Raw genomic sequence first — 140,536 nt, forward strand, 5'->3', positions numbered from 1 at the left:
CTACTCTATACGCCGCTCTGCCCCGACCCTTTTCCAACACTGGAGTGGGTCCAAGAAACTGGACGGGATGCAGGAGCAGGAAGACGGGGAGCGAAGAAGAGGCTCTGAGGGCAAGACGGGGAGAGAGCGGAGAAGCCAGCCACCTGCCCCGCCCGCACTGCGGAAGGGAAGGAGATCTGGTGCAGAGCTAGAACTGACTGTTACCTCGGAATAGCAGGACATCCTTGTGCCTGCCTGACTTTTCTTCCAGGAACAAGGGAAGATTACCTCTGCTCAATAACCTTTGTAGATACATGTAGGAACATATGAGGTTGTTTTCTAATTAAAAGAGAGGGTTTTTTGTTTTTTGTTTTTGCGTTACGCGGGCCTCTCACTACCGTGGCCTCTCCCGTTGCGGGGCACAGCCTCCGGACGCGCAGGCTCAGCGGCCATGGCTCACGGGCCCAGCTGCTCCGCGGCATGTGGGATCTTCCCGGACGGGGGAATGAACCTGTGTCCCCTGAATTGGCAGGCGGACTCTCAACCACTGCGCCACCAGGGAAGCCCGAGAGTTCTTTTTTATTGAAGCCTACTTGGAAAAGACCAATAATCACTAAAGTAAATATTAGAATTACAGGTAACTACACCTTCAGAGAGAATTGAGCCATGTTCAGCTGTTTAATCAACTGTTTGCATTTGCAGAATCAGGATGAAACCTAAGATGCTATTAATGTCATCTCCTTTCTTCATTTAACAATGTCATAAATATTGTCATTAAATATTGTTCTGCATGATTTTTAATGGCCTCAAACTTGTCCATTGTAGGGAGGTACCAAAATTTATTTTATGAATCTTGAACTGTGGACCATTCAGTTTGCTACAAATTCCTAACAATTTCTTTAGGTTAAGTTCCTAGAAGTGGAACATTAAAAATGAAGTGTATTTGTCGAGTTTTTTTTTAACATGTTGCCAAATAGTCCTCCCAAAAGATTGTACAATTAAGAATTCCACCAATAGGTGTATGAGTGTGCTGTTGCCTTACATTCTCCACAATATTGGGTATGGTAATTTTAAATACTTTGCTGAATTTTAAAAATTGAATTATAGTTGATTGACAATATTGTGCTAGTTTTCAGTGTATAACAAAGTGATTCAGTTATATATATATAAAATATTATATAAATGTTCTTTTTTTTTTCATTTTAACATCTTTATTGGAGTATAATTGCTTTACAATGGTATGTTAGTTTCAGCTTCACAACAAAATGAATCAGTTATATATATACATATGTTCCCATATCTCTTCCCGCTTGCGTCTCCCTCCCTCCCACCCTCCCTATCCCACCCCTCCAGGCGGTCACAAAGCACCGAGCTGATCTCCCTGTGCTATGTGGCTGCTTCCCACTAGCTATCTACCTTACGTTTGGTAGTGTATATATGTCCACGCCTCTTTCTCGCTTTGTCACCGTTTACCCTTCCCCCTCCCCATAGCCTCAAGTCCATCCTCTAGTAAGTCTGTGTCTTTATTCCTGTTTCACCCCTAGGTTTTTCATGACATTTTTTTTTTCTTAAATTCCATATATATGTGTTAGCATACGGTATTTGTCTCTCTCTTTCTGACTTACTTCACTCTGTATGACAGACTCTAGGTCTATCCACCTCATTACAAATAGCTCAGTTTCGTTTCTTTTTATGGCTGAGTAATATTCCATTGTATATATGTGCCACATCTTCTTTATCCATTCATCCGATGATGGACACTTAGGTTGTTTCCATCTCTGGGCTATTGTAAATAGAGCTGCAATGAACATTTTGGTACATGACTCTTTTTGAATTATGGTTTTCTCAGGGTATATGCCCAGTAGTGGGATTGCTGGGTCATATGGTAGTTCTATTTGTAGTTTTTTAAGGAACCTCCATACTGTTCTCCATAGTGGCTGTATCAATTTACATTCCCACCAACAGTGCAAGAGCGTTCCCTTTTCTCCACACCCTCTCCAGCATTTATTGTTTGTAGATTTTTTGATGATGGCCATTCTGACTGGTGTGAGATGATATCTCATTGTAGTTTTGATTTGCATTTCTCTAATGATTAGTGATGTTGAGCATTCTTTCATGTGTTTGTTGGCACTCTGTATATCTTCTTTGGAGAAATGTCTATTTAGGTCTTCTGCCCATTTTTGGATTGGGTTGTTTGTTTTTTTGTTATTAAGCTGCATGAGCTGCTTATAAATTTTGGAGATTAATCCTTTGTCAGTTGCTTCATTTGCAAATATTTTCTCCCATTCTGAGGGTTGTCTTTTGGTCTTGTTTATGGATTCCTTTGCTGCGCAAAAGCTTTTAAGTTTCATTACGTCCCATTTGTTTACTTTTGTTTTTATTTCCATTTCTCTAGGAGGTGGGTCAAAAAGGACCTTGCTGTGATTTATGTCATAGAGTGTCCTGCCTATGTTTTCCTCTAAGAGTTTGATAGTTTCTGGCCTTACATTTAGGTCTTTAATCCATTTTGAGCTTATTTTTGTGTATGGTGTTAGGGAGTGATCTAATCTCATACTTTTACATGTAGCTGTCCAGTTTTCCCAGCACCACTTATTGAAGAGGCTGTCCTTTCTCCACTGTACATTCCTGCCTCCTCCATATGTGTCTGGGTTTATCTCTGGGCTTTCTATTATGTTCCATTGATCTATCTTTCTGTTTGTGTGCCAGTACCATACTGTCTTGATTACTGTAGCTTTGTAGTATAGTCTGAAGTCAGGAAGCCTGATTCCTCCAGCTCCATTTTTCATTCTCAAGATTGCTTTGGCTATTCGGGGTCTTTTGTGTTTCCATACAGATTGTGAAATTTTTTGTTCTAGTTCTGTGAAAAATGCCAGTGGTAATTTGATAGGGATTGCATTGAATCTATAGATTGCTTTGGGTAGTAGAGTCATTTTCACAATGTTGATTCTTCCAATCCAAGAACATGGTGTATCTCTCCATCTATTTGTATCATCTTTAATTTCTTTCATCAGTGTCTTATAATTTTCTGCATACAGGTCTTTTGTCTCCTTAGGTAGGTTTATTCCTAGATATTTTATTCTTTTTGTTGCAATGGTAAATGGGAGTGTTTTCTTGATTTCACTTTCAGATTTTTCATCCTTAGTGTATAGGAATGCCAGAGATTTTTGTGCATTAATTTTGTATCCTGCTACTTTACCAAATTCATTGATTAGCTCTAGTAGTTTTCTGGTAGCATCTTTAGGATTCTCTATGTATGGTATCATGTCATCTGCAAACAGTGACAGCTTTACTTCTTCTTTCCGATTTGGATTCCTTTTATTTCCTTTTCTTCTCTGATTGCTGTGGCTAAAACTTCCAAAACTATGTTGAATAAGAGTGGTGAGAGTGGGCAACCTTGTCTTGTTCCTGATCTTAGTGGACATGGTTTCAGTTTTTCACCATTGAGGACGATGTTGGCTGTGGGTTTGTCATATATGGCCTTTATTATGTTGAGGAAAGTTCCCTCTATGCCTACTTTCTGCAGGGTTTTTATCATGAATGGGTGTTGAATTTTGTCAAAAGCTTTCTCTGCGTCTATTGAGATGATCATATGGTTTTTCTTCTTCAATTTGTGAATATGGTGTATCACGTTGATTGATTTGCGTATATTGAAGAATCCTTGCATTCCTGGAATAAACCCCACTTGATCATGGTGTATGATCTGTTTCATGTGCTGTTGGATTCTGTTTGCTAGTATTTTGTTGAGGATTTTTGCATCTATATTCATCAGTGATATTGGCCTGTAGTTTTCTTTCTTTGTGACATCCTTGTCTGGTTTTGGTATCAGGGTGATGGTGGCCTCGTAGAATGAGTTTGGGGGTGTTCCTCCCTCTGCTATATTTTGGAAGAGTTTGAGAAGGATAGGTGATAGCTCTTCTCTAAATGTTTGATAGAATTCGCCTGTGAAGCCATCTGGTCCTGGGCTTTTGCTTGTTGGAAGATTTGTAATCACAGTTTCAATTTCAGTGCTTGTGATGGGTCTGTTCATATTTTCTATTTCTTCCTGATTCAGTCTTGGCAGGTTGTACCTTTCTAAGAATTTGTCCATTTCTTCCAGGTTGTCCATTTTATTGGCATAGAGTTGCTTGTAGTAATCTCTCATGATCTTTTGTATTTCTGCAGTGTCAGTTGTTACTTCTCCTTTTTCATTTCTAATTCTATTGATTTGAGTCTTCTCCCTTTTTTTCTTGATGAGTCTGGCTAATGGTTTATCAATTTTGTTTATCCTTTCAAAGAACCAGCTTTTAGTTTTATTGATCTTTGCTATCATTTCCGTCATTTCTTTTTCATTTATTTCTGATCTGATTTTTATGATTTCTTTCCTTCTGCTAACTTTGGGGGTTTTTTGTTCTTCTTTCTCTAATTGCTTTAGGTGCAAGGTTAGGTTGTTTATTCTAGATGTTTCCTGTTTCTTAAGGTAGGATTGTATTGCTATAAACTTCCCTCTTAGAACTGCTTTTGCTGCATCCCATAGATTTTGAGTCGTCGTGTCTCCATTGTTATTTGTTTCTAGGTATTTTTTGATTTCTTCAGTGATCACTTCGTTATTAAGTAGTGTATTGTTTAGCCTCCATGTGTTTGTATTTTTTACAGACCTTTTCCTGTAATTGATATCGAGTCTCATAGCGTTGTGGTCGGAAAAGATACTTGATACAATTTCAATTTTCTTAAATTTACCAAGGCTTGATTTGTGACCCAAGATATGATCTATCCTGGAGAATGTTCCATGAGCACTTGAGAAGAATGTGTATTCTGTTGTTTTTCGATGGAATGTCCTATAAATATCAATTAACTCCATCTCGCTTAATGTATCATTTAAAGCTTGTGTTTCCTTATTTATTTTCATTTTGGATGATCTGTCCATTGGTGAAAGTGGTGTGTTAAAGTCCCCTACTATGAATGTGTTACTATCGATTCCCCTTTTATGGCTGTCAGTATTTGCCTTATGTATTGAGGTGCTCCTATGTTGGGTGCATAAATATTTACAGTTGTTATATCTTCTTTTTGGATCGATCCCTTGATCATTATGTAGTGTCCTTCTTTGTCTCTTCTAATAGTCTTTGTTTTAAAGTCTATTTTGTCTGATATGAGAATTGCTACTCCAGCTTTCTTTTGGTTTCCATTTGCATGAAATACCTTTTTCCATCCCCTTACTTTCAGTGTGTATGTGTCTCTAGGTCTGAAGTGGGTCCCTTGTAGACAGCAAATATATGCGTCTTGTTTTTGTATCCATTCAGCCAATCTGTGTCTTTTGGTGGGAGCATTTAGTCCATTTACATTTAAGGTAATTATCGATATGTGTGTTCCCATTCCCATTTTCTTAATTGTTTTGGGTTCGTTATTGTAGGTCTTTTCCTTCTTTTGTGTTTCTTGCCTAGAGAAGTTCCTTTAGCAGTTGTTGTAGAGCTGGTTTGGTGGTGCTGAACTCTCTCAGCTTTTGCTTGTCTGTAAAGGTTTTAATTTCTCCATCAAATCTGAATGAGATCCTTGCTGGGTAGAGTAATCTTGGTTGCAGGTTTTTCTCCTTCAACACTTTCAATATGTCCTGCCACTCCCTTCTGGCTTGCAGAGTTTCTGCTGAAAGATCAGCTGTTAACCTTATGGGGATTCCCTTGTGTGTTATTTGTTGTTTTTCCCTTGCTGCTTTTAATATGTTTTCTTTGTATTTAATTTTTGACAGTTTGATTACTATGTGTCTTGGCGTATTTCTCCTTGGATTTATCCTGTATGGGACTCTCTGTGCTTCCTGGACTTGATTAACTATTTCCTTTCCCATATTAGGGAAGTTTTCAACTATAATCTCTTCAAATATTTTCTCAGTCCCTTTCTTTTTCTCTTCTTCTTCTGGAACCCCTATAATTCGAATGTTGGTGCGTTTAATGTTGTCCCAGAGGTCTCTGAGACTGTCCTCAGTTCTTTTCATTCTTTTTTCTTTATTCTGCTCTGCAGTAGTTATTTCCACTATTTTATCTTCCAGGTCACTTATCCGTTCTTCTGCCTCAGTTATTCTGCTATTGATCCCATCTAGAGTATTTTTCATTTCATTTATTGTGTTGTTCATCATTGTTTGTTTCATCTTTAGTTCTTCTAGGTCCTTGTTAACTGATTCTTGCATTTTGTCTATTCTATTTCCAAGATTTTGGATCATCTTTACTATCATTATTCTGAATTCTTTTTCAGGTAGACTGCCTATTTCCTCTTCATTTGTTAGGTCTGGTGGGTTTTTATCTTGCTCCTTCATCTGCGGTGTGTTTTTCTGTCTTCTCATTTTGCTTATCTTACTGTGTTTGGGGTCTCCTTTTTGCAGGCTGAAGGTTCGTAGTTCCTGTTGTTTTTTGTGTCTGTCCCCAGTGGCTAAGGTTGGTTCAGTGGGTTGTGTAGGCTTCCTGGTGGAGGGGACTAGTGCCTGTGTTCTGGTGGATGAGGCTGGATCTTGTCTTTCTGGTGGGGGCAGGTCCACGTCTGGTGGTGTGTTTTGGGGTGTCTGTAGACTTATTATGAATTTGGGTAGCCTCTCTGCTAATGGGTGGGGTTGTGTTCCTGTCTTGCTAGTTGTTTGGCATAGGATGTCCAGCACTGTAGCTTGCTGGTCGTTGAGTGAAGCTGGGTGCTGGCGTTGAGATGGAGATCTCTGGGAGATTTTCGCCGTTTGATATTATGTGCAGCTGGGAGGCCTCTTGTGGACCAGTGTCCTGAAGTTGGCTCTCCCACCTCAGAGGCACAGCACTGACTCCTGGCTGCAGCACCAAGAGCCTTTCATCCACAGGGCTCCTTAATTTGGGATGATTTGTTGTCTATTCATGTATTCCACAGATGCAGGGTACATCAAGTTGATTGTGGAGCTTTAATCCACTGCTTCTGAGGCTGCTGGGAGAGATTTCCCTTTCTCTTCTTTGTTCTCACAGCTCCCAGGGGCTCAGCTTTGGATTTGGCCCCGCCTGTGCATGTAGGTCGCCGGAGGGCGTCTGTTCTTTGCTCAGACAGGACGGGGTTAAAGGAACCGCTGATTCGGAGGCTCTGGCTCACTCAGGCCGCGGGGGTAGGGAGGGTCACGGAGTGTGGGGCGGGCCTGCGGTGGCAGAGGCTGGCGTGACGTTGCTAGCCTGAGGCACGCCGTGCGTTCTCCCGGGGGAGTTGTCCCTGGATTCCGGGACCCTGGCAGTGGCGGGCTGCACAGGCTCCCTGGAAGGGGGTGTGGATAGTGACCTGTGTTCGCACACAGGCTTCTTGGTGGCGGCAGCGGCGGCCTTAGCGTCTCATGTCTGTCTCTGGGCTCCGCACTTTTAGCCGCGGCTCGCGCCTGTCTCTGGAGCTCTCTTAAGCAGCGTTCTTAATCCCCTCTCCTCGTGCACCAGGAAACAAAGAGGGAAGAAAAAGTCTCTTGCCTATTCGGCAGGCCCAGACTTTTCCCCGGACTCCCTCCCGGCTAGCCGCGGTGCACTAAGGCCCTGCAGGCTGTGTTCACGCCGCCAACCTCAGTCCTCTCCCGGCGCTCCGACAGAAGCCGGAGCCTCAGCTCCCAGCCCCGCCCGCCCCGGCGGGTGAGCAGACAAGCCTCTCGGCTGTTGAGTGCCGGTCGGCCCGATCCTCTGCGCTGGAATCTCTCCGCTTTGCCCTCCGCACCCCTGTTGCTGTGCTCTCCTCCGTGGCTCCCAAGCTCCCCCACTCCGCCACCCGCAGTCTCCGCCCGCGAAGGGGCTCCTAGTGTGTGGACACTTTTCCTCCTTCACAGCTCTCTCCCGCTGGTGCAGAACCCGTCCCTATCCTTTTGTCTCTGTTTAGTTTTTTCTTTTGCCCTAACCAGGTACGTGGGGGGTTCCTTGCCTTTTGGGAGGTCTGAGGTCTTCTGCCAGTGTTCAGTAGGTGCTCCGTAGGAGTTGTTCCACGCGTAGATGTATTTCTGGTGTATCTGTGGGGAGGAAGGTGATCTTCGCGTCTTACTCTTCCGCCATCTTCCCGGAAGTCCTCATAAATGTTCTTTTAAAATTATAAAATTTTAAAAATTCTAAAATTGTAATTTAAAAATTTTTGAATTATAATTTAAATTTTTTTAAATTATAATTAAAAATTCTTTCATTAAAAAAATATTAAATCTTAAAAATTTTAGGGGGAGGAGCTTCAAGATAGCGGAAGAGTAAGACCACCTTCCTCCCCACAAATACACCAGAAATACATCTACAAGTGGGACAACTCCTACAGAACACCCACTGAACGCTGGCAGAAGACCTCAGACCTCCCAAAAGGCAAGAAATCCCCCACGTACCTGGGTAGGGCAAAAGAAAAAAGAATAAACAGAGACAAAAGGATAGGGATGGGGCCTGCACCAGTGGGAGGGAGCTGTGAAGGAGGAAAGGTTTCCACACACTAGGAAGCCCCTTCGCGGGCGGAGACTGCGGGTAGCGGAGGGAGAAAATTCAGAGCCGCGGAGGAGAGCACAGCAACAGGGGTGAGGAGGGCAAAGCGGGGAGATTCCCGCATAGATGATCAGTGCCGACCAGCACTCACCAGCCCGAGAGGCTTGTCTGCTCACCCGCTGGGGCGGGCGGGGCTGGGAGTTGAGGCTCGGGCTTCGGTCGGAGCGCAGGGAGAGGACTGGGGTTGGCGGCGTGAACACATCCTGCAAAGGGTTAGTGCGCCACGGCTAGCCGGGAGGGAGTCCGGGGAAAAGTCTGGACCTAAGGAAGAGGCAAGAGACTTTTTCTTCCCTCTTTGTTTCCTGGTGCGCGAGGAGAGGGGATTAAGAGCGCTGCTTAAAGGAGCTCCAGAGACGGGTGCGAGCCGCAGCTGAAAGCGCGGACCCCAGAGAGGGCGTGAGACGCTAAGGCTGCTGCTGCCGCCACCAGAAGCCTGTGTGCGAGCACAGGTCACTATCCACACCTCCCCTCCCAGGGAGCCTGTGCAGCCTGCCACTGCCAGGGTCCCGGGATCCAGGCACAACTTCCCCGGGAGAACGCACGACACCGCATGCTGGTGCAACGTCACGCTGGCCCCTGCCGCCACAGGCTCGCCCCGCACTCCGTGCCCCTCCCTCCCCACGGCCCGAGTGAGCCAGAGCCCCCGAATCAGCGGCTCCTTTAACCCCGTCCTGTCTGAGCGAAGAACAGACGCCCTCCGGTGACCTACATGCAGAGGCGGGGCCAAATCCAAAGCTGAGCCCCAGGAGCTGTGCGAACAAAGAAGAGAAAGGGAAATTTCTCCCAGCAGCCTCAGGGGCAACGGATTAAATCTCCACAGTCAGCTTGATATACCCTGCATCTGTGGAATACCTGAATAGACAATGAATCATACCAAACTGAGGAGGTGGACTTTGGGAGCAAGATAGATTATTTTTTCCCCGTTTCCTCTTTTTGTGAGTGTGTATGTGTATGCTTCTATGAGAGATTTTGTCTGTATAGCTTTGCTTTCACCATTTGTCCTAGGGTCTGTCCGTCCTTTTTTTACTTTTTAAAATTTTTTTCTTAATAATTATTTTTTATTTTAATAACTTTATTTTATTTTATCTTTATTTTATTTAATCTTCTTTCTTTCCTTCTATATTTTCTCCCTTTTATTCTTATCCATGTGGAGGACAGGCTCTTGGTGCTGCAGCCAGGAGTCAGTGCTGTGCCACGGAGGTGGGAGAGCCAAGTTCAGGACATTGGTCCACAAGAGACCTCCCAGCTCCACGTGATATCAAATGGCAAAAATCTCCCAGAGATCTCCATCTCAACGCCAAGACCCAGCTTCACTCAACGACCATCAAGCTACAGTGCTGGACACCCTATGCCAAATAACTAGCAAGACAGGAACGCAACCCCACCCATTAGCACAGAGGCTACCTAAAATCATAATAAGGCCACAGACACCCCAAAATACACAACCAGACGTGGGCCTGCCCACCAGAAAGACAAGATGCAACCTCATCCACCAGAACACGGGCACTAGTCCCCTCCACCAGGAGGCCTACAGAACCCACTGAACCAACCTTAGCCACTGGGGACAGACACCAAAAACAACGGGAACTACGAACCTGCAGCCTGCGAAAAGGAGACCCCAAACACAGTAAGATAAGCAAAATGAGAAGACAGAAAAACACACAGCAGATGAAGGAGCAAGATAAAAACCCACCAGACCTAACAAATGAAGAGGAAATAGGCAGTCTACCTGAAAAAGAATTCAGAATAATGATAGTAAAGATGATCCAAAATCTTGGAAATAGAATGGAGAAAATACAAGAAATGTTGAACAAGGACCTAGAAGAACTAAAGAACAAAGAAACAGTGATGAACAATACAATAAATGAAAATAAAAATACTCTAGAAGGGATCAATAGCAGAATAACTGAGGCGGAAGAATGGATAAGTGACCTGGAAGATAAAATAGTGGAAATAACTACTGCAGAGAGAATAAAGAAAAAAGAATGAAGAGAACTGAGCACAGTCTTAGAGACCTCTGGGACAACATTAAACGCACCAACATTCGAATTATAGGGGTCGCAGAAGACGAAGAGAAAAAGAAAGGGACTGAGAAAATATTTGAAGAGATTATAGTTGAAAACTCCTGTAATATGGGAAGGGAAATAGTTAATCAAGTCCAGGAAGTGCAGAGAGTCCCATACAGGATAAATCCAAGGAGAAATACGCCAAGACACATATTAATCAAACTGTCAAAAATTAAATACAAAGAAAACGTATTAAAAGCAGCAAGGGAAAAACAACACATAAGGGAATCCCCATAAGGATAACAGCTGATGTTTCAGCCGAAACTCTGCAAGCCAGAAGGGACTGGCAGGACATATTTAAAGTGATGAAGGAGAAAAACCTACAACCAAGATTACTCTACCCAGCAAGGATCTCATTCAGATTTGACGGAGAAATTAAAACCTTTACAGACAAGCAAAAGCTAAGAGAATTCAACACCACCAAACCAGCTTTACAGAAAATGCTAAAGGAACTTCTCTAGGCAGGAAACACAAGAGAAGGGAAAGACCTACAATAATAAACCCAAAACAGTTAAGAAAATGGTAATAGGAACATACATATCAATAATTACCTTAAATGTAAATGGATTAAATGCTCCAACCAAAAGACATAGACTGGCTGAATGGATACAAAAACTAGACCCGTATATATGCTGTCTACAAGACACCCACTTCATACCTAGGGACACATACAGACTGAAAGTGAGGGAATGGAAAAAGATATTTCATGCAATTGGAAATCAAAAGAAAGCTGGAGTAGCAATTCTCATATCAGACAAAATAGACTTTAAAATAAAGACTATTAGAAGAGACAAAGAAGGACACTACATAATGATCAAGGGATCAATCCAAAAAGAAGATATAACAATTGTAAAAATTTATGTACCCAACACAGGAGCACCTCAATACATAAGGCAAACACTAACAGCCATAAAAGGGGAAATCAACAGTAACAAAATCATAGTATGGGACTTTAACACCCCACTTTCACCAATGGACAGATCATCCAAAATGAAAATAAATAAGGAAACACAAGCTTTAAAGGATACATTAAACAAGATGGACTTAATTGATATTTATAGGACATTCCATCCAAAAACAACAGAATACACATTCTTCTCAAGTGCTCATGGAACATTCTCCAGGATAGATCATATCTTGGGTCACAAATCAAGCCTTGGTAAATTTAAGAAAACTGAAATCATATCAAGTATCTTTTCCGACCACAACGCTATGAGACTCGATATCAATTACAGGAAAAAATCTGTAAGAAATACAAACACATGGAGGCTAAACAACACACTACTTAATAACCAAGAGATCACTGAGGAAATCAAAAAATACCTAGAAACAAATGACAATGAAAACACGACGACCCAAAACCTATGGGATGCAGAAAAAGCAGTTCTAAGAGGGAAGTTTATAGCAATACAATCCTACCTTAAGAAACAAGAAACATCTAAAAACCCAACCTAACCTTACACCTAAAGCAATTAGAGAAAGAACAAAAAAAAACCCCAAAGTTAGCAGAAGGAAAGAAATCATAATGATCAGAGCAGAAATAAATGAAAAAGAAATGAAGGAAACGATGGCAATGATCAATAAAACTAAAAGCTGGTTCTTTGAGAAGATAAACAAAATTGATAAACCATTAGCCAGACTTCTCAAGAAAAAAAAGGGAGAAGACTCAAATCAATAGAATTAGAAATGAAAAAGGAGAAGTAACAACTGACACTGCAGAAATACAAAGGATCATGAGAGATTACTACAAGCAGCTATATGGACAATCTGGAAGAAATGGGCAAATTATTAGAAATGCACAACCTTCCAAGGCTGAACGAGGAAGAAATAGAAAATATGAACAGACCAATCACAAGCACTGAAATTGAAACTGTGATTAAAAATCTTCCAACAAACAAAAGCACAGGACCTTTTGGCTTCACAGGTGAATTCTATCAAACATTTAGAGAAGAGCTAATACCTATCCTTCTCAAACTCTTCCAAAATATAGCAGAGGGAGGAACACACCCGAACTCATTCTACAAGGCCACCATCACCCTGATACTAAAACCAGACAAAGATGTCACAAAGAAAGAAAACTACAGGCCAATATCACTGATGAACATAGATGCAAAAATCCTCAACAAAATACTAGCAAACAGAATCCAACAGCACATTAAAAGGATCATACACCATGATCAAGTGGGGTTTATCCCAGGAATCCAGAGTTCTTCAATATATGCAAATCAATCAATGTGATACACCATATTAAAAAATTGAAGGAGAAAAACCATATGATCATCTCAATAGATGCAGAGAAAGCTTTTGACAAAATTCAACACCCATTTATGATAAAACCCCTCCAGAAAGTAGGCACAGAGGGAACTTTCCTCAACATAATAAAGGCCATATATGACAAACCCACAGCCAACATCATCCTCAATGGTGAAAAACTGAAAGCATTTCCACTAAGATCAGGAACAAGACAAGGGAACAAGACAAGGTTGCCCACTCTCACCACTATTATTCAACATAGTTTTGGAAGTTTTAGCCACAGCAATCAGAGAAGAAAAAGAAATAAAAGGAATCCAAATTGGAAAAGAAGAAGTAAAGCTGTCACTGTTTGCGGATCACATGATACTATACATAGAGAATCCTAAAGATGCTACCAGAAAACTACTAGAGCTAATCAATGAATTTCGTAAAGTAGCAGGATACAAAATTAATGCACAGAAATCTCTGGCATTCCTATACACTAATGATGAAAAATCTGAAAGTGAAATTAAGAAAACACTCCCATTTACCATTGCAGCAAAGAGAATAAAATATCTAGGAATAAACCTACCTAAGGAGACAAAAGACCTGTATGCAGAAAATTATAAGACACTGATGAAAGAAATTAAAGATGATACAAATAGATGGAGAGATACACCATGTTCTTGGACTGGAAGCATCAACATTGTGAAAATGACTCTACTACCCAAAGCAATCTACAGATTCAATGCAATCCCTATCAAACTACCACTGGCATTTTTCACAGAACTAGAACAAAAAATTTCACAATCTGTATGGAAACAGAAAAGACCCCGAATAGCCAAAGCAATCTTGAGAAAGAAAAATGTAGCTGGAGGAATCAGGCTCCCTGACTTCAGGCTATACTACAAAGCTACAGTAATCAAAACAGTATGGAATTGGCACACAAACAGAAATATAGATCAATGGAACAGGATAGAAAGCCCAGAGATAAACCCACGCACATATGGTCACCTTATGTTCGATACAAGCATATACAGTGGAGAAAAGACAACATCTTCAATAAGAGGTGCTGGGAAAACTGGACAGCTACATGTAAATGAATGAAATTAGAATACTCCCTGATACCATACACAAAAATAAGCTCAAAATGGATTAAAGACCTAAATGTAAGGCCAGACACCATCAAACTCTTAGACAAACATAGGCAGAACACTCTAAGACATAAATCACAGCAAGATCCTTTTTGAGCCACCTCCTAGAGAAATGGAAATAAAAACAAAAATAAACAAATGGGACCTAATGAAACTTAAAAGCTTTCGCACAGCAAAGGAAACCATAAACAAGACGAAAATACAACCCTCAGAATGGGAGAAAATATTTGCAAATGAAGCAACTGACAAAGGATTAATCTCCAAAATTTATAAGCAGCTCATGCAGCTTAATAACAAAAAAACAAACAACCCAATCCAAAAATGGGCAGAAGACCTAAATAGACATTTCTCCAAAGAAGATATACAGATTGCCAACAGATACATGAAAGAATGCTCAACATCATTAATCATTAGAGAAATGCAAATCAAAACTACAATGAGATATCATCTCACACTGGTCAGAATGGCCATCATCAAAAAATCTACAAACAATAAATGCTGGAGAGGGTCTGGAGAAAAGGGAACCCTCTTGCACTGTTGGTGGGAATGCAAATTGATACAGCCACTATAGAGAACAGTATGGAGGTTCCTTACAAAACTAAAAATAGAACTACCATTACAACCCAGCAATCCCACTACTGGGCATATACCCTGAGAAAACCATAATTCAAAAAGAGTCATGTACCAAAATGTTCATTGCAGCGCTATTTACAATAGCCAGGACATGGAAGCAACCGAAGTGTCCATCAACAGATGAATGGATAAAGAAGGTGTGGCACATATATATAATGGAATATTTCTCAGCCGTATAAAGGAACAAAACTGAGTTATTTGTAGTGAGGTGGATGGACCTAGAGACTGTCATACAGAGTGAAGTAAGTCAGAAAGAAAAACAAATACCGTATGCTAACACAAATATACGGAATCTTAAAAAGTGGTCATGAAGAACCTAGGGGCAAGACGGGTATAAAGATGCAGACCTCCTAGAGAACGGACTTGAGGATACGGGGAGGGGGAAGGGTAAGCTGGGAGAAAGTGAGAGAGTGGCATGGACTTATATACACTACCAAATGTAAAATAGCTAGTGGGAAGCAGCCGCATGGCACAGGGAGATCAGTTCGGTGCTTTGTGACCACCTAGGGGGTGGGATAGGGAGGGTGGGAGGGAGGGAGATGCAAGAGGGAAGAGATATGGGGACATATGTATAACTGATTCACTTTGTTGTAAAGCAGAAACTGACACACCATTGTAAAGCAATTATACTCCAATAAAGATGTTAAAAAAAAGAAAAAATTAATTTTTAATTAAAAATTTTTTTAAATTCTAAAATTTTAAAAGATTAAAAATTTAAAGCATTAGGGCTTCCCTTGTGGTGCAGTGGTTGAGAGTCCGCCTGCCCCGATCCAGGAAGATCCCACATGCCGCGGAGTGGCTAGGCCTGTAAGCCATGGCCACTGAGCTTGCACGTCTGGAGCCTGTGCTCCGCAACGGGAGAGGCCACAACAGTGAGAGGCCCGTGTACCGCAAAAAAAAAAAAAAAAAAAAAATTTAAAACATTATATATAAAAATGTTGTTTTTCAGATTCTTTTCCATTATAGGTTGTTATAAGATACTGAATATAGTTTCCTGTGCTATACAGTAAATACTTGTTGTTTTAAATATCTTGGTTCATTTAATATATTGGTTAATGCAACTGGTTTATTTAGTAGGGAGAGACTGGTATCTCATGGCTTTAATTCGCACTTAATTACTAGGTAAGGTCAGTACTTTTTCATATATTTTGGCCATGTTTTCCTAGTTGTATGTTTATTTTTCTACATGAACTTCAGTATCAAATTGATTGGGTCCTAGAAAAGATTTAGTGGTATTTTTATTGAGGTCATGTAAATTCATAAATTAACTTATAGAGAACTAATGTGTTTATGATACTGAGATGTTCCATCTAAGAACACTGGATGTTTTTCCATTTGTTTAAAATTCACTGTTGTATCTTTTAGAAGTGTTTCAAAGTATCCCCATATAAATTTTGCACATTTGTTTTTATGTTTACTCCTAAATACATTCTCTATATTATATTGTCTAAAGGGCAATTGTGTATCTGAAGCCTCTTTTTCTTTTAAGAAATTTATTTCTTTTATTTATTTATTTTTGGCTGCGTTGGGTCTTCGTTGCTGCGCACGGGCTTTCTCCAGTTGTGGCGAGCGGGGGCTACTCTTCGTTGCATGTGTATGCTTCTCATTGTGGTGGCTTCTCTTGTTGCAGAGCACGGGCTCTAGGCACGAAGGCTTCAGTAGTTGTGGCACAAGGGCTCAGTAGCTGTGGCTTGCAGGCTTTAGAGCACAGGCTTAGTAGTTGTGGCACACAGGCTTAGTTGTTCCGCGGCATATGGGATCTTCCCGGACCAGGGCTCGAACCTGTGTTTCCTGCATTGGCAGGAGGATTCTTAACCACGGTGCCACCAGGGAAGTCCCTCTTATTTTTTGTATGCTGATATTGTATAATATTTTGCTATCTTAATGAAACTTTTTGTTGAGTCAGCTTTAATTTTGATTCTCTGAGGCTATTTAGGGTTACTATCATATCATCTGCATTTTTTTTTTTTTTTACCAATTCTCCTGTCTCCTTTTATAATTAGCATTGGTTAATACCTCTAGTATCAATACAGTGTTAAGTAGTAATGTACATAATGGGCATCCTTTTCCTGTTCCTGATCTTAATAGAAATGCCTCTAGTATTTCCCCTCTAAGTAGATGGTGGTTTAGAGCTAAGATATATGATATATATACAAATAGGAATAGGAGTTGAATTTTGTCAATGATTTTTCAAAATCTAGGGAGATGATATTATTTTTCTCCTTAAATCTGTTAATATGGTATATACAGTTGACCCTTGAACAACATGGGTTTGAACTGTGTGGGTCCACTTATACTCAAATTGTTTTCAACAGTAAATACTATAGTACTGCACAATCCATGATTGGTTGAATCCTCAAATGTAGAGCTGGGGATACAGAGGATCTTCAGATAATGGAGAAACTGTGTATACCAAGGGCCAACTATAAATTATTCTTAGATTTTTTAACTGCACAGAGGGTCGGTGCCCCTAACCTGCATGTTATTCAAGGGTCAATTGTACTATATTAATGAATTTCCAAATATTGAACCAACCTTGTATTTTAGGATTAAATTGTATTTGGACATGATGCATTATTTCCTTAATGTGGTGGTACATTCTGTTTACTAATATTTTGTTTAGTATCTGTCTGCTGAATTGTGTCTATCTAAAATGTTGAAGTCCTAAGCTACAGTACCTCAGAATGTGACTGTGTTTGGAGATAGGGTCTTTAAAGAGGTAATTAAGTTAAAATGAGGTCTTTAGGGTGGGTCTCAATCCAATGTGACTGGTTTTCTTATAAGAAGAAGACATTTGGACCAAGACAGGCATGCATACAAATGAAAGGCCGTGTGCAGACTCAAGGAGAAGGGGGCCATCTGCAAGCCAAGGAGAGAGGCCTCAGAAGAAACAAAACCTGTTCTCACCTTATCTTGGACTTTCAGCCTCCAGGACTGTGAGAAAATAAATGTCTGCTGTTTAAGCCACCCAGTCTGTAATATTTTGTTCAGGCAGCCCTAACAAATAATAAAGTATCTTAGCCTTGATAATCATAAGTGACATCACTCTGTAATTGTTTCTGTATTATTTTAATCAGGAATCAGTATCAACATTATACTGGCTTTATAAAAGTTTTCCCCAACATCACTTAGTTGAAGTTCATCCTCTAATAGACTCTTCAAGTGGGGCTCATAAACTCTGTTTTTCCCAAGCTTTTGCATGTTCAAATCAATTTTTCTATAGTCTTGATACTTGAAGGAGAATATAGTGGGTTGAATAGTGTCCCACAAAGAGAGATGTTCAAGGGACTTCCCTGGTGGTCCAGTGACTAAGACTCTGCCCTCCCAATGCAGGGGGCCCAGGTTTGATCCCTGGCCAGGGAACTAGATCCCATATGCAGCAACTAAGAGTTCACATGCCACAAATAAAGATCCCGCGTGCTGCAACTAAGACCCGGTACAGCCGAATAAATAAATTAACATTAAAAAAAAAGAGAGAGGGCTTCCCTAGTGGCACAGTGGTTGAGAGTCCGCCTGCCAATGCAGGGGACGCGGGTTCATGTCCCGGTCTGGGAAGATCCCACATGCCACGGAGCGGCTGGGCCTGTGAGCCATGGCCGCTGAGCCTGCGCGTCCAGAGCCTGTGCTCTGCAACGGGAGAGGCCACAACAGTGAGAGGCCCACGTACCACAAAAAAAAAAAAAGAGAGAGAGATATTCAAGTCTCAACCCCTGGTACCTGTGCATCAACTTATTTGGAAATTGGGTTTTTGCAGATATAATTATCTGCAAATCTTGGGATGAGAGTATCCTTGATTTAGGATGGACCTGAAATGCAATGACTGGTGTTCTTCTAGAGAAAAGAGGGTGAGATTTTAAACAGAGACACAGACATGTGAAGACAGAGACAGAGATTGCAGTTATGCAGCTACAAGCCAAGAATGTCGAGAGTTGCTGGCACCCACTGGCAGCTCGGAGTGAGGCATGGAACAACAGACTGTCCCTCAGAGCCACCAGAAGAAACCAATTCTGCCAACACCTTGATTTCAGACATCTGGCCTCCAGAACTCTGAGAGAATAAATGTCCATTGTTTTCAGCCACCAAGTTTGGTAATTTGTTACGATAGCCCTAGGCAACTAATACAGACTAAAATCTTTAGTTCATACTTTTCTTTTCTGTGCTGCTCCATGGTTGCCTTACTTCGTATGTTACTTTGGAGAAGTCTGAAGTCTGAAGGCTGTCTAGTTCTCTTGCCCTTGCAAGTTATTTAACCCTTTTGCCTGGAGGCTTTGAGAATTTTTCTGTATCTTTAAGGTCTAATCTACCACAATGTCTCAGAATTGACCATTCTCCGTTAATTTTCTCAAGTGGCTGCGGGTTCTTTATCTATTTTTATAGACAATGATGGAGATTGGTATTTTATATTTATTTATTTATTTATTTATTTATGACCACACCGCATGGCTTGTGGGATCTCAGTTCCTCAACCAGGGACTGAACCCTGGCCATGGCAGTGAAAGCACCAAATCCTAACCACTACACCACCAGGGAACTCCCTCATATTTTGCTTTTAGGTAATCTTTTGCTATCTTAAAAAATTTCTTCTTCCTTTTTTTTCTTATCTTTGTTTTATTAGTTAGTCAATAGTTTTAACTGATTTTTGAATAATGGTGAAAAATCCAAAAGTTACAGGACACCTACCCTTATACCCCATTCACTTCTCCCCAGAGGCAACCACTGTTCATTGTGTATCCTTCCAAATATATTCTATGAATATATGAATATTAGTGTATTTATATTTTTTGTCAGTGTATTTATATATATATATATATTTACACAAATACACTATATTATACATGCAGCCCTGCACCTTGCTATTTTCATTGTACATCTAGGGTATAGTTCCAAATTGGTGCATGTAGAGCTGCCTCATTTTTTTGAAGACCGCATGGTCTTCCATTGCATGAATGTACCTCAATTTATTTAACTAATGCCCTAATGCTGGACTGTAATTTACAGTCTTGCTATTATAAACAATACTGTAATAAATATTTGGTACATATTTATCATTCCACACATGTGGGAGTATACATATAGCCTAAATTCCTAGAAGTGACACACCTATTAGAATGGCTAAAATCCAAAACATTGACAACACCAAATGCTGACGAGTATGTGGAGCAACAGGAACTCCCATTCATTGCTGGTGGGAACGCAAAATATACACTTTGGAAGGAAGTCTGGCAGTTTCTTACAAAACTAAACATACTCTAATGTTATGATCCAACAGTGGTGCTCCTCTGTGTTTACCCAAAGGAGTTGAAAACTTACATCCACACAAAAAACTGCCCACAGATGTTTACAGCAGCTTTATTCATAACTGTCAAAATTAGGAAGCAACCAAGATGTCCTTCACTAGGTGAATAGATTAATAAACTGTGGTACATCCAGGCAATGGAATATTAGTCAATAATAAAAAGAAATGAACTATCAAGCCATGAAAAGTCATGGAGGAAACTTAAATGTATATTATAAGTGAAAGAAGATAATCTGAAATGCTACGTGCTGTATGATTCCAACTATATTATGTGGAATTCTGGAAAAGGCAAAACTATGGAGACAGTAAAAAGATCAGTGGCTGTAGGGGGTTGGAGGGAGGGAGGGATGAATAGGCAAAGCACAGGGGATTTTCAGAGCACTGAAAATACTCTCTATGGTACTATTATGGTGGATACATGTCATTATACACTTGTTAAAATCCACAGCATGTACAGCAGCAAGAGCGAACCCTCATGTATGCTATGGACTCTGGGTGACGATGATGCATCAATGGAGGTTCATCCATTGTAACAAATGTCCCATCTGGTGGGGGTGTGGTGGTTAGGGGGCTGCGCTGTGTGTAGGAAAAAGGGGTCCATGGGAACTCTCTGTACTTTCCACTCAATTTTGCTGTGAACATAAAACTGCTCTAGGAAAATAAAAGTCTATTTCTTAAAATCCTGGGGGCGTCTGCAGGATCAAAGGATATATGCATTTACATTTTTAATAGATATAAGAGCTTTCCAGAACTACTGTGGCAATTTACATCAGCCTTGTCTATTTTTATACCTCACTCTCATCAATACAATATAGTTGAACTTTTTGATCATCACTAAATTGTTAAAGGAATAGGGTATCTGCTTGTCATTTTAATTTTCATGTCTCATTAAAAATTAGACAGAACACCTTTTTTTTCTTTTTTTTAATATGTCTGAGCCATCTGAATTTCCTTTTGGGTGAAGTGCCTGTTCATTTTCTTTGCGCATTTTTCTATTAGGTCTGCACCTAATTTTATAGTTAAAAATCTACAAATTGGAATGGGAATGATGGTGTTAAGATCTTATATTTTGGATTGAAAAATACAGTTATCATATACCCTGCAGTCAACCTTGCATCTTTAAGCATGAGGTGAAACTAGAACTGAATGAGAAAAGTAATAGGGTATGGGTACGTTTTCTGTATATCTGGGTACAACCTCAGCCTCTTAACATGAGAAATAATACCATACCTAAATGTTATAAAGAGCATAGAAGCAGGTGCACCGTCTAGTTTCATTTATGCTGTCTTTTGTGGAACAGTCCCGAGCTACATTTCATTAGATCATGCAAGGTTCTTTGTGTAGCCTGAAATCTGGACAGCTGCTGAACATACTTTTTGGTATAATAAAGTTAAGCACTGTACCAGATGTGATCTGCAAACTGACTACTTAAAGTAGCCTGAATAGGGACTTCCCTGGTGGTACAGTGGTTAGGACTCTGTTCTCCCAGTGCAGGGGGGCCGGGTTCCATCCATTGTCAGGGAACTAGATCCCACATGCATGCCGCAACTAAGAGTTTGCATGCCACAACTAAGGAGCCCACGTGCCACAACTAAGACTCAGTGCAACCAAATAAATAAATACATAAATATTTTTAAAAAATAAATAAATAAAGTAGCCTGAATAACTCAGTTGCTTTTTTGGCCAAACATGAGTAAGTGGACAAACAGTGAGCATGTGTTGCAGTATCAGACGAGATACTGACCTTTGTACTACTTTCCTAGAGCTACCTTAATAAAACAAAAACAAACTGGGTGTTAAAACAAATTTATTGTCTCATGGCTCTAGAGGGTAGAATTCTGAAATCAAGGTTTTGGAGGGCCACGCTCCCTTTGAAATCTGTAGGGAATCCCTCCTTGCCTGTTGGCAGTTTCTGGTGATTTGTTGGCCATCTTTGGTGTTCCTTGGCTTGCAGCTGTATAACTGCCGTCTCTGCCTTTGTCATCACGTGGCATTTTCCCCGTGTGTCTCTGTCTTCACATGGCCACCTTCTTATAAGGACACCCTACTCCATCTCCAAAATGACCTCATCTGAACTATATCTGCAATAACTCTATTTCCAAGTAAGATTCCATTCTGAAGTACTGGGGCTTAGGATTTCAACATACCTTTTTTGGAGGGACACAATTTAACCTGTAACAACCTTTCTCTAGAATCTTTTGGGAGAAGGTGAGAGAGACAAGGTAAAAGCCAAAGAGGCTGACACCTTCTACATACATTGCATTCAGCCTGCCTGAGCCATACCGGCATTTGCTGTAAGCACAGGGTGGATGACTTACCAAAAGCTTAATTTCAGAGGAACTTACAAAGCACTTCTGCCCCACGTGGATCCTAGTCCTTTCGTTTGTGATTCACTGAACTGTATGCTCCACCTTCAGCCATCACCCTGCCACCCTGTCCCTGACAGGACGAGCTGCAAGCTGCAGAGAAAAAGAAATGAACTAAGAAGGGTCAAATGATCCCCCATTAGATCACAGATCAGACTGCAGGCCGGGGAGACTTCTGTCTGCTTCCCGTGCTATTGTGCTCTGAGGGGGGCCCCCTCCTGTTGTCCACCTTGTCACCCTTTGAGAGCGACAAGGACCCACACATGGAGCTGTTCCTGAAGTAGTCTCAACTGATCTCAAGTTTCAGCCAAAAGACATCCTTTTTGAATTCGACACCTACTGGCCGCCTAACCTATTAAGCATCTATTCACCAAGGGCCAGATTTTACTACTTGGTTCAGTCGCCCCTCTGCCGAGAGCCCTTTCTGTCTCGCTGTGGGTAGCATCTGAACTTCTGCTTGTTGTCTCAGAATTAATGTGCAGCCTTTCCTTGCTTTCCTGAGGAATTTTGTACTACTAATCCACTCATATCTAAGTGGCTTTTTCCCTTCTTTCCCAAAGTCACCTTAGAGCATTTCTTGCCCTTTTCAGTGGCCAAGGAATTTTTATACTAACTTCTAAAAAGGCAGTGAGAAGTTATCCTTATTTTAAAATGGGAATACACACACACACACACACACACACACATATATATAAAATTGCCAATATATATTGAATATATATATTTAGAGCAGGCCACACTTTCACTTTTTTTTTTTTTTTGGTGTGATGACTATATAAGTCCAGATGAGCCTTCAGCCAATTATTATTCCCTGCTCCATTCCCCCATTGTATTTTTTTTTTAAAGAGCCACGGACGTTTTCTTTAGATTCTTTGCTAGTAAATAAAAAAATTCTTGCCTTGAATATCATATGATAGTTGGGTGGGGTTTTTTTGGTTTTTTTTTTAAGCATGACAGTTTTGTCAGGGATAATTTTCAGATTATCAACTGACTGTTAGAAATGCAAGCAACACAGAGAGTTTTGGTTTTTTCATCAGCTACACTTCAGGTATTTTTCTTTTGACTCCAGGCCCCAGAGATTGCTGGCTGAAAAGGCCTGGCGGACTTCATTCCAGGGAAGGCAGAAAGCAAAGGCCAGTCCTGCCTTCCCCAGCGATCACCAGTCCTGCCTTCCCCAGCGATCAGCAGCAGCAGTTTTCTGGAAAGTAGGAAACAGAAAAGAAGAGGAAGATTAGATTTGAGTTAAAATTGTCACTTTCTCTCCAACTGGGAGAAGGTCATTCTCTGACATGATGTGGGGTATGAGGCACTGTATCTCTCTTGTTTGCAGAAGTCACCTAACAAAATCTTTCCCAGTAGGACATACCTACTCATAAATCAGCAGCGTCAGCTTCAATCACAGCTTGCATTCTAGAATGCAGACACCAGGGAGAGGCTGACCTAAGGTAACCTGGGGGGACTCCATGCCCCCCTGGCTCTCAGGTTGGAATTTAGAGGATGGCATGCTTCCTGCTGTCTTCACAAGGGCATTTAGAGAGCGATTTAATCCCGCATTATCTTTCCATTATGGGTACTTCTCCTCAAAAGTCCTACAGTCTTTATCTACCAGGGCCCCAAGTAGGGGGCGGTAAGTGAGGCACTCTCCTAGGGGCAAAATTTAGGGGAACCCTAAATAGCCCCAGTAATCAAGATAAACGGTATTTTAACGCAAAAAAATTAAACAAACAAATTGGCAAATAAAGCTGCTAACTGCTTGATTTTGGAAATAAGGCTTCCAGGGCTGGGATCAAGGTGAGGAGAGAGAGGTGGGCTCGTACAAGTGCGGGGGCAGATCCTGCATTTGATATTTTGATATATTGTTCATTATGGGTTTTTTGCATTAATTTTGGCCTTTAAAAATTTTTTAACTAAAATACTTATCTTGATTATTGACTTTTGTTTTCGAATCCATAAATACTGCAACTGAGGCAATTGCCTCTCACTGGTCTCACCCGAGTCCCGGCCTTTAAAATACTGACGAGTCAACAAAAAGCTATCCACCTTCCCGAACCACGACTCTTAGATAAGGACCAGGCTCCGGGGTACAGACACCCTGCCGTGAAGTCTCCGCGTCCCAGTGGGTTTAGACCCTCCCCTCCTCCTTTCCGCGCTCGGGTATTAAAACACTGCGCGTTCTGCCCGGCCTTAATCGGAGCGGCCGGCGCGCCCGGGCCACGTCCGCTCCCGCACGTCTGTCCACGTTAAGAGATGACCCCTTCCCTCTCAGAGACCCAAGTTTCACTCACCGCCAAGCCCGTCCCGCACAGCGGTCCCCAGACCCGCGCACTGCCGCAGCGCGCTGTCCGCTCTCCTCTTTCGGGCGCCGGGCCCGTGTGATCGCGCCTGCGCGCTCCGCCGTGCGCGGGCGTGAGAAAGGGCCCGCGCCGCTCCCAGGTTCTTCCGGAGGGGCAGAGGAGGGCGAAACTGCTCCCCGCGCGGCAGTGCGCAGGCGTAGCGGCGCGCGGCGCTTTCTTCCGCCTCAGCCACTGCGGCTCCGGCGGCGCGCCAGTCGCTGGGCTGCCCGGTGGGGGGCGCTGCGGGCCGGGGCGCCCGGGGGTGGTCGGGGCCGGGCTAGCCGCCCCGGGGCGGGGCCGCGCGGGCCGGGATGGGGCGGGCGTCGGGGCGGGGGTCCAAGCCGGCGAGCTGCGGCGGCGAGCACAGGAGAGGCTGCGGACCGAGGCGCAAGGTTCGGACGCGGCGCCATGCGCGGCCCCCCGGCCTGGCCGCTGCGGCTGCTCCTGAGGCGGGGCCCGGCCGCCCGCGACCCCGGGACCCGGCCGCCGCCGACGCTCCTGGCGCCGGCGCGGCTTGGGGACTCGGGGCCGTCGCTCCTCAAGGGTGGCGAAGCCGCGCGAGCCCCGCGGTGCCGGGCGGGCCGCTGCCCGGGCGGGGGTCCCGGCAGCCCCGCGGGCGGCGCGGGCCTGGCGCGGCTCCTGGCGCTGTGGACGCGGCCCTCCGGGCCCTCCAGGTGCGGGGCGCTCGCCGGGCCCGGCGTCCCCCGGCTCCCGCGCGCAGCGCTCCCCGGTGGCCCAGCGGCGGTCGCGCGGGCCGGGGGCGAGGCTTGGCTGCGCGAGCCGGCCTTGCCTGCGGCCGCGGCGACCCCCGGACACGACCCGCTGCAGCGGCCCATGGCTGCCGGGCGCTCGGAGGCCCAGAAGCTCCTAAGGCTGGCGCAGCCCGAGCGCCGGAGGCTGGCAGGTAGGGCCGCCGTCCCCTCCTCTCGGTCACCGCGACCTTACACACGCGAGGTCCGGGGCCGCCGAGAGGGGCACTGCGGTGGCATCAGGGGGACCCGGGGCCACTGGAAACGGTGCGGAGGACGGGGTGCCTCTACCTAGGCGTCCCCACCTGGAGCGCGGACAGAGCGCGCCTGCTGTAGCGGTGTGGAGCCGGTAGGCCCGCCGGGAATCTGCTCCCAGAGCTAATGTTTGTTTTCTTATCTTGATACATGTTATACAAATGGGGTAGCATCTCAGTGTTGCAGTTTTCGGGTCTGTTCCGTTTTTACTTTGCTGGCGTTCTCAGAATGACCTGGGTTTTTTCCCCGTATCTTTGTAAAATTAATCCTAGCCCCAAATAAACCAATGTTGTCATATGTGCGTGCTTCAGGCAAGTTTATTAAGCAGCCAACAATATTTTTACTCTGTGAAGCAAAGCAGTGTAAACTTTTCAGGTTTGTCCCCTGCTTTTGTCTCCTGGGTGGAAGGCAGGAAGTTACTAAGTTCTTATCAGAAGAGTCAACACTGGTCGTGATCACTGATCTGTAAACTCCAGAAGTGTTGAGAAACTGTGACTCATAACCCAACTAAATCATAATTAAGTAATTTTTAAAAAGAAATCAAAATGAATATTTTTAGGGCTTCACTGGTGGCGCAGTGGTTGAGAGTCCGCCTGCCGATGTAGGGGACACGGGTTCGTGCCCCGGTCCGGGAAGATCCCTGCATGCCGCGGAGCAGCTGGGCCCGTGAGTCCGCCTGCCGATGTAGGGGACACGGGTTCGTGCCCCGGTCCGGGAAGATCCCTACATGCCGTGGAGCAGCTGGGCCCGTGAGCCATGGCCGCTGAGCCTGCACGTCCGGAGCCTGTGCTCCGCAACGCGAGAGGCCACAACAGTGAGAGGCCCACGTACCGCAAAAAAAAAAAAAAAAAAAAGAATATCTTTAGAAACAAAATCCAGATAAACAGATTTTTGTATAGCTTGTCATTTTAGCCATAAATGGAGAAATGGTTAAATGCAAGGGCCTTGTAAGATCTCAAAGGTTTTGAGACTTCTCCAAGTCTTCGTTTCTTTAATAAATATTGAGTCTCATTGTGTGCTAGGCCCTTGGGTTCCACTGATGAGCAGGAAGAAGCATGGTTCCCGCTCCTGCTGGGGCTTGCAGCTTAGTGGGGGAGAAACATTGATGAAAAGATATGTGACTGGAGATGAAACTGCACATGTGATGAGGGCTTGCAAAGAGGGCTTGTGAGGTTCTTAGGCTTGAAAGAGGAGAGAATCCCCCTTTTTTTGTTACAAGTCCATTGCTTTAGGAAGGATAGTCCTAGAGAGCTATTTGTGATGTAGGGCAGGTCGGTGCCGTGGAGGAGGGCAGTAGAGTGGGAACATTTATACCTCTCACTGACTGTTACAGTTTAGGGGGCTTCTTGGTATTACTGAGGTATAAAGAGAACTATCTCATCGCTCAGTTGGTTGTGCGTGTATTTTTATGGAAATAAAGTTTTTTTTCCTTTTTCCTCTTTTAAAAGAAAATTTTGAGGCTAGGAGCTCTCACTGGCCTGTGAGCTGCTTGGGAAAGGGGCTGTGTCTGCCTCATCTTTCTGTGTCTAGTCCTTAGCCTGTGTGTGTGTGTGTGTGTGTGTGTGTGTGTGTACTTTTAAATCAAGAGGCCAAAAATAGCTGAGTTGAAGAGAAGGAATTCCAATGTTAATTTGTTAATTTTTAGGAAAAGGAATACAAAAATCCTTTTTCAAAAATTCCGCTGTACATTTGAATAACTGTTTTCATCTGTGTTCAGTAGTTTGGTGAGCATGCTGCCTGAACTGTGTGACCAGAAAACTTTGGTCTTAAGTGATTTGTGTCAGAAACTTTAAAAACAGGGTCCGCCATTTGAAATGTTTATAGGTATCTGCTGAGAACAGTCATTTCCATTTCTCTTCTAAAGGAACCACAGTCCTCGATGCTCTCCGCGGCCCCTCCTCCCTGTGTCTCACTTTATGTAGGAATTTGCAGATATCTTCCAACAGCTGTGGCCTACAAGGTTGCTCTGCAGTCTTTTTTCACTGATAATTCTTCGTCTTATCACCTTGGTCACAGGAGTCTTAAAAGATGGAGGAGCTCACTGTGGAGCCCCTGTGGGCTGATGGGATAAGAGGTAACTGGTCAGAGCCGTCCTGCTGGGCCTGGCAGATAGAAGTGGCTGCTGGGGCTCCCAGGGAGTTAGAGGCAGGCTGCGCCGTGCGTGGGGTTGGGAGTTAGGAGGGGGCCGTGAGTTAGGAGGGGGCCGTGAGATGCCGATGGAGGGTCTCTGTGCGGCGGGCCCGGTGCAGGGGAGCTTGTCTTGCTCACGCTTTGCAGGCGGGCCCCTGGTCAGATGTGGCAGGTGCACGTCCAGCCCTCCACCCCCAGGGTGTTCACTTAAACACTGATAAGGGCCTGTGTGGTTTGAGAAGAGGACAGGTCTCAGAACCTGATGCCCGCCAGGAGCTTTTGCTGCATTTGTAGTTACATTTTATGGAGATAGACCGTGACGTGACCAAAATGAACAGAGTGGTGAAACCAGTGGGTGCGGTAAGCAAGGAGAGGGCGAAGCATGTTTCCTGCAGCCCAAGTCGGGACAGAGGGTCTGACAAGGACAGCACTGGTGGGACAGTGAGGCTGAGCCTCCGCAATGGAGACTGCTCCAGAAAGCCCTGCGGAAGTACCACGTTGCAGAGAAAACATGAACATTCTGTATCTGTGCTGCGAAATGTGCTAGTCAGAGTTGACTCAAGTCGGAAATACACGCCAGATTTTGAAAGGACTTAGTATGGAAAAAAAATCGTGAACTTTCTTTACTGTTTAATGTTCATCGCATGTTGATTAATATTTTGGATATATTGGATCCAAATATACAAATAAAATACAGTATTAAAATTAATTTTACCAGTTTCTTTTAAATGTGGCAGCTGGAAGATTTTAAGTTCTGTGGGCGGCGCCCGTCGCGTGTCTGCTGGACAGGAGCACCCGATGTTCTGGCCTTGCCCAGACCTTTGTTCTCCAGGTCACTCCACGAGCCTGCGAGGCTTCCTCACCCTCCGCTTCCTGCTGGCTGTCAGCCCCCTTCACCTCCTGCCCTGGCCAGCTTAGCTAGATGCCAGGCTAGCTCAGCCTCCAACCTGCACTGGGCCTCTACTCCTTTGTTCCCTGTAGACACAGAAAGCTCCTTTCCTCCTCTGTCCCACCCGTCAGAGAGTGGAGCTGCTGGCAGGGACACGGGTCATTCCTGACGCCTTGGGGTGACAGCTGTAATGTAGATAATAGCGGATACTTACTGTTTACTAGATACTGGGCACTGGGCCAGAGGCTTTACGTGTGTGTGTGTGTGTGTGTGTGTGTGTGTGTGTGTGTAATTTCTCCTCACAACATTTCTGTGAGGGAGGGGTTCTTTTTATTGCTATTTGACAGATGAAGAAACTGAGGCACAGAGAGTTTGAGTGACCCACTCAAGGTCAAACAGCTAGATGGCAGAGGTAGGGCACTGACCCTGTCAGTCCCAACTTCAGAACTGACCTTCCCAACATGCTTCCCAAATCTGAAATTCTCAGGTCCTGTAGAATCTAGTTCTTAAAAATATCTGCAGTCCTTGTCACTGTCCGTATCCCCTCTGCCCCTCCCCGTTTCACCCCAGTTCCCCTCTCGCCTGGATCAGGGGAGCCTCAGGTCCTTTCTTTTCACTCTGCTGCCAGAGTGGATCATGTAAAATGCAAATCTGACTGTCTCACTCCCCAGCCCGAGGCTCTTTCAGGCCTGCCTTGCTGCAGAGTCCCAGTTCTGCTTTAGAACCCGGAGCCTAGTATGCCTCCACCTTATTTCTCAGTACTTCTCTGCACCAGAGCCCCTGCTCCAGCTTTATCCTGCAGCCTTCCTGCTCCCTGGCTGCCCTCACCCCCAGGCGAGGCCCCTGCTGTGTTCTTGGCTTGGAATGTGAGAAGATGAAGAAGACAAGCTTTGTCTCAGAATGTGGTTCTTCAGTGTATGAACTGGGTGACCTTGGGCAAGCTCCCTCACCTCTCTGTGCTTGAGTTTCCTCTCTGGAAACAAAAATGAGGGTGATAAAAGCATTGTTGGAGAGAGTGCATATCAAATGCTTCAGAGAGTGGTGGGTGGTTGGTGCCTTAGTACTTGAGTGACACGGGGGTAGCTGCACCTGCCCAGCACAGTGAGCAGACGAGTCATTAAAAGATCTGTCCTGTATCCAGTGGTGATAGACATGCTTGAGAGCCTCCTCCGCCCCCCAGACCTGTCCATCCAGGAGCTGTCTACCGGCCACAGCCCTTCTCCCAACAGCCTCTGTTTCAGGTTTTCCATCCCCTTTCTTTTGGAGGAGATTTCTCTTATTCTTTGAACGCTGTGATGCAGTAGAATGAGCGTAATGGAAAGATACTTGAAGATACCTGTCAAGAGACAGATGACAGTTGCTTGGGACCCGTCAAGCAAGGATAGGAACAAGCAAGATGCTTAACCATGGAGAAAAGGTGGAGAAGAGTTTCTAGAAGGATTATGGTATACTTGGCTTGTCAGGTTTGGGGAGGAATCAGAGATGATAGTTGTGGCGCAAATCTACATGATTCATGAATGTCCGAGATGGTGCTATGTAGTAAAACCTTAATTAACAGGAATCCAGCTAACCCAACGCTGAAAAAAAAAATTTAACTTTGTATACATTCAACTTGTAGAAGAAAGAGGCAAATGGCAATAAGACAAGCTGTCAATCGTTCTTTGTTTTTTTAATTAAAAGGAAAGAGAGGGGAGATCCTGGAAAGAATTTTGATTCAACCCAATTCCTTTCTCTTTGTAATCATTATCATTACTGTGTAAGAACTAGTGTGTGTTCATGAGATACAGGTTCTTATTTCGGAGTTGTAACTCTGAGTTTGAAAACTAGAGGCGGGAGGGAGAGATGGACCTTGATGGCACTCTGCATACATTACACTTACTGAAGTATTTGCCAAAGGGAAGAAACAGACCAGAGAAGCTGGCTGCTGATGACAGATGAAACAGGCCTTTCGGGTTAACCCCCGGCTCGCCAGGCCACTGCTTTCTGGAGCAGCCCGTTTGCCACGACCGTGCCCTGCAGAACCCGAGCTACACTTGCCTCCTACACCCTTCGGGCTTCCAGTCCCTCTGAGCACTGTCATCAGGAACACGGCGATTTGAAACAAGACCCCGGGTCTTAAAGCAGAAGGAAATGGCCCTTGGCCAGGTTCACGTTATGCAGTTCGGTTGTGATAAAAGGGGTTTTCAGCCAGTCACATGGGCTTTCTGGCTCTGGTAAAGGAGTCATTGCCACGCACGGACTTCCTGAGCCACCAGATCTTACGATTCTCTTTAGGCTGTTGTCGAACTCTGATACGCTTTCATGCCTCCTTTGCCAAAGTTCAGTTTATTTGTTCATTCATCCAACAAATATTTATTGAGCTTTTCCTATATACCTGTCCCTGTAGGCAGTGGGGATACAACAGTGAACAAAACAGACAGAAATCTTTTATCCTACTGGAGAGAGACAGTAGACAAGTGAAGTGTTGGGAAGTGCTGGGAGGAGAACGGAGGGCGAGGCTGCTGTGTTTGGGTCTGTATTAACAGATAGGACTGCAGAGCAGGCCTCCTTGAGGGGAGGCCATTAGAAGACCCCCAGGAGGGGAGAGAGTGTGTGCAGTGTTCCCGACTTAAGTCAGGCTCACATTCCTCCTAGAGCTCTGTTTGCCAACTGAACAACCGGTTCACACTGAGTTCGTTCTCTACTCTTTTTATTAAGGTTTCGTGAAAGTAAAGCCTTTCACTGAAGTGTGAGCATTAGGCAAGACACAGATAGAGAAGCTGTTTGCAGGGTGTTGGCAGCGCTCATTCCCCAGGGCTCAACCCACATTGTGTCCACTTGGGGTTCTCGCCATTGATTCTCCAGTGATGGAGCTAGCTGGGCCCCAAGCGGGACCAAACTCAGAAGGTGCACAGTGGCACGTGCCCTGCCCCAGTCACTTGATGCCACTCTTCAGAAGGAACCTCTGTTACTTGTTTCTTGCTACTCTCCTGGAGATATTCTGTGCATTCATGAACTTGAAAATCAATAAGCAAAAAAGTGCCACAGATGTTAACATCTGTGTCCTGGGCTTTTTCACTAACAGTGTATCTTGGTGGATGGTTTCATGTCTCTTCCTATAGACTCACCTCGTTCTTTTTAACGACTGCATAATATTTATAAAATAAATGCTCCATAATTGATTTAACTTTTCTCCATTAATGAACGTTTGGGATATTTTGAATCTTTTGCTGGGATGAGCAATGTCATAATGAACACCCTTGAGTGTACATTTTTTGCAAACACATATGGGAGTGTATCTGTAAGTTAGAATCTTAGAGCTAGAATTGGTGGATGAAAGGGAATGTGCATTTATGTTTTGACTGATAAGATCACATCGCTCTGCCATTGCAACTGTACCAGTTTGCACACCCACTAGCAGTGTAAATGCTTCCTTTCCCACAGCTTTACCAACACCATGCTGTCAAATTCTTTGATCTTTGCCAGTCAGTAGATGAAAGTGTAGTGTAAATATGCATTCCTCTTATTAGGAATGTTGTTATCTGATACATGTTGTTCCTAATTGGATTTTCTCGATATTTTCTTTTCTGAAAAGATACTGTGTCCTGTGTCTTTTTTGTTTTTAAGCCGTGTGAACAGTTGTGTTCTTACATGTTTTATTATCATGCTCATACTCTGGTACTTTATCTCCCAGAGCAATAATATTAAGAAGGAACGTATCACATGTGTAATGGCTGCCCATAACTGCTTTCCAAAGGTTCAAGTGTTTTGAAATATTAGACATAATCAAGAGCTTTACCTGCATAGTTTGATCTTCAAGCTAAGATACAGTTAGATGCCAGGAAATAACAGTGTGTAGCACGAATGTAGGAAAAATGTCATCTCGGGAGGGAGGCCAGAACGGATTTTTGTGGTTAGCTGTCAGTTACTCCTGAGGAAGAAGAGAGCAGCAGACCAGGGTAAAGCAAAAGCCGTCTTGTCTGGGTACTTGGGGACGATCAGTGCCCTTACAGTCATCCTGCCTGATTTGGCCCCAGAAACTACTCGGTTCTTCCCTTTAGTCAAGGGTCCAGGAGCTAAAGGGAGGAGACTCCCGGCATCTGAGAGCATCACATGATCTGAAAAGTTTATTCGGGAAAGAGGCGTGATGAACTCAGCACCCTGCCCCTTGGCCGAGGCACCGATGAACCGGAGAGTTGCTTGTGTTTTCCAGCTGCAGTTGGGTTTCTGACGGTGTCCAGTGTCATCACCATGTCCGCCCCCTTCTTCCTGGGGAAGATAATCGACGTCATTTACACAAACCCCTCTGCGGACTACAGCTCCAGCCTGACCCGCCTCTGCCTGGCGCTCGGCGGCGTGTTCCTGTGCGGCGCCGCGGCCAACGCCGTCCGCGTCTACCTCATGCAGACGTCAGGTGCCACGACCCACCTCCTGGGCCACATGGGGTGGGGGTTGGGGGGGCGGATCTCGTGGGTTCCCTGTGCTCCGGCCCCCACCTGTGCTCTCCGGCCCCTGTGCTCTCTTCCTCCACCGCGTGGGGGACAGGGCCAACACTGGGCTGGGGATTGTTGTAGATCATGTGCTCTGTGCTCAACCTGCCTCTCCCGTGAATTGGAGCGCAGTCGCCTGTGTGCCTTCCGGGAGGTTTGAGTGAGGCGGCCGCAGAAGCCGGGCCGTGCCCCGCGCTGTGCCGCCCCTGCAGGCGGAGCCGGGCGATAGTGGTCGGTGTCACTGTGAGGCCTGCTTGTTAGTAGGCGGTGACACCACAGTGACGCTGGAGCCCGGCACACCCGACTCCAAGTCGGTTGCTGGCCATTTAGCTGATGCAATACTCTGTAGAGAAGTAACCAGTTCTTGCCGTTCGAAGTTAAATCCAGGAAAGAATTGCGAAGGAGAAGCAAAATTAGCTTTTGAGAAGTTAAGGTCGTAAAACTTCTCTGTAAGTTATACTTTACGAAAGTCTCTTGGTCACGTTCCGTTTACTACTGTATCCTGTCCTCGGCATCCTCGGGCTGTGGGCACCGAGAGGAGATCGGTGCTGGTCAACAGCGCGTGCCGATTAGTGCGCCCGGGCTCCCACCGCACCCAAGCTGGCGCAGACAGGCCTCCGGGGCTGCGGCTCAGAAGAGGCGCCGACCTCGGGCCGCGCGGCTGCGTGTTAGCGGCTGAGCCCAAGCCGATGCCACTGCTCTTTGCCTTGCAGGTCAGCGCATCGTGAATAGGTTGAGAGCTTCGCTCTTCTCCTCGGTTCTGAGGCAGGAGGTCGCTTTCTTTGACAAGACGCGCACCGGAGAGCTGATCAACCGCCTGTCCTCGGACGCGGCCCTGCTGGGGCGGTCGGTGACCGAGAACCTCTCGGACGGGCTCAGGGCCGGAGCCCAGGCTTCCATTGGCGTTGGCATGATGGTATGTCGGCCCGGCTGCCGGGGCGCCCTGCGGCCGGGGCTCGGCCCGCGCCCTCTTCTCAGGCGTGAGGTGCGCTCCGTTGAGCTGTTTTCATCGCTGTCGCAGAGGCCGCGGGGACCTGGAGCAGCTGCTTCCTTGGTGGCACCTGCGCCTTCACTTCTCCGCCATGAATTCCTGTCTGGAGAACGGACCGTTGGCATTTAGAAAAACTTACCTTGTTGCCTGGGTTTTCCGAGAACGTGTGAAAGTGGTGGGAGGGCCCTCGGGTCCTGAGTGTGGGTCAGAGGAGGGGTGTCAGTTCCGTCCCCAAAGGCAGGAAGCTGCCACTGCCGTCTGGATGGGACAGAGGCCTCATTTCCTCTCCTCCTCCTATCAGGAGCAGGTCCCCTCCTGCACGCAGGCAGCTCTGCCCTCCCTTAGGGGAGCCGGCTCCACCCAGGCCCGTGTCCCTTCCTTAGCTGGGGGCCTGAGCCCAGCTCCCTTCTTCACACCAGTGGTCTCTTCAGACCTGCGCAGCTGCCTGGTAGGAATGTAGTGCAGGCCACGTGTGCCAGTGTACATTTTCTAGTAGCCACGTTTTAAAAAGCAAAAAGAGGGAATTACCTGGCGGTCCAGTGGTTAAGACTCCGCGCTTTCACTGCTGTGGGCCCGGGTTCAGTCCCTGGTCGGGGAACTGGTACTAAAATCTCACAAGCTGCGTGGTGTGGCCAAAAAAAATTAAAAAAAAAAAAAAAAGCGAAAAGAAAGGTGAGGTGAGATTAATCTTAATAATTTTACTTAATATAAACAATATTATCAATTCAACATGTGTTTAATATAAAAATTGTTAGATATTTCAAATTATTTTTTCATATTAAGATTTCAAAATATAGTGTGTTTTCTTTTATAAATTTATTTATTTTGGGGTCTTAGTTGCTTAGTGCAGGTAGTTGCAGCGAGCGGGGGCTACTCTTCGTTGCGGTGCACGGGCTTCTCATGGCGGTGGCTTCTCTTGTTGCGGAGCATGGGCTCTAGGCGCACGGGCTTCAGTAGTTGTGGCTCGCGGGCTCAGCAGTTGTGGCTCGCAGGCTCTAGAGCACAGGCTCAGTAGTTGTGGCACACGGGCTTAGCTGCTCCACGGCATGTGGGATCTTCCCGGACCAGGGCTCGGACCCTTGTCCCCTGCATTGGCAGGCGGATTCTTAACCACTGCGCCAGGGAAGCCCCCAAAATATAGTGTGTATTTTATACTTACGGAACACTTAAATCTGGATGCTAAATTTTCATTGGGAATACCTGATCTGTATTTAGATTTCATAAAATTTGTGGTTGAAAAAGTATATTAACATACCCAAATTCCCAGACATTCTTAAAACTTTACCAATAACTAAATAGAAATGGAGTATCAGTTTTTAAATTTAAATTTTAATTAAAACTAAATAAAATGTAAGGTTTAGTTCCCCAGCACACTGGCCACATTTCAGGTGCTCAGTAGCTGTGAGAGGCTGTCATCTTAGCACAGTTCTAGACCCCTAGAATGAGGACGGTGACTGATCTTTTCTCACAGGTGGAAAAGCTTGGGTTTCTGTCCTGTGTCCCACAGGGCATTCAGTCCAGAGCAGAAGAATATGTTGAGCCTGTAAGATCTGACATACAGAGTGGAAGACAGCTTTGAAATCTTATGTATGCCCAGCCAAGAGAGAAGCAAAACTCTGGGAGAAGGGCCCTCCTGAACTAAAGCACCATTTCCAGATATTAATAGTCCAGGGCTCAGGAAGAGCTGGGAACCTCTTTTTGTAGCAGGTGAAGAGAGTCCCAGTGTAGGGCAGGTGGCTCATCAGGGGGAGGGAGCCTTAGTACCTTGAGCTGCATAGCAAAGTACCACACCTGGGGGCTCAAACAACAGAAGTTTATTTCCCGTGGTTCTGGAGTCTGGGAGTCCCAGATCAAGGTGCTGACGACGTAGGTTCGTTCTGAGGCCTCTTCTCTTGTCTTGTGGGCAGCCATGCTCTCGCTGTGTGCTCCGCTCACAAGGCCTGTCCTCTGTGCTTGTGGGGAGAGAGCTGAACCGCTGGTGTCTCCTCTCTTAAGGACCCGAATCCTATCAGATCAGGGCCCCCGCCCTTATAACCTCATTTTACCTTAACTCCTTCCTTAGAGGCTCCATCTCCAAGTCCAGCCCCGTTGGGGCTTAAGGCATATGAGTGTGGGGGGGACACAAACACTCAGCTCATAGCAGGGCCTCATAAGGGGGCATCCCCTGGGACCTGGCCTTTAGCTCTGGAGGAACAGAAGTGTGCTTTGTTTCTCATGGGCTCCCTGGACCTGACTATGGTAAGCCTGCTCCCAAGAACCTAATGATGTCTGTACCATACTGCCAGTTTGGTAATTTACGTTCGGGGGTCTCCCTCCCACCATTAAGATGTGTGTCCTGATACTCCAGCGCTCCTTGTATGACAGCACCCTGCAATATTCTTCAGAAGGATATTTCTAAGCGTGGAACCGGAGCACGGGGAGGGAGGGTTCTGAGCCCGTCCCCAGGGCCTGGGGGGCACCGAGGGATGCTCCTGCCCCCTGTGCAGAGGGCTTGCTTGGGCTGTGCTGAGACCTGCCTGGGTGCCTCGCTGCCCCTGCATGTGTCCTGTGGCCACTGCCATCCCAGCGTCTGCTTGTCTGCTCAGGGTGGGTCGTCCCATGGATCAAGGTGCTGAGCTCATTGCTGCCTCAGGGCCTCTGTGTACTTGCTCTTCCAAGACCACATGACCCTGTGGTTTCTCTCTCTCTCTCTCTTACCTGTTTGCTCTCCGACTCTCATCTTTGCTGTCCCCTTGGATGAAGCTCCATGTGGGTCAGTTATCTCCCAGGTGCCTAGAATAGTGTTCGCTGCATGACGGCATTAGGCAACCAATGAGTAAATAAGTGAATGATTGCGTGCTTCGTCCTTTACTTTACATTTCAGTCTGCAGCTTTTCCTCAGCATTTTAGGAGAGCCTTGTACTGATGATACTATTTTATAATTAATAATTTGTCGAAGAAATGCTAGTACCATTTAAAATACAATCACCTAATTGCAGGGTTGGCTACGGGAAAACCCCACTGTGTTACTTCCCCTTCGAGCAACTCCAGTTGTTAGGAGACTCCTCCTTTTGTTGAGTCTAGATCCATCCGACTGCGATTCCAGTCCTCTGAGCCGCGGAAACAGCTCTAACTTGGTTGTTACACCCCCTGCCAAGTCCTCTTTCAACTCTGTCATATGATGTGGGTATTTTTGGTCTTGCTGCCACCTGAGTCATTTCAGTGAGATATTGCTCAGGTTGTTCAGAGCCCTTGATCTGGACCTGAATGCAGAACTCCTGGTGAGGTCTGGCCAGCGTGGAGCAGAAGGCGGCCTCCTTCCTCTGCTCACATCCTGCCCCCCTTTTCTGTCGGTGAACAGCGTGGCCTGATTTACACAGCACTGGTCCTGCGTTGTGTCAGTAGTGGTGCAGCAGTGGAGGGTAAAAGAGCCCCACCCTTGCTTCAGCAGCTCTCTGTCGCGTCACTCCTGTGTGGCAGGCTGAATATTCATGGGGCTTTGTGAAGATTGAAAATGTTTGAAAAGTTCTACCAAAACTGGATGTACGATTTTGAGACAGCAACCTTTAAGCCTGCCTGTTAATTTCAACACACGCACACACTTAGAGCGGGCAGTGAGAATGTCTTGCTACTCTGTGTAACACAATACGTTTTGGCTTTTGTTTTTGACAGTTTTTTGTCTCCCCTAATCTGGCCACTTTTGTTTTGAGTGTGGTGCCTCCAATATCCATCCTTGCTGTGCTTTATGGCCGATACCTACGGAAACTGACCAAAGTCACTCAGGACTCCCTGGCACAAGCCACTCAGGTAAAGGCCCCTCCCTGGTGTGGTCTCCACTTGAATGAACTCAGAGCCAGGGTATCGGTGGGCAGACCCTAAGGGATGTGCTGAAGCTTTTCAAAAAAGTACTTCCTTTTCCTTACATTAGCCCCCCGGATCTTAGCAACACAAAGTACTCTGCCTTCTAGACTAGATTAGTACCCACACCTCAGCGTTGAGCCCACTTGACTGTACATTGTGTGAACTTCTTACTGTCACTATTTCTTATAGGACGAAAAAGCTAATTATATTCTGAAAATAGTTTCTGGATGATACTCTGTCCTTCATTAATGAATAAGGGTAGCTTTGTAATGCTATTCAGTATTGTCTTTTTTAAAAATTAAAAATAACTTATATTTTCATGTTACAAAACCATGCATATTTATGAAACTAAAATTTTGAGAATATAAAGAGAAAAATAACATGCATAATTCTAGCTCTCAGAATGAATGTTATTAACATTTTGGAGTCTATCCTTTTCATCTATCTTTTTCACTACGTAAAATATATGTCTTTATCTACCTACCTTCCCATTTATCTCTTTATCTACCTATATATATGATGTGTCTATGTATAAATATATATTTGTTTCCAAAAACAGGATTGTTTATCATATACTCTACTTTGTAATCTATTTTTGACGTAGTTGCGTATCATGAGCAGCTTTCTATTGATAGTATCTTAAAAATGAGAACCACATTTTAATTTTGCCTCCCTCGAAATATATGTATTATTTCTCCCAGCTAGCTGAGGAACGTATTGGAAATATAAGAACTGTTCGAGCTTTTGGGAAAGAAATGACTGAGATAGAGAAATACACCAGCAAAGTGGACCATGTGATGCAGTTAGCAAGGAAAGAGGCATTTGCTCGGGCTGGTTTCTTTGGAGCAGTAAGTAGATCATTTTGGAAAGAGTGGAAAGGGTAGACGTTATGACTGGGAGGGGTTTTTATTCTGTGAATCTTGCCATACGTAGAAAATACTTCTCCCTCAAGAGTAAGAATTACCATCCTTAAAATATTTTTGTGAAGGAGGAGGAAAACAAGTAAATGTAATTAAAAGAAAGGTGGTGAGACCAAGACAGTGTGGGATTGGGCACTGATTCTCAGAGTGTGGTCCAGACCAGGCATGTCAGCTTCACCTGGGAACTGGTTAGGCACACCAGCTCCACTCTGGATGTCCTGAATTGGAAACTCTTGGGATGGGGCTGGCAATCTGTGTTTTAGCCCCAGGTCATTCTGATGCAGGCAGTTTGAGACCCACTGAGGATTAACCAAAATAATCTCAGTGTATTTCAAGAAGGAAGTATAAGAAAATTGATCACGTTGATCACAATGAACTCGGGTAGGACACCGAACTAGAAAATCACCATGATGGCAGATTCATAATATGTTCAAACTGGAAAGAATGTTAGAGGTGATTCAGTAACGGCCGTGACTTAACGGATAGGAAGGCCCAAGGAGGCAGCACTTACAGAGACCACGCACCTAACGCAGGTCAGGGCAGGTGAGCGAGATGCAGGGCTCTAACTTCTCAGTGCAGCCTGCCCAGCCCAACACGGTACAGTGTACTGATTTCCTCCAGTTAGGGAAGGCCTCCTTACTATCATTTTTCTCCTTTGCAAATTGATTAGACTGAGTAAAATAGGAATCTGATGGGTGACTTAGTGTTTAGGTTTCTGTGTTAATGAGATTATTTCCTTCAATACTGTGATATTTCAAAAGTATTTTTAAATTCAGATTAAAACTTATTTAGTATTTTGGAAAAATCTTGCTTGATGGTGAAATGCATAAAGGGAATTATAGGCCATGCAAATGCTTTTTGCATTTGGCGACTTTGGTTCCCACCTGACTTCTGTGTTTTCTTCCCTTGACAGACCGGGCTCTCTGGGAACCTGATCGTGCTTTCCGTCCTGTACAAAGGAGGACTGCTGATGGGCAGTGCCCACATGACAGTGGGTGAACTCTCTTCCTTCCTAATGTATGCTTTCTGGGTTGGATTAAGCATTGGAGGTATATAATTTAAATAGGCTTGGGAATTTACAAATCAAAAATAGGGTTATAGTTTCTGAAATGAAAAGTTAACTTTCCCATTACTCCACCTCTCATCAATTAACTAACTGCAAAAACCTCTCCTAGAATGTTACTCCAACTTGACTTTGAAAGAAAGAGCAGAGATACAAGTGGGATCCTCCGTGGGGTCTGGAATTTCCAGGGTTTTGCAGGCCCCCCGTAGCTGGTGGAGCTCCGGGTCTCACTGGAGCTCTTTCCAGCTGCATGTAGGGCAGCCTGTTCCCTTTCACCATAGGATGGATGCTGGGGAGGAAGGGTGGTGTGAACAGACATGTACAGGAACCCCTGTCCTCTGGTGGTGATGCTTCCATGATGGGCAAGTCACTGGTGGGGAGTAAAGTTCCTTCTGTACAAAGTCAGCCATGTTCAAAACTAGTGAACAATCACAAATATAAGTGATAAAGTACATGAAGCACAGTTGCTTGCTTTTGTCAAGAGCCTCTCAGATGAGCTTTCATCGTCTACTTCTGAGTGAAGGGAAGCAAGACCCGTGGAGTCTGCGAGGTTTTCTTTTCCGTAGCTTTCCTGAGGCCCCAGCCAGCTGGGAGCAGATGATTTCCTGCTTTGGAAAGGATGGAAAGGTTAGATAAACACTGAAGTCTGGTTCAAGGAGCTCAGGTATCCCATGGGGGTCACCTCAACCCGACACTCTTGTTGTTTTCAGGGTTTCAGGGTTTTCTACTGGTTAAAGGTATAGACTTTTCCTTAGACATCTGCAGGCAAGTGAGGATGTTTTCTGGACTGAGATTTCCAGAGACTCCTTTAAAAATAGCATAATAGTTCCTCTGGCTGGTCTTGAAGACAAACCTGATCAAGACACTTCCGGGTGCTGAGTGACTTGGGATGCGAGAGGGCCAGTTCAGGAGGACAGAGCAATGACAGTGTTTCTCTTTTCTCTCCGTCTCTTGGGTTGGGCCTGTCGGGCTGTAGGCTCGCACACCCGTGTGGGTGGGTTCCTTTCAGCCTTTTGTCCCACCTCAGAGCGGACTTGTCTGCCGCCACCTTCCCTCTCTGTGGCCTTCCTGTGCACGGTCCACGCTTGACCGCTGTCAGCTTTCCTCCTGCCCCCCCCAATCTTGAGTTTTCTGCCACATTTGTCTTGATCTTTCTTAGTCCCTCTGCTGACACCTCCTTTTTTCCATAGTACTTGACCTGATAGACACTACCTCTGTTTTGGGGTGTTCTGCTGCCCTGTCTTTTGTCCCAGGTTCATAGCTGTGTCTTGCACAGAAATTGGTTGGAAACACAGTTCCCGTCCCCTGGGAGTCAGTTACCTCCCCTGGTCACAGATGTGCTGCTGAGGCTTTGTCTGTGCTTGAGATTTCGGGGGGCTCGGCCTCCTGAGCCACAGGCCACCCCACAGCTCTGGTTGATGGTTCCTGCCGTCTGGAGGTGGAGAGAGGAGTGAAGTGTGGGCGGGACTGTAGGGACCTGTTACAGGTTGAGTTGGGTTTTAAATGTTTTTGTGAAGCTCACTGTTTAGAGTGATTCTGTAATGAATCTGCAATCAAGAAATCCTGTTTTATTTATTAAATAAATCAGAATTTTTATATGTTGGTTCCTGCTTAGAATAGATTTTACTGAAAAAAAAAAACCCACAGTAAATTCTACATTTATTTTCTGTTGTGAGAGTGTCAGAGGTGCTATTTGAAGGAAAACATGCTTGTTTCTTTTATACCAGAGAAGGCTCTTACATCTTCCTATCAAACCCAATATCTTTTTTTCTTACATTTTTATTGAGGTGAAATTCACATAACACAAACTTAATCATTTTTAATTGTACAGCTCAGTGGCATTTAGTACATTCACAGTGTTGTGCAACCACTACCTCTGTTTAGTTCCAAAGTATTTTCCTCACCTCGAAGAAAGGCCCATACTCATCAAGCAGTCTGTACCCCGCTCCCCAGCCCCAGCAACCAGTTTGCTTCCTATCTGTATGTATTTACTTACTCCGGATATTTCACGTGAATGGAATTATATAGTTTGTGGCCTTGTGTGTTTGGCTTCCTTCCCTTCGCATGTTTTCAAAGTTCACCCACATTGTAGCATGTACTTCATTCCTTTTTGTGGTTGAATAATATTCGATTGTATGGATAGACCACATTTTGTTTATCCAGGGTCATTTTGTCTTTGTTTCTGTTTTCCAGAGTCTAAACTCTTTACTATGTTGTGAACTACTTCCAACTCTTTCCCTTGACTTTTCCTTCCTCCCTTCCTTCCTTCCTTCCTTCCTTCCTTCCTTCCCTCCTTCCAATTAATAGACTTCTTAAAAGAGCAGTTTTAGGGGCTTCCCTGGTGGCACAGTGGTTAAGAATCCGCATGCCAATGCAGGGGACACTGGTTCGAGCCCTGGTCCGGGAAGATCCCACATGTCACAGAGCAGCTAAGCCCGTGTGCCACAACTCCTGAGCCTGTGCTCTAGAGCCTGTGAGCCACAACTACTGAGCCCACGTGCCACAACTACTGAGCCTGAGCTCTAGAGCCCGTGCTCTGCAACAAGAGAAGCCACCGCAATGAGAAGCCCGCGCACCACAACCAAGAGTAGCCCCCGCTTGCCACAACTAGAGAAAGCCTGCGTGCAGCAACGAAGACACAATGCAGCCAAAAAAAAGGAGCAGTTTTAGGTTCACAACAAAGTTGAGCAGAAAGTACAGAGAGTCCCATAGACCCCCCGGCCCCCATGCACAGACTTCCCCATTTATCAGCATCCCCCACCAGATGGTGCATTTGTTATAATCGATGAACATACACCGAAACGTTATCACCGAAGTCCAGAGTCTACCTTAGGGGGTCACTCGTAGTGGTGTACGTTCTGTGGGTCTGGACAAACGTATAATGGCATGGATCCACCACTGTAGTATCATACAGAGTAGTGTCACTACCCTAAAAATCCTCTGTGCTCTGCCTATTCATCCTTCCTTCCCGCCAGCCCCTGGCAACCACTGATTTTTTTACTGTCTCCACAGTTTTGCCTTTTCCAGATGTCGTGTTGTTGAAATCATGCAGTGTGGAGCTTTGCACCTTAGCTTCCTTCACTTAGTAGTAGGCATTGAAGGTCCCTCCATGTCTTCTCATGGCTCAATAGCTCTTTTCTTTTTAATGTTGTCTGGATGGACCACAGTATCCATTAAAAGGACATCCTTGTTGCTTCCAAGTTTTGGCAATTATGAATAAAGCTGCTGTAGACATTTGTGTGCAGGTTTTTGTGTGGATATAAGTTTTCATCTCCTTTGGGTAAACACGGAGGAGCACGATTGCTAGATTGCATACAGTAACAGTATGTTTAGTGTTGTAAGAAATCGCCAGACATTCTTCCAAAGTGGCTGCACCACTGTGCGCTCCCACCAGCCCAGAATGGGAGTTCCTGTTGCTCCACGTCCTCACCAGCATTTGGTGGTGTTAGGATTTCGGATTTTTGCTGTTCTGATAGATTCGTTGTTGTCATAATTTGCTTTTTTCCCTGGTGACGTGATGCAGAGTATCCTTTTATATATTTATCTGCCATGGGTGTATCTTCTTTGGTAAGATGTCTGTTTGTCCATTTTTTAATTGGCTATTTGTTTTCTTATTGTTGAGTTTTAAGAATTCTTTGTATACAATAGTCTCCCCTTATCCTCGGTTTCACTTTCTGTAGTTTCAGTTACTGGTGGTCAACTGCAGTCTGAAAATATTAAATGGAAAATTCCAGAAATAAGTCATAAATTTTAAATTGCACACCATTCTGAGTAGCATGATGAAATCTCACGCTGTCCTGCCTCCTGCCTGGGACATGGGCCATCCCTTTGTCCAGCGCATCCCACCCGTTAGTCTTTTGGTAGCCGTCTCAGTGATCAGATGCACTGTGTAGTACTGCAGTGCTTGTATTGACGTGACCCTTGTTTCACTTAATAATGGCCCCAAATTGCAAGAGTGGTGATCTGGCAATTCAGATATGCCAAAGAGAAGCCATGAAGTGCTTCCTTTAAGTGAAAGGGTGAAAGTTCTTGATTTCTTAAAGAAAGAGAAAAAATCATATGCTGAGGTTACTGAGATCTATGGTAAGAATGAGTCTTCTGGTCATGAAATTGTGAAGAAGGAAAAAGAAATTCATGCTGGTGTTGCTGTCCCACCTGAAACTGCAAAAGTTACACCACACTGCTTAGTTAAGTTGGAAAAGGCATTTAATTTGTACAAGATACTTTGAGAGAGACCATGTTCACATGACTTGTTACAGTATATTGTTATAATTCTATTTTATTATTAATGTTACTCTCTTACTTTATAAATTAAACTTTATCTTAAGTATGTGTGTGTAGGAAAAAAATACAGTTGACCCTTGAACAACACGGGTTTGAACTGTGAGAGCCCACTTATACAGATTTTTTTTCAATAAATACGTACTGTAGTACTACACGATCCACGGATGCAGTTACAGAGGGCCTGCTACAAAGTTATATCTGGATTTTCACATGTGAGGGGGTTGGCGCCCCTAACCCCTGTGTTGCTCAAGGGTCAGCTGTAGTATATATGGAGCACCACGGTTTCAGGCATCCACGGGGTTTTGGAACGTATCCCCCGCGGATAAGGGGGAACTACTGTATTTTGGATACCAGTCCTTTGTCAGATGTGTCTTTTGCAAATAATTTCTCCCAGACTGTGGCCCATCTTCTCATTCTCTTGACAGTGTCCTTCACAGAGCAGAAGTTTTTAATTTTAATGAACTCTAACTTCCTTATTTTTTTCTTTCGTGGATTGTGCTTTTGATATGATACTTAAAAAGTCATTGCTGAACACAAGATCATATATGTTTTTCTCTTATGTTATCTTCTCAGAGTTTTATAGTTTGGCGTTTTACGTTTAGACCACTTTGAGTTAATTTTTGTGAAAGGTGTAAGGTCTGTGTCCTGAATCATTTTTTGCACATGGATGTCTGGTTGTTCCAGCACCATTTGTTGAAAAGTCTACCCTTTCTTCATTGAATTGCATTTGCTCATTTGTCAAAGATCAACTGACTATATGTATGTGGCTCTGTTTCTGACCAATGCATTCTTAATTTAACCTGAAGGTTTTAATCCACCGTATCTTGTATAAATAACCGTATACCTTAGACAGAATATTTGAATTGCATTTTTTCAGCATCCTTACTGAGGGAAAGTGTTACAAGTATATGTTCTGGCAGTTGACATGGAGTGTACTTGGAGTTTAAATCATTAATTAAATCATAGTTCAAAGGTGGCTTTAAGAAGAGGTTGGAGGCTTCCCTGGTGGCGCAATGGTTGAGAGTCCGCCTGCCGATGCAGGGGACATGGGTTCGTACCCCGATCCGGGAGGATCCCACATGCCGCGGAGCGGCTGGGCCCATGAGCCATGGCCGCTGAGCCTGTGCTCTGCAACGGGAGAGGACACAACAGTGAGAGGCCCGCGTACCAAAAAAAAAAAAAAAAAAAAAAAAAAAAAGAAGAGGTTGGAGTATTTAACATTGCCAAATTTCTTTTCAGTTTTTAGCCTGGTAAAAGTTGTATTTGTTGAGTGTCTGAAAGGAGGGTTTGATTATGTGGATATGTCTTTTAAATGAATATTGGGGTACCTTAAGTTCCTTATAAGTATGGGATAAGCATTATATTTTATTTATATTGCTATGTTTTTGAGTAGGTAGACTTTTATGTAACATTGTGATTTGTTTTTTGTTTTTTTTTTGCGGTACGCGGGCCTCTCACTGTCGTGGCCTCTCCCGTTGTGGAGCACAGGCTCTGGACACGCAGGCTCAGCGGCCACGGTTCATGGGCGCAGCCGCTCTGTGGCATGTGGAATCTTCCCGGACCGGGGCACGAACCCGTGTCCCCTGCATCAGCAGGTGGACTCTCAACCACTGCGCCACCAGGGAAGCCCTAACATTGTGATTTTAATTCAGTGGTTGATTAGTGTGACTATATGTATTTATAAATTCCTTGATCTGACCAAACATTAAATCCTTACTAGAAATAATGAAATTGGAGGAGGAGAAACTGAAGGAACACAAGGGTATGAGACTGAGGGAACTCTGATGGATTCCCAGGTAGCTGCTTCAAATCAGATTCTGTATTAACAGCAGGTTGTGGTCACTGTTTCCAGAGGTGCGGGAGTAGCAGAGGGCCATTTCCTGGTACCAGTGATAGACGTGTGCCTTTGCTTCTCACCCAGGTCTGAGCTCCTTCTACTCAGAGCTGATGAAGGGCCTGGGTGCCGGGGGCCGCCTCTGGGAGCTCCTCGAGAGAGAGCCGGAGCTTCCTTTCAATGGTAGGTCTGAAATGGGTTTGCTCCTCTTGGCTGGGGTTAAACAAATGTGGTTTCGGACCGTGACACCAGCTTCCTGCCCCACTTGGGATGGACGAGCTGGAGCGGGACTCTGTCCCTTGCATGTGGCAGGGACAGGGCCATCAGCGGGGTGGGCGGTGAGGAAGCACAGCTGCTGGGCGCTGTCATGGGGCCCCAGGGCGTCCCTGGAGGCGTGGGGACTGACCACAAAGTGTGCAGCCACTGTTTACCTCCCTGCAGGCGATTTGCTACCACAGACAGAAGGGTAGAAGTGAGTGCCTCTCAGGGGTGCAGATAGGAAGGGCCTGGCCAGTGCCCAGACTCGTCTCCCTTGGTGCTTTTGACGTTTGTGTGGGCAGGGGGAGGGAGGCAGGAAGAGGGATCACATGTATAAAAGCCTCTGAGTTGCCTGGCTTCCGGGGTGGGGTGGAGGGTGCTGGTGCTAATTGGCTGGAGCTGTCTCCTTCATCAGCTGCTTCCCGGAAAGCCGGTGCTCGGGGCAGCTGTGCGGCCTGGGCCAGCCAGCCAAGGGGTCGGGGGACGGGGCTGGGAGCGGCAGCCACTGCCAGCTACTCGCTGATCCCTAGGTACTGGCATTGGCCCCAGGTCAGTAGTGAATGCCCAGTATTCTCCACTATGACAGGCTGGGAGAGACTGAGCCCCTTCTCCCAAGTCAGGAGCAAGGTTACACAGGACAGAGCAGACCTCTGACCCCCCTCTAGCTCCGGGGCTGTTGTGCAGCGCCCGCCTGTTCATCATCATCCTCTGAAAACATTGATTTAGAGAAGGTGAGGTAAACCCTAGACAAGGGAACCGCGGAGGCAGCGTACAGGGAGAAGGCCACTGGGCTCGCCCGGATGGCTCCCGGGCTGGAAGCTCCATCCACGGCTCGGTTGGCACGGGCAGGCTGGCCCCTCTTCACCTCGGCGTCCCGTCAGTAAGACTGGGATGGGGACTTCTGCCTCTCAGGGCTGCGAGGCTCCAGCAAGGTGGCGGGCGTATGGTTGTACTGCCGATGCAGAGCGGGTTCAGGGAAGCGCTGGTCGGAGGCCTCCTGACTTGCCCGGGAAGAGCCCAGACTCCAGGACTCGCCATGCTGGGCCGTGTCTGCAGTCAGACAGGCGGGCACTGGGCTCCGCTGTGAGCCTGAGCTTTGCCCTGAGTGATTGGAGCTCCATCTTCCCTTGCAGAGGGGGCCATTTTAAACGAGAAGAGCTTCCAGGGTGCTTTGGAGTTCAAGAACGTGCATTTCGCCTATCCAGCTCGCCCAGAGGTGCCCATATTCCAGGATTTCAGCCTTTCTATCCCAGCAGGATCCATCACAGCGCTGGTTGGCCCAAGTGGTTCTGGCAAATCAACAGTGATTTCTCTCCTGCTGAGGTTGTACGACGCCAGCGCTGGTGAGTGGCTGAGCACATTGTAGGACGGGAGGCCTCTCCTGGGCCCCCAGAGAGGGTCAGGTTACGCAGGGGCCGTGCAGTGCGCGAGTTCTGAACACAGAGGGTTTGTTCCCAACAAGGAAGTCCCAAACAGAGGATTCACTTTTCGGGCTATGGCAGCTCACACAGAGGGCCCATCAGGCACGTTGTATCTTGTGTTCGCCACTCAGGTCCAGAGTGACTTCCTGAACCCCACCTCCTCGTCTCCTGTGTGGTGCTTCCTCCACCAGGAGAGGGGCTCCAAGAAGGTGCCTCGGGGCTGCTGAGCACCACCGGCCACGGCAGCACCAGGAGTACGTGCCACTCTGTGCCAGCCCTGAGCTTGTGCAGGAGCCTGGGCTCTCCCTGAAGCCCTCCGGTCCTCCTGCCTGGGGCTGGTGTGCAGACAGGGCATGTGGCCGTCACTGATTCACTTCTGGGCCGCTGCTCCATTGAAGCTTTCTTGCGGTAGTAGAGATTTTCTTACAGACTTTTCTCATTCAGATTTTTTTTTTTAAATTTTAACTGGATTATAGCAGCTTTCAGAGCAAAGAACATATTATTTTACTTCTTTATATCTTTTTAAAATATATAGTTGACCTACAACATATTAGTTTCAGGTGTAGAGCATAATGATTCCATATATGTATATACTGTGAAATGATCACCACAGCGTGTCGAGTTAACATCCATCACCACACACAGTTACAGAGTTGATATCCTTCTTTGTATCAGAGCTCGGAGAAGATAGTCTGTTTTTGGATTAGGAAAACAATGATGGGGACTTCCCTGGTGGTCCAGTGGCTAAGACTCTGCGCTCCCAATGCAGAGGGCCCAGGTTCGATCCCTGGTCAGGGAACTAGATCGCACATGCATGCCGCAACTGAGAGTCCGCATGCCGCAACTAAGACCCAACGCAGCCAAAGTAAAATTAAATAAATATTAAAAAAAAGAATGGTATTTCTCAGCAAGAAAACAATTGTCAGTATAAAATAAAACCATGAATTTGAAGAGTATGTCTTATGGTCTTTTTGGTTACAACAGTGTGAGAGCTGGTTATGTGCCAGGTAATTATCTGACTCACAGGTCCTGACCCACAGAACCACGAAGTGCATTAAAATGGGTATTACTACACTGTTGGCCTCTGGAATCACTGCCTTGGTTTACCCTCTACTTGCTGTAAAATTCTGAGTTTAAAAAAATCCTAGTGAGTGGGATGCAAATCAAGTCAAAATACTAAGCCTCTAGTTTCTTCACAACGGTGAGTAAATCAAGGAGAAAAGCAACTACACTTATATTCCTGCCTTGTGTAGCCTATAGAACACTACACTTTTTAAGTCAAGACCTCAGGTTTTGGTAGGTTTATGAAAGTTTACAGCTGGCTTGTATAATGCCACACACCTAACTGAGAAGGAATGGGATTTCTTGTGTTGGTCACTGTCATTGTCATCGGGAAGCATGATTGCGTTCCCTCAAGGTGTAGAGGTAATTCTGTCAGCTGAGGTCACAGAGTTACATCTGACTGTTGAAACACTCTGCCACCGTGTCCGAGTGTTAGTTGCAGACAGCAGACTCTCCAGCTGTGCTTACTCGGGAAGGCGAGCTGGATGGATGAGCTAGGTGGGCTTAGTCATCTAACCACTGCAGGGAGATAGTAGGCGTGGACAATCCAGAAAAGTCCCTTTTAGCTCTGAAATTCCCTAAAATACGTTGGTTTTAGATTCTGTTTGGAGATTTTGAGTATCTGATCTTTAAAAAACTGAGTCTAGAATTTTCACATCAGAGCCTTTCTGTGTTTACATGAGTCATTGGCCCCATGACACTTAGTGACTCTTTCCTTCTTCTCTGCAAGGAACGATCAGTCTTGATGGCCGTGACATCCGTCAGCTAAATCCAGTCTGGCTGAGATCCAAGATTGGGACAGTGAGTCAGGTAGGAGGAGAGGGCTCCATTTTTATTACATTTTCTTTTAAAATTGCTTTTGTCATTTGCTTTTTTCTTGGTCTTGAACCTTTCAAAAGAAAAGGAATGGAAGTTTTCTAGATTTATGAAACCAGTCTCCAGGGCAGGTTGTTTAGGTTTGTAAATAGTGCTGTTTCCTGAAGACCTTAAACATTTTAACCACTCGAAGCATTGACTTTATCAGAAGCTGGGGACTGGCATTACTTTGTAATGCAGATAGTCTAGAAGATTGGGGAGAAAAAGATACAACTGTTTAGCTGCTTCTGGCTCTTCCTCAATTCTCATTTTCATTGCTAGCCAGTCTACTGTTTTGCATAATGGGTTTCAGAGACAAGCAAGCAAAGGCTGTGGCCAGAGCCAGGGTCTCCTTGCAAAGAGGCTGCAGATTTCAAGAACCTTGATGGAATGCGGTGTCTTTGATGAGGCTGTTTTCACAGGACCACTCGGTGCAGGGGAGTTTTGACACAGCTATTGGTATTTTTATCACCAAGCTTCGTGCACAGCAGGCAAACCCAAGCACCCCGACTGCTGAGCCTCTTCCTCTAATGAGCCTTCCCTCAGCACCACTCCATTGGTGGGGGGCAGCGACGGGGGGCTTGGCTCGGTGGTGCAAGGGTCACGGCAGTGCCACAGCCTTATTAGGGAGGGAGAAAGAAGCTGGGAGTTCATTTGCTTTTTAGCACTATTCCACAGAATAGCTCTGTCCAAATGCCACGTTCCCTTCTGCTCTGTGTGTATATCAAAAAGTGATAGAAATGGATTCTCCCATTGCCCTTGGAAGGCAGGCAGCTGGAGAATGCCGACGGGCTCGGGGTCCTCCTCGGGGAGGGGGACTTGCATTTACAGAGCGCCTGCTGTGTGCCGGACGCTTGCAGGTGGCTACTGTGGGACCCCGTGTCCTGCAGTGGGGGACCTACAGGTGATAAAGGCAGTCCTGCTCGTGCTAATGCATGAATTTTTTAATCGCCCATGGGGTATATTTATGGAGAATGAACCAGAAAAACAGTATATATTCTCTGGGAACCGTTTAGTGTCTTAGCTGTAAGTATTGTACTAAGCTCCACTGTATTTACTAGACTGTTGCAATTTGCAATAAATACGTTTTATTGCCAATGTGTAGGAACCAATTTTGTTTTCTTGCTCGATTGCGGAGAACATTGCCTACGGTGCAGACGACCCTTCCTCGGTGACGGCTGAGCAGGTGGAGAAAGTGGCTGGTGTAGCCAATGCAGCTGCTTTCATCCGACACTTCCCTCAAGGGTTCAACACTGTGGTCGGAGAAAAGGGTGTTCTCCTCTCAGGTACCTTTTTGTTACCCCTTTGCAGCAAACACTTCCTGTCGCAGTGTTATTTTCTTAATTAGGCTCTTGTCCTTAGAGTTTATGAAATTAACCTTTTTCGTTTTCTCACATCTCTTTTGTATGTGGACAACTCCCCAGTTCCTTTCACTTTCTACCCCAGACATGTTTCCAGATTCCCACTGGTGTCCCACTGGGTAGTACTCAGCCACAGCAGCTTTCTCTCATCCCAGAAAAGATACGTTTTGTAACTCGAGATCCTTGAAAATTGTAGAAAATAAGACAGATACCGCAGATGGCAGGATGATTTGTCCAGGAGGCAGAGACTGCATCAGGGCAGACGTGCAGCTGAAGGGGCTCCTTATTCCTCACTTCGTAGGTTATGTGTAGACCCAGGACTTACAAACTTTTCTGTAAAGGACCAGAGAGTAGATGATTTAGGTTTGTGCGTCACACGTGGTCTCTGTCACAGTCTTCTTATTATTTTTTAACGACTCCTTTAAAACATAAAAAGCATTCTCAGCGTGAGGCTGTGCACAGACAGGCCCTGGTCCAGACCTGGCCCAGGTGGAGTCCGCTCTGCCCCGTCCTGGACGAATGGGGGCTCGCAGGGCTGTGGCACCATCTGGCCCATGGTATCGGCTCCCCCCGCAGGTCAGATCGCCTTTGGGGGTGGTGTTTCCAGGAGGGAAAGAGAAAACAGTTCTATTGCTTTCAAGTACAGAAGTGGGACCAATGAATAGAGGAGTAAATCTTTGGTGAAACACAGATTTTTTTTTTTAATTACAAATATTCAACTGTACTTCCTTTCACGACGAGCTCTGTCATGGGATGTGTGCGAGCAGGGGGTAGAGACCTCCACGTCAGAGTGAAGCTGCCGGGTTGGGTGGGGGCAGGCGTCCTTCCAGTGCTAAACCGTTTGCTTGAACTTAGACTGCAGACTTTAACACAAAAACGTTTTAATTTTGTTGTGTATGATTTGTTTCAATGATAGGCAGTAGATGAAAAAATATTTTTTGATAGATTGGGGAAGTTCCGGGAGTAGAACCACTACTGTGTCGCTGGAACAGACGTGTCCTTGGGCAGGACTCCAGTGTAAGCTGCTGGTGGTGAAATTACCGAGATGGAGGGGTGGGGTTGGGAGCTACCTGTGCTCTGTCCCATGAGCACAGCACCTGCTCGCTTGGAACAGGTGCTGCATGTCCTTCCCTTCGACCAGGATGCTCAAGCTCCATCTCCAGTGAAGTAACCGAAGGTCACGGTCTACCCTGGAGGAAGGCCCCTGTGTGCGCATTGGCACTGGGGTTTTCAGAGCTGACCAGAGCCCTTGCTGGCCGCTCTGCTGACCCACACCAAGCACTCAGACCCCCACCAACCAGAGAACTGGGAAAGGAAGGGTTTTTCCTCCTTCCCTCCTCATGAGGGCGGGGTTGCCTGGTTGAGGACAGCTTTTAGCAGCACCACCCATTTCAGTTTAAATGATTAACTTGTCTCAGATGAAATAATGAGTAGGTTCAGCCAGTAACATCAACCAAAAAGGAATGTTTTCGTCACCAAAAGTGGAATTGAGTTTCCTAACATGAACTAAGTTGGGAGGAGTGAGTTGAGTCCTGCGCTGAGACTTCACCAGTTATAACTTAGGAGAGCGTCCCTGGGGGGAAGGAGAGGGTGGGGTGCAACAGGGGTGAGGAGGGGAAGTATCATCTGTCCGTCCCTCCCCCTTCCCCCACACCACCCCCTGGCGTTTAGTCGAATTTGAGTTTTACAAAGGGGGCTGGCTAGCATGGCATAGTCTATCTGTTGCCCCCATTTTCATACACGCACAAAGTACCGCGTGTGTCGGTTGTTCCCTGGGGCAGGAAAAAGAAAACAGCGTGAGAGTGGAAGTATGGAGTAGTGTTCTGGGCGGACAGTGGATTTACCAGTCCCAGCTCCTTTCGCTCCTGTCCATCTCACGTACTGCTCTGAAACCTCTAACTTCCTCGAGTTTCCCGTTCGTTTCCTGCTACAAGAGGTGCCCTCTTGCGGGGCACGGCACGTGTGTGGTTAAAAGCGCACAACACTGTTCAGACCTCGGCTCTGCCACTGACCAGCTGTGAGGCCTCTCACAGGATATTGTGCCTCAGCTTTTCACCTGTAAAAAGAGAATCATAGGATCTACTTCAAAGGCTTGTTTTTGAGATGAAATGAAATAATACATGTAATGCATTTAGGAAATACCTGGGACGTAGGAATTCCTCAATGTTAGCCATGATAATAATTATTGTTATTATTAATCTTGAGATAGATGAGGAAACATTATAATATTTAAAACGTAGGTTTCTGTTCTCGCATCTATCTCAACTATGACTGGGAGAAACTACCTTCAAATTGCCACATGGCTCATCAGAAAAGCCTGTTACCAAGAATTTTTGTTAAGGCGTTCAATTTTAAAATGTATATATTGTCATTGTCAGGTGGGCAGAAACAGCGAATTGCAATTGCCCGTGCTCTGCTTAAGGTAAGCCGGAAGCCTCTCAGCGGGGGTTGGCATTGTTCTTAATCAGGGACCTTGTAATTTGTAATGTGCAACTTTTCTTCTTCCTTTTTCTTGGGAAGGGGCGGGTGGGTATATGGTTGACAGTTCTGGTGAAAGATGAGTTGGGAATTCCACTGAGTACCTGTGGTCCAAATTTAGCAAGTGTTTCCTGAGTATTAGGAGCCAGAGGGAGAACAGTTTAACACACGGATCTTCCATCAAGAAGCATACAGAATATTTTAAAACAAGAATGTCTCTATGTGTGTAACTGAGTCATTTTGCTGTGCAGCAGAGCACAGCATGGTACATCAACTACACTTCAGTACAAAAAAATAATAAAATTAAGCATACAGTCTAACTGGTAGAGTAGTGATTATATCAAAATACCAAAATAATACAAGTATTCTTACTCGTATAATCTGTAATCACCTGCTAAACTGAATAGTACAGACTTGAAATACTTATACAAGGCTCCTAAGAGGAGAGGGAAAAGCTGAAAGTCATAGACATTGTATTTTGTAGGAAATGATGGCCTTCTCCTTTGTTATATAACTATTCTCCTCAGATTTATAGGTGATTTTTTTTAAAAAAACAGCTTTATTGAAGCATGATTTACATATCATAAAATTGACCAGTTTTAAATGTACTTTTCAGTGACTTTTAGTAAATTTACAGAGTTGTGCGCCCATCACACAATCCAATTTTAGAACATTTCTATCACCCTGATACCCTTTTGCAACCTTTCTGCCTTCCCAGCCCCAGCCTGCCACTAATCTACTTTCTGTTTGTCTAGATTTGCCTTTCTGGACATTTCAGATAAATGGAATCAGACAAGATACAGTCTTCTGCTTCTAGCCTCTTTCAGTAGTATAGTTTTTGAGGCTCCTCCGTGTTGTAGCCTATATCAGTACTTTATTCCTTTCCATTCCTTTGTATGGACAGACCACAATTTGTTTATCACCCAAGTGTTAATGAACTTCTGGATTGTTTCCGGTTTAGGGCTGTTGTGAATAGCACTGCTCCGAATGAACAGTGTACAAGCTTTTGTGTGGGCGTGTTTTCATTTCTTACGGACGGATTCCTAGACAAAGCTAGAATTTATGTGTTTCTCAGTTCTGTGTGTACTACTCCTAGCTAAACTACAAGCAGGACCTTGAGAGTCTAGACTCCATGTGACTCACTTTAGAGCCCCACTTCATACTGTTGGTTGATTCACCAGCAGGTTAAAGCTGCACTATGAAGAATATCCGATTCATTGATCACTGTGATCGTGGTTTTTGTGTGAGATCATGCGATCTCAGACACTTACGAGTTTGTTTTTCTTCTTTTGTAGCAGCTTTATTGTGATAGAATTCACACACTCTACAGTTCACCCATGGAACGCGTGCAGTTCAGCGTTAGCGTAGTCAGAGTTGTGCCTCCATCACCATAATCAATTTTAGAACATTTTCATCACCCCCAAAATAGCATCCACACACCACCCTGCCTATTTCCCCATTGACCCCAGTCCCAGGTAACGACTCTGCCCCTGCAGAGCTGCCTGTTGTGGACATTTCCTCTAAGTGGAATCGCACACGAGGTGGACTTCTGTGTCTGGTTCCTCTCGCTCAGCAGAGTGTTTTCAAGGGTCATCCATGTTGTATCACGTATCAGCACTTTATTTCGTTTTATTACTGAGAGTTTGTGTTTTTCTAATAAAATTATGTTTTCTTTTCCTTTTAATGTTTTTCCTTCTTCAGAATCCCAGAATTCTTCTCCTAGATGAAGCAACCAGGTGAGGCTATCTTAATGTGTAATTGGATTAAACCAAATTCTTCCTCTATCACAAACTTTTATTCTGTACTTCAAGTGATACGGCTGAGAATGCCTTACACTTTAAAGTCACGGGGTCTGAATTAATCATGACAGTTGGGAGGCAGTGAGCAGGCCGAGTCATGAGTTGAGGGTTCTAGTTTCAATTCAGACATTTGTGGTGAATCCCTGATCACCAATGAGCAACTGTGCAAAATGCTTTTAACTTACATGGCAGTAGTTCTATGGAGATCAAGGGTCCAAAGCTTCTTTTTTTTATAGTAACTTTATAATATAAAATATAGATAGTTGACCCAAGAAGTTGCAATTTTGATCATAGTGAAAATTGGCTGCTAATGAGGGGCCAGTGTACGTGCACCAGGAAATACACGCGTGAACAGTGTGCGTGGCCCTGACGTCTTTGCTTTCCTGTGGGCTCTCCTATTCAGTGCACTGGATGCTGAAAACGAGTACCTCGTTCAGCAAGCTCTGGATCGACTGATGGAAGGAAGGACGGTGTTCATCATCGCCCATCGTCTGTCCACCATTAAGAATGCCAATATGGTAGCTGTCCTTGACCGGGGGAAGATCACCGAGTGTGGGAAACACGAAGAACTGCTTTCGAAACCAGACGGGATATACAGGAAATTAATGAATAAACAGAGTTTTATTTCAGTATAAAGAAGCAATTATTGGTAAACTTAATATGAGACACTTTAAATCAAAGCAGCACTGCAGGAAAAACATTTTTTAAAAACCCAGGCTGTATGAAATCTGTAAATCATACTTCAAGTTATTTGAAATCTGCCTATTTTTTCCAAAGATTGTAAAATACTGTTTTGAGATCGACCTGTTCTCAAGACCTTTTTATTCAGAGTTTTAATAATTGTAACTTTCTAAATGTCTAGTTCACTGAAGTTATTTTCAGGTTTTGTACTTTTATCTTGGAATATTTTGATTAATATAGCCTGGCACCTCACTTTCTTTTATCTGCTGTTATAAATTGAAGCTATTGTCAAATGACAACTTTTAAAAGGGAATTATAAATAAAGAGCCTAATTATTTTAGGCCACTTTACCAATCACTGTGTAATCTCTTGGTAGTACTCTACCTACTTTGGGTATCATTGTACCAGGTAGCATAACAGAAGGTGAAAATGTAACCCTTTATTTTATCCTGATAATCTCATAAAGCAAACCTGACATATATATATATATATATATATGTATCTATATATATGTGTGTATATATATATGTATATATATGTGTGTGTGTGTATATATATATATATATATATACACACACACACACACACAAATAGTTAACATCACATGGCAAGGGGGGATCATGTATGTTCCCCATCTCCTCTCTTCAGAGGTGTGAAAGTTCAGGGACATGGTGTTCCTCTGGGCTGAGGCTGTGTTTGGATGTGTGTGTTTTCAACATTTTTGGCACATAAGAACCTGATGAGTTGTGAAAAGGGAAGAGGCCCCATCCTTTGAATATGAGAACTTCTGATTTCATTATTTACATATTTGTTTCTGTGAATTTGGGAAGCCAGGTATTATCAAGAAGGATGTAAAAATGAATTTTACACTTATGTTGTCTGAGGCATGTATCTTGAAAATTATCTTTTAAGAGTTTATAATTCCTAGCCAAATTTTACAGCTTTTTATCAGTTACTTAGTTTTGAAATTTCATTCAATGAGGCTAAATTCCAAAATTATTAATATAACTGTAATGTTCAACCTTAAAACATTTGAAGGAAACTTATACATTCTTGCTATTCTGCAGAAGATCAAGAAAGCTTAAGAGCTTTTCACTCTTCTGAAAAGAGGACATAACTAACCATCTTTCTTTTATTTGTGGTTATAGTTTTATTCACCTAAATTTCTGAAAATTCCTCAAGCAATGCTGACGCCATTGGATTTGTCGTATTTCATATCGGCACCATTAATTTGCTGTTGCCTCAAGAAAAAGTGCTTTTCTACATTGATAATGCCAGAACCTAAGAAGTGACAATGTTGATGTGATTCAAATGGACGTTTCCTTGTGTCCTAAGTATTGATTAGTTTCCTGATTATACTGGAAGAAACCACTATTTCACGATAAGCATGGAGTATTACATTTATTCTACGTAAGGGAATTTATTAATGAATAAAATGAGTTCAGTGAATGAATGAACTCAGTGTTCTTTGAATTAGTAAACAGTACATCTGTGACAGTAATTTTAACAAGCTTTACTTGTTTTCTTCATGGTTTACTACTATGGTATAGTTCTCAGAAAGATACAATCACAAGGTTGGATCTGAGGGAAATCTCTGTGCCATAGAAATATTTACAAAATTGAATTTGATCATTACATTTTATTTTCTTATACAATGTGTTAATTGTGTCTTGGGTAACATTTTATGTCATGGATTAAAATTCAAGCACATTACATTTATTGTGCACTTTATTTCTATTATTATTACAGATGCAGCTTGTCACTTGCCACTCACTGATAGGGTTTTGATATGAGTCTGCAAGCAGTTGATTTACTATGCAGTCAAACCTCTCTGCTAAGGATAATCTGTATCTGCAGCCGCTCCCCAACGCTAGCATCACCACCTCAGCTCCACCTCAGATCACCAAGCATTAGATTCTCATAAGGAGTGCGTAACCTAGATCCCTCGCATGCGCAGTAGGGTTCACACTCCTGTGAGAATCTAATGCTGCCGCTGATCTGACAGGAGGCGGAGCTCAGGTGGTAACGCGAGCGATGGGGAGCGGCTGTAAATACAGATGAAGCTTCGCTCGCTCACCCACCCTTCGCCTCCTGCTGTGCGGCCTGGTTCCTAACAGGCCACGGACTGCTAGCGGTCCGTGGCCTGGGGTTGGGGACCGCTGATCTAGAAGATAAGCAAAAAGAAGTTTAAATCACATGAAAGTCTCCACGTGAAGATAAAATGTCACAGTGAGCTTAGTGTTCTGTTGTCTGCTCTCCCAGGCTCCTCTCTGTGTAAGGTCTCTGACCTTGGACCTGACTGGTTCCCAGGAAATAATCACAAATTAAACCATTACAGGCCGTACCCTGTATATGTACTTTTATAAAGTAGGGCTCCACTCAGGGAAGTCCATTTTATTCCATAAAAGTGCCAAAGCTGTTAGAAAATAAGTGAAAAGAAATGTTGTAAAACATTAAGTATATTAATGAAAGAAGTATATGGAAACTGCATTGTAAATGTTCGTTTGAGGGTGTTTGTTTTTCTACGTTTTTACGTCTGAGGCATCATGGAGCTTAGCTGGTAATCGCCATTCAACCCATTCAGTAAACATTTATGGAGCATCCTCTATTTTGTTAGGTCCTGTGCTAGGTGCTGGCTGCACCTCCCTCATGAGGCTGGCACAGGGGTCCACAAGCTGTGACCTGCTACCTGTTTTGTATGGCCTGCAAAGCTAAGGATGGTTTTTACAGTTTTAAATGGTTAAAAAAAATTCATAATACATGAAAGGTATATGAAATCCAAATTTCAGTGTCCATAAGTAGAATTTTATTGGAACACAGCCATACTCAGGGCAACAGACAGCAAGCTGGAGATTCTTCCTCTCTGGCCCTTGACAGAAAAAGTTTGCAGCCTCCAGCACTGGGGAAAACAACACACAGTCTTCACTGCTTGAAGGATGTTTAAACTATGCTGAAATTTAGAGTTATCTCAAGAAGTTCCATTGCCACTAGATGGGGGCCTTGGAAATGACTAGGCCTGGATAATTTCCATGATGAGTTCTTCATTGCACCCCTGCCTTTCCATTTGAAGAGGATCATAATTACTGTGTTGCTGAGAATGGAATTCTGATAGTTCTACCACATCTGCAGGAAATAATCCTGGCTGCTTCCCTGTTGTTGACCGCAGGGATGAGTCCCACATCAATCAGTGTGGTCGTAACAGAATGGGCTGAGTTTTAGGAAGGTTGGACAGAGGGAGGCACACCTAGGCTGAGAATCTTACACACACACATGCTGCACTTGTGGGGTATTTTTCTTTTTATCTTAATGAAACAAAAATGGGCTTATATTGGACATACTAATTTTTAACCAAACTTTTTTTTTTTTTTTTACCGGTATGCGGGCCTCTCACTGTTGTGGCCTCTCCCGTTGCGGAGCACAGGCTCCGGACACGCAGGCTCAGCAGTCATGGCTCACGGGCCCAGCCGCTCCACAGCATGTGGGATCTTCCCGGACCGGGGCACAAATCTGTGTCCCCTGCATCGGCAGGCGGACTCTCAACCACTGCGCCACCAGGGAAGCCCGCTATTTTCATTTTTTAAAACATTCCTGCTGGTTCAACAGGCAAACAGTGCTGATGGGTGGTTTAACTTGCATTTCTTTAATTAGTAGTGAAGTTTAAGACTTTTTCATGTGTTTTTTGTCATTTTTAGTCTTTGATTTAGTGCTACTTCATGCCCTTCATACATTTCCATTTTTTTCTATTGGGGTAGCTTACTTTCTCTTACTGATTTTCTTTAAAGTTTACTATTTTATTATAAATATTTTTCCTTCAGATTTTTTGTGTTTTTTGACATCCACAAATGTAATGGTGTCTCTGTTCTCTAATTCTCACAAGTGGGCACTATTAGCAGTTTATCAGAGGCTCAAAAAAGTGACACAGATAGTAGACAGCAGAGGCGGGATCTGAAACAAGTCCCATTTAATTCCAGAGTCTATACACTCTTGTCAGTTACTACACAGTAGTTAGCAAAATGTCCCAAGACAGCTGTCTCAATAACACTTGGAATAAAGACACAGACCTACTAGAGAACGGACTTGAGGATATGGGGAGGGGGAAGGGTGAGCTGTGACAAAGCGAGAGAGTGGCATGGACATATATACACTACCAAACGTAAGGTAGATAGCTAGTGGGAAGCAGCCGCATAGCACAGGGAGATCAGCTCGGTGCTTTGTGACCACCTAGAGGGGTGGGATAGGGAGGGTGGGAGGGAGGGAGACGCAAGAGGGAAGAGATATGGGGACATATGTATATATATAACTGATTCACTTTGTTATAAAGCAGAAACTAACACACCATTGTAAAGCAATTATACCCCAATAAAGATGTTAAAAAAAAATAACACTTGGGAATGCAAATTGTTAGAAATGCAGACTCTCAAGTCTCAGCCCAACGAGTCAGACACCGAGATGGGGCTCAGCCGTGTAGCTTAGCCAGCCCTCCAGGTGCTGCTGGTGCCCACTTAGGCTGGAGAGCCACTGCACTACACTACCCTTCACTCTGGATTTCTAGAGTAAGTGGCTGCACTAGCTTAAATGAGGTAGAAGGATAAACAGGGAAATGGCAGCACTGGGCAGGGATAGAGAAGCCCTCGGCTGCCCCAAGGTGTATGTGATGTCTTCTGTTCCACGTGCCTTCTCCACTCTATCCTCTGGGAGGCCGGCCTCCACAGACTGTCCTCGTGTCCTCCTCCCTCACACCCTGGCCTCCCTGCACTGAGGTCACAGTACGAACACTCCCAGTTCCCTTCCTTCCGGGTTGCCATGAGTTGCTGCATCTCCTGACCCAAGGCCACGGCTCTGGCAGGTGGCCCTATTTCTCAGGTTCTGGTGACCACTTCCTTTCTTGGCCCATCTGCTGTTAGGAGCCTCAGGGCTTTACACAATCCCTAATAGTCCTCTTTTAAAATTTTATATATTTATTTTATTTTGGGCTGCATTGGGTCTTTGTTGCTGTGCACGGGCTTTCTCTAGTTGCGGTGAGCAGGGGCTACTCTTCTTTGCAGTGCATGGGCTACTCACTGTGGTGGCTTCTCTTGTTGTGGAGCATGGGCTCTAGGCACTCAGGCTTCAGTAGTTGTGGCATGAGGGCTCAGTAGTTGTGGTGCACGGGCTCAGCTACTCCGTGGCATGTGGGATCTTCCCGGACCGAGGCTCAAACCCGCGTCCCCTGAATTGGCAGGTGGACTCTTAACAACTGCGCCACCGGGGAAGCTCCCCTAACAGTCCTTTATTAAACTCTCTACCCAGCTTGAGGGTGCTATCTATTTCCTCTGGGATCTTGTCTGATAAGAGTTTACAAGGCCCTTCCTGGACCCTCATTTCTCCAGTCTCCTCTACTTTTACTCACTTGTTGTTGGTTGGTTTGTCTGAAGTCCCTGGAATGCACCACGCTCTTTGCTGCTTCAGGACCTCTGCCTGAGGATCCACTGCTTCAAACACTCTTCCTCCTCTTCTTTGCCTGGCTGACGGCACGTCTCAGCATAGACGGCCTTTTCTCTCAGAGGCCTTGTAGATTCTTCCAAAATCAGGTACCCCAGTCATTCTCTGTCAGACACCCTGCTCTTTTCTTTCATAGTACACATCTCAACTTGTAGTTGCGTAAATAAGTTGTGTCCATTTGTTCAGTATCCGTCCTTCTCACTGGCCTGTGACTCCACGAGGGCAGGGCCCATGGCTGCTTTGTTTACAGTCATAAACCTCAGCACTTAGCGCATAGTCTGGCACGCAGTGGGTACTCAATAAATCCAGAATGAATGAGTGACTGTCTATTCGCCATCCTTCCTTAGTCATACATCTGGGCTCCAGGGAAGTTCCTTTGAGCACAAAGGTGCTGGCGAGTCGTTTCAGCCCCTGCAAATAGCAACTTTTATAACTGGCTGGTGGACAAACCACTAACCAGACCCACAAAGCCCAAGAACAGATTTATCCCACAAATACCCACTCAGCCACGACTACTCTCATCCCCCTGGTAAGAATGAAACAAGAGGGGAATGCACGGGGCTATAAAAGCTATAAGACTCAAAGATGAGGTGCAAAGTTGGGTTATAAATCTAAGGGGAAGAAAGAGCAAAGCAGCTTGCCTATATAACCTTTGAGTGACTGTCCTGATGCTATAACGTGCACAAAAGAATGGCTTCCCAGGGGAAGTGCCAACACCTGACATCCACATTGTGGTCTCCCACATCATATGCCAGTGTTTACTTAACCATTCCCTTATTTCAACAAATATTTAATGAAAGTCTATGTACCTGTTATGGTGTGCACAAAGGGAACAGCTGTTAAGGCATTCAAAAGGAGCTAAGTGAGAGAGGGTTATGTAAACAACTGTCATGCAGTGTAAAAATATTATAGCCTCTATGTAGGAGCACAGCGGGCAAAGGATAAAGGGATGCCTAGTCCTGTGGAAGGCTGCACCGAGAAGGCAGCACTGAAGTAAGATGATGTAAGAGGCAGACACTTGTGGGCAAAGGGGGAGGGAAGGCATTCCAGGCAAAAGACACATGTGCAAGGGCAATGCAGGGGGGTGTGGGTTAGGGACAGAAAAGCCAGCCAGAGTTATATCACAAAGGACCCTGCAAGGGAGCTTAGCAAATTACCTTTGGGCAACGATCAGCCAGAGCATTTAGAAGCCCAAGAGCAGCTTCTGGTTTTCCTTAGTTTGTTAAGCGGTGTCAATTAAAAATATATATTCACAACCTGAAAGTTGAGAGTTGTGTTTTATTTGGCAGGAATTTTTAGGACTTCAAGCCCAGGAGGCAGCATCTCAACTAACCCTGAGAGAACTGCTCCAAGGAGGTGGGGGGGGGGAGCCAGGATATATAGAGGTTTTGCAACAAAGGGCAGGTAGTCTGAATGTCAAAATATTACTGTTAAAGAAAACCAGGTATGTCAAGTTATGGAATTTAGTATTTTTCTATGTATGGGAAGATGCAAGAGTCTGGGCTCACCGAAATCATTCCTTTGATATGCACCTCAGCTATCTGGGGCCAGCATCCTGTGTTTTAATATCCTGAGTTTCCTCAAGGAGCATCAGCTCACCATCAGCTGTGGCTGCAATCGCTGATGACTGACATTCTCTGTTTACTGATACGACAGGCAATATTCCATTTATCAGCTGGCAGCATGGGAGGACAGTGTTGTAAGACTACACAGAGGCACGGAGACTCAAAAAAGAGGTGAAAGTCTACAAGAGAGGGAAAAGGTGAACACGTGAACCAAGGCAGAGGCAGTGCAGATGTGGTTTCTACTACAGATGCTCAGTACAATGTCCCAGGTGTCACAGTGGAGGAGAGTGTGAAGAATGACCCTAGGACAGAGCTCTTCCTTTTTTTTTTTTTTTTTTTTCCGGTACGCGAGCCTCTCACTGTTGTGGCCTCTCCCGTTGCGGAGCACAGGCTCCGGACGCGCAGGCTCAGCGGCCACGGCTCACGGGCCTAGCCAGTCCACGGCATGTGGGATCTTCCCGGACCGGGGCGCGAACCCGTGTCCCCTGCATCAGCAGGCGGACTCTCAACCACTGCGCCACCAGGGAAGCCCAGAGCTCTTCCTTTTGCCTTGGCCAACTGCCCAGTTTTACCAAATGTGGCAGAGGTGGTAGTAAGATAGGGGTCCTAATGAAATCGTGAAACCAGCTTTTAACGACTGAATTGTGAGGGGTCTGCAGGACTTCCAGGTGAAAGCGTCCACTAGGCGGCTGTCAGAAGCCTGTGGTTTTTGAGCAGGATCTGGTTAGCGATACGGACTTGTGGCGTCACCAACGTGAATGGGAAATGACAAACCTAAAGAATAACATCTAAAACACTGAGTGTGAAACCCAGTGTCAGATTTAACACTTTTCCTCCCTTCTCAGCTTGGACCGGGGAAGAACTCATTTCCCGAGAGGCTCAGGAAGGACCAGCGTGCAGAGGCTTTGCGTTCCAGTTGCTGGAGGGCCACCCCCACCCGCCGGACTGGAGAAGGGCACCTGCTTTTGCTGCTTCACTTCCCTGGAAACTCCGGATTCTCGCCGCTCCAGGACGGGTCCACGTGCACACAGACCCTCTCCCCCTCTAGGGGCCACCGCCTTGACCACGCCCCGTGGCTCGACGTCACCACCCCACCCCCTCCTTCCCGGTTTCTCCTGACTTCCCGACCACGCCCCGCGCCTCGGCGCGGCGCTTTGGCGTCATCACAGCGCGCCCCGTGGCCTGGCGCTGCGCTTTGACGTCTTCACCACGCTCTCCCCCTCCCCTCAGGTGTTCAAGCTTCGCGCGCTGCCCGAGCCTCAGCTCTACGGTTGAACGTGCGCTCTCTGTAGCCTCTCTCTTGCGTCATGTTCCCGGCCGTCTCCTCTCCGCGGACCCCGGGGCCCGGCGCTCGAAGGGGCCCGCTGGGCGGAGTCGGGCCGGGCTCCACGCCCCGGGCGACCAGCAGGAAGGGTTTGGCCCTGGGGTCTTCGCTCAGCTCTCCGGTGCTCTTCTCGCCGGCCGGCCGTCGTAGCTCGCTGAGCTCGCGGTGAGTGATCGTCCCGCGTTTGGTTTGGCGACTCACAGGCTCACGGGCCTCCAGAAGCCACCAGAACCGGGGACGGCGCGGGACGCCAGTGTATTGGGAGAAGAGACCTCTGTCACCCTTGCATCCTTGTGTGTTATTTTAGTCTCGCTTTAATTCATCAATTGAGTCTTCGCATCATGCACTTTGCATGGAATTACCTTTGTGTAGAGGTGAAGAACACATTGGATTAGAATCAGTGGTTACCCGCCTCACTCTTAGTACCCCTGTGATCTGGTGTAGGTCACTCACGATCTCTTCGTCTGCGAAATGGCGATAATGATACCTGACCAGAGCCTGCGAGGAGTCAGTATGAAATGCCACGATGCAGATGTAAAGTGGCGAGTGAGGACCTCAAACCCTGGAAAATCATTATATGTGCTTAACATACTAACTGCCCTTAATATCCGCTGGTGGATAATTAAAGGGATTTTAGCTACAGAAGTTAGCTTTGTAGCCAAATTAATAGGGAAAAGGCTTTCCATAAGCAATGCGATAAGACTAGTAGTTTTGTTACCAAATAAAAGCGTGGCACACCAGTTCACGTCACTCGTGAAACCGTGGTCTGCATCTCCCCTTTCATAATTAAACTAGAATTTTAGAAGAAGCTAACATGTGTCTTGAGTGGTTTCTTTTGAATTCATCTATCAAAAATGAATTTTCCCCTGCAAAAAGACGGTGATACTGGATCTTGAACTTATAGTTAAAATTTATCTATAGAAGTTTGCAATACTTTAAAGGAGAAATGATTTTTAAAGAATACCTTGTATCCTTTTGCGTTTTGTAAAGTGCTCTTCAAATGGTAATCTTGTGATTGTTTTCTACTCCTTTTGAGAAAAGTCAGTGAATAAAAGTCATACTTGGTTTTCTTTTTTTTTTTTTATTTCTTCTTATCTTTCGGTAATCATTGAAAGGAAAAACCTTTGTTATAATACTTTGTAAGAAACAATGCTCTCAGTCACTCTGCATCTCCTCAGTTAATCCTGTGATAAGAGGTAGAATAACTTTTATACTAATAAATTTACACTGGTTTTCTGAATGTTAAGAAGAAGGGGAGAAGGAAATATAATTTCTACTGCTGTATCTGTTATCGAAGACCAGGTAGCAGCAGATACTCACGACCCTATTTAATTTCTTGATTTTGATTGTATAAATCTGGTAGATTCTTATAATTCTGTATCTGATGAGAGCTTAAAGATAATCTAACCCAATGTTTGTAAAACATTTTTGACCACAGAGTATGATAAACTCTATATTCTATTTCGTTTTTTAAAAATGTTGATTGAGACCCATAATTTGAAAAACACTGATCTAGTCCAGCCTTCTTGTTTCACAGCTAAGGAGGCAGAGTTATAAAGAGTTTAAGTGAGTAGATCATGCATCTAATTACTAGAGCATGAAAGTCTGAAACCAAGTTTTCCTAAATCCTGTCAGTCTTTTTTTTTAATGAAAAATAAATTTAATAACACAGTATATATGAGCCAGAGTTTTTTCACTGTTATACTTCATCTTTCTTCTTGTTTATCAGAGATTTTCTCTTTATTGCGAAAATATATACATAAAAATTATAATGAATAATGGAAATTTTTAAGTTATGAGTGAAATAATATGGTCCCGTTTCTTTAGAGGAACACCTACACGAATATTCCCACACCACTCCATAACTGAGTCTGTGAACTATGATGTGAAAACATTTGGATCTTCTCTCCCTGTTAAAGTCATGGAAGCCTTGACATTGGCTGACGGTGGGTATCATTTTCCATTTGTCTCTGTTAGCAATGCAAAATGAAGCCTAGGTGTGGCATGGAGATTGAAATTTGTGCGTGCTCTGGTATACCTTCACTGCAGTGGAGAGAAATAGGTGGCTGATTTGGTTTTTCATTGTAACTGAGAAATGCAAATTTGGGAAGCAGAATGAGTTCATTTTAGCACAATCAAAATAAGTGTTTATGCTTGTACATACTGTATATGCAAAAGTTAGGCCAATTTCAAAAGTTGATTGAGTATATGCTTTTTAAATAAAATCCAAAAAACTACTGCCTCACATTACTGGGTTTAATAATTCAGTAGAATCAAGTTTTACCTCCATTTCTGGATCCTATGTAGTACCCTAGAGGCTGTATGCACAAATTTATGTTATCAGTTTGGTGCACCATTAGAAGATTCTCCTGGCAGACAATTAGAGTGGAAGTGTGGATGGTGCAGCCAACACAAGCTTTAGAAAGACACCGTTAAGGATGAGTTGGGGTGACTAGAAGAGCAAAGTTCAGAGCATCCTGTGATTTCCTGGAACAGTGTTTTTGAGACTGCAGGTAGTGACTGAAATCAGTTTAGTGGTTCATGACCAGCATTTTTTTAAAAAATGAAGTAAAATAGATTGCAAAATATCAGAGTGCTTCTCATTTCGTTTTATTAAAATTGTGTATGAATGCATCATGATGTAAAATGGATTTCATACTGTGAATGACAGTCACAAAAGTTTAAAGTACTCCGTTCAACAAGAAGGAATATTTCTCATCAACTTGAACCGGCACATCTTGCCAGTAAGTCCATGGGAGCTTCAGGTCCAATTATTTTCAGGCAGCTAAACTTCCATGAACCTCTGTCATGCATTGTTCCTATTTTAAATATATATTTTCTTTTCCTGTCTAAAAATTTCAGCTTAAATTGCATTTAAACCTTTTGACACACTCCTGGTTCCTCCACCAGATCATGTTAATAACAAATAGTACACAGCCTCAGAGGAGAGAGTCTCCAGAAAGCAGGGTGTGTAAATTGAAGCGTGTGTAAACTTGAGAGGAGCTCGTCCTCACGTGGAAACTTCCAAGTGCTAGTCAGTTGGTGTGCTGTGTTAGCGTCCTCGAGGGTTCACCAGTGGAGGATTTGGAGCTGCTGTAGTGCTTTCAGGAAAAGAAAATACGGAGCAGATACTCCAGTTCAGCAAAAAGCCCACCCTTAACCTAGGTATGATGTGGTATTTTAGCTTGTACATTATTGATGCCTTTTATTTTGCCCCTCTACCCTGACTTTAGTTTTATTTATTTATTTTTTTTGCGGTACGCGGGCCTCTCACCGTTGTGGCCTCTCCTGTTCCGGAGCACAGGCTCCGGACGCGCAGGCCCAGCGGCCATGGCTCACGGGCCCAGCCGCTCCGCGGCATGTGGGATCCTCCCGGATCGGGGCATGAACCCGTGTCCCCTGCATTGGCAGGCGGACTCTCAACCACTGCGCCACCAGGGAAGCCCTACCCTGACTCTAAACGAAGAGCAAAGCTCACATTAATTAAATTTCTAGGGCCGCTAATACATTTACTCAGGTTTACCACCAACATGTACAACAGCAATAGAGCAGTCTCCCTTATCCACAGGCGTATGTTCCAAGACCCCCAGGGGATGCACCAGACCCTGTGTGTACTGTATTTTTTCCTGGACGTACATACCTGTGATAAAGTGTAATTTATAAATTAGGCACAGTAAGAGAATGTCCAAGTTGCCAGCGTCACTTCTCTGTGCTTTCAGCCATGTTTAAGTAAAATAGGGTTACTTCAACACAGGGACCGCGATACCGCAACAGTGACTCTGATAACCTGCACTACGACTATAATTGGCTAATGGCCGGGTGGCAAAGGAATGATTCACCTCCCCATCAGGACATCAGGACAGTGTAAGATTTCATCACAAACTTAAGAAGTGTTATTTCTGGAATTTTCCATTTAATATTTTGGACTGCAGTTGACCACGGGTAACTGATACCATGGAAACTGAGGATGAGGAGTGACTACTGTATACTAATTTAGTTTTGTCACTTAATACGGAATGTAACCCTTTAGGTCACCATATAATTAAGTAATTTATCATACTTTCAGAGAGCTCTTATTTGAAAATCTTGTTCTTTTGAAGGAACGTGATTTTTCCTTGAAATATTTTATATATTTAATGAGGTTTATTACTTGTGTTGCTTTATCAAAATTATGAATGTTACTAAATATAATATTATAAAAAGTAAGATATCTGTCTCTAACAAAACTTAAGAAATATTAAACCTAGGCCCAAAATATACTTTTTGCCTTTAGATATATTTCTAAAAGTAGTTGTCAAAGTTAAATGGATCTCTTGTTTCGGATATTAATAACTCTTGAATTATTCAAGAGTATTTTTTGTTGTGAGTTAACCTCGTGTGTGTGTGCTGATTACTTTTTTAGGTGAAGATGGTGCCAATGAAGAAGATTTTGGTGTGAGGAAGTTTTAAGTTTTTCTTATTCATACTTTAAGATTAATTACGTACCTCATTTTTTTTCTTCAGTTGACGATCAGCTGACTGTTCACGTAGATGAAGGTGGATGGGCTTGTCTGGTCTGCAAAGAGAAACTCATTATTTGGAAGATTGCTCTGTCACCTATTACCAAGGTAATGGTTCTTTAGAGAGCTGGAAAGAGAGGAGAGGATTCCTGATTGGCTCTGAATTTTTACCCTAAATTTTTAGAGTTGTTGGAGGACCATAATTTGAATCTACTCAAGCATTATAGATTTGCATTTTCACAGCAATATGAAATACTGAGCATATCATTTCAAAAAAGTTTCTCCCCTTATCATGATTTTAAGCAAGATCCATCTTATTTACATTTAATAAAATTAGAGACATGGAAGTTTTTAATGAATGTCATGCTAGTCACTCTGTCTAATGAAGTCTAAGACTAAAAGCCATCCACATAAGCTGATGAACTGAGTTTATTTATTTTTTTAAGGTTTTCAAAATAACATTTATTTCTTAAAAGTTAACATGTGCATAATAGGACACCAAAGAACACAAGAAGCGAAATACAAAGTCATCCATCATCACAAGCAGTTTACCATTTGATGTGTCCTTCTAGGTCTCGTTTGTGTATTTAAACACAACTAAGCATCCATTTTTATGTAATTAAGATCATACAGTTATGTATCATGCTTTTTCACACATCGTGAATATTTACCATTTCAAAGTCCCAGAGCTATGAGTATTTTGATAACCAAAAATACACTACACCAACTCAATCTGGAAGGGAAAAAAATGTAATCCTTTCTTGGCGACAAAAACTTCAGAAAAGACAAAAATGGCAACAGGCCTCTAGATAAAGATATTGGCAGAGTTATGATTAAAATACTACATTCCCTTAACGTTCAATTAAAAATGAGACATAAAGCAACAGAGTACCCAAAGTATAATGCTTTTAAGAGAATTCATTATCTGATCTAAACTATTAAAGTATTAGCAAGGAGGTATATTTCTGCTAAATTACTTAACAATGTATTCCTATAGTACAGCTAAGAGATGCACACACATCAATGGTTATCATCAAAATATAAAAAGGAACACATCCACATACTTCCCTCCCTTTTATACTTCCTTCTGCCCCTCTGCCGCCAACCTAATGAACAAGTCCTGGTGTACATTTCTCAGATGGTTTAACAATTCCATGTCCAAGATGCTACTTTTTTACCAATTATAACAAAGATATTTACAAATTGGTTAATTCGCTAGCTCTACTTTTTATCATACATTGTCACCTCAGGACTCCTAAAAAGCCTAGATGTTGCAAAATAATGAATGAACCTTGTCCATAGTAACCATTGGTACTTTACAAAAATATACATTTAGACCTATGGTTATAACCTAAAACTGTCTTCTAGATATGGAGATACTAGCTAAGAGCCCTTCCCTTCACCCTTCCTCTTACCCCTCCTCCAGCATATCAGCGACTAAGTACAGGACTATATCTAGCTCCAAGAGGTGGATTAACGTAGACGCTCCCAGAAGACACAGCCCTTCCTAAAAACCAACAAAAGGGCATTTATTAAGGGGTTATTTTACTACCTCTACTTTTAATATACTTTGGGCATTAGGACTTGCTTATTCTTTAATACACAGCAATATTAACTAAAACACACAAATAGAACAATGGTTAGACAATCTGAACTTGTCTAAAGACTCATGGGCACAGATCCCTTCTCTGTACTTCCTTCCCTGTCCGCTCCCGCCTTCCCACTACCCAGTGAATAGTCAGCTCACTCTCCAAGACTCAAGTTTAACAATTTCCACTCCCCCAATACAACCATTCCTATGAATTAACAGAAAACAATAATTAAAAGGTGTTACTTTTAACTCTCTACTTTCAACATATGTTGTGCACTTTTACACATCTAGAAAGATTAGATGTTTCAAATCCAGATTTAAGTTTGTCCACTATGTATACACGTAGTAACACTGAAGAAACTGCACACAAAGGCTATAGTCACAAAGTGTCTCCTAAACAGGAACACTGGCCTAGAAGCTTCCCCTTCTCATCTCTATCAACCCAGTGGACAAGAATAATAAGCATCTGTAATGCTTAGAGGGGATTTTAACAATTTTACTTCCTCCAGTTGTTTTCAGAAGTCTTTCCTATGAATTTTAACACAAAGTGTACACAATGTATTTGTCAGCTATTTTTGTCATACACCGGCAACCTCTTTAACATCTAGGAAGACTAGATGTTGTAAATTTGGACCCTCTGTCCTTTATGTACGCTATGTACACAGCCAAGTAAAACAAAACGCAGAGACACACCAGACAATGGTTAGTCTTGGTATAAAGCCCTTTACACTTTCTTCTTTCTCCCTGAACCAGCACAAATAAAATAATGTGTACTGCTCAGAGAGGTGGTTTGATCATTTTGATCACTCCATTTCTAAAAGACAGTAGTTCATATGAATTTTAACAAAAGGGTATATCTACAGAATATGTTACTTCACTACCTCTACTTTTAACATACTTCGTGCACTTCTAAACATCTAGAAAGACTAGATGTTTCAAATAAGGACTAAAGTTTGTCCACTGTATACGCAGTAGTGTTGAATAAACTACACACGTGTAACAATGGTTAGATCTGAAAGTGTCTTCTACATAGGAACGTTCTAATGTAGAACACTTCATTTCTCCCAGCACCTCCTTTCTGCCATCCATCCAACACTGGGCAAGTACAGGCACAGGTGTCACTTAGATGTGATTTACAATTTCACTTCCAAAGGCCCTTTTCAGAAGACGGCCTTTCAATGAATTTTAACACAAAGTGTACAAAATGTGTTAGTTTACTAACTCTACTTTTGTCATACATTGACAACCTAATATCTAGAGACTAGGTATTATAAAATTGGGACCCATTGGTCCAGTATATACAAAATATATACAGTAAAGTTAAACAAAATGCATGTAACATATAGAGCAATGGATAAGTTGAAATGTCCTAGTACCTGCTAGCAAAACATCTTTTGCAATCTTCCCTCCCACCTCCCTAAACCCAATGAACAAGCACAGAGTATACTGTTCAGAGAGGAGGTTTAACAATTCCATTTCCAAAGACAGTATTTCCCATCAGTTTTTAAAAGCTATTTACAAGAAGCATTATTCTACTAAAATTACTTTTAAATACATCAAGCACTTCTAAACATCTAGAAAGAATAGATATTTCATATAAGAACTTACTTGTCCACTATGTACACAGCACTGTTAAATAAAATTGCACACATGTAACAATGGTTATAATCTGAGGTGTCTTCTAAATATGACCATTTTGGCCTGAACCATTTCCTCCCTCACTTCCTTCTCTCCACCGCCAATCCCGTGGACAAGTACATGCATGTGTAATGCTCAGAGGTGGCTGAACAAATTCATATCCAAAAGTCATTTACAGAGGACAAGCTTTCCTATGAATTTCAATAAAGTGTACAAAATGTGCTCATTTTACTACTTTGTCATACACTGGCAACCCCTTTAACATCTAGAGACTAGATGTTGCAAAACTAGGACTCAGTTTATCCATTATATACACGATATACACAGCAAAACAAAATGAACATACAAAAAATGGTTTTGTCTGAAAATGCCCAGGTATGAACACACTAGCATATTACCTTTTGCAATTCTTTCCCTCCCTCCTCCAAACCACTGAACAAGTATAGAAAATAGTATACTGCTCAGAGAGGTGGTTTAACATTTAACATTCCCAAAGACAGTGCTTCCTGTGAATTTTAGCAAAAAGTTATTTACAAAGTGATATTTTACTACCTCTACATCTAACATACGTTGGGCACTTCTAAACATCTAGATGGACTAGATGTTTCAAATAAGGACTTAATTTGTCCACTATATACAGAGCAGTACTGAATGAACTGCACACATGTAACAGTTATAATCTGAAACTGTCTTCAAAATACCAGCATTCTAGCCATTCTAAGACCAATCCCCTTCTCTCTCTCCCCCCTCCACCAACCCAGAGGGCTATAATGCTCAAGTTTTCAGAAGACAGTCTTTCCTATAAATTTTAACACAAAATGTATTATTTACTAACTCTATTTTTGTCATACACTGGCAACCTCTTTAACATCTAGAAAGACTAGATGTTGTAAATTAGGACTCATTTGTCCATTATATACACTATATACACAGCAAAGTGAAACAAAATGCAGGAACATAAAAAAGACAATAGTTAATCTTGCCTCACTGTAAACACACTGGCAGAGATCTCTTTGCACTTCCTTCTCCTCCCCGCGACCTTGAACCAGTGCACAAACAAACACAGTGCATACTGCGTACTGTTCAAAAAGGTGGTTTGGCCACCCCTCCCCCCAAAACAACATTTCATACGAATTTTAACAAAAAGATATTTACAAAATGTCTTTTTACTACCTCTACTTTGAACATATATCAGACACTTTAGAAGATCTAGAAAGACTAGATATTTCAAAAAAGTACTTATTGTCAACTACACATACAGTAGTAAGGAGTAAAATGCACACACAAACCAATGGTTCTAATATGCAAATGTCTTCTGTGACCAGTCTGGCACAGAACCTTCTTTTCTTCCTCCTCAACGTCTTCCATTCCATGTCCTCTAACCCAGTGAACAAACGTGGTCCTCTGTGGCTCCTGATGTCGCCTCTAGAGGCGGTCAAACAACTCCATTTCGAAAAGTCATTTCTAGAAGACATTTCTTTTCTACGGTTTTTTTAAAGAAACAAATAGGCATTTACAAGACATGTGACTTTAACTCTATCATACGTCGGCAACCTCTTCACATCTAGAAGGCCTATATGTAGCGAAAAGTTTTCTTTCGAAAGGTTAGGGGGAAAGTTGAGAGCAGCTTTTTCATATTATATACACAGGCCTTCTATAAACGGCCAGTAAATCTTCCCAAAGGGTGGCGGGCACTTCCTACTGGCGGCACGTGGTACGTTATTCTACCATTTCTATCTTCCGACATCGAGGTCTTGGTAGAACGACGACCAACCGCCCGATGACCCGATAACGTTCCACCCGTCGTCGACCGGGGCTCCGCTCACCTTCCGGGCCCGTTAAGGCCTTTGTCCGTCGTTGTCCGGACGAGGTGAGGTCTCGTCCAACTGGGGCAGAGAGGTCACCTCAGGTCCTGGATCCGCGCGGGCTCCAAGGCCTAAGGGTGGGTGAGCTGGCGTCCACGTAGAGCCCCCTTCCCGGGCCCTCGAGGCTCTAACGGCCCTCCGCAGCGTTCCAGTGGCCGCCATTCTTCTCGCCCTGCCACGCCCGACGCCCAAAGGCGCCACGTCCTCGGTGGGCTCCCGGAGGCTTCGCCTAACCCCTGCAGTGTGGGGTCAAGAGGCCCGGCGGTGGGCGGGATCTGGGCTCCAAGGGTCCGCCGCCATTAGGTCGCGGAGGTGGGGGTGTGGGAGCAGTTCGTTGCTGCTTCCAGGCTTGGGCCCTGCCAGTGGACGGCTGCGGCGAGGGCTCTGGGGCTCGGTAAGACACAGCCTGAGCTTGTCCCGGGGGCCCCCCAGTTCACCTGCCCACCAGAGGCCGGAGGGCCTGGAGGGCCCCGGGCTAGAAGGCCGCGATCCGCTTCTCACCGCGCTCTCTGCCGGAACTCTGAACTGAGTTTCTTAGAAGATAGGAATGTATTTCACTGAATGTACTGAATGATGCATAATAAAATAGGAAAAAATGATACCAGTTTTTATAACGCTAATTTAACTTTCAATTGTCATCTTCTCACACGGGGGTTTTCATTTGTACATCCACTACCGTGCCCTCAGCAGCCTCTTTTTCTTTCCGCTCCAGATCAGGCATACTCTCCTGTACCACTTGTGTTCACTGGGCCATTGTTCCACTGGGACTTGGGCTCCCACTTACCTAAACTCTTCACATCTACTGGCCTCTGTACTGCTGCTACCTAGAAAACCGTGTTTGTAGTTTTAGGAGCATAGGTGAGGGAGAGGGCCTGGGGTGGGCATCCTGAGTTAGCAGAGGAACAATGATACTTGGCTGAGTCTAAGAAATGTTTTCTAGGTGACTTGGAATACTAACTCTGTGGTCATGCAGATTTTAAATGTCAACTAAACAAATCAAGATTAGACTGGGAACATTCCATAGGAAGCCTACACACTTCTTTCAACCAATAGACTCTTTGGTCTGGGAAGAGATTGGAGTAGTTTATATTAAGGGTCTGGTCTAGCTGCTACGTTTTCCTGATTCTATATCTCTTAAAATATTTTGTTTTAAAATTACTGAAAATGATGATGAAAGCCTGATCAAAAAGATATGAGAAGAAAGAGTATTTGTAGAATGGTATTTCCAGCAATGAATTAGAATCTAAAATATGCAGAGAAGGGAAATAGTGAAGCCAGATACATATTCAAAAAATTGGATTTGACATGAAAGATTTTTTGTTTGGATTTGTTCTATAGTTATCTGTTTGCAAAGAACTTCAGCTACCACCTACTGATTTCCACTGGAGTGCCAACTTGGTGGCTCTCTCTTACTCTGCTACCTCAGGTGAAGCACATTCTACTCAGGTAGGTGACTTAAATGCTTACTGAAGTACATTTTTTAAAATAAGGGAGTTCTAAAGTTGGAGGAATCATCCAGCCCAGTTCTGAAGCGTAGCTGTAAAGCTACAGGAATCAAGACGGAGAGGCGACGGCAAAGAGATGGACACACAGGGCAGTGGAACAGAATAGAGAGTAGAGATATAGACTCGCTCAAGGATGGCCCTTTGATCTTTGACAAAGGCACAAAAAAATTCAGTGGATCAGGGATGGTCTTCTCAGTAACTGGTGTTGGAATCATTGGCTGTCTTTATGGAAAAAAGAAGCATTCCTCCTAAACCTCATTCTTTATGTAAGGATGAACCCAAAATGGATCATAGATCTAAATGTAAAGTGTAAAACTAAAAACTTTTGGAAGAAAACAGGAAAAAAAATCATCATGACCTGGGATTAGGTGAAGAGTTCTTAGAAATTACCAAAAGCATGATTCATAAAAAAAAAAAAAAAGATAAATTGGACTTAATCAAAATTTAAAACTTGGCTCTGCCAAAGGCACTGAAAGAAAATGAAGAGAGAACTACAGACTGGTAGGAAATAGTATATTGTATAAATATTATATACGATTTATATATCCAACAAAGGACTTGTGTGTAGAACATAAAATGAACCCTCAAAGCTTAGTAAGAAAACAGACAACCCAATTTAAAATAGGACTTGAATGCTTTACCAAAGAGGATATAAGGATGTCAAATAAGCACACGAAGAGGTGTTCACATCATTAGCCATTAGGAAAATGCAAATAAAACAAGTGAGATACCACTAGACCCCTATTACAGTGGCTGAAATTAAAAGCACTGACACTACCAAGTGCTGGCGAGGATGTGGAGCAACCGGAACCTCATACATTGCTGGTGGGCCTGCTGGTGGTACAGCCACTTGATTTTCACTTCTTATAAAGTTAAAGTACCCTTGCCCTATGACCCAACAGTTTCATTCCTGGCTATTTACTTTAGAGAAAGTAATGCTTATGTTCACACAAAAAACAGTATGCTAATGTCATAGCAGCTTTATTTGTGATAGCCAGCGGCAGAAACAATCTGAATGTCCTTTCAACTGATTTATCCATAGGATGGAATACTACTCAGCAGTAGAAAGGTATGAGCTACTGATACATGCAACAACAACCTGGATGAATCTCAAAGACGTCATTCTAAGTGAGATAAAGGTTATATTCAGTGTCAGATATAACCAGAGTCAAAAGGTTATATTCTATATGATTTCATTTGTTTGGCATTCTCAGAAAGACAGAACTATAATGATGGAAACGGTGATTGCCAGGGGTTAGGATAGGGAAGGGTATGACAGTAAAGGGAAAGCGTTAGGGTGTTTTGGGTGCAGATGGAACTGTACTGTATCTTTATCATGGTGGTAGTTATATGAGTCTACACGTGTTTTAAAATTCACAGAACTGTAAAAAGCAAAAGATTTTATGTGGTCTGAACAGAAACCAGAGTATAAAAATTCATAGAACTGTAAAACAAAAGGGGGCAAATGTCAGTTTTACTGTATGATAATTTTTTTAATATGAAAAAAAGGAATTTTTATTTCTGATTTCTGTTAATCAATAGTACATTGCCCTGGTTTCTTTATATCAGTGTCAACAAACTCCCGAGTTGGGCTCCTTCTTTTATTGTGGTTACTGAGTGTTATGGTCTTGTTTTGAGGCTGTTGCTGTCATGGTTGCCACCAGAGAAGGATCCATCCGCTATTGGCCAAGCCTTGCAAGTGAAGACACCTACACAGAGACGTCCGTAGATCTGGGAGGTGATAAGACTTGCAGTTTCCTAACAACAGTGCAGGTATATGATATTCTTTTATATTTATTGGAAAGCTGTGATTTGGCTTGGAAGTGGGATTTAAATGACTAAAAATATGGGGTTTTGAGCACATCATACAGGCAGGGGGTGGGGGGAATCAAAAAGAGGCAAAAAAAGAATGTCAGGATCTAGGATTTGAACACTTAGACAGAGGGAAGCCCTTCTCATAGGACTCTGCAATATCAGTAGTGCATAGTAGCTGATGTTATTCATTTCTGTCAGAAAGATCTTCATAAAATGATGTAGAAACTCTTAGACAGTAGGAGGAATGGTTTGCTAATATATACTCTGCAGGTTTACTGAAGAAATAAAATCTGATACTTGATTTGTTGAACCTGCATGATGGTGAACCTATCACTTAAAAATCAGAATTAAAAAATACATGCAGTTAAAAAAATTGCAACAAAGTTATTCTGTGTAGAATTAATATTAAGTGAATGGATTCATAAGTAAGTGATTTTAATAAAATAGCACTGTTCTTTTTTATTCTTTTAGATTTGTTTTAAGGTACAGATGATTTCCTTCTGTATCAAAGTGATTTGTGTTAATTTTCTTTTCTTAGTCTTAACTGCTTAACTAATTTTGCTGTGTTTGTTCACAGGGAGGAAGTTTTATTTTATCCTCATCGGGAGGCCAGCTGATTCGCCTGATACCCGAAAGTGTAGGAAAAATTCATCAGCATATCCTGCCTCAAGGGCAAGGTGTGCTTTCGGGAATTGGTCGGAAGGTTTCTTCTCTTTTGGGAATTTTATCTTCTAGCAGTGATCTCATAGTAAGTTGATAAAATAACTTTGTTTTACAAGCTTCTCTTAGTGAAATCAATAAGTTGGCAGTTCCCTATGAAGTTGGTATTGCCTCTGTATGAACTGTGGTGTACATGAGCTGAAAGCTTTGATCTTTTAGTGAAGCATTTTTATTATGATGGTCAAATGAGTTCATACCCTGTAACGTTAATATTCTTAAGTCACACAGATTATCTTATAAGTAAATTCTTTGAACTAAAACTATGATGTAAAATTATAAACGTGTTTAAGGATTAATTTTGCTTTCTAGACATAACCAAAAGTGTGTTCTCTACCCCCATGACTCCAGCTATCTGTGTGGATGACTCAAACCTCTGTCTGCTGGGCTTCTGCCTCAGTCTCTGGAATAGTGAAGGGAGGCTGATGGGAACTAACGTGTGGGGGGCATCTGCTCTCTGCTAGGTGCTCCATGTTTGTTACCTCCTGTAATTATTAGATGACCTGTAACGTAGAGAGCTTCATTTCCAATTTGTAGATGAGGAACTGGCCTCAGTGAGGCTAAATTGCCCAAGGTTACAGAACCACTCAGCGGCAGATTCATACCCAAGTCTGTTTGAATTGAGAGCACACCTTTTTTTTAAACTATGCTGTTCCCTCTAACTTCAGGTTGCTATTATTATCTGCTTCCTTAACTGGTCTTTGAACCTAAAACGTAACATGTCTGGAAGCAAATTGCTGATATTCTCTTCTCTCCTGTTGACTTACAAAACTCATTTCTCTTTTGACCTATTTCTAATGGCACTGTCACTTTTTTCAGAGACCCAGGTATAAAACCCTGGTGCGTGTGTGTGTGAGTGTGTGTGTGTGTGTGTCTGTGTGTCTCTCTCTCCTTACCAGGTTCTATAGGTTTGGCTTCTTTCATGTCTCACTGCCGTCCCCATCTTCCTGCTTCCATTGTAAGGCCCTAATATGCACTTTTGGTTAATTTCCCCTAATTCTTGGTGCCAGTCCGCTTTACTCACTGTTGGCCCCTCCGGTCCCATTAGTGACTAGAGTCATGGTGATAGGAGAAGTGGAGACAATTAGGGTTTTCACTCAACAGTCCTGTATACCCAACTTAAAAAACACATCTGTTCAGAAGCAAGAAAGACGAGGTTAACATACCCACGTGGAACTACACACAGCCCTACCAGATTCCTTCTCCTGTAACACAGCTCTTGTGCTCACAAGCCATTGAGACTATCTCCCTTGCTTATTAGGTTTACAGGCTCACATTTAAGACTGTGCTGTGTGTGAACCTTATTTTTGCTTCTTTCCTGGTTGTAATCCGCATCCCAATTAAGCAGGACTGTGTCTTGTTCTCTGAAGATCCTGTGACTTTCCCACCTCCCGACTCTGCTCTTCCTGGGCCTTCTGCCTTTATATTTGTGCCTGTGGAAACCCTCCTTACTCAAGGTCTGTTTCAGGATCACTCCTTCCTTCGAGTCCTAAATGAAGAATTCTGCTAGGATTACTATCAAATAGTTATAAAATGTACTAATTTTGAATTTCAGAAAAATAGTTCATTAACATTAGAACGTAATAATCTATAAACTTTTTTCTCCTCTCCATATAGCTTTCAAGTGTCCTTTGGGATAGAGAGCGATCAAGCTTTTATAGCTTGACAAGTTCAAACATCGGTAAATGGGAATTAGATGATTCTTCAGAAAAACAAGCACATAGTTGGGATGTAAATAGAGTCCTGAAGGAAAACATTATTGATGCTATCTGGGTAAGGAACAGTAACATTCATCTCTATAATTTTCATTTATGTGAGACTGCTAGTTCCTTTAGTTGTTGTATTTATTAGAACATATTTCAGTGTAATACACAAAGTTTTAGCCATCAGATAAGCTGAAATGGAGTAGTCAATCTTTAGAAGTATTGGAAAGCACTGATTTACTTAACTTTTTAAATGCATACATTCATTCAATAAATGTTTGACTTACTGTGGATGAGGCACTTTAGTAGGTGGTGGGGATATAAAGGTGAAAAGAAACGATTCCTAAACTCAAGGAGCTTACGTTATTGATATTTTCATGTAGGGATCTGAAAGTAACTATGAAGCTATTAAGGAAGGGGTCAACATTCGGTATTTGGATTTGAAGCAAAACTGGTAAGCAATTAATTTGTCATGAAGAACATAGGAGTTGTTTGGAAAAACAAACTGATGTTTGTTATAAAATGATGAGCAGTCTTGCTATCTGTTTTTCGAATGCCTCTAATGCTAATCTTATACTATTATGTCTTAACTAAATCGTTTTGTGTTGTCTAGCGATGCTAATTCATTTGAGAAATATAGGCAGTTGTCAGCCTTCCACTGTGTGTTCCATTAGCTGTCTGCCCTCAGTAGGGATCCGTCTGTTCTGCTGTCACAGCCGGAGCCTCTAAGAGCTGCCTACCCCGCTGCTGGGGGTGCTCCATGCTGTCATTTTTCCCGACTCAGTGGAGATGCCAGGCGCTCTTCTCCAGCCCTTTTTCTGTTGCTGAAGAAGCTTTAGCCTGTGTTTGTCGCTGTATTGAATAACGGAAGGATGGGTGAGGTTTTGTCATGGTGGTACAAGTTAGAATTCAGTCATGGTTTATACTCAGAGTGAATTTCCTCTTAGAAATGGTGCTCTAAATGGTGCTTAAGATCCCAGGTTAGTCTGATAAAGCTACTTAATCCCATGTTATTGTTTAGCTTTAATACCAGAGGCCATATGGAACTTAAAAATCATTTGTAATACGGCTTCTGTGGCAGAGCTCATAATGAGTGCAAATACATGACTTGTAATTTTTCAAAACGCAACTTACCAGAAGTTAAGGAGTATTTTTATGTGTTCTAGAGTAATTTAGTTTAGTAGAACAAATTCTACTTGTTTCTTGGCTTGAAGTTGTGCTGTTTAATTTTTCTCTCTTGGGCTATTGGGACTATCAGGACCCTTTATAGTTTCTGAAAACCACATATGTAAACTATCAAAGAAGTAAAAATAATAGTATATATTTAATTTCCCAAAACAGTTGCATTAGATACAGTGTATCTTGTTTTCATTTAGCTTTACCAGACCTTCATAAATTTAGAACTGCTGCCAGGACACAGCCCACTGTGGGTGTAGGATGCGGGGATGCAGACGTTTCCTCATGTGTAGTTTTCAGAACGGAGACACGGGTTGAGAACAGAGAAACCTGCTTAGGACTGGCTGTGCCGAGGCAGACCAGACCCTGGGCGCCTCCCCCGGTGCTGTCATGCTAACGCAGCTTGATTCTCGTGAGGCCTGTGAGATGCAGCTCTCACCCTCCTTCTGGGCCCCTCCCCACCATAGCTCCAAATGATGCGGTCGGTCATCGCTCTTTTGTATACTCTTGTTCTGGTGATCCATTCACCGCGTCTGGGTGGGCCTCTTCTGTTTAAGGAGCGTGTGTGTCTCCCTGATGCTTATTGCTCCTCCTCGGTCGATTGCTCCTTTTGGCCAGAGCTGCAACCTCGGCTCCTGTTTGCAGTGAACAGCCTCATGAGTTCTTTTACCAGACGATTACTGACGCAAAGCTCAGGTAGCTTCATTCTGGATTTTTTGAAATCATAAACGTATTGCCCTGTATATACTCGCATAAAAATTTGTCAATTAAAAAAAAAATTCTGTTTATTTATTTATTTATTTTGGCTGCACCGGGTCTTGGTTACAGCACATGGGACCTTCATTGAGGCATGTGGATCTTCTGTTGCGGCACATGTGCTTCTCTCTAGTTGTAGCACACGGGTTTTCTCTTCTCTAGTTGTGACGCACAGGCTCCAGAGTGTGTGGGCTCTGTAGTTTGTGGCATGCAGGCTCTCTAGCTGAGGTACGTGAGCTCAGTAGTTGTGGCGCGTGGGCTTAGCTGCCCCGCGGCATGTGGGATCTTAGTTCCCCAACCAGGGATCGAACCTGCGTCCCCTGCATTGGAAGGCGGATTCTTTACCACTGGACCACCAGCGAAGTCCCTGTCAAATTTTTACTGATTTGCAGAATTGGTTATCTTCCTATCATCTTTACTACCTAAAATACCTTCATGTTTTTTTAATCAGGAAGATTTTTTTTTATAAAGATGTCAAATGAAACTGGTCCAAGCACCACTCCCTGAGGAATCCTCTGTTAGCTGTGTCTCTGGGCCTCAGGGGGCACCCATTACCCCACAGCGGTCCAGTCTTTGGAGTGACTTCAGCGTCGAGCCTCATCTGGACGTGGCCGTCTCTCCCTCCCTGCCTGGTGCGGAGGGCAAGAGACTGCATTCTCTGCGGCCTCAGTCGCTTCCTTCTTACGTGTCATCAGTAGCTCTTTAGGTCACTGCCAGTATGTTTGGATGTGGGCCAGTGTCCTTGAATTCTTCTCGGGAATTCAGGTAGAAGTGATAAGGGCTGGGGAGCTGGAGGAAGAGAACAGTGGAGAAGGGAAATGAGAGCCGCGTTAGGACTGCTTGGTTTGAAGTGCATGTTGTCCAGCCACTAGCTCGGTTTATTATTTTTAGTTGTCAGTAGAGGGTGCTTGCCACCCTGTTAATATTTCTGAGACTTGAACCGAGAGTTGCTAAAAATGCTACTAAATGTTTTAGAAGGGTTGAGATTAGAGACCATTTAATTGGTTGGGAGCAACAACTTTGATAGACTTAAGAGGACCATATACACTTTAAGATGGAAAAAGGTTTGTTTTTCACATATACAGCAGCTTGAATATACAGCAGCAGTTCTATGATTGGTTATTAAAATTAAAAACAACATGTTTTTCCTCTGTACAAAAGTAAGCTTTAAAGAACAGATCAGATCAGGGGTTGGCAACCTTTCCTGTGAAGGTTCCAAAACTTTTATATTTTCAGGCTTTGGGGACCATGTGGTCTTCACTGCAGCTCTTTTACTCTATCAGTGGTAGCATTAAAGCATCCATAGACAACACATAACAAGTGGCGTGGCTGCATGGCAGGAAAGCTTCATTTACAAAGCCTCAACCTGGGCTCAGTTTAGTCTGAGAGCTGCACTTTGCCAATCCCTGTAATTGATGATTTGTTGGTCTTTTTAAGTCAGATTTGTTGAGTTATATTTTACATATAGAAAATACCTTGCACCCTTTTTAATGTATAATTTGGTGAGTTTTGACAAACGCGTAGTCATTTAACTAGAACCGCAATCAAGATACAGAACAGTTCTATCACTCCAAAATTTCCTTGGTACTCTTTTGGCAACCCCTCTCTCCACCTGCGGCTCCTGGCAACCATTGATGTATTTTCTGTCCTTATAGTATAAATGGAATCATAGGGTATAAAGCCTTTTGAGTGTGGCTTCTTTCACTTAGCATAATGCATTTGATATTCATTCAGTGGTTTCTTCCTTTTTACTGCTGAGTAGTAGTTCATTGTATAGATTTACCAGGATTTGTTTATCTATTCAGCAGTTGAAGGATGTTGGGTTGTTTCCAGTTTTAGGCAATCATGAGTAAAGCCACTATAAGGTCCCAGTCTCTAGGACTGGGCTTGCTAGGTCATACGGGAAATGCGTGTTTAACTCTTCAAGACATTGACGGACTGTTTTCCCAAGAGACAATAGATCTTTCTTTCTCACTAATTAGCGATGGTCTCCTGATTTTGTCAGCGGCATGGCACCTGGCAGACAAGCCCTGTCTCGTCTATTACTCGCTGGTAACAGTAGAAGATAACGGCTACCAAATGTCAGATGCAGTGACTGTGGAAGTCACTCAGTATAACCCACCTTTTCAGGTAAGGTTTCCATCTGTAAGTTAAAGTACAAAGTGACAGTAACATGCTGAGTTCTTTTCCTAACCATTGCAGGGTCAGATTCTTTGAGAAATTCATCTGCAGAGCTTGGAAGTACATTTTATTTTATTTTATTTAAATCTCTTTATTGCTTTATTGTTATTATTTTTGGCAGCTTGCGGGATTTTAGTTCCCTGACCAGAGATTGAACTTGGGCCCTTGGCAGAGAAAGTGCAGAGTCCTAACCACTGAACTGCCAAGGATTTCCTGGAAATACATTTTAAATAGCTAGTTTTTAGGCATTGCATTCTGTTTGCCATCTCATACTCAGTCCTTTGTTCAGCCTTAGCTAAAGAGAAGTGAGAGTGGGAGCCCCTCACAGCGAGGAGTGTGCCTCTCCTGCCGTAGCTCTGTGAAGGGGTCTTCATTTCAGTATCGCTGAGAAGGAAGACATTGATGATGAACTGCAGAGTGAAAAATAAGGAAGAAACCTGACATGAACTGGGCTTTGGTTTTGAGCCCTATATACTATAGAAAAATCCCATTTTTCCTCAAAGTAGGATTATATTTGTAGGTAACCACATTCTATACTTGTCAAATTTCATGTGAACGATTAAAAGGCAAGCTCTCTAATTTTAAGCTTCTTAATAGCAATTGAACATTGTTGAATAAGTATGATGTTTTTGAGGAAAGGCCTTAACTGCTGTAGATTCATTTCATTTAATCTTGTATAGTATCTAATTCTGTTGAACTCTCACTCTTAATATGATTTGTGTAGCTGAGTGCCCTAAGGAAATCTTTTAGTTTGGTCTTTTATTTCAAACAGAAATAAACCTTATGTGTTCTGATTATACAAGAAAAATATGCTCAGTGTTAAAATTTTTCAGACAGTGGGAAAGGGTATAAAGAAGACAATTTGAGAATAAAAAAAATTCCATGTTTATGTTATGTTTGTAAAATTCTTTTAATAAACGGAATATCCTTTTTAGCTTTCGCTAATTTTATGATTTAATTAGGTCTTATTTCTATTTTTAATTTCATATATGATCAAATTAACTCAGTTTTCTTGTGCTTGATATCTGGACAGTGAAGAAAAAGACAATATTTATCAGGGGTCGTTTATAAATAAATTTGTCGATTCTAAAATAAATAATGAACTAATCCTTTTATTTTCTTCCTCACATTTGTTACAGGCGGTTAGTTAAAATCTTATCACCATGGAAACGTTTTCAAACTTTGCTAATTATTTGCAACTCAGCAAATGGTCTCTCTAATTGATGTTTATAAACTTATTGTCATGTTTTGTAAATCATCTGATGGATAGTGTTTAGGTTTTCACAAGGATAATCAACAAATTATTTTATCATTTTTATGAGCGTACAAAAGTGTGAATTACAAAATCATACAAACAAGTATTTTTGTTTCAATTGTGATTAAATGTAATCTTAAATTTAATTTTCAGTCTGAAGACTTGATTATGTGTCAGTTGATGGTCCCAAACTTTTCAAACCAGACTGCCTATCTGTATACTGAAAGTGCTGTCTACGTGTGCTCCACAGGAACTGGGAAGTTTTCTCTTCCTCGGGAGAAAATCGTCTTCAACACACAAGGTAGGGTAGTGGTTTTAGAAAACAGGATTAGGGAACTCGTTAGTCATTCTGAGCAGTTTTTGTTCTCTTTCCATAAACTTTGCTTCAAGCATGATACCTGTGACATTCAATACCACGCCTACAGTAGCTGAAAAACTGGAAGGGTGGCAGAGTTCCCAAACTGATACATTTATGGGCAAAAAATAGTAACGTTTTTCCCAGAAGAGGCCAAGAAGAAAAGAACTGATGCTAACAGAAGTAATTGCTTGTTCCTGATCAGTAAGAGTGACTTATTCTGAGCTGATGTTCTTTAAATGTTTGTCCAGACCCCTGGGTAAGAAGAATCCCAGGTGCTGGACTCATGCAAGGGGGCTGGAATTGGGGGGGAGGTGTGGGTGATGGGGGGAGCCAGCCAGCAGTGAAAAACACCAAGCAGACAGTCTCATCAGGGTCTTAAGGGGCAAAGGGCAAAATCCTTGTGAGGCAGCAGGATGGAACCTCAATTCTCTAGTCCCAGCACCAGAGCCTTGACTCTGGTGAGTGGTGAGTGGGATGCTGTTAAGACTCCAAGAGAGCTTAAACCTTTTCCTTCCGCACTGGCTTACTCAGTAAGTCAGGGTAGGGTTGGCAAGCTGTACTCTGAGTCTTGCAGAAGGGATGATTTTCTCGTTTGGTGCTCTGTACCCACTACTCTTGCAAGGCACAGTGAAGGACACAGCCTACCACTCCAGATAGCGGGGAGCCTTGACTTTTGATGCGGGATTACAGAGTAGGAGTAACACGGCAAAGGATATCACCAGGATTTTCTGCTGGGAGGTGGATTTAGGAAAGTACTTTTTGGTTATGTCTATCTGATCGTGTACTTTTCTTTCTCTTAGGAGATAGTATTTTAGGAGCTGGTTCCTGTGGGGGCGTTCCTATCCTTTTTTCTAGAAACAGTGGATTGGTGTCTATTACTTCAAGGGAAAATGTGTCCGTATTGGCAGAAGACCTTGAAGATTCCCTGGCATCTTCAGTTGCTGGACCAGGCAATGAGGTAACGTGGTTCCATAAGATTTTTTTTTTTTTTAAGTATAGTTGATTTAAAGTGTAGCTGATTTGCGAAGGATTTAACGATTTTTATCAGGGTGTTTCCCACAAATGTTTAAAAGTCAGACCCTTTTAAAAGAGTTGTGATGAAGACATTAGTTCTTTTATCTCTCTCATCTCTTTTGTCCTCTTATTCAGAAGCGACTACTTGTAAGTCCTTCAGCTGTTTTTTTTTGGTGTTTGCCTCCACATTTCTAAGTAATATGCGTGTATTGCTGTCTCTCATTCACTAATTCTCGTCGTCTGTAGATCTCCCGTTGGAGGATGAGGACTTGGGTAACCTACATTCCTCTCTGCGTTTATCACCCCAGTGTACATTTTTTCCATTATAAGGGCTATGTGAATGTTGTTTATAGTCCAGAGTGAAGCAGTGTGCTGATTACATTTCCCTTAGTGTACAACTTTGTGCAATTCTTGGAGTGGACTAATTTCATATTTGCTTACTTTTCTTTGATATATGGCTTAATCTTCCCACACCCTCCAGCAGCTGCGTAGGCGCCTTTCCGTAAAGCTTTGCCCAGGGTCACGTCTCTAGAGAAGCCCCTTGCCTGCTATCTGCCTGGAACTTCCCTATTTCTTGGCCTCAGGGCCTGTCCCCGCACTGCACGGGTTTGCCTGGCCTCCTCCCTGCTCTGTCACTTGCTGCTCCTCCCTTCTGGTTTCCATCTTTGTGTGTTGCAGTTGGAACCGCAGATGTGTGGTGGTTGTGTTTCTTTTTCTTCTGGGATGATTTTTGAGGGGAGAGTGGGGGAAAAAAACATCATTTTTTTTTCCTGTCATCTTGAATTCTGAAATACCCTGATCCGTAAAAAAGATTTTTATCATTCTTTTACAGGAGGCTAAAAATTAACACTGTTTGGGGTAATTTCCATTTGAATAGTATGTAAAATATATAGACTGTGTAATTCAAAATGAAAATGATTTGATACAGGTTCAACAGAAAGTAACTTTTTTTTTTTTACGTTTTTTCTTTTGTAATCATGTGGTTTTCATAATACTGCTGTATGTTAAGATTGAAATCAACCATTATGCTTAGAAATACACTTTGTGATGAGTTGTATAAGGGTAAGCCTATAAGAAGGTTGTGTTGTGATGAAATCTGCAAATGATTTTACTCACAATATAATTCCTGAATTATATATACATTTTCTATAGGACTTTAGTTGATCATTTGGTGTGTTTTATCTTGTTTCAATAAATGTCTTAAGTATCAATATATAAACCGTTGGTATAGAGAGTACGGCAAACAGCTGTGTGTCTGTACTGTTGCTCTCATAGGTGGGTCCAGTGTTTAGTCCAATAACTAAGAATATTCTTATACCTTCACCTCTAAATTATAGTTTGTTATTTTACAGAGTGTGGTTTTTGACACCTCTACCAAGAATGAAACTATTGCCCGGGAAGATAAAACCAAATTGCTAAAAGCTGCTTTTCTGCAATACTGCAGGTATGACAAGTCTTTAAAATTACTGCCCTTTTGATGCTTGAGGACACGTGTTACTGACATATGCTGCTTATTTGTTGACGAGTGGGAACGAGTTGGAGGAGTGAAGCCATCCAGGAGAAGATGTTTTTCTGAGCTTTAGCACTTTAACAAACTCTTGTTCTGAACTTGGTAGCCGCGGGAGGGTTCCAGCTAGGCTGGGAGAGACCTGGTGTAACACAGCCTCTCCACTCGATGGAAACAATGTCCCACTAGAAATGGTGGTCATGAAGGCAGCTTGCAGGCATGCTTTATGTATAATGTGAAGGCAGTGAAGTTGCATACAAAGGGTTATCATCGCTGTTGTAAAGGAATTAGTCTTGGCCTGTTGGTTGAGTTCTGCTGTGTAGAAATCACCACAGAACTCAGTGGCTTATTTAATACAGCTTCTGGCCCTGCGTCTGGCTGTTTGGGGCTGTGCTGGGGTGGCAGTTTTCCTGGTCCTGCCTGGGCTCGCGCATGGTCTGTGGTCAGCAGCCAGCTGTCTGGTTACACTTGCTCCCATCTGGGGACCCTGGGTGGTCAGCTCTGTCTGCCTCATGTGGCATCTCTTCCTCTAGCAGGCTACCCTGGCCTGCTCACAAACCTCAGGGCTCTGGAAGTGGAAGAGAGGAAGCCTCGCTGGACAAGTGCTCCTCGGGTTTCTGCTTGGTCACATTTGCTAATACCCCGTTGGCCCCAGAGAGTCCCGGGGTGAGGCCCCGTGGAAGGCTGCTCGCAGGAGGCTGTGCGCGGGGTGGAGGAAACAACTGCACTCGCTCTGTCGCACTTGCTGACCCTATACAGTCATTTCAGTTTGTCCTGCACACACATTCTGCACGTTCTGTATCTGGTACCTTCCATTTATATTGGAGTGAATACTCGGGAAAATTGTGATCCAGCCCTTGCTCTGTCCCGATTAACTGTGTGAGACTTTGGACAGATTGCTTAATGTCTCTGGAATTGGGGTTTAGCAGATTTTTGTTTTGAAGGAATAGTCAGACTTTACCGCCTCCATTTTTGCCGCGCTCAGCTCACGGTCCCGTAATTCCACTCCTAGTGGCGTCTGGTGCGTGGAGGCTCCCTCTCACAGAAGGGACACACTTGAGACTTCGCAGTGCATTCACAGTTTGAAAATTCTGTGCCATCGTACTGATGGTCTACTGAGCTTAATTTCCTGTCCAGAAGAGGGCACCAGTGTTTTGTTTCTGTTTTTAAATAGTATTCTTTTAGTCTTGTTCTGTTGCATGGTGTTCAGTCTGACTGCCAAGATTTGGATTAATACTCTGATTTTATCTTGTATAAATTTATCCTTTAATTAACAGTTCTGTCAGACTTGTGGCATCTCAACATTTAAATGGTAATGGAGTCACTGTACTAGTTTCCTGTGCCTGCTGTAGTGAATTGCCACAAACTGGGTGGCTTAAAACAATAGAAATTTATTCTGTCACAGTTCTAGAGGCCAGACGTCCAAGAGAACGGTGGCAGCAGGGCCGTGTACCCTCTGAAGGCTCTGGGGAAGGGTCTTCGCTAGCCTCTCCCTTAGCTCCTGGTGATTGCGGGCAGTTGTTGGCTTTCCTTGGCCACATATGCATCCCTCCAGCTGTCTGTATTGGCATATGGCCTTCTTCCCTGTGCATCTGTCTTCACGTGTCCTGATGATGACACCAGTCATTGGGTTTAGGGCCCACCCTAATCCAGTATGACCTCAGCATGAACTTAGCTGATCGTATCTTCGAAAACCTTATGTCCAAATAAGATCACGTGCTGAGGTTCTGGGTGGACTTGGATTTGGGGGAACACTATTCAACCCAGTATAGTCATTTCTAAATGTTTTACTGGGGAAGATGATTAAGTACGAAAAGGGGTCCCTGACCTCAAGTGCTCAGAACGTAGTAACCTTAGGACTGGTGTTATTGGGCTTCTGACACAACTGTGTTATCCTGTTTAGCATAAAGTACCATGAGGTTAACAAGAAGTCATTTCTGGGGTGGTGTCAGCCAATGGTCTAAAAAAATTAGCCTCTTCACAAATGGGATCATGGAACCTTTAAAGCAGCATTTCTCAGCCTTCTCACTACTGACATTTGAGGCCAGATGGTCTTTGTTGTGGGGCCGTCCTGTGCACTGTAGGGCGTTCAGCAGCATCTCTGGCCTCTTCCCGTTTGATGCCAGTAGCATCCTTCCCCCCAAACCGTGACAACCAGAATTATTTTCAGGGGGTCAAAGCTGGTGGATAGAACTCTAAACTATTATCCATTCAGTTTTTTGCTAAGGTAATATTACTATTTTTATAGCATGGTTTCTTTGAAATTAATTTTTATATTATTTTGATTTTACTTAATATAAATATAAAATCTTTCGTTCGTGAGAGTTTTAAGAAACTTAGTCTTTTGATTAAAATAGTTCATTATTGAGTGATCATGCTATGGTCCACTTTGTATTCCCATGACCTCTAGCATAACTAGGTTTCCGGCTTCAACCTTGCCTTTAACACTTCGCGGCAGTTTTTCTGTGTTTCTCTGGTCAGCTCTGTCTCCTCTTCTGCAGAGACCATTTCAACCCTTTCCTCGCCTCGCTACCTTCCCATTTCTCTGCCCCTTTCCCCCCCAAGCAGCTGACTCAGGCTCCTGTTGCACAGAGATAGTAGAAGCCATCAGAGGACAACTCCCTGCACTTAGCGCCCACAAACTTACCTGCATCCCGGCTCCTCTTCCCTTTCCCTCCCTGGGGAGTAGGAAGAGGTGTTCTTCTTCCTAAGGCCAGTCTCTCTGTTCTGAGTGCCATTGTGTCCTGTTTCCCTTGAGACTGTACTCTCTCAGTTACTCCCCTTCTACATCTTTAACCTTGTGCTGGCCTCTTCTCATCAGCTGTTAATCATATTTAATCTGCTATTTTTAAAAAAGACCAGTCTTTGATTTGTTGTCCCCCTTTGAGCTAGCACCTCTTCTGTTTGTTCCTGTTTACAGCTAAACTGCCTGAGACGTCGCCTCCAGTTGTTATCGTCTTCCATATTTTTCTCTTTCTACTCCCTGTGCCATCTTTCCTCCTTCCTTGGCTTCATTTGCTGAAGAAGCACAGCCCTACCTTGCTCTGGGCCATTACATACAAATGAAGAATGTTCAGAAGCAGTTGTGTGTTCCACAGGAACCTAGTTGTAACACATGTGAAACTGTGCTTGTCTTCTCCAGAGCTTATTCTTTCTTTCCTAGCCCCTGTTCCAGTGGCAGGTCCTAGCAGCCACAGTCAGTTGTTCAGTCATCCTTACGCATCAGACCCAGCCGATGGCCAGAATTTCCCTCCTGTGTCTCTTTCTCAAAGCTGTCTGCCTGTCTCCTTCGCTGCTGCAGCTGCTGCTGATGGAAACTCCCGTCCTCTCTTGCCTGGATAGGTTTCTGCAGTAACTTCCTCACTGGATTTTTCTCCCTCCTGTCTGATCCCTCATCTCCATAGCGTAGTTAGAATGATCTTTTAAAAATAGAACAGATCGTGACATTTCCTTCTAAGCTCAAACTCTGTCACGTGCTTTACGAGACCTTCTGTGCTCTGTCCTTTGTCTCTAAGAGGTCTGCCTTGGACCCTTCTTCCCTCTCTCCTCACTGGGTGATCTTCTCTCCCCCAGGGCTTCCGTTCTCTGCTGGGATGCAGGCGTACTTCTTAGAGGTGTGCCTTGTGCTCTCTCTGCTGCTGTGTGCCCCTCCCACACTCACCCCCACCCCCCTGCACCTCTTCCTCCAGGAAGTGTTCCCTGCCCGTCGGGGGTTTTGGTTTTCCCTCTGTGTGCTATGTGGCCTCTGTTCTTTCCCTGTCTAGTGTGTGTGTGTAACTGCTTCTTTAATTATCTGACTCCTCATGCCACTGTATACTTTGTGAAGTCTTAGGACTGTGTTCTGATGTTTCGTTTATTGTTCTGTCTCCAGAGCCTGCATATTATCAGTGTTCAACACATATTTGTTGAATTAATGAATGCATAATTGTCTCCCTTTTAAATAAATGTTATTAGAAGTAATAAACTTTGGGCTAACATATGGGACTTTTAATTTCACAATTAACTTCATGATGAGTTTAATACTTCTACTTTTTAAAAAAATTTTTATTGGGGTATAATTGCTTTACAATGGTGTGTTAGTTTCTGCTTTGTAACAAAGTGAATCAGCTATACATATACATATATCCCCATATCTCCTAATACTTTTACTTTTGTTTTCTGATTTTATTTCAGAAAAGATTTAGGTCATGCTCAAATGATAGTTGATGAGCTGTTTTCCTCTCACTCTGATTCGGATTCCAATTGTGAACTAGACAGAGCTGTTACCCAAATCAGCGTGGACCTGGTGGACGACTACCCTGCTTCTGATCCACGGTGGGCTGAGTCTGTCCCCGAGGGTAAGAGCATCCTAATTTTAATGTTATGGAGAAGAACATTCTGGTTCTTTTGTTCAAGCGTTTCTTAGTGCATATTTTTTATTTTCTGAAACAATTTAATATTAATTCAGTATTTTATAAAAGTTGTAACTTTCCTTATAGTAGATTTTTTTTTTTTTTTTTGCGGTACGCGGGCCTCTCACTGTTATGGCCTCACCTGTTGTGGAGCACAGGCTCCGGACGCGCAGGCTCAGCGGCCATGGCTCACGGGCCCAGCTGCTCCGCGGCATATGGGATCTTCCCGGACAGGGGCACGAACCCATGTCCCCTGCATCAGCAGGTGGACTCTCAACCACTGCGCCACCAGGGAAGCCCATAGTAGATTCTTAAAAGCGCTCAGAACAGGGAGCTCCTGGATGGTCTTAGTGGTTAGGATTCGGAACTTTCACTGCCATGGCCCGGGTTTAGTCCCTGGTCGGGGAACAGAGATCCCGCAAGCTGTGCGTCATGGCCAAAATAAGAAAAAAAGAAAAAAACACCTCATCTATTTTACATACATACAGGCATACATACATAAAGGGCTCAGAACAGGTCTACATAGTAGAATAGAAACGGAGGAAACATTGGAGCAAATCCTACATGTTCTGTCTGAACAGATTAATCAGCCCTACTTAGCGTTCTCAGCATTTTATTTCTAAAAGGAAATTGGTGGCATAGGTAGGCATTTGACACTTGCCCCAAATTAAATGATAATTTTAGCATAACTACTGAATTTGGCTAATGGAAATTATGTGCTTCTCTAAGAGCAGCAGTGGTCAGATCTCAGCCTGTAGAAGTGGGCATGTGTCCTCCTGTTCGGCCTGGGTGACTGTCCGTCTTACCCTCCACGCAGCATCGGGGCACTCAGGGGTCCCCAAGGACCATGTAACTGTCACAAACATCCTTTCAATCCCTAATTTCCTGCCTAGCAAGTAATTCTCATTAGAGTCTTAGGAAGAAAACATCAGTGCTCACCTTCTTTCTTTGACTGTTTTGAGCTGTCAAGCTTAGAATGATACAAGTGATTAAACTAATAATAACATATTTGTGTTTTGAATAAATACGGTATGAATTGTATCAAACCCCCAAAAGTTTCATCTAAATTTTTAACCTCTTGGATAATGTAATTAATAATTGCATTGAAAGGTTAGTACTTTCCTTTTGTATAGATTTTTCTTAACTTTTAATAGCAGTACTTTCTGTCAAGCCAGTGTGTTATGTTTTTGTCTTGTTATTGTGTTTCACCAGAAGCACCTGGGTTCAGCAATACATCTTTGATTATTCTCCACCAACTCGAAGACAAGATGAAAGCCCATTCTTTCCTTATGGACTTCATTCACCAAGTAGGCATCCCAGTCGCTGTGAACAGGGATGGCCAGACACCTGGCTTTACTGTGCCCTTTGTGGCTCTCTCCAGGACAGTGGGAGACCCTTTCTCACTAATTCTGAGGTGTTTCATTGGGTGGGACATGACTAGTGTTGCCCATTTTCTTTGCTGACTTAAGTAAATAATTCCAGGGCTGTGTGGAGGCCTGTTACTACAAGAAGCAAAGCTGCATTGAAAATAGGATAAAAAGAAGAAAAATAGTGTATTTCAGCAGAAATGTTATTTCAGCTTTTCTTGTTACATCCTATGATACCCTGCTTTTCATTCGGATTTCCTGTGTGCTTTTATATAAAACTTAGGTTTTCCCGAGTTGATTTTGTATTACTAGAAAGACAGTGAAGAATCTGAAGGTGGTGACAGGTTTTTCTATGTGGATGTTTAACTTCGAGGTGCCATTAGCATCAAATACTCATATAAAGTATTCTTTTTTTTTAAGGGGTAAGGGAATTCCCATTTATATTGAGCCTAATAATAGAAAATGTTTTTGCTGCTAGCCAGAGTTGTTACACAAAATCACCCATCCTTACCTTGTTGATCAGTTGTGGCTCCCAGGCATAATCCAAAAGAATTAATTTAAATCCATTTTTGCACACTTTTCCCCAGAATCAGTATGCCTCCCTGTTAAAGAGACTGAAGTCAGTGCCACCTAATAGAACCTTCTGTGGTGATGGGACTGCCCTGTGGCTGTGCCGCCCAGCGTGGCAGCCTCAGTCCTGTGTGGCTGCTGAACACTTGAAATTGCTGCTGCAGCTGAGGAACTGAAGTTTTCTAAATTTAAATTTAATTAACTTAAAGTCACCACTTTGCTGGATAGTGGCTATCTTATTGGACAGTGTGGTTCTAGAGGATTCCAGAAATACCTTGGTTGTTTCTAATACCTCACTCTGCTTCAGTTTTTTTTTTTTTTTTTTTTTTTTTTTTTTGCGGTACACGGACCTCTCACTGTTGTGGCCTCTCCCGTTGCGGAGCACAGGCTCCGGAAGCGCAGGTTCAGCAGCCGTAGCTCACGGGCCCAGCCGCTCCGCGGCATGTGGGATCTTCCCGGACCAAGGCACGAACCCGCGTCCCCTGCATCGGCAGGCGGACTCTCAACCACTGCGCCACCAGGGAAGCCCTCTGCTTCAGTTTTAATGCACAGTCTGGCTCCAGTCTGCTCTTACTGTCTGGGCAAGAGAACTTTATTTGTTCATTGAGTCTTTTCTTAGTGTTTTAGGTGGGCTGCAGATCAATGGGGAAAAAACATGTTTTCTTCTGATGTAATTGTCAGGTGTTATCAGTTAACTCTTAATACATAACAAATACCCCCGGATGTGGTGGGTTAAAACAACTGTGGGTTAGCAGGGGCGGTTCTTTGCTGATTTCCCCTGGGCCCTCTCCTTGAACTGCATTTGGGGTGGGCTGAGCTGGCAGGTCCCCAGGCATCTCTTGTCAGACTGGCAGTCGGTGACACCGTCCGCTGGGGCCTCTTGGTTCTCCCCCCACTTAGTCTTATCCTCCTCTAGGCTGGACTGGCCTCCTGTGGTCTCCAGGCGGCACTTCAAGGGGATGAATTTAGAAGCTGTAGGCTTCAGACGTCACATATTATCACTTCCACCAAAGCGACGTTGGTCAAAGCAAGTCACAAGGCCAGGCCAGATAAAAGGGATTGGGAACTTGATTGTGCCTCTTGATGGGAGGAGTGGCAAGGTCACTTTGCAGAAGGGTGTGCAGAAGGCTGGGGTGGGAGGAGTCCGTGGCCCTCACATGCCACACTGCGGGGATGCTAAGTTATCGGCGGGGGGCGAAGGGGGGAGCCATGGGGCTGGAGCCGTTGTGGTATCTCCTGGTACAGCCTCCCTGGGCCTCAGACCCTCATGGAGTCACACAGCTGTTGGCAGTAGCATCCGTTGCAAGGGAATGTCTAGCCAGATCTAAAAATCCCAGTCTGCCTGTGCCTTTATATTTCCTTTACTATTTAGAGCTCATTTCATTGAAAGATTTACATTAATAATCAGGAAAAATGTACAACTGGATACTTGTATCTAAGAAAATAATTCTGAATATAAAACTCTCCTCCTCAAGCCAGAAATGGGCATCAAGCAAATCAGAGGCAGCTGATGCAAAGGGTCAGAGACACCCTCCCCCCCAACCCTCCCCATGGCTTTAGGGTTCTGGAAGGTGGAGGCTGCTGAGTTTCTAGTTCTGAAGGTCTGGAGTCTAGGGGAGTTGATCAATGTAGCTAGAAAAGAACAATTTTATGATTTTGATAACCATAAACAATCATTTGAGGAATAAGGTAGGTAGAGACAACAGTAGTTGACCCTAATCTTAGAACAGGAATGTCTGTACTTTCTTACAGGTGTAAATGGCCCTGGCTGAAGAGAGAGAGAGAGAGAGAGAGTGTTAGGAACAGCCCCAAAGACCAATAGACGGAGGTCTTTCTGGGGGAGGATGGGGCCAGCATCTCTGTACCCAGTGAGCTGCTGGTGGAAATGTGACTGCGTTCACCTGTATGTTACTGTGAATGCTTTCTAAGAATATGTGTTCGTCTTGCCTCAAGGTCGGCTTGTTTGGACGTCTCGGCACTTTTCCAGTGAGAGGGCTGCCGATGGCCACACGGCTGCTGCTCTGTGAACACGCTGAGAAGCTGGCCGCCGCCATCGTCCTCAAGAACCACCACTCGAGGCTTTCCGACCTTGTCAACACAGCGATACTGATGGCCTTAAACAAGAGGGACTGCGACATCCCGTGCAACCTGACTCCCGCAGACGTCTTCTTCAGAGAGGTGAGACGAGACCCGTCCTCCCCTTAGTGCGGCTCTGGAGCGCTGTGCCATTTACAGAACGGGCCCCCAGTGAGGAAAGGATTGAGAACAAAAGATGTCATTGAAGTTTTAAATTGGACTCCATGTTTTCTGGGTAAATTATCCCTCAGAAGTATCACTCATCTATCGCTTTCCCTGTAAGTTAGGGCTTGTAAAGATGACTACAAAGTCTTCCCTATCACGTCTGGATGTTTTCCTTGTGTTTCTCCACACCACGTCTTGACTCTGCCCCAGAGGGCATCTCCATGGTGGGCTCCCCTGTCCCCCGGCTTCTGTTGTTTTGATGAAGGTGCAGCACCATCAGGTCAGAGCTTGGAGCTGTCGTCCCCAGCTTCCTTCCTTGCTGCTTCCACCTGTTTGCTGTGCCTGCTGTCAGACCAGGCTCCTCTCAGGCCGCCCTCTCCGCCCCTCCAGCGACTGCTCTGTCCCAGTTCCCCTTCAGGCCTGGACCTAATTGTGGCTCCCCATCTTGCTAGCCCGGGGCTGCACCATCCCGCCTTGGTCCCCTGACTCCTGCTCACATCTTTGTAAACAGTCCCTTCACTAAACTCTCCTCAGCTGCCTGCTGGGATCCTGCTCTACACCTCACTTTTAAAGTCAGATTTATTTTCAGAGGAAAAGAAAAACCTGCTGTAAACTTGGGAGGGAGAAAAGATGAAGGTGCTGGCCAGCTGGTGGCAGCTGGGCACTGGTCAGAGCACACAGCTCTGGTACCTGAGTGACACCTCACAACCTCATGAAAGGCAGGGCTGACTTTCCCGTCTCCCTTTACAGGTGTTGACGCCAAGACCCAGGGGCCGGTTGACTCAGCTGAGACCACAGATCCTGGCTCTGAGCCACCATTCAGCAGGCTGTTTTGGGTGTGCTAGTCAGTTGCTTCAGGAGTAGTCCTTCACTAGGGCTGTTCCTTCTCCCTTTGTGGCGTTATCTGAGTTTAGAAACTGCTAGCTCTTCCCCCAGCTCTGTGGAATTTGGAATTGTTTTTTGCATTTGGGAAGTTTTTCTGTTTGGTGCCTCTAATTTTATCTCCTTCCTCGTGCAGTCTGGCTGTCATCTAGCATCTAACAGCCTGTGCCAAGGGTCTCTTCTACTCTGAATATTTGATGTACTGCAACCAAAAATAAGACACTGAACTATGTTCAGTTCTGTTGACTCCTTAAATGTGTTTAGTTTGAAGGCCTCATTTTTATACATTTGGGCTTTTTCTAGGGAATGTAAGGCAAAGCACTTTTCTGTTTTATTTTGTTTTTTAATCAAGTATACCTGAAATCTGAATGAAAAAAAAGAAAGACAGTTCACCTCAAATTTCATGATCTAACCAAACTGTTGTCATTTTTGTGTCCTTTTTTGTCTTTATTCATACATAATTTTACAAGGTAAAGTTTTTGTTTTTCTTATTTAATTATTAATGACAAATTGAGTTGAGCAAGAACCTGGTTGCTTTTTCTGCTTTTGGATCAAAGTGCAAAGCATACTAGTTAATTATGTATAAGTACATTTTTCCAATTAACTGGAAAAGAAATAGGGTCTGGAAATTATCAATTGGATGAATACATAATTCATGAGTAGCACCGTAGGAATGTGATAGGAAAAAAAAAACTAAAAATGTGATTGGTTCCTCAAAAGAATGCTCCATATGGAAGATAGTAATGTTTAAGACTGTTTACATCACCATTTATCTTAATTTCTCTTTACATTTACTGGTCTTAAGTTTCCTTTGGGTGAAGTTCTAAAGGTCGTCCCACATGGCATAACCATAATAAAAAGAGAGAGCTGAAGAGGTATGCATGTGTTTAGTGAAAAAATATGTATCAATTTTTTTTTTTCTTTTTACCTGTCCATCCACTTGGGAGTGGTAAATTACATTACAAACAAGTATGCATTTTAAGAGAAGAGCTGGATAACCCAAGTCAGGCTCTGATTGGTGGGCTGTGTAGGGGAGATGTGATCTCATAGCCCTGGATAGAAGGTAAAATAATACAGACTCTGCTTGAGGGTTGACCCTCCACCTGTAGCCAGTCTGGAAGGAGCCCCCGCACCGCCTGGGTCTCTATAAAGCGAGTTAACTGCTTCAGAACAGGCCCTCAACAGTGTTGGTACAGCTTATGAGCAATGTTTGAAACCACTGAACATGTAACTCACGTGGTAAGGCTGTCTAGCAAGTGTCTTGGGATTTTATTTGCTTTTATGTTATTTCGTGCCTTTTATATCACATGCTTTCATTATCTTTTTCACATTAACAGTGTAAAAAATTCTTACAAATTCAACGTGCCAGAGGTTTCTTGCTAGGGCTGTTAGGATGCCTTTGACTGACATCAGAAATACTAAAAGAAGAAGAGTGATTTTGTTTGGGCTCCATTGTGCATGTGTTTATGAATCGTTCCTTCAACTAGTTTGTAAGTTCCTTGAGGGCAGCAAATCTAATTTCCATTTCTTCTTATCTCTGAGCACCCAATGCTATGCAAACTCTAAATGCCAAGTAAATATCCACTTGATAAATAAAGGGGGAAAAGCTTAACTGGGGGCTGAAACTGGAAACAAGTGTTTCAGTGCTTAACATGTTTGCACAGTTACCTTCATGTGTTAATTAATGACAAAAAATAGAACAGTTACAAGTTATGTATTTAGTTAGTTTCTATGTAGCTACTGCTGTTCTACAAACATTTCTATTATGTCTAAAGAAAAGAAGTTCTTCAAAGAAAGAAATTAGCAAGTTCATTGGTTGGATAACTATTTTAATCCATTAGTTCATTCGTTTAATTCATTACTTTGGGGTCTCGCATTGTTATGTGACATCATTTGTAGCCTAGTACTATTTAAAGGTGGCATTGAGCCCTCATAGCTATAATAAACAAATATTTCAGTTACTTGATATTTAAATACAAAACCTACCGGCTACCAATCCAGAATTTGCTTATTTATCAGACTCAGTTATTTGGGCTCTCCGCCTTTTAAAAGTTAGGAGATTCTAACTTTTCTTGGCTTTTAAATTTGTTTTCATCACTGACTGTCCCTTTGACTACTGAGCAGAGCGTGTGACTTAGTGAGGAAAGCCTGCTGAGTCGATTCCAGGCAGCTGTAAGCGTGGCCCATCGGCATGGTCTCTGTTCCTAGTAGGTACCGTCTCTGTCCTTCCTCAGGTGTCCCAGGTAGATAGCGTCTGGGAGTGCTTACTGGAGCACGAGGAGCAAGTCTTGAAGGACACGGCCTTGGAGCCAGTTGAATGGGCGGAGGTGGCGATCAGTGTGAACAGTATTCTCAAGGTACGCACACATGCTGAAGATACCAGCAACTCAAAGCCCAGGCTGTGGATGGGGGAGGAAGTGGTCTCCATGTTCCTACTTTGCATCACCAGTGATCCATAATGGTTTAGCCATTCGTTCATTCCAAAAAGTTAGGAAAACCTCAGTCATTTTATCAGTCAGTTAATACACATCTGAGTGTTTGCCTTGTGCATGTTAAAAGTTTCTATTTGGTAGAATAAACCTTTTATTTGGAGAAGACATGTATATCATTGCAAAGGTATTAATGTTACTGTAACTGTATGCTTTTTAATTACACAAAAGCACACTACTTATATTATTGATTAAAATGTTTCATTTAATTTTAGCTCATGGACTTTATAGTAATGGTCTTCCTAGTTCGGTTACCATAGTTCTCTAAAACTGAAGTTAAACTCTAGAGTAAAACAAATTTCAAATGCAGAAAGAATCAAAAAGTAGTGCAACAGGTCTCTGCCGAGTAATTTTTTGTAATAATAGACTTGATGTTTCCGATTATCTTAGAGATCCTGGGATCCCTTGCTTCCTGCATGTGATAACACATTTCATATTCCAGGACATGCTGCAAGCTGCTAGTCATTATCGACAAAATAGAAACTCCTTGTATAGAAGAGAAGAGCCAGTAGAAAAAGAACCTGAGTATATTCCGTGGACAGGTGAGATTGCAAGCACTGAGCCCAAATACACTGATTCATTAGCAGTTGATCAAAACATATTTCTAATGGTCTGTTATTTCAGAAGCCATGTTGTTCTCCTAGTGCAAGTTTGTGAGTGAAATGAAAAACAACATAAGTGCCATCCCCCAGATGAGTAGTTCTTACGAAAATCACTTTGTTGCCTTGGAATAATTTGTAGATCTCTTTGTAACTCATTTTTTTAAACTGGTACTCAGGCATCTACTAGGTTTTAGTATGTGTAGTTATTCATAGCAGCAGGCCCTGGATGTACTGACTGTAATTTTTGTTGTTTTAATACAAGGAAATAAGTGGAGTAGCATTAAAGGAAGTTAGAAGGAAGAAGAATCACGTTTACCTGGCTCTGCTGAGGCCATCCTCATAGAGAAGATGGGTTTGAGCAGGACATAGAAAAATATCAGCTGACCTCCTATTGGATTTCTTTTTCCATCCATCAAGGCTGACGGGATATAATTTTTAGGCAGTTGGTCTTTCCCGTAGCCATTATAGAATCCTTACTTGTCATATTATTTTGTGTGATTTTACAGCAACGAGTGGTCCTGCCGGCATCCGAACAGCAATAGTGCGCCAGCATGGGATTGTCCTGAAAATGGTTTATCCTCAGGCGGATAGCAACCTCCGAAACATTCTGACAGAGCAGCTGGTAGCACTGATTGATTGCTTCCTGGATGGTTATGTTTCTCAGCTCAAGTCTGTGGACAGATCCAGTGATCAAGAAAGATACAACAATCTGGAAATGGAATACCTGCAGAAAAGATCAGACCTCTTATCTCCGCTTCGTAAGTGCCTGATATTTAGTGAGGGCTGTGGGTCTTGAGTCTGCAGAACAGATGTAGGAGCCAAATCATTCACGCAATGTGTTATGCAGTGTAATGTCGTTAACCCAGCTGTAGCTCAGAGCTTAAAGCAGAGCTTTCCTGTGTACAGCTTTCTGTGTTCGTTTATTCAGCCTCGTTGTCATTACTTACCAGGTAACAAGTGTCCTAGATGGTGTTAAAGATGATTTAAAAGTAAATAAATTAACAGCATGTGGAGACTGCTTACCATCTCAGACCTTCACAGGAACAGCTAGACTGCAGGGTAGAGCAGACGAGGGTCGTTCCACGGTGTGGAGAGGTGGTACGGCTCTTCAGAGGAGAACACGAGACGGTCACAGCCAGGATTCAGAGAAGAAGCTTGTCTTGCTACATGAAGGAAGGGGATAGCATCTTAGGTGGGCAGTGATGAAGCAAGGGACTGAATTTACATCTTTAATGAGTTTATATGGATTATGAAACTAAATGCCAGTAACTGGAAAGGTTTCTATTAATTAACTTTAGTATATAACATGAATAAAGGTAAAATTTCAAGGAATATTTTTTTTATTACATATTAAGTTTTCGCTAACAGGATTTTTTTCCATCTGTTCTCATTTCCATAGTCACACTAGGCCAGTACCCATGGGCTGCTTCATTAGCAGAAAAATACTGTGACTTTGATATCTTAGTACAAATGTGTGAGCAGACTGACAACCAGGCCAGACTGCAGCGCTACATGACACAGTTTGCTGACCAGGTAACGAACCCTGGGGGTGTAGGCTGTGGACCCTGTAAGAAGACTTTACCATTTCAAATCTTACTTGGGGTTTTTGGAAGATGATACAGTCTTTTTGCAGATTACCAGATACTAATTTGTGCATTATGTTTCGTTGTAAATAGGTAGACAATTCTTTATATATAAATATTACTGACGGATTCTTTGACCTCTGAAAAATATGTTAAGACTTTTATTTCTATTCTTATATTTTCAGTTATAATTAAAAGTACTTAGGGATACGGATATTGCTAGAGTTCTGAAGTTTGAGTAGAAGATCTTGGGAGCATGGGATGCTGCTTTTAGAGAGCTCAGATTTCTGTACACCTAAGATTCTTGTTTTCCTTCTTTGACATGCTTCCTGTTGTTGTTTTTTTACGCTTACTATTTTTTTTTAAAGTTCGCATTGTGACACTATTCAGGTACATTTAAGTTGTTCCTTAAAGCCAGTCTATTCAGTCAGTTGATCTTTATGTAAAAACTGATTTTTTTTCTTACTATAAAGGTAACATTGTATAAAGTTCAGGAAACCACTATAAACAAAAAAGATTAAAAAACCGTTCATAATTCTACCACCCAGAGAGAACCCTTTTTAACATTTGGTTTTATTCTTCTAGTCTTTTTACTCTACCAAACATGTTTCATTAACTGCTTATTTCACTTAATACATAACAGACATTTGTCCATATCATTAAATATTACACAACCACATTTTTAATGTTGTTATGGTATTTCATGGACTGGATGTAACTTATTTGATCAGTACCTGATTGCTGGACATGGCTTATCTCGTATTTCACAGTAGTGCTGAAGTAAGTACTTTGTGCCCATCATAATTTTTATTCCTTTTAAGGATTCTTATTCTCCGTTGATATTTTCCATCCTTTTGTGCTTTGTTCCTTTTATTTTCTTTAATATGTCTACTAGTTATTTTAAGTCCTTTTGTGCTGATTCCAAAATGATCATTCTTAGGTCTGCTTCTGCTGCCTGCATATTCATATTTTTCTGCTTCTTATGTCTTACAATTCAAAAAATATACATTTATTTATTTTTATTTTGGCTGTGCCAGGTCTTAGTTGAGGCACATGGGATCTTCGTTGCGGTATGCAGGATCTTTTTTTTTTTTTAGTTGCGGCATGCGGACTCTTAGTTGTGGCATGCATGTGGGGTCTGGTTCCCCGACCAGGGATTGAACCTGGGCCCCCTGCATTGGGAGCATGGAGTCTTACCCACTGGACCACCAGGGAAGTCCCTTGCAATTTTTTAAATTGTATTTTGGACATTGTGTATAAAAGAACCGTAAAGACGGAAATCAATGCTGTTCTTTCCCCTGGGAGACAGGTAAGATGAGAGGCAGATCACTCAATACATCAAGAATAGAGGTGGGTCAGGGCTTGACTGCAACTTCCGTTAAATTCATTCATTTCTGGTTTCAGATGTCTTATGGGGCTGGTGTGTTCCTTGCAGAATTCCCCCTTTAGTGGAAATATCTCTTAAGTACTGTGAGACTGCAGGACACTTTTGTCTTCCTTTCCAGCCCAGCCTCTCACACCACCCCAGAATCCAGCAAACGTCCTGTGGGGAAACTGGATGTGCCTCTCTAGATTCTGATTTATTGTGCCAGCCCACATGGACACGTGGCACCCAGTTCTGCCCCTGAGAATCTTTCATTCTGGAAGGATAGCGTCTCAGTACCGTCCAGTGGAACTTTCTGTGGTAATGGAGATCTTGCCCATATGTGCTGTCCCAAATAGAGTTTCTGACCACAGATGGCCTTCAAGTACTTGAAATGTGACTGGTGTCTCTGAGGGACTGAATTTTACATTTTAGATTAAGTTTAAGCAGCTACATGTGACCGGTGACTGCCATATTATTGGACAGTGCACATCTGTGTGACCCTGAGCAAGATCCCCTTTCTGGATCTGAATGGCCTCATTTGTTAAATGAGGTGATTTGAGGACCCTACAGTGCAGGAAATGAGTGTTTAAAACTGGATTTCTATTCTGGAGTCTAAGACCTTTGGGAGAAATTTAATACTTTATTATCAGAAATGTGTGTTGTTTTTTTTTTTTGGCACTACGCGGGCCTCTCCGGTTGCGGAGCACAGGCTCTGGACGCACAGGCTCAGCGGCCATGGCTCACGGGCCCAGCCGCTCTGCGGCATTTGGGATCTTCCCGGACCAGGGCACGAACACGCGTCCCCTGCATTGGCAGGCGGACTCTCAACCACTGCGCCACCAGGGAAGCCCCAGAAATGTAGTTTTAAAAACTGTATTACTATATATTCTTGAATTCTTGGCTTTGTTCTTTATAGAATTTTTCAGACTTTCTCTTCCGTTGGTATCTGGAGAAAGGAAAGCGAGGCAAATTATTATCTCAGCCTATTTCTCAACACGGACAGTTGGCCAATTTTTTGCAAGCTCATGAACATCTCAGCTGGTTACATGAAATTAACAGCCAAGAATTAGAAAAGGTAAGAAGGATTCAGTTATATGGAGCAGATTTAGGCAATTTTTTGTTTAGTTTTAACTAGTTTAGTTTTTTGTAGTTAAATACTACTTATGGATTTTTTAAAAATGTATATCTCCTATTCTCTCACATAATTTGATAAAAGTATTTTTCATTTATGATGGTACTGCCATTACTTGTTATATCTCAGTAAAAAAAAAAAATGAAGACTATTGTGATTTGACTGTTATTACAGTAAAATAAAGCACAAAAGCTTTAACACATAATTAGCAGTTATTGGCCTTTTTTTGTAATGAGTATTTTCTTGTAATAAAAATGTTCAAATTATCAGTAAAAAGAGTACATGAATTAAAGTTTGTCCTTGACAGGGTATTGACGTGAGAGCAAATGTTGGGATTTTGGGGGGTTTTTTTGGCTAGGCTCCTGTTACAGCCCTTTTTTTTCTTGAATTGGGGTATAGTTGTTTTACAACGTTGTGTTAGTTTCTACTTCACAGCAAAGTGGAGTTCCCTGTGCTATACAGCAGGTTGTTACTAGTTATCTATTTTATACATGTTAGTGTATATACGTCAATCCTAATCTCCCAGTTCATCCCACCCCCCACTCCCTACCCCCGACTTTCCCCCCTTGGTGTCCATACGTTTCTTCTCTACATCTGTGTCTCTGTCTCTGCCTTGCACACGGGTTCATCTGTACCATTTTTCTAGATTCCACATATATGCATTAATATATGATATTTGTTTTTCTCTTTCTGATTTCACTCTGTACGACCATATCTAGGTCCATCCACGTCTCTACAAAAGACCTAATTTCATTCCTTTTTATGGCTGAGTAATATTCCATTGTATATATGTACCATATCGTTTTTTTCCATTCGTCTGTTGATGGACATTTAGGTTGCTTCCATGACCTGGCTATTGTAAATAGTGCTGCAATGAACAATGGGGTGCATGTGTCTTTTTGAATTATGGTTTTCTCTGGGTATATGCCCAGTAGTGGGATTGCAGTAGTGGGATTGCTGGGTCATATAGTAGTTCTATTTTTAGTTTTTTAAGGAACCTCCATACTGTTCTCCATAGTGGCTGTATCAATTTACATTCCCACCAACAGTGCAAGAGGGTTGCCTTTTCTCCACACCCTCTCCAGCATTTATTGTTTAGATTTTCTGATGATGCCCATTCTAACCGGTGTAAGGTGATACCTCATTGTAGTTTTGATTTGCATTTCTCTAGTTAACGATGTTGAGCAGCTTTTCATGTGCTCTTGGCCATCTGTACCTCTCCTTCGGAGAAATGTCTATTTAGGTCTTCTGCCCATTTTTTTATTAGATTGTTTGTTTTTTTGATATTGAGCTGCATGAGCTGTTTATATATTTTGGAGTTAATCCTTTGTCCGTTGATTCATTTGCAAATATTTTCTCCCATTCTGACACTTGTCTTTTCGTCTTGTTTATAGTTTCCTTTGTTGTGCAAAAGCTTTTAAGTTTCACTAGGTCCCATTTGTTTATTTTTATTTCCATGACTGTAGGAGGTGGGTCAAAAAAGATCTTGCTGTGATATATGTCAAAAAGTGTTCTTCCTATGTTTTCCTCTAAGATTTTTATAGTGTCTGGTCTTACATTTAGGTCTTCAATCCATTTTTTTTTTTTTTTTTTTTGCGGTACACGGGCCTCTCACTGTTATGGACTCTCCCGTTGTGGAGCACAGGCTCCGGACGTGCAGGGTAAGCGGCCATGGCTCACAGGCCTAGCCGCTCTGCGGCATGTGGGATCCTCCCGGACTGGGGCACGAACCCGTGTCTCCTGCATCGGCAGGCGGACTCTCAACCACTGCGCCACTTCAATCCATTTTGAGTTTATTTTTGTGTATGGTGTTAGGGAGTGTTCTAATTTCATTCCTTTGCATGTAGCTATCCAGTTTTCCCAGCACCACTTACTGAAGAGACTGTCTTTTCTCCATTGTATATCCTTGCCTCCTTTGTCATAGATTAGTTGACCACAGGAGCATGGGTTTATCTCTGGGCTTTCTATCCTGTTCCATTAATCTATATTACTGTTTTTGTGCCAGTACCATATTGTCTTGATTACTGTAGCTTTGTAGTATAGTCTGAAGTCAGGGAGTCTGATTCCTCCAACTCTGTTTTTTTTCCCCTCAAGAATGCTTTAGCTATTCGGGCTCTTCTGTGTCTCCGTACAAATTTTAAGATTTTTAGTTCTAGTTCTGTCAAAAATGCCATTAGTAATTTGATAGGGATTGCACTGAATCTGTAGATTGCTTTGGGTAGTATAGTCATTTTCACAATATTGATTCTTCCAATCCAAGAACATGTATATCTCTCCGTCTGTTTGTGTCATCTTTGATTTCTTTCATCAGTGTCTTACAGTTTTCTGAGTATAGATCTTTTACCCACTAGGTAGGTGTATTCCTAGATGTTTTATTCTTTTTGCTGCAGTGGGATTGTTTCCTTAATTTCTCTTTCTGATCTTTCACACTTAGTGTATAGGAATGCAGGAGATTTCTGTACGTTAATTTTGTATCCTGCAACTCCACCAAATTCATTGATGAGCTCTAGTAGTTTTCTGGTGGCATCTTTAGGATTTTCTATTTATAGTATCATGACATCTGCAAACAGTGACAATTTTACTTCTTCTCTTCCAATTTGTATTCCTTTTATTTCTTTTTTTCTCTGACTGCCATGGCTAGGACTTTCAAAACTATGTTGAATAGTAGTGGCGAGAGTGGACATCCTTGTCTTGTTCCTGAATCTTAGAGGAAATGCTTTCAGTTTTTCACATTGAGAATGATGTTTGCTATGGGTTTGTCATATATGGCCTTTATTATGTTGAGGTAGGTTCCCTCTATGCCCACTTTCTGGAGAGTTTTTATCATAAATGGGTGTTGAATTTTGTCAAAAGCTTTTTCTGCATCTACTGAGATGATCTTTATTCTTCAATTTGTTAATATGGTGTATCACACTGATTGATTTGCATATATTGAAGAATCCTTGAATCCCTGGGATAAATGCCACTTGGTCATGGTGTATGATCCTTTTAATGTGTTGTTGGGTTCTGTTTGCTAGTATTTTGTTGAGGATTTTTGCATCTATGTTCATCAGTGATATTGGTCTGTAATTTTCTTGTTTTGCAGTATCTTTGTCTGGTTTTGGTATCAGGGTGATGGTGGCCTTACAGAATGAGTTTGGGAGTGTTCCTTCCTCTGCAATTTTTGGGAAGAGTTTGAGAAGGATGAGCGTTAGTTCATCTCTAAATGTTTGATAGAATTCACCTGTGAAGCCATCTGGTCCTGGACTTTTGTTTGTTGGAAGATTTTTAATCATACTTTCAATTTCATTACTTGTGATTGGTCTGTTCCTATTTTCTATTTCTTCCTGGAAGAAATAGAATGGAAGCTTATACCTTTCTAAACATTTGTCCATTTCTTCCAGGTTGTCGTTTTTATTGGCATAGCATTGCTTGTAGTAGTCTCTTAGGATGCTTTATATTTCTGCAGTGTCCATTGTAACTTCTCCTTTTTCATTTCTAATTTTATTGATTTGAGTCCTCTCCCTCTTTTTCTTGATGAGTCTAGCAAATGGTTTATCAATTTTGTTTATCTTCTCAAAGAACCAGCTTTTAGTTTTATTAATCTTTGGTATTGTTTTCTTTGTTTCTATTTCATTTGTTTCTGCTCTGATCTTTATGATTTCTTTCTTTCTACTAACTTTTCTTTTTCTTCTTCTTTCTCTAGTTCCTTTAGGTGTAAGGTTAGATTGTTCATTTGAGATTTTTCTTGTTTCTTGAGGTAGGCTTGTATAGCTATAAACTTCCCTCTTAGAACTGTTTTCACTGCGTCCCATAGGTTTTGGGTCGTCGTGTTTTCATTGTCATTTGTCTCTAGGTATTTCTTGATTTCCTCTTCGATTTCTGCAGTAATCTCTTGGTTATTTAGTAATGTATTGTTTAGCCTCCATGTGTTTGTGTGTTTTACGTTTTTTTCCCTGTAATCAATTTCTAATCTCATAGCATTGTGGTTGGGAAAGATGTTTGATATGATTTCAATTTCCTTAAATTTACCAAGGCTTGATTTGTGACCCAAGATGTGCTCTGTCTTGGAGAATGTTCCGTGTGCACTTGAAAAGAAAGTGTAATCTGCTGTGTTTGGATGGAATGTCCTGTAAATATCAATTAAATCTATCTGATCTATTGTGTCTTTTAAAGCTTCTGTTTCCTTATTTATTTTCATTTTGGGTGATCTGTCCATTGGTGTAAGTGAGGTGTTAACGTCCCTCAATATTATTGTGTTACTGTCGATTTCCTCTTTTATAGCTATTAGCAGTTGCCTTATGTATTGAGGTGCTCCTATGTTGGGTGCATATATAATTGTTACACCTTCTTCTTGGATTGATCCCTTGATCATTATGTAGTGTCCTTCCTTGTCTCTTGTAACATTCTTTATTTTAAAGTCTATTTTATCTGATATGAGTATAGCTACTCCAGCTTTCTTTTGATTTCCATTTGCATGGAATATCTTTTTCCATTCCCTCACTTTCAGTCTGTATGTGTCCCTAGGTCTGAAGTGGGTCTTTTGTAGACAGCATATATATGGGTCTTGTTTTTGTATCCATTCAGCGAGCCTGTGTCTTTTGGTTGGAGCATTTAGTCCATTCACGTTTAAGGTAATTATCGATATGTATGTTCCTATTACCATTTTCTGAATTGTTTTGGGTTTGTTTGTGTAGGTCCTTTTCTTCTCTTGTGTTTTCTGCTTAGAGAAGTTCCTTTAGCATTTGTTGTAGTGCTGGTCTGGTGGTGCTGAATTCTCTTACCTTTTGCTTGTCCATAAAGCTTGTGATTTCTCCATCGAATCTGAATGAGGTCCTTGCTGGGTAGAGTATTCTTGGTTGTAGGTTCTTCCCTTTCACCACTTTAAATATATCATACCACTCCCTTCTGGCTTGTAGAGTTTCTGCTGAGTAGTTAGCTGTTAGCCTTATGGGAGTTCCCTTATATGTTATTTGTCATTTTTCCATTGTTGCTTTTAATAATTTTTCTTTGTCTTTAGTTTTTGTCAGTTTGATTACTGTGTCTCGGTGTGTTTCTCCTTGGATTTATCCTGCCTGGGATTCTCTGCACTTCTTGGACTTGGGTGGCTATTTCTTTTCCCCTGTTAGGGAAGTTTTTGACTATAATCTCTGCAAATATTTTCTCTGATCCTTTCTCTCTCTCTTCTTCTGGGACCCCTATAATGCGAATGTTGATGTATTTAATGTTGTCCCAGAGGTCTGTTAGGCTGTCTTCATTTCTTTTCATTCTTTTTTCTTTATTCTGTTCCATGGCAATGATTCCCACCGTTCTGTCTTCCAGGTCACTTCTCCGTTCTTCTGCCTCAGTTACTCTGTATTGATTCCTTCTAGTGTATTTTTCATTTCAGTTATTGTAGTATTTATCTCTGTTTTTTGTTCTTTAACTCTTCTAGGTCTTTGTTAAACATTTCTCGCATGTTCTTGATCCTTGCCTCCATTCTTTTTCCAAGGTCCTGGATCATCTTCACTATCATTATTCTGAATTCTTTTTCTGGAAGGTTGCCTATCTCCACTTCATTTAGTTGTTTTTCTGGGGTTTTATCTTGTTGCTTCATCTGGGACATAGTCCTCTGTCTTTTCATTCTGTCTGTCTTTCTGTGACTGTGGTTTTCATTCTGCGAGCTGCAGAATTGTAGTTCTTCTTGCTTCTGAGAGCAAATGTTTTATACATGTCTCTTTTCCCAATAATTAGTGTGAGTGGCCGATACTTTATGTGTAATTACTCTCAGCGTATGGTACTCATCTGTTTTTAGGCTTGCTAGCAGTGACTTGATCTTTCATTGATACAGCTTGGGGGGAAACCAAGTTTGGGTTTTACTTAATCTTTATTGCAACTTGAATTAGTATCCAAGATTTTATCATAGTTTTCATATTTTGTTTATTGTAGGCTCATGCAACACTTCTGGGTTTGGCAAATATGGAAACTCGTTACTTTGCAAAGAAAAAAACCCTTCTTGGCTTGAGTAAATTGGCTGCATTAGCTTCAGACTTTCCAGAAGATACACTGCAAGGAAAAATTGAAGGTAAAATACAGTATTTGAACAAGAAGACATACAAATCAGTCATACTGTCAGTGTATTCTTAGAATGTGCTCTTGTTATCATTTAATGGGGTCCATTAGAAACAGGAGCCATCTCCTTTGAGAGGAGTGCTTTCTATTCAGTGTCCTTAGGCAATTACTCAGTTACATAATTAGGATTCTCTTTTTATGGAAAAAGTAATTTGTGCCTTAAATAAGAATTCCTAAAGAGTAAATTCAAATGATTTGAACAGAGTACTCTGATTACACCCCTAGTGACTCATATGCTAAGAAGAAACTGCAAAGAAACTTGACATTTACTCAGTGGGTTTGCTGTAGGTGGTGGTAATTCTGTAGTGGTGGTCTGCTGTAGGCGGTGGTTTGGGAAATTCTTCCTCATTCTTTTATTTTTAAACGCTAATAGTGCCTTTTGTTCTAGAGAAGTGTGTATATGTTCTGCAAGACTGGCTGGTAGTCTGAAAGGGGAGCTGTATTTTAACCTGGCCACAGAGTTAGATCATGTTAATCAAAATATCTTAACACAAGGCTTTATTGTTGCTGGTTCCCCCCCAACTTCTGGTCATCACTTTGCATTTTGATCACTTCTTCTTAGCTTTTGCTTTCTTAGCACAATGAGAATATTTTCAGGTCTCAGTAATTTCCTACAGACTATTATCACAGTGTATCTAATTGAAGGGAGTAGATTTTTAAGAGATAACTTTCTATTGGTTATACAAGTTTAATTATGGAAATTAGTAAAGTATAGAAAAAACAACAACAACAAAATAAATTGTCTATAATCCCACTGCCCTAGAGATAATTACTGTTACTTTTTTAATCCTCCCAGTCTGTTTTCTTAGGTATGGAAATTGCACAAAACAGTTTTAATTTTTACAAGCTTGAGATCATGTGGAATGATGCCAGTATTTGAATGAGCATATCTGTGATTTAGTCACTCCATTTTGCTGTAACTGCTGTTAGCAAACAGTTCTCCGTCCTTTTTTCCTGCAGCCCAGCTCATTCTCGTGGGTGAAGCCAGGTTATGATAGTTTATGTAAATCAAAAGCTCCTGTCACCCTATCGTATGGCGATAAATAACCATTGCTGGGTAATAGGTCTAGTGCACAGTCCTCTGGCTTGTGTTTTTCCTGGCATGTACTCATGGTGGCTTTTAAGTAGATCATTTCCCTTAGTGAATGAAATTATACTAGAAACTCTGGTAAAGTGAAAAGTAGTACTTTACAGAGTAACCTTAAAATGGCCTGAGAGACCTCAGATTTGGGGGACTTGTGCTTCTGAAATCCATCTGCTCTACAGTTGCTTCAATCAGTAGGTTTGTTTTCTTAGCTCTTCTCTCCCCTCCTAATATTTCCGGTTGCTGTGATAATCCACATGACTTGGATCAAACCCTGAATATTTGTAACATAACTAGGAATCAAGAATAAGCAGAATTAATAACATTCTAGGATCACTGAATTAGTGATGGGATTACCTTTAGAGCTGTTCCATTTCTTTTTAAATTCAGATTTGTTTATGACAGAGCAAAAGTGAATGTTTCCCCCTCCCCCTGTGTTGCCTCCTAGAAATGGCTGAGCAGGAGCGCTTCCTGCTGCACCAGGAGACGCTGCCTGAACAGCTGCTGGCCGAGAAGCAGCTGAGTCTCAGTGCGATGCCGGTACTGACTGCACCACAGCTCATTGGCGTACGTGCTTTTCAAATCCCTGCACCACTTCGTAGTCTCAAAACCACCTCAGTGTTTCCTGGACCACGTAGTACAGTTCCTCAGAGTAGTCATCTCTCCATTTCTTATTTTCCTGGTCACTTTCCCCTGGAGTCAGGTGTCAGAAGCTGCTTAGGAGCAGGGTGCCAGTTAGCAGAAAGCAGTGGATCAGCCCCCCCTAGCTCTCTGCCTGTTTCTCAAGACGCTTATCCAGGCGACCAGAAGAAATTACTTCCATTGTGCTTTTCTAGTACAGGACAGATATGTACCATGAGACATAGTTCAGGCTCTTCAAAAACAATGGTTTTAGGAACTGGATTTGCATAGCCTCTAAGTGCCATCGTCACCATTTCCCTCTGCAACATAGCACATTCCTGAGGACATAGCTAGATTAGGGGCTGCAACCCAGATAAGGTAATTTTGTTGCTGTGCACACTTAATAGCCTTAATTCTGCTTCTCTCTTTTCCTTTCAAGAAAGCATTTCCAATGCAAAAGCGGTGTCATAGAATCACCTTGAATTGCCCTAATTATGTTACTAAGAAAGCAGACAATTCAAAAACTTCAGTATTTTAGTCATTATTAGTAACACATTTCCTATCATTGAGCTCACAGCAGCCTCTCCTGATAGAGCACATTTAATTTAAAAATCTAAGGGGCTGTTGCCTCTAAGACTCACCATTATTTTATGTATTGGTAAGAAGGAAAAAGTTGTCCAAATTTACCTTGATACTGAATCAATTTTAATACTACCTTCCAATTTCAGGGATGTTAACATTGTGGGGAAAAAAGGTTCAGAAACAGTGAAATAAAATATTGTTTTCAAGTGTTGTAAGACAATGACAACAAGTAGATAGCTTTTCTTCTGAAATGGTTTGAGTATTGTCTTTGCTGTTAAAGGATTATGTGCAGTATTTTAAAATGAAATTTGTTATGTTATAAATAATTTTTGGAAAAAGAAGTTAGGAAAAATTCAAATTGATATTGTTAATAAGGCAAGCATTTTTCTGATTATAAAATTACGGGACATTTATGATCATATATAGTCAGCTGTGATCTACCCAACCAGGGGTAACCATTGGTAACATATTGGTGTGTTTTGTTATCTCTTAAGTAAACTGTAGACCAACTGCATGCTTTCTCATAGGTCTCAATTTTTAAAACTATTGAAAGGGCAACATTTCAAAAGCATTATAGCCAGCTTTAAAAATGCAAGGGCAGCTGTTTATTACAGAGTATGCTTGAAAGAGTACTGAAATGTATACTATCTTGAACTTATGAATATAAATTTACTGGCATTTTAGAAGTATATATACCAAGTTATACAAGTTAGTTACTGTGAATGAACATAGGTGTGTTTTAAAAGACAGTTTGCTGTGAGGTAGATGGAGTTTAATTTCCAAACGTGTTGCTGTTCTTTGCTATAAAGATACCTATAGACGTGATGACTTCTCTGTAAATCTCTCCAGTCTTGGTTATATGAAGAGTTAAAATAATTCTCTACCTTATTTTAACTTGCCATAGCTGTATATCTGTGAAGAAAACAGAAGAGCTAATGAGTATGATTTCAAGAAAGCTTTGGACTTGCTTGAATATATTGACGAGGTAAGTAAAATCACTTGATGATCTCAGGCAAGGATCACAATTTGTGTATGGTTTTCTGTAGAACTGAGTACATCTTGAAAATGTCTTAATTTTAAAAGACTCTCAAAAAAATAAAATAAAAGACTTTCTGGTTCAGCTACCCGTAACTCTTGGAATACGTATAGCTCTTTAGAAAAGCTGTCAAGAGATCTCACCTCTTGATAATTCTCACACATTTCCAGGTGTCTTTTTCCCTGCACAAATAAAAAATGTTGCTTTTCAAGGTCCTGACATATTTTTTCTCTTTCCTTTATTGAGTCGTTGTTAGTTTCTCAAACTGATATGCTGCTTGTCGATTTATTCTTCATAGTATTCACCCTAAGAGAAGCTGTTTCTCAGCCTTCTTTGAAAAAAAGATTATAATGATAATTCTGTAGGGTGAGTAGTCGGCCCTGCAATTGAAAGTAGTTTGGTAGATTGTAAAGACAATAATATGTTGGCTTTTATGTTACTCTGTTTAAAATCTTGACTCTCTCAAGCTTCTTGATAAAATCAGATTATCTCAGAATAATCGGAAACAAATTCACACAAAGTTCTTAATAGTTTTACTCTTCTGAGTAGTATTAACGTCTCAAAGAAAGGGAAATTTTTTAAAATTATAAATTAAAGCATAATAATATTTATGTGGAATTAGGAATTGACATAACTCAAATTTAAGCATGTATTTTTTTAAATCAGGACTTAATGAGGATTTTTTTGTTTTGCTGTGAAGGAGGAAGATATAAATATAAATAATCTAAAACTGGAAATCCTTTGCAAAGCTCTTCAGAGAGATAAGTAAGTTCCCATAGTGTGAATATAAGCCATGGTTTTGGAAAAGGACTCTTTAGGAAGATTATGATACCATACACATCAAATCGTTTTGTAACCTAATTGTATTGTAACGTATATTATAAAAATGTTAATGGTTTCATCAGCAATCCTAATGTTTTTATTCAATAATTAAGGAATAGCTTAAGGACTTGGGACCACTGGAATAATTCTCTGCTTTTGATTTTAAATTTTACACTGTCAGTTGGCACAGAAATGTGTATGTTCCTTATTTTCACAGAAGTTGGGCCAGTTCTGCCAAGGAAGACTTGAGGCTACAAATTTTTTTTTTTTTTTGAATAAGAAGTTAGTACAGTTTGAGAATCAGTACCCTCTTCTAAGTTATTGTGACGTCTTTTTCACTGTAATCTCCCTACATAGGAGGATTTCTGTCCACTGGAACGGTGGTATTAAGATTCAGTGGCAAAGAGAGACAGAATAATCAGCTGTAGAGATGGATTTTTCCCACGGAAAGAATTTTAAAGAGAGCATGACTTGAGTGCTAAAAGCCTTCTCTACTCGGTTTTCCTTTTTCCTGTGGCTTTGAGAAATTGCAATGGAACTATTTTTACTAAAGCATTTCTTCCTCTCATCACTCCCAGATAGTTAAAATTGTTGTCAAATTTGGTCTTGGAGGTCATCCTCCAAAGCATCTAGCTCTGCCTGTTGGATTCTCCTTCGCAATCATAAAAGATGTATTATGTCATTTGACTGGAATACCTTGTCTTGGCTTCCTGATTAAACACTCTACGGTATCATGAGGGGTATAGCCATTGATTACTACAAAGGAGTGGTTCTGTGGATTTGTATTTCAGTAGTAGATAATCTCCACTAGATAAAGGAAGCTTTTTAGGTTACACCAGACACTGGTTGCCATTTTACTTTTATGAGAAACAGAATATAACATTCTTTAACTATCACCTGTGCTCTGAAGGGTCATACTTTAGGGTCGTTACTAGGTTGTTACATATAGAATTTTCTTGGGAAAGATACCTCACTACTTGGTTTTGGCATCAAATACATGCTGGTTGTATTGGGCGAATAGCTACCTGAGTATAGCATCTCCTATCTAATAGAGAGACTCTGGGTATATCCAACATTTAATAAAGCTCCTTTATTTAAATAGTTTTCAACAGTATCACAAAACTCAAGATTCTTCACCCCCTACAAACATCAAAACAAATCCACAATAGCAAACAAGTCATTTGTTTCAGATTGTGGCCACAGTTCCATTTTCTCCTCACAGTGATTTTGTTTTCTAGCTGGTCCAGTTCAGATGGTAAAGATGATCCAATTGAAGTATCTAAAGACAGTATATTTGTGAAAATCTTACAGAAACTTTTAAAAGATGGTAAGTGGTTTGTCCATGTTGGAAATTAGTGTCACTCCTCAGTTTTAGAATCTTAGAATAATGGGGATTTGCCTAGGTGTCAAATGCCAGGGGGTTAAAATTAAACGGTATCATACTTAGAATTAGAGAAACTTGTTTAAAATAAAGGGAGGGCTCTTTCCTCCCCTACATGTTGGGGAGCTGTGTCATGGTGGAGTTGCCGTCTGCTTGGCCACTTAACTCTTGTGAAGATTGAAAACCTAAAATGTGACTTTTTTGGTATATCCCGTACTGAACTGGCCATACCATGCCTGAGAGCAAACTACAAAATGTTTTATCAATCCATTTTGGACATTAATACTATAAAATTAGTTTTAAGAACAAAATAAGGGGCTTCCCTGGCGGTCCAGTGGTTAAGACTTCACCTTCCAATGCAGGGGGTGTGGGTTCGATCCCTGGTTGGGGAGCTAAGATCCCACATGTTTCAGGGCCAAGAAACCAAAACATAAAACAGAAGCAGTATTGTAACAAACTCAATAAAGACTTTAAAAATGGTCCTCGTCAAAAAAAAAAAAAAAAAGAACAAAATAAAAGGAGACAGGAAGGGAGTATGTTTTGTACCTAAGACAAGTGAGCAAAATTCCATTTGCTGATCGAGGTGCAAGTAAGTAAAGAAGCGTTTATGGTTAAATGTTTATTATGAAGGGAGAAGATGAATTAGAGGGTACTTAACTTTTACTTTAATATAACTGGAGGTTAATGTATGGAGAAAGACTAGAGGTGAGAGATTTTCCACATTTTATACATGAAGACAAGTGTGGCTCATTTGTTGTAGAATTATTAAATCAAAATATACGATGATGGGCTTCCCTGGTGGCGCAGTGGTTGCGAGTCCGCCTGCCGATGCAGGGGACATGGGTTTGTGCCCCGGTCCGGGAAGATCCCACATGCCACGGAGCGGCTGGGCCCGTGAGCCATGGCCGCTGAGCCTGCGCGTCCGGAGCCTATGCTCCGCAACGGGAGAGGCCACAACAGTGAGAGCCCCGCGTACCGCAAAAAAAAAAAATAATAAATAAATATATATATATATATATATATATATATATATATATATATATACACACACACACACATATATGATGATAATCCAGGCAGTGTGCAAAATAGGCTAACCTAGTGTTTACCAATCTTTTCAGGTGTAAGGACACTCTCTTTAATACCAGCTGGAAAAAAGTACACAATGACAAAAAACCACAGTAAATTCAGCAGCCCTTCTAAACGGATGTGGATTTTATTCATGATGCTGACATTTACACACGTTCGGGAATTTCTGTACATATATCTGCAAGACACATTATTTAATCTACATAAGACATGCGCGGCCCAGTGCCTGGTACATAGTAGTCACCCAACAAACATTTGTTCTTTGAATGCCTAGAATTATTTTACAGATTCATAGCCCCAGTTCTTCTGTAATAGATTCCACTCTCCGGTCTTCTGCTTGAGAATCACTGGCTTAACCGAAATGACGGGGGCCTCAGAGAAGCACTGCGGAGCTCACCACACCAACCAGTGTGCCGAGGGGAAAGGGCGCTGAACTTGGTGTTTACACCGGACGTTCACTCCGGATAGAGCTGTCCACCTCAGCTTTGACCTGGGTGTTTACTTATGAAAAATGAATACTTGACTACCCCACATTGACAGTAGATTTACTGAATGCTTTTATTTTCAAAGATGAATAAATAACACAAAGGCAAGTAAGCCTTTTCATTGTCAAAAAAATAAAAAATTAAATAATGAAGGGGTATAGCAAAAGAAAATATCTTTTGCTTAAAAATACTTGAAATTCAGACAGAGTTAAAATATATCTATTAGGCTTTTTCTCTTTGCTAGATTTGGAATTGAAGAAATAACTGGATATGGTTGATTTCTCTGTGCTGTTGAAGAGATTCATTCGGACCCATATCTGATGCTTTCCATGAAGTTAGCTCTTGTAAAGGGGCCACTGAACCGAATTGTGGCTAATTAAGTATTTGGTGCTATTTAAAGTTCACTTTTCAGTTGTTGCTATTTTTAGATTATAAATCATAGATGGAAAACAGAAACCTATAATTTTACAAAAAGAATTATTAAATTTTGACCAAAGGACAAAAACAAGTGGAAACTATTATATATAAATTATAATATGTAATGATATAATATATAATACATATATATTAATAACATACATTTATAATATTATATATATATTATAAAACCAAGCCAAAGACATTTATTTTTGGAACCTTTTAATAATATAGCTTCCATGTACAAGAATAAATGTTTTTTTTGGTTTTTTGGGGTTTTTTTTAATTTATTTTTGTCTGTGTTGGGTCTTTGCTGTACGCAAGCTTTCTCTAGTTGCATCAAGTGGGGGCTGCTCTTAGTTGTGGTGTGTGGGCTTCTCACTGCAGTGGCTTCTCTTGTTGCAGAGCATGGATGGGCTCTAGGCACACAGCCTTCAGTAGTTGTGACACGTGCACTCAGTAGTTGTGGCTTGCGGGCTCTAGAGCGCAGGCTCAGTAGTTGTGGCGCAGGGGCTTAGTTGCTCCACGGCATGTAGGATCTTCCTGGACCAGGGCTCAAACCCATGTCCCCTGTATTGGCAGGTGGATTCTTAACCACTGTTCCACCAGGGAAGCCCAAGAGTAAATGTTTTTTAAAGGGCAGATTCTGAAGGTAGATATAGGTAACTTCACATTGTATTTCATAGACTTGGGCAGCCCAACAATTACTTCAGCCTGTGGAATGAATTCAGCCTGCAGATATATTTAAATTACCCACCTGGAGCTTTTCAGTTTTTACATGTTATTAAAGTACATTATACGTACAGAAAAAAATGCACGTCATTGCATGGAGTATAACATTTTTCCTAATTAGTCGCTGGCATTTAATAGTTGAGAAGAGTTCTTACGAAAGTCTTGTTTTCTGACTTGTCTTAAAAATCAAAAGATTTGCCTATACCAGACTGAAATGTTTACCTGGCAGCTGTCAGCTGGAGCTGATGAGCACTGCCCACTTTGAATGGGGCGCTGGTCCTAAGTTTACCAAAGCCCCTAGGCCATCTTCCTCATGGTACCTGCCAGGGCTTTGCAGGCATTTGAGTTTTTTTGACTCCTGCTCTAAAGAAAAATAAACCATCAAATATTATGTCTAACAGAAGGCATGCATTATAAAAATAGAAGTTAAATAAGATGGTTTTTTTAAGAGAATTAATCTTTAGGAAATTAATGTGATATTTTCACAAGTGTAATGCTGTTTTAGAGAGAAAAAGTCTCTCTTGAAAGTGTGTTAATTGTAATAAATGATATATAAATATTGCAGATTTAGTCTCATAACACTTATTATGAGATTTTTTATTGTATAATAATTGAGTATCAAAAATGGTGCTAGGCACTTAGATGGTATTAAAAATAAACAGTATTTGATTTTGAGAAACTTATGATAATGTAACAAACTATAAAATATTGCCTTATTAATTTAAAATGTTTCCTCCAGTTCTCTTTATTTATAAAATGAGAAAAATCGTACATACTGTTTTGTGACTACACAGATGCGCATTGACTTTCCAACTCAGTAGAGGACTGACTGATGAAGACATGGTTCTTCCCCCTCTCCAGTTGTAGAGAGAAACTGTGATACGTTTGGCGACACTGTAGATAGCTTTCACGGCAGTGTTTCTACTAAATTATTTTCCTGAATAGGAGAATATTGTTTGACCTACTTGTTTTCTTCTCTTTTTTAAAAATTTTTAAACAATTAAATAAACTTGAAATACAAAATAAAGTTGATCAACTTCAAGGAAAATACATATTACCAAAGTTGACTCTAGAAAATAATTTTTTAAAAATTAAGCAGACCAATCACCCCAGGAAAAAAACATTAAAAACCGGTTCTCAAATAAGCACCTCTGCAGTGAAGCATTTCTAGAGTGTGGGAAGACCACCCATCCAAGCAAACAGTGGATCTTTGATCTGGGAGACAGATAAATGTCTGAAAGTCTTTTAAGAAGATACGGTATAACTTGTCTTCCTTGATAATTCAGATTCCTGTCTTTCAACTTTTACATGTGGGTTATAAGCAATCTTTCACTGATACCTTCTACCTCTCACTCTACAGCTGCTTGGAAAGCTGTTTCCTCGGGCTTGAAATACTTATTTTCAAGTGATTATTAGTTTAAAACTTCCACACCGAAGGAATGGCTTAAGCTGTGGAGAGACATGAAAGTGTTTCAGATTGTATTAAATACTTTAAATAGAGTGGCTGTTTTGACCACTAGGGCGAAGAACAGTCACACAGCCCCTGCTAAGTAAGGAATGTCATATTCTCAGGCCTGCGAGTATGCTTGGCAGATGGGAAGGAATTTAGAACAGAGTATTTCCCAATAGCAGAGTGACGTTATATTTTAAATAGAAGCACAGGTGTTTTTGTCATCAGTCATCTCAGTTCGTTTGAGAGTTATGTGAAAAAAAAAAAAAAGTTCTGTGTTTGTGTTTATAGGCATTCAGCTCAGTGAGTACCTGCCAGAGGTGAAGGACCTGCTGCAATCAGACCAGTTGGGAAGCTTGAAGTCCAATCCTTACTTTGAGTTTGTTTTGAAAGCTAATTATGAGTACTATGTCCAGGGACAAATGTGATTTTGCTAAAATGGTCATTGTTCCTGAAAATTTGTATGAGTGTGTCCTTATAAAAATTTTAGACCTTAAATATCTAGAAGTTTGTACAGTTTTATAACATGTATTCCTGAATTTTTTATACTGTATTTGGAAGCTACTACAAAATATTTGTATGACTGTGGTTTTAGTTTTTGGTTACATGATAATTTTTTCTTCCTCTTTTCCTCTGAAGTTTATCTGTGGGTTTCATACTTGCTCCCCTTCCTTTTTATCTCACTCCATCCAGGGCCCTGGTTCTGGCTACGTGTATGCACGGGTCACTTCTAGGCTTCAGCCTCTGTAACTCTAAAAATGGCAAGACTGCACTAAGTTGTCTCTGAAATTGCTGTGGCTCTGGATGTTACGTACTGGACAGTGTCTGGAATAGTTGGTGTCCATTTTGGTTAGGTCTGGGGAAAATATCTAGTGGGATAAATGTCAAAATTTGCTAACTTACTATGAAACTAAAGGACAAAGTGGGCCTAATTCATTGTGAGCTTGATAACTGATTACTTCACTGGGAAAAATGTCAGACTTTTCTACATAAATAATAGAGTATTAATAAAAGTATTTTGGTGAATAAAACATATTTATGTGGCTTTCTAATCTATCTATAAGTTACCATATAATAGGTTATAACCTGTCAGTATGGGGATTCAGTCAGGTTTATGCATTTTCAGGATGATTTACACTGAATTCCATCTTTACCACAGTCTGTCTAGCTAATCTAAGGTGTGTGTAATGCTAGAAACCTTTATAGGTTTTCCTAATGTGGCAACTGATTTAACTGAAGAGTAGTTGTTCTCAAAGGTTTGTCCTGACCAATGTTGTCACTCAGTTTTTATCGGGCTTTAAATAAAGATGGAGTTGTTGGCATATTCAGGCTTTGGCCCAGTTGAATCCTCACTAAACAACTTGCTCCAACAGCTGAAAAGGTCAGGAGTTAAATATGGTGAAGAGAGTCCGGTTCCCGGCTTCACAAAGTGCAGCTCTCGCGCTGTCCCCTGCAGGCTTTAGACCCCGCCTCTGAGCATGTGTGGAAGGACGGCTTCATGGAGGAGCTGCTCTCGGCCGGCCGTCACCAAAGGAGGGAAACGGGCAGCCTCGCCTCTGTCTGCAGCGCGGGGTGCAGTTAGGGATATCCTGAAGGGCACTAGGGGAAGTTAGGGAGAGGAACTTGTCAGACGGCACAAGAATTCTTGTGTTAGAAGACTTTGGTTTTACCAAAAGGTGAGGGCCCTATGGTTCTCACCTGTGAGATCCTGTCAGGTGATGCTGTGACTGGGACACAGGACCCTGCCACCTTCATGCGCTGCCACAAACCCAGTTATCCCCGTGTGACGAAAGCCAGTCTGACGATGACCCCGGCCCATGGACCCGAGGATGTGAAGCTGCTGCTCTCACAGCAGGATGGATGGTTGTCTCATTTTGAGGGAGAAAAAGGCTCTCTCTTCTACCCCTGTTAGAGATGGTAGCCATAGCTCCAAAATGGTTGGGTTTCTTAAAAGTTCTTTTAACAGGAGTACTGAAATTAAGGCCTAAAATATTGAGTAATTTTTTCTTCTAAATTTTAAAAATTTGTTGCGCAACGTAGTCTTCATTAAAGAATTACTGATTTTTATATAAACTGAGTAGTTGACGATGACAAAGTGTAAAGGTGCTGTAAAGGGTGAACATGTTTACTAGGAAAGAGAAAGTGTACTGACTTGGAAAAGGTTTTCTTCACTCCTGTCTTTGAACGCTGCTTGAAAAGTCACAGCTTGTGGCCCCAGTTAAATCAAACAGGAAGGTTGGGGGTTTGATCGTGAGCAACAGGCTTTGTGTGTGGCTGTGTTTTAGGAACTTGTGAACGTGTCGAGGATTAAGACAGAATTTGAGAATCACAGCAAGAGACGGTGCTGGAATTCTTGGTGAGGTGGAAGGCGACTGATGCCCTCAGTTTTAGGGATTTCGTTTCTGAAGAAAACTTTTTAGAAATCGGGTTGTGCTGCTTTTTATACTTTGGGGTCTGAATCGTGTTTTTCACAGCTTCACCCTCCAGGTGTAGGGGGCTGTCGGGAATAGGTGTGAAGCATGCTCCTCGAGGTGACTGGGCCTGAAGGAGAGCCACGCCGAGGTGACTGCAGCCTCGCTCCCCACGCACGTGTGCGTTTTGAGGCTAATAACTACGAAAGTATTAGTGTAGCCTGCCTACCTGTTCCTAGAGACTTTATTCAAGGAACGCTTCTAAAGAAAACAGCTTTCTATATTCCTACGTAAAATTCACTCATTAAAGACCAAGGTATAAGTACTGTAGAAAATGTGAAACCTATTAAGAAAAAAGAAGTGCGTGGAGGAAAATAAACCCCTGTAATCCCACCAGCCAGAAATAACTTCGGTTACCATTTTGAAATATATCCTAGATTGTGCATGTATCAGTATTGGACTGTGCATGTGTTACCTTTTGTAACCTGCTTATTTTGATGTGAGATATTGTGAGCATTTCTGTGTATCTTTAATCTGGTATTTCTCAACCTTCCTTTTTTTTTTAGCATCTTTATTGGAGTATAATTGCTTTACAATGGTGTGTTAGTTTCTGCTTTATAACAAAGTGGATCAGCTGTATGTATACATATATCCCCATATTTCCTCCCTCTTGCGTCTCCCTCCCACTCTCCCTATCCCACCCCTCTAGATGGTCACAAAGTACCGAGCTGATCTCCCTGTGCTATGTGGCTGCTTCCCACTAGCTATCTATTTTACGTTTGGTAGTGTGTATATGTCCATGACACTCTCTCACTTCGTCCCAGCTTACCCTTCCGCCTCCCCGTATCCTCAAGTCCATTCTCTAGTAGGTCTGTGTCTTTATTCCCATCCTGCCCCTAGGTTCTTTATAACCTTTTTTTTTTTAGATTCCATATATATGTGTTAGCATACGGTATTTGTTTTTCTCTTTGACTTACTTCACTCTGTATGACAGACTCTAGGTCCATCCACCTCACTACAAATAACTCAATTTCGTTTCTTTTTATGGCTGAGTAATATTCCATTGTATATATGTGCCACATCTTCTTTATCCATTCATCTGTCAACCTTCCTTTTCATTATCACTCCTCCTAAGGAGACTTCTTAAGACAATTTTCTTTAATCACTCTGCTCCCTTCACCCCCTCTGAAAGTTTAATACCACAAATCTATTGTATATCTTTTTATGTACCACAGCCTTTGGAGCCACGCATCATTATAATATCTAAGATTTTTTTTTTTAACCCCCTAAGAACCAACTTTTCCCCCTTCAAGAATGTATGTCTTCAGGGGCTTCCCTGGTGGCATAGTGGTTGAGAGTCTGCCTGCTGATGCAGGGGACGTGGGTTCGTGCCCCGGTCCGGGAGGGTCCCATGTGCCGCGGAGCGGCTGGGCCCGTGAGCCATGGCCGCTGGGCCTGCGCATCCGGAGCCTGTGCTCCGCAACGGGAGAGGCCACAACAGTGAGAGGCCCGCGTACCGCAAAAAAAAAAAAAAAAAAAAAAAAAAAAAAGAATGTATGTCTTCAGTATTCTTCAAGGTACAATTTTTTTTAATGACTGCCTGACACTTTACCATATATGGCTGTATCATAATTTAACAGGTCTCTCTCTTCTTAACAGTCTTAAAAACACTTGGGTTAATGGTTTGGGGTTGGGTTGGGTTGGGGTTTTGTCTTTTTTCTTACCGTAATACTGGAATAAATCTGTACAAAAATCTTTGTTCATTCCAGATACATTTCAAATGACACCGACTCTTCCTGTTCAGTTAGTGATGACATTGATAAGCGGTCAGTGAACTGTTCTAATGATTTTTAGTGTCCTTTGCTCACCTCCCCCCTCTGTCCTCCTCCAAACACTTAGAAGAAAGGTACTGTACCATTTATCGTTTCTTGTGTTCCAGGCACTTACCTAGTTTCAACCTTCAAATCAGTCTTAAAGGAGTAGGTGGAGTGTCTCTGGAAGCCACCGGCCCCAGGCCACACAGCCCGTCAGAGGGGCGGGTACACCCAGATGTGCTTTACCAAAGTGCAGGCTTTCTTAACTAGTGGGCTGGGGTGGGGACGAGGGGAGCGGAGGGGGAGGAGAGGGGGAGGAGGCCAAAGGAAGCCTCGGATGGAATCATTAGTCCCTTAGAGATGCCAAAGCAGAGCGAGTCCCAGTCTGGGAAAACCAGTAGAAGATCAAAGTCCTCTCTTCCTGCCTGCCACGGTCAGCTGGACATTTGTGGGTGTGTGGCTTGGGAGGGCAATGAGTTGGTTTTTTCTTTCACCCCCCTGCTCACTGGAACGCTTCTGATCTGTGCCTTGCCAGGCAGCCCCCCTCCCTGTTCTTTTTGAGATGACAGAGGACGGCTGCACATGGAGCCATGGCTTCATTTAAGATGTCTTTGGCCCTTCACTGGAAGAGATCCCTCGAGGATCTGTTATGTTCCCGAACATACCAAGTGTTGGAGGAGGTTAAAGGGAGATAGGAAGCAGCCCCGAGCACTCCTAGGGAAGGGTGGGTCTCCCAAGCTGCTGTGTGTCCCAGGACGTGCTGCCTGGCTCACGGAGCCTTGGTTTGCTTCTTTTTAAAGCTAGCGCAGATAGTACCTGCCTCATGTACCTCCAGACAGTTACAGGATTAATGGAGCAACACAAAAACATGTGAAGCACTTTACAGCTTCGTGTCTAAATAGGTAGGAAACACAGTAGAAGGCTTAGACTGCTTGAGATTGGGGACCACAGATATGTGAGGAGCTGAGGGGATGCGGCTGGATTGCGTGTGAGCACAGTGGCTGGGCCCTAGTAGAAGGGCCTGTCAGAGGATCGAGCTAAGGCTGCCCCCGAAAGCTTAGAAGCAGGAGCTCTATGTCGAGCATACCCTGCATGGCTGACCTTTCCTCAGGGTGTCTCTCAAAAGGCTGTGCAGGCAGTGACCCACTTACTCAGGCGTGGGGTGCTGGGGTGATCCCCAGAGTGTACATGTATGGAGACGGCCTTCCACCTGCTCCTCAAGGCCATTTATGAGCCAATGAGAACTCAGCAGGACCAGGATGGGCCTGTGGCTGCCCTGTGATAGCCCTCGGGTACGATTTCAACCCGCGCAGGTGTCCCAGCTGGTGTTCCCAAGCCCACCTCCCCAAGGTTTGCTGTACCAGCAGATCTCCGCTAGCTTGTGACTGCTTGATTCATAGCTTTTCATGTGTGTCTGAATCTAACAGACCCTGAGATTAGAAAAGCTTGCTATAGGAGAGGAGTTGCCCTGAGCAACAGTTCTGGCAAATACCTCCTTCCCCTTTAAGATGTCAACCAAATTCTTAGGTATTCAGTAAATGACAGCATACTTTTTCCTACCTTCAAAACCAAAATTTATTTATTCCCCTTAACACTGCACATAGAGTGCATTTGCCAGGTTTTGTTTTGTTTTTTCTAGTGGCGCCACTTCACACTGCCACAGCAGGACACAAGGTATCGAAAATGAAACGCAGCTCTGCCCATTATTCATGCATTCTCAAGTTTCAGAAACTGAATACGAAGCCACAGTGGCATTATACTCGCTACCGAGGCCCCGTACTAACCAAACTCCTTATTTTGTCATTGACTTTGGCCATTTTGGGGAAGGGCTGCCATGATGTGGGCTGCGGAGACGGGTTTCCTATACTTTTATATCCCTCCTCAAGAGGACCCACACCTGGAGTCCCACCGCCAAATGTGAATGGTAGCTATTTTGGGAACACTCAGCACATCAGAAAAATGAGTGGTTCCATTCTGGCTCACACCGCATCACTGATGTACCCCTTAAAGCATGTCACTGAGTTCATCACAGAAAATTGTTTCTCCTTGTGCCTTCCACAGCAAGGTTAGAACTGTTCTCGTCCGGGAGCAGAGGTGGGGCGGGGGGAGTGAGAAGCGCCAACTGGATAACCTCCTCTGACCCCCACTCCACCTTACCATAAGTAGATAGATCCAAATCCTTCTAGAAAATTAGAAAGGCATATCCCGTATATCAGCGGTATAAATAGAACCGCTTCCGCAGGCGCTGGTGGACCGGTGACTCTACAAGGTGGACTGGGAAGCGGCCGGCCTCGGCTGGGCGTCACCCTCTAAATATAACGATGAGTTTGTTCAGCCTTTGCGGCAGGAAAACGTTTTGCCCATCCTAGAGCGCGACGTCCTTGTCCTCTTTACTGAGAGGAGAGACGGGCGCGGCTTCATCTAGTAAGAACACCTCACCGTTCCCACCTCCAGGTCGCGGCCTGTGACCTTTGCCTTTCGGCCCCAGAAGCAGGGCCCTCAGTGAGCTCCGCCAAGGATGCGGGAGGGTAGGGCGCTCCGCGCGGCCCGCCGCACCCCGGAGCGCGCCAGTCACGCCCTGAAATTCACTGCCTTCACAAGCCCCCGAGCGCTCCGCGCGTCCCCGAGGCGGGCAGGTCCACGGGCCCTGGCTTTGCGCCCGGCGCTGCCACAGCCGGCCCGCGCCTCCTCCCCGGCGCTCCGCCCTTGCCTCCCGCCGCTAGCTGTCTGCCCCACGACAGCTGCGCGCCCGCCCGCCGCTGGTGACCCTCTCCGGTGGGGGTGGGGGCCGACGGGTCGGCCCTCTGGATTCGGGGAGCTCGGGGTGGAGGGAGAGACCAGGTTCGCTGGGGAGCTGGCGGGAGGGGTCGCCTGCCTCCCCTGCCCGGGACGCGGGTGTGACTGCTCCCCCGGTCCTCTCGGGCCCACCACTTGAACACGGCTCCCTCCTCCCTGGAGCCGCACTTGAGGTTCTGGGGTCTGAGCAAAGAACCTGAAGAAGGGGCGAAATGTGGGGCGCACCTCCCCGAGGCCCAATGCGCGCCCAGCGGCCGGGGTCGGGGCAGGGCGGCGGCGGCGGACAGGTGCAGCCCGGGGCGCAGGCGCGCTGGCGCACGCCGCGCACGCGGTGACCCTCGCCGCACCCCAGGCCCTCCGCCGGGCAGCTGCGCGGGGTCGGGAGGGGCCGACCAGCGGGGAGACGCTCCATATACGGCCCGGCCCGCGTTACCTGGGCTCGGGCCAGGCCGCTCCTTCTTTGGTCAGCGCCGGGGACCCGGGCGGGGACCCAGGCCGCGAACCGGCCGGGGGAGGGGGCTCTAGTGCCCGACACCCAAATATGGCTCGAGAAGGGAAGCGACATTCCTGCGGGGCGGCGCGGGGGGAGCGTCCGAGGGCTATATAAAACCTGAGGTGGGAGACGAGCGGCCACCGCAGCGCCCCAGCCGGAGAGCAGCAGGTGTAGCCACCCGCCGAGGTAGGCGGGTTCGGGGTGGGGACAGGGGGACGGGGCACCACCGCAGGGAGTCCGGAGAACTCCGGGTAGGGCCCAGCCGACTCACTATATCAGTCCCAGCCCTGCGTCCTCAGTGCTGCGCCTCCGACCCCAGAGCCACGTGCGCTTTAAAGAAGAGACAGGAAACCTTCGTCCTTTGGAAACTTCTCCAAATTTATGCCCAGCCCCTTCGGGCTGCTCTCCCTGACACTTAGTTTGTGCCCAAGTAGATGAAAGGTTTTGCTCTAGTCGTCCTCAGGGCAGTTCCGTCCCAACCGAGCCGAAGGACAGCAAGGGCCACTACTCCCCGGGTTCGCCGTCAGGCCCAAGGGCGCCTCGGTTGCGAGTCTGGTGTGTCGTGCGGGTCCGGAATAGACCATTCGTCCCCGGGTGGAGCGCCTAAGCCCTTCCCACGGCGTCTCCTTTCACCCTCACAGTCGCCCAGCGGGCAGGGTTCGCGGACCTTGACCCCCTAGGTGAGACCCCGGAGGTGTGGAGAGGGCGGCGCCTGCAGCCAAGGAAGAGAACCCTCAGGGACAGTGTGCCCTGGGTTCCCGGATGGAGAAAAGCTCCGTGTGGTCTCCACCCAGCGCAGGGCCCGGCAGCGAAGCTCGGCCCGGGTGGCATTAATTTCTTCCCCTTCGGGACCGCGCCGGGCTGGGGGCTGGGGGTGTCCATAGGCCCCGGGGGAGGGAGGGCGCTCGGGATGGCGGGGCCTTCCACCTGACACGCTGAGCGTCTCCACGGCCTTCCCGACCTTGCAGAAACCAGACACCATGTGTGACGAAGACGAGACCACCGCCCTCGTGTGCGACAATGGCTCCGGCCTGGTGAAAGCCGGCTTCGCCGGCGACGACGCCCCTAGGGCCGTGTTCCCATCCATCGTGGGCCGCCCTCGCCACCAGGTCAGGCTGCCAGTCCGCGGAGGGAGCCGGGCCGGGTCCCCGCTCAGCCCAGCCCCGCGCCACCCGGAGCCGCGGTAACGAGCTCGTGGTGTCTCCGCTCCGCAGGGCGTCATGGTGGGCATGGGGCAGAAAGACTCCTACGTGGGCGACGAGGCGCAGAGCAAGAGGGGTATCCTGACCCTCAAGTACCCCATCGAGCACGGCATCATCACCAACTGGGACGACATGGAGAAGATCTGGCACCACACCTTCTACAATGAGCTCCGCGTGGCGCCCGAGGAGCACCCCACCCTGCTCACCGAGGCCCCCCTCAACCCCAAGGCCAACCGCGAGAAGATGACCCAGATTATGTTTGAGACCTTCAACGTGCCGGCCATGTACGTGGCCATCCAGGCCGTGTTGTCCCTCTACGCCTCCGGCCGTACCACCGGTGAGTGCCCGGGAGCCGCCCCACCCCCTTCCCGAGCGCCGGGCACTGAGCCGCCGCTCACCGCCCGCCCCACCCCCGCGCAGGCATCGTGCTGGACTCGGGCGACGGCGTCACCCACAACGTGCCCATCTATGAGGGCTACGCGCTGCCTCACGCCATCATGCGCCTGGACCTGGCCGGCCGCGACCTCACCGACTACCTGATGAAGATCCTCACCGAGCGCGGCTACTCTTTCGTGACCACAGGTGCGCTGCTCCCCGGGCAGGCGGGCAGGCGGGCGGCCCGCGGGTCCCCGGGCGCGCGCTGAGGGCTCCTCTCCCGCCCCGCCCCCCGCAGCCGAGCGCGAGATCGTGCGCGACATCAAGGAGAAGCTGTGCTACGTGGCCCTGGACTTCGAGAACGAGATGGCCACGGCCGCCTCCTCCTCCTCCCTGGAGAAGAGCTACGAGCTGCCCGACGGCCAGGTCATCACCATCGGCAACGAGCGTTTCCGCTGCCCGGAGACGCTCTTCCAGCCCTCGTTCATCGGTGAGCCCCGAGCGCCCGCCCCCGGCCCCCGCCCGCTCCCGGGGCCCCTCGCCCGCCCGCTCACGCTCCTCCCCGTGGCCCCCAGGCATGGAGTCGGCGGGCATCCACGAGACCACCTACAACAGCATCATGAAGTGCGACATCGACATCAGGAAGGACCTGTACGCCAACAACGTCATGTCGGGCGGCACCACCATGTACCCGGGCATCGCCGACCGCATGCAGAAGGAGATCACCGCGCTGGCCCCCAGCACCATGAAGATCAAGGTGGGCGGCGCCCCCCCCCCCCCGCCCCGCTTCCCCGGCCCGCGAGGGGCTCCGGGCCGCGGCCGCGTCCCTGACGGACTGTCACTGTCACTGTCTTGCAGATCATCGCCCCGCCCGAGCGCAAGTACTCCGTGTGGATTGGCGGCTCCATCCTGGCCTCGCTGTCCACCTTCCAGCAGATGTGGATCACCAAGCAGGAGTACGACGAGGCCGGCCCCTCCATCGTCCACCGCAAATGCTTCTAGACGCCTCTACGACAGCCGCGACTTCTCCCCAGGACGACGAATCCGCTTGCGGCGCAGGCGGCTGACCTCGAGCCACCGCGCGGCAACTGCCCTCCAACCACCTGCGCTGCTGCCGCCGCAAACCGACACTGTTTATAACGTGTACATACATTAACTTATTTACCTCATTTTGTTATTTGTAAAACGAAGGCCTGTGGAAGGAAATGGAAAACTTGAAGCATTAAACTCAGCCGTTCTGTTATGCTGCGTAAAGTTGTCTGTTGTGTTTATTTGCGGGGGCGGGGAGCGGCCGGGGTCGGGGAGGAAGAGGGACCCCATCTTCCTCCATCACTTTGCACAATACTCCGAATGAGTGCACGCCTTTCAAGACCGTAAGTTAAGTCTTCCCCTGCTCACGGCTCTCCCCTCTGGCTCAGATCCATTCCCCAGACTGGCAGGCGCGCCGGGGCCCGACTTGACCTTCGGGCGTGTCCGGCTCTGCACTGCGCTCGGGTCGGCGGCGGCGCTGGGGCCGCGCGCGGGTGGCCAGGGGACGCCGCAGGCAGGGCGCTGACCGTGGTGCTGGGCCCAGGGGCCGCCCCGCAGCGCGCACTTACGCTCCGCCCGCGGCGGGCGTGGCCTTACAGAATCCGGGTTCCCTCCGGAATCTGCGATCTAACTGAAAGGGCTGTGCTCATTTGTAAGGGAAGATCCCCACTTCTCTTCCCGATTGGGAAGTCCTTTGCTTCGTGCCAGGTGATGGTGGCATAAAGAAGCGCCCTTTCCAGGGTGGGGCGGGGGAGGAGCGGCGCTCAGAGGTGGGAGAAGGGCGAGGAAGGATCAAGTGAACGCTCCGAAAGAAGGACGGCGCATCCTAGCCGGGGAAGGGCACTGGGGGCCGGCCAACAAGGAAATGCCTGCAGGGAAGGGAGCCCAGATGGTGCTGAAGAAGAGGTCAGCAGGAGAGAAGAAGCAACCCCACTCCACTCCCGCGGTGTCTGAAAGGCACAGAACATAGTAACAGTTTGCATTTCTATGAGCGAACACTGCATCTACATATTTTAAAGTAGCCCAGTGTTTCCCAGTCAAGACTTTCGGGAAAAGTGGTCCCTAAATGAAATAGATTCTGACTCAAAGAAGGTAGTACACTCATTCAGAAATAAGTTTATAAGTAGAATTAACAACATAGCTGTGTTATATGCCACTTTGCCATATGTTTATTCCCTCCTGTTATGGCCTATTGAGAAGCTTCCGAAATCATTGAAGCCTGCAAGGTAGGAATACTGCCAAATCCAGATATGAAGAGAATCACCATTCAGTAGAACTTAAGATTTTAATAAAACAAGTATATGATACCAAATCCGCTGAAAGCCATGCATTTATCCACCTAGGATGGATAAAGGTTAGAAACGAGCTAGGGCTTCCCTGCTGGCGCAGTGGTTGAGAGTCCGCCTGCCGATGCAGGCGACGCGGGTTCGTGCCCCGGTCCGCGAAGATCCCACGTGCCGCGGGGCGGCTGAGCCCGTGAGCCATGGCCGCTGAGCCTGCGCGTCCGGAGCCTGTGCTCCGCAACGGGAGAGGCCACAGCAGTGAGAAGCCTGCGTACCGGGAAAAGGGCTAAATTCTAGCCTTCCAGAGATACCCAGGTTTTATGGATAATAGTACATTGGCACAGGCATATCTGAGCAAACAACACACACACAGCCTGAATAATTCGTATAGCCAACAGCTGGGAAAACACGTCAGAATTACACGAGTCAGCTAACCAGCACGTTAAATCTTTTTTAACCAGGACCCCAGGTCTCTTAATTAGGATTTAAGTAAGATATTTAAGGAGGTAATGACCCATTTCTCCTGTGGTCATAATCATCAAATGCCCGAGAGAAGTTTTCAATATAATCTGTAGCATTTCCTTCTGCCCCACCTTTGACGTTGCTCTACTGAAAACGTGCAAAAATTAGGAATTGTGTGTTTCTACTGGAAGTGTGCCAGATGACCTTTTCTTTCCTGGTTCTTCTAAAAGGAAACAAGCATCACACATTCATTGGTGTTCTGTATCTTTCCTGCTCTCCTAGTGGGCTGTGATTATAGGTATTTGGTAAATTGTGTCACCTATATTAGGCCTGAAAGAAGATATTTGGTTGCTATAGTAAAGAATTATATATATATAACATATATATTATATATTATGTATATATAATAATATGCATATATAATTAATGTATAATTATATGTATATATAATTATATACATTTTTATATAATTATATATAATTTTACATGTATATATAAAATATATATAAACACACACACACACACACACACACACACACTGTATATAGAGTGTATATAGTGTGTATAGGGATATACACATGTTTGTGCTGGGTGAGGAGAGCACCCAGCAGCTCTAAGTGCGTTTGCAGTATGAAGAAGCGAGAAGCTCCTGTGTGACAGCAGTGTACTTGGCACTAGAGGGAATAATGTTACGGCTAATTTCCCACTGAAAAGCCATCTCAGAGAATCAATTTTTGGAGCTGTGAGAGAATTGAAAGCAACAAAAGCAATTTCCCCAGCAATCACTTATGGTGTGTTTCCTTAGACCTGGTAGGTCTTATCAGGGATCTCACTGCAGTTATTTCATTCTCTCAAAAGCTCATTAAATAGCCGTAATTTTTTTTCGCACCAAATCTATATTGCTAGTGCCCAGTTGAAGGAAGAAGGGACAAAGAAGAAAATGGGAAGAGAGGATGTGTCAGGATTAAAAAGAAGGATAAGGCTGAGTGGGAAAAATAAAAGGGTCTGGGATTGGGGTACAGTCTGGGTTTTATCATTTAAACCTTCAGCAGTTAGAATTAGACCATGGAATACTGGAGTACCTCCCAGCTGTTTAGTCCCCTGAACTGTCACCCCAGATTTGGCAGAACCCTAAGGGGTTAATGAAATATTTTATTGCCCATCTACTATGTGCCAGGGGTACGGAGAAGCCTAAGATGTGGTCCCATCCTGGGAGTTCACTGTCATGACCCCCGCCATCACCAGGCACTTATGCCTTGACTCCGATCGCCGCAAAGCCTGTTGGAGGAGCTGCCTGGGATATCGGATGCTGTGGGTATCTGGCTGCTTTGCACTCGCCACCACCAGGCCGGCTTCCCTCCCGCACAGCATTGTTTTCTGATGAGGCTGGATGGTTCCAGAAATAGATTCTTACAGGGAAACATCCATCATTGTGCTGGAGAAGACCTGCCCACCCCTGGCCTTGGGGACACAGACTACTGCTGCCTCTCACCTGGCAGTGCCTCTACCCTGAGGACAGGAGTCAGAATGGGCTCAGGCCACAGACCAGCCCTGCCCCTGAGGGCACTCATGTGGCCAGGCCACCTGCCTGCCTTCCTCCCTTTCCTTCTTGCCTCATTTCTGTCGCTGACATTTCCTCTCTGCCCCACACTGTCCTTGGAAGTCACCCTCTTTTGCACTGTCGCTATGTCACGGTCCTTTTGGGGAGTTCCCACAAGCTGATGCGCTGTGTCTGACCTCAGCTCAGAGAGAAGCCGAGAAGACCTGGTGTGATGGCGTGCTGGTGAGGTGGGCAGCGTGGCGGGTCCCACGTCCGGGTCCACCTGCGTCCTTGTCACCCACAGCCAGAGACACTCCCCCCAGCAGGCCATGGGCTGCACCTTCCAGAAGGGGCACGGATGGCAAAGGCAGCTGGAGGTTAGCTGACGTGAATGAGGAATGGGGGCCCCTCATTAAGGGTGGCCCTTTCACTGGGTGCAGGAGCCCTGAGCCTTCTGATTGACCCTGCCCCTGCTTGTCAGTTTCTTAATGGCTTATCCTGATGGAATGGAGCGGGACCCTAAGGGGTCTTCATAGAACAGAAACACCCCCCTCTATGTCCTCTGCCTGCCTCTTGTCTGTAGAAAAACTTTAGCCAATGAATAAATTTATTCAGAGAAGTGAGAAAATGCAGAAGCAAAGAAAAGCAGTCAAACAAAAATAATAATAATTTAGTCATTAAACAAAGTCAAGGATTTTAGTTCCTCCTCAAGGGTTATAGATAATATTCTGAGCCATATCCTGTGAGCTACCTTGTAGACATTGAAACTCCCACCAGGTGGAAGAAGTTAACTACATGATGACCAGACTGTAGCCATGACATAAGCTGCCGCAGCTCCCAGAACTGGCCTCAAAGAAAGGGGAACAAACCGACCCAGGAACTGAAGGCTCACTGTACGGAAAACAATCAGGCTGATGCTGCTCAGACCACCAATGACCAGTTTCAAGACGACGGTCAGAGCTGGCTGTGCTGTTGCTGCATGCAGCCCCCTCCCTCTGCCCATTCACCCCTGAAACTCCCCTTTAAAAGCTCTTGCCCTCTGATTGGCAGGGGAGAATTGGCCTTTGGACATGAGCCCGCCTTCTCCCCAGGTTGCCAGCCTCCAGAATAAAGCAAACTTTCCTTTCTACCAACACTTACCTCTCAAATATTAGCTTTCGAGTGATGAGCAGACGGACCTGAGTTCAGTAGCACTGATGCTGAACAGTTTCTGGGGGTGGTGATTGGGTGAAAGACTCAAATGTGCAAAGGTGATGTTGGCGGTTCTCAGAGCTGTCCATAGAATCAGGATTGCCTTTCCTGTGACAGTCATTGGGGTTTCCTAAACCTTATCACCACGTGGAGAGCTCTGGTCACTGGAGATGGACTCGGGAGTAGAAGTCTCTCTACGTCATGGACCAAGGGTGGCCGTAGCACCCCTGGATCCTTGTTCACCCCATCTTTCCTAGTTTCCTTCATGGGACCTGTATTAAGTTCCTGTAACAGATTACCACAGACTGGGTGGCTTAAAACAACAGGAATTATTTTTTTCCACAGTTCTGGGGTCTAGAACTCCAAAATAAAGGCAGGATTGTCGTCACTTGAGGCTTCTCTCCTTGGCTTGCAGATGCCATCTTGTCCCTGTGTCTGCACGTCCTCTTCCCTCTCTTCATGTCTGTGCCCAAATTCCTCCTTATAGGACACCAGTCATGTTGGATTAAGGCCCACCCTAAAGGCTTTGTTCTAATTACTCCTGTAAAGGCCCTGTCTCCAAATACAGTCACATTCTGAGGTCCTGGGAGTTAGGACTTCAACATATGAATTTGGGTTGGTGGTGACACAATTCAGCCCACAATAGGGACAACAATTTAACCCACTATAGTAACTAAAAGGCCACTAGTAACAATTCATTTTAATGGTCCATTTTACTAGCCCATTCATTTTAATAGTCCATGGACTATTAAAATGTTAATGTTTGTTTGACTGCTTTTCTCTTACGTTATGTCTCTTATGTGTCTTATGTTATATGAAGAACTTTCACATACATTAGCTCATTTTATCTTAGAAGGTAGCTAGGATAGGGATTATTACTCTACTTTCATAAATGATAACAGTGAGGCCTCAAGACTGAGTGACTTGCCTAAGTTTATAAACTTAGTTTATAAATTAGTAAAGGTGGCAGAGGAAAGACTTTAACTTGTAACTCTTGACTCTATTCTTTTATTTTCAATTTTGATGTACCCTTATATTTTATATACATTTCTTGTAAACAGCATAAGGCTGAATAGTTTTCCCAGCCTGACAATTTTGTCTTTTAATTGAGACACTTTGTCCGTTTATATTCAATGTGATTACTGGCATATTTGGGTTTAAATCTATCATTTTATTTTGTACTATTAGTCCAGCCTGTTCAAAGTCTAAAATTAATCAATATTTTTACTTTCCTTGGACAACACGAGACCCTTGAGGACTTCTAATTCATCCATTTATTTTCATCCTGACTCATCACATATTTTCATTCTATCTTTATAAACTCTTACATATTATTATTTATCATACATCAGTCATGGTTTTAACCTTCTCAAAATACTGTAATTGTCTTATAGAGCTTAGATTTTCTTGTATATTAATAATTTTCTCTGCTCATTTCTTCTTCCCTATGGGTACCTTCCAAGGGAGATTATTCCCTTACACCTGAAGCACAGTCTTTAGAATTTCCTTTTGTGATGGTGTGTTGGTTGCAAAATCTTTCAGTTTTTGTTTGCTTATGTGCTTATTTCTCCCTCATTCTTGAAAGACACTTTTTTCTCATAAAGAATTCCTGGATAACAGTTATTTCTTTTGGCATATTGAAGATGGCATTTCTCTGCCCTCTAAGTGCTATTGTCGCTGTTGAAAAGTCAGCAGTCTAGTCCTTCTTTGAGGAAATCTGCATTTCCATTTCCCCACATTTCAGCTTAGAATTTTTTTTCTTTTTGTCTTTGATATTCTCAGAGAAAATCTTAGAGAAAATATTGTTTCTCTATGTCATACCTAATTGTAGGTTTCTTTTTACTTATCTCGTTTGGGATTTACAAGCTTTTGAATATGTGGATTGCTGTCTTTCAACAGGTTTGGGACATTACCAGCCCTTGTTTCTTCCAACGTTGCCTTCAATCCTATTTTTTCTCTCATCTCATTCTGAGGAATTGACAAATTGGGCTTCACCAAGTTTAAAATAGTTGCTCATCAAAGAACACCACTAATAAAATGAACAATCAGGCCACATACTGAGAGAAAATATTTGCAAAACGTGTACCTGACAAAGGGTTGGTAGCCAGCCTATATAAAAATAACCTATAGGGCTTCCCTGGTGGCGCAGTTGTTGAGAGTCCTCCTGCCGATGCAGGGGACACGGGTTCATGCCCCGGTCCGGGAAGATCCCATATGCTGTGGAGCGGCTGGGCCCGTGAGCCATGGCCGCTGAGCCTGCACGTCCGGAGCCTGTGCTCCGCAATGGGAGAGGCCACAACGGTGAGAGGCCCGCGTACAGCAAAAAAAAAAAAAAAAAAAAAAAAAACCTATAAAATACAATAACAGACAAAAATGCAATAAAATGGGCAAAATATTTTGAACAGACACTTCACAAAAGAATATATAAATGGCCAATAAAATAAGCATACAATCATACTCAATGTAATCAATGGCTGTTGTCAAAAACAAAAAAACAGAACAAAATAACAAGTATTGGCAAGAGTATGGAGAAACCGGAACGCTTGTGCGTTGCTGGTGAGAATGTAAAATGGTATAGCCGCTATGGAAAAATGTTATAGCAATTCCTAAAAAATAGAATTACCATATGATGTGGCAATTCTACTTCTGAGTGTATACCCCAAAGAAATACAAGCAGGGACTCAAAGAGGTATTTGCACACCCATGTTCATAGCAGGATTATCCCAATAGGCAAAAGGTGGAAGCAGCCCAAGTGTCCATTAATGGAGGAATAGATAAAATGTGGTGTATATGTACAATGGAATATTATTCACTCTTAAAGGGAAGGAGATTCTGACCCATGCTACAACATGGATGAGTCTGAAGACGTTATATTAAGTGAAATAAGCCAGTCACAAAGGGACAAATACTGTATGATTCCACATATATGAGGTACTCAGAGGAGTCAGATTCATAGTGAAAAAGTAGAAGGGTGATTGTCAGGAGCTGGGGGGAGGCGGGAATGGGGAGTTAGCTTTTAATGGGGACTGAATTTCAGTTTGGGGGGATGAAAATTTTCTGTGGATGGATGGTGGTGATGGTTGCACAACAATGTAAATATACATAATGCAATAGAACTGTAGACTTACAGATGTTTAAAATGCTAAATTTAATGTTATGGGTTTTTTTTTACCACAATCGAAAAAAAAGACAAGCACATGAAAAAGTGCTCAAAGTTTTTAGTCATCCGATAGATGCAAAATAAAAGAACAATCTTATACTATTATATACCCACTATTATGGCTAAAATTAAAAAGATTGACACCAAATATTGGCAAGTATGTGGAGCAACTGGAACTTTCATACTCTGAGTGGGAATGTAAAATGGTGCAACCACTTCGGAAAACATTTGGAAGTTTCCTATAAAACTAAACATACACCTGCTCTAACGCCTGATAATTTTAATCCTAGGAATTTACCCACTAAGATTAAAGACATAGTCACAAAAGGACTTATACAAGAATTGTGATAGCAGCTTTATTGATAATAGTAAAAACTGGAAACAGTCAGGTGTCCATCAACAGAAAAATGGATAAACAAACTGTGTACAGCTCTATAATGGAATACAATTCAGCAATAAAGAGGAACAGACTGCAAATGCACATACAACATAATGGATCTCAAAAATACCGAGTGAAAAAAATTTACACATATATACAGTAAGATTCCATTTATATGATATTCTAAAACAGGCAAAACTAGTCTATGGTATAGAAAAAAATAAGAACAATGGTTGTCTCTGGGAGTGGGATGGATATTGAGAAGTGGCATGAGGGGACTTTTTGGAATTATGGAAATGTCTGTATCTTGATAAAGGATTGGGTTACAAAGGTCAGATTCAGTGACTGTACAATTAAGATTTGTGCATTTCATTTTGTGTACATTTTAATCAAAAGAAAAAATTGCAGGCAAAAAAATAAGATGTCAGAACTTCTGATATCCTCTACATTAAAAAAGTTTTTTTAAAATTTTTAAATGGAAAAAATTTTTTTCTGTATTTTTCATTTTAGGGGGTTTATCTGAATTGCATTGTGGGTAATTTCTTCCAATTGATCTTCCAATTTACTAATTCTCCCTTTAAATTACTTAATCTATTGTTAAACCCTTTTGCTCAGTTTTAAATTTCTGGTATTGAATTTTTAACTTTTAGAAAATTTTAGAAATTATTTTATTTTAAAATTAACTAGATCATATTTTTATAGCTTCCTGCTTCCTATGGATATGCGTTAGCTTGTCTCTTCTTTAAAAGAGCAAGCATAGGTTTTTAATAATATGAATCTAATAATCCTAGTGGATGAAGTCTTGGAGTTTCTTTCTATTACCTATTGTCCCGGTTCATACTCACACTACCTTTTTCCATGTGTACTTGACAGTGTCGCGTTCACTGTCTTTGAAGAATTATTTCTGGGACACTTGGAAACCCAGAATAAAGGTGACTCTCTCAGGAAAGGACTTGTATTTGCTTCTGCCAGGGATCTCCTGGGATACCACTAATCTGAAACGATGGTAAACTAAATCCACCGCCTGAGGTCTCCTGGTCCCCCCAGATGAGGTGGGCTGCGAATGCATGTGAGAACTCAGCCTGAGTTTACAATTTCCCAGGAATCTGCACCCCACGCCACTACCACACACTTGGTACCAGGGCCACTCGCCTGTCTGATCCGCAAGTGTCGGTGTGGGGCAGGGCTTACCCCTGGCTCACTCCTTCACGCTTCCCCGTGGTGTAAACCCGTGTCCCAGCTTCACGAGGGAGGCATCAAGCTTTGCAAAGCTGTTAAACCCCAAGAGCAAGGTAAGTGAGATAAACAAACACTCTCAGGGCAAGAGCTGTTTCTAGAATCACTGTCCTGCTGGTGATTCCTTACTATCTTGTCAACTCTTCGGTCTTGTAAGATGTTCAAAATACTTGATGTGGCTTTTTAGTTGTTTTCCACAGGAATGTTGTTCCAAGAACTCAGCCTGTCATATTCCCTAAAAATAGAACTCAACACCTTTCACGGTGCAGGCCTGGCTTTAGCCACCCTTGAAACACAGCTCAAATCTCACACATGGGCTTAAGGAATTTTGCCCCAAATTCTGTTGCCTTATTTTAAATCTGTTATATTTTCCCTGGGCCTAAAAATACACTGGGTCTGAAAATTCCCCAGGATAACAGGGCACCAGCTGGGAGACAGAGCTGCCTGGAGCCCTTCAGCCCAATGTTAATGTGCCCTGTGTCAGCAGGGACCCATTGGACCAGGGAAAAAATGAAGGGCAAAAGGACAAAGCAACTGGGTCAAAGTGATAAATTACCACGATGCTTTCTGCATGGGGGGTGATAGGTGATTTTTTCTGCCTTTTTTATACTTCATTATTCTTTTCAACTTTATTATTTTCAAGATATAAGTGTTATGTTAGTATTAAAAATACTTAAGCGAAAAATGAAAAAATAAATAAACAGAGAAGAAAAGGCCCCTCTAGGCCCTCAGCCCTGAATGGTACTTCCAGCAGCAGAGATGAGTTTGGGCAGATCCATTTGCAGCCACGCGGGTGGCGGGAGGTGGGGCCATGGAGGCGGGGGTCGGAGAACGGCTGTGTCAAGCGTGACCCCAAGGTGGCCCCCGCTGAAAGGACTAAACTGCTCCTGTCATTTCTCCCGTCTGAGCTCCACAGGCATCCTGAGTGAGCTGGGCAGATGGCACTGGGGAG

General features: G+C 43.6%; 3 protein-coding genes and 1 non-coding gene across 7 annotated transcripts; all 4 read left to right on the top strand.

The window, feature by feature from the left end:
* The first annotated feature begins 24,764 nt into the window (after window positions 1–24,764).
* Window positions 24,765–57,566, top strand: ABCB10 (ATP binding cassette subfamily B member 10). Of its 2 annotated transcripts, none has more exons than XM_060285876.2 (13): window positions 24,765–24,904; window positions 32,728–32,928; window positions 33,718–33,920; window positions 37,647–37,781; window positions 38,537–38,683; window positions 39,669–39,804; window positions 46,024–46,119; window positions 47,328–47,537; window positions 49,408–49,487; window positions 50,638–50,818; window positions 53,272–53,315; window positions 55,073–55,107; window positions 55,574–57,566. In XM_060285876.2, exons 2-13 carry the CDS (start codon window positions 32,766–32,768, stop codon window positions 55,803–55,805), a joined length of 1,662 nt encoding a protein of 553 aa, XP_060141859.1. In that variant the 5' UTR covers window positions 24,765–24,904; window positions 32,728–32,765; the 3' UTR covers window positions 55,806–57,566. The 2 variants fall into 2 exon arrangements, with proteins under 2 accessions (XP_060141859.1, XP_030695455.1); XM_030839595.2 differs by lacking the exon at window positions 24,765–24,904 and adding an exon at window positions 24,921–25,416.
* Window positions 48,342–48,414, top strand: TRNAG-CCC (transfer RNA glycine (anticodon CCC)). Its single transcript has one exon. It is a non-coding gene; the product is annotated as a tRNA-Gly (tRNA).
* Window positions 57,567–64,091: 6,525 nt separating the features above from the next.
* Window positions 64,092–121,248, top strand: NUP133 (nucleoporin 133). 3 transcript variants are annotated; one of them, XM_030839655.2, is made up of 26 exons: window positions 64,093–64,386; window positions 66,049–66,167; window positions 68,725–68,828; window positions 75,153–75,260; window positions 76,958–77,092; window positions 77,712–77,882; window positions 79,469–79,624; window positions 79,938–80,008; window positions 83,469–83,616; window positions 85,076–85,223; window positions 86,081–86,238; window positions 87,647–87,738; window positions 91,975–92,138; window positions 93,405–93,499; window positions 96,083–96,307; window positions 99,487–99,609; window positions 100,184–100,283; window positions 100,850–101,101; window positions 101,743–101,876; window positions 104,209–104,367; window positions 110,332–110,467; window positions 112,047–112,165; window positions 113,706–113,786; window positions 114,538–114,602; window positions 115,898–115,986; window positions 120,505–121,248. In XM_030839655.2, exons 1-26 carry the CDS (start codon window positions 64,205–64,207, stop codon window positions 120,639–120,641), a joined length of 3,471 nt encoding a protein of 1,156 aa, XP_030695515.1. In that variant the 5' UTR covers window positions 64,093–64,204; the 3' UTR covers window positions 120,642–121,248. The 3 variants fall into 3 exon arrangements, with proteins under 3 accessions (XP_060142189.1, XP_030695515.1, XP_060142188.1); XM_060286205.2 differs by having other exon boundaries at window positions 120,485–120,580; XM_060286206.1 differs by lacking the exons at window positions 115,898–115,986; window positions 120,505–121,248 and adding an exon at window positions 115,017–115,891 and having other exon boundaries at window positions 64,092–64,386.
* Window positions 121,249–127,771: 6,523 nt separating this feature from the next.
* Window positions 127,772–130,552, top strand: ACTA1 (actin alpha 1, skeletal muscle). The gene is made up of 7 exons (XM_030839527.3): window positions 127,772–127,913; window positions 128,696–128,836; window positions 128,942–129,266; window positions 129,350–129,511; window positions 129,603–129,794; window positions 129,880–130,061; window positions 130,163–130,552. Exons 2-7 carry the CDS (start codon window positions 128,708–128,710, stop codon window positions 130,304–130,306), a joined length of 1,134 nt encoding a protein of 377 aa, XP_030695387.1. The 5' UTR covers window positions 127,772–127,913; window positions 128,696–128,707; the 3' UTR covers window positions 130,307–130,552.
* Window positions 130,553–140,536: the final 9,984 nt, after the last annotated feature.

The sequence above is a fragment of the Globicephala melas genome, chromosome 16 (genome assembly GCF_963455315.2).
Source record: "Globicephala melas chromosome 16, mGloMel1.2, whole genome shotgun sequence".
In the NCBI taxonomy this organism is placed as follows: Eukaryota; Metazoa; Chordata; class Mammalia; order Artiodactyla; family Delphinidae; genus Globicephala; species Globicephala melas.

Coding starts and splice junctions, on each gene's coding strand:
- ABCB10 (XM_030839595.2), top strand. CDS start 24,921: ATGCGCGGCCCCCCGGCCTGGCCGCTGCGGCTGCTCCTGAGGCGGGGC. Junction 25,417..32,727: donor CGAGCGCCGGAGGCTGGCAG/GTAGGGCCGCCG, acceptor TGTGTTTTCCAG/CTGCAGTTGGGTTTCTGACG. Junction 46,120..47,327: donor GCCGGAGCTTCCTTTCAATG/GTAGGTCTGAAA, acceptor CTTCCCTTGCAG/AGGGGGCCATTTTAAACGAG.
- NUP133 (XM_030839655.2), top strand. CDS start 64,205: ATGTTCCCGGCCGTCTCCTCTCCGCGGACCCCGGGGCCCGGCGCTCGA. Junction 100,284..100,849: donor TGAGTATATTCCGTGGACAG/GTGAGATTGCAA, acceptor GTGATTTTACAG/CAACGAGTGGTCCTGCCGGC. Junction 115,987..120,504: donor ACAGAAACTTTTAAAAGATG/GTAAGTGGTTTG, acceptor TTGTGTTTATAG/GCATTCAGCTCAGTGAGTAC.
- ACTA1 (XM_030839527.3), top strand. CDS start 128,708: ATGTGTGACGAAGACGAGACCACCGCCCTCGTGTGCGACAATGGCTCC. Junction 128,837..128,941: donor TGGGCCGCCCTCGCCACCAG/GTCAGGCTGCCA, acceptor TCCGCTCCGCAG/GGCGTCATGGTGGGCATGGG. Junction 130,062..130,162: donor CCAGCACCATGAAGATCAAG/GTGGGCGGCGCC, acceptor ACTGTCTTGCAG/ATCATCGCCCCGCCCGAGCG.